General features: G+C 39.7%; 2 protein-coding genes across 2 annotated transcripts; one reads left to right on the top strand and one right to left on the bottom strand.

Annotated features, from left to right (window-relative positions):
* Positions 1-28,000: 28,000 nt before the first annotated feature.
* Positions 28,001-110,013, top strand: LOC309382492 (vomeronasal type-2 receptor 26-like; the record flags this gene model as incomplete). The annotated part of the gene is made up of 6 exons (XM_081934059.1): positions 28,001-28,206; positions 29,159-29,450; positions 29,798-30,610; positions 32,174-32,401; positions 32,908-33,034; positions 109,109-110,013. The coding sequence occupies 6 exons, from the start codon at positions 28,001-28,003 to the stop codon at positions 110,011-110,013; spliced, it is 2,571 nt and encodes an 856-aa protein (XP_081790185.1).
* LOC309384238 (vomeronasal type-2 receptor 26-like) lies at positions 71,579-79,452 on the bottom strand (the record flags this gene model as incomplete). The annotated part of the gene is made up of 4 exons (XM_081937479.1): positions 71,579-72,474; positions 74,867-74,993; positions 77,968-78,167; positions 79,335-79,452. 4 exons carry the CDS (start codon positions 79,450-79,452, stop codon positions 71,579-71,581), a joined length of 1,341 nt encoding a protein of 446 aa, XP_081793605.1.
* Positions 110,014-144,179: the final 34,166 nt, after the last annotated feature.

The raw sequence follows: 144,179 nt of genomic DNA, 5'->3' as shown, positions 1-144,179 counted from the left end.
TATTTACTGTAGATGGTTCAAAACAACATAATTGACAATACTGGATCAAATCTGCCTAAATACTGCTGGTTCTTCTACAAGGAATTAACTTTTCATCTACCCACAACTCTTATCAACTTATCAACTTATCAACTTTATTCAAGGAGAAGCTGGCATATATTTTAGCCACAATACCAGCTAGAAAAATGAGTCTGGAATTGCTAGGGTCCTTTTTATTCCCTTTTTATATCTTAGAATGACAATTGCCACCTTTGGGGTGGGGAAAGGGTTTGGCAGGTATTATTAATATGTGTAAATAAATCTGCCATTACAAGGTCCCACCAGTTGGGGTATTTCATGAATTGTCCAACTCCCAACTCCATTGTTTATGGAATTAAAATACTTTTACTGGTTATGAAAATATAGCAGCAAAAGTAAAGCAAGATCTGAGCTAGAAAGGCGTGAACAAGTACATATCAAATGATAACCAAGCCCCCTCCCTCCAACGACCCCACCTCAGTGTCCAATCTGTAACTCCCTTAGGTGTCATGTGGATTGCATCTCCAAAAGGTATCATCATGTTGGTATGCAGGATGGTTGGCCTTGACCAGCACTGGCCACCAGCATGAGCAGAAGATAGTGAAAAGAAAACTCCCTTTAGCATATCACCTCCTGTATCATTTATTCCCATCACAAATACAATACCCCCACCCTCCCCATTTCTATGGCAGCCGATAACAAATAAGCGAAGCAGAGGCTGACATTTAGTATTTTGTTCAGAGCTTTAGCCTTCCATAGTAATGTATCTCTCATTCCATTTGCTACATATTTTTGGAGTTTCTCTGTAAATCAAAGTATACCCCAACATTAGCAAAAGTGTGATCTAAGGACCAATCCACCTGCCTAGTCCAGGCAGCAACTGAGGCCTTACCTGAATCAGAAGATCCAGTGAAACCAACCTTCTAAGGCATCAACTTGGCATTCAAAATAACAGCCAGAACCTGGAGCCACCAAGAAACTGATAGCCAGGAGTCAGGAAGTGATGTGGCGGTGTTTCCAGTCATAGGGAATGGATCTCTCTGTTCCTGTGCTGGCTTCTCCCTGTTTGTGGGCTCCAAAAGGAGCCAAAGCCATCTTGTAGGAGTGGCAAAGCTAAGGAGGGGCGCTCTGAGAAGTTGCAGGAGAGATCCCAACTCTGCTGATGAACCCCATGCCTTTTTCCCCTCTATGCAACAGCAAGGAGAAAAGACAGCCTAAGATGGCTGCCATGAAGCTGGGACAGCTGAACATCTATGAATTGTACTGGAGCAGAGTTGGTGAACAGCATCTGGAACTTCCTTTTCTGTGATCACAAGGGTTTTGAACCCAATGGGATGGGGTCAGTTGTATAATTTGTTTAAGTCCCCTAAAATAATGGGCAGTGAATCTGGGTATTTGGCTTTAGCCTCCATAATCTGGTCAGCTAGAGTTTGTAATGCCTTGTTTACACAAGCTTGTGAAGGAACATGCACAGCAATTAGGAGAAATGAGTAGAACTCTCATGGAGAGTATAGAGGGACCTAAGGAGGTCCTGGAAAACTTATGGGACTATCCAGAGGAACAGGCTGGCCAATTTTGGGATACAAAGAATTAAGAATATTGATTTTTTTTAGAAGTGACTTTAGGCTTGAATATATGGTCTTTGGATTATTGGACAAAAGAGGGCCACAATAAAATTTAACAAGATGTTTCATCAAGAAGAAATAAGTGGAATTTCAGAAGAGGTGGTGTCAATAATTCAAAGTACAAGGGAGACACTGACAAGACATTATAAGGAAATTATGAGCCAAATGGAGAGCATAGGTAGAAAGCTGGGAAATATAACAGAAAGGACAATGTGTGCTCAAGATGCCCAGGAAAAGGAGGAACCAATTGAAAGAGTAGATGAAAAAACAAAACAGACGAAGCCTGCGATGGTAAACCTTTTCAGCACCGAGTGCCCAAACCGGAATGCATGGGGATATGCATGAGCCGGAGCCCAAAGATCGTGTGCAGATGCCTGTTTTGGGGCAGTTTTTTGGCTGGTTAAAACAGTCTAAAAAAACGGCCTGAAAAAAGACCTGGAAAATGGCCTCGAAGAAAGCTAGAAAAATAGCCTTGATTTTGGACATTTTTCAGGGTATTTCCAGCACTCTGGCACTTGCGAAGACTAGCTGGCTGGTGCACATGCATGCCAGAAACCAGAAGAACAGCTGACAATGGCACACATACCGACAGAGATGGTTCGGTGAACCATGTCTGGCACGTGTGCCATAGGTTCACCATCACAAAACTAAACAAAGGAAACAAGATGATAAGACTGAGATAATAACAAAAATAATAAGGATTGATGACATAAGCCAAGGGGGCAGTATTTTAAGGAAATTAAAAAAGGAACTAGAGAACCAGGAAGACTTTTGTGGAAGAGAGATAGGGGCAAGAGTAGATATTTTGAAAGCTAGACAATGGGAAAGGGCAGAGAAGGGAGAAATATAGTCAAGATGTGGAAGTAGATAGAAATAAAGATCCAAGAGAGGAATATGGGAGGTAAGTCAAGAAGCAAACAATTAAAGCTTTAAAGCAGATAAGAGATGATGATTAGAAAGTGAATATATTTAAATATAGTAGTAGCATTACTAAAAGCTAGAATAGGGATGGAAACTAGAGAGAGGGAGATTAATAAAATACACATTTTTATATAATGAAAAGTAATAATAAGAGGGGAAATCAGAATTTGAATGATGATATTAACAAGCATGTTTAAATAATATAGTGACTGGCATAAAATAATATATTGAACTATTGATTAAACAATAATGAAAGATAATTTAATATGAATATGTGTATGCTTGCTAAATCTAACAAATGTGATTAATGCTATTTTATAGGTATTAAAATGTATGACATGCAGAATATGATGATTGACATAAAAATAACACATTGATATATTTAATAACTAAACTAGGAAATATTATAATTTAATATAAATATATGTATTACTAGCTGAATGCCCATGCTCTGCTATGAAGCTATGTGATCAGGCTTGATAAATAACTTACAGCTTGAAAATAAATGAGTAGTTACGATTGGCCTCTCTTTCCCCTTCTGTCCCTCAGGATTGCCCCATTGATCCTCTCCTATCCCCTTCTCTCCCTCAGTCTAACTCCTTAGCATCAGAGTGTTTTTCAGGTGGGGACGGGGAGTAGAACATCTAACTCCTTAGCATCAGTGTGTTAATAATACTATAAGAAATACTAATGATCTGATGGTCATTTTGACAAATCCTTTCTTAGCGAGCACCTAGAAGCCAAGAGGAACAAATGTGCCAAATGTAAAGTTTGTAGGCTTTACAGTTCTGGAGATTTCGTGATGATGCTTGAATGGTATTTCGCTTTTATATGGAGAGAGATTATTAGAATTACATAAGCTTGCTAAATGAAGCAAATATGCTTAATACTATTTTATTTGTATCAAAATGTGTGAAACTCAGGTGCCCCACTGTTCAGGCATTGATATGTTTGTAAAAAATAAAGACAAAAAACTTGAAAAAGAAAAGAAAAGAAACTGGTAGCCAGGCACTGTGAGTAGAAGCCAAGGGCCATACCACAGGACAACCTTTGAATAGCAGATTAAATGTATGAGCCACATTCTACCTGTCACAATCAGGATGGCTCTACCTATTCTGTGAGCTTCCTCTCTCACTCACCCCATAACTCTTATAGGCCAAGGTGTACATATCAATGTCCCCCTCCATATAAAAAATGTGATCCCAAGAGAAAATCTGACACCGAGACTTCAGAAACACAAGGACTCCCAAGCAAACCTACTAAGCACTTGGCAATCTTTGGGGGGTGGGGGTGGGGTGAAATGAACACAGAGTCTCAGAGATGGGTAGCCAAACTACTCACAAGAAAAGAAGAGGCACCACCAGATTCCCTTTAAACCAGTTTCTGCTGGTTGCACTATGGACCAAACTTGGGAGCTGTGACCATCATAGGTGTAGAGTTCACAGCCCTGACTATATTTAGCAAAAAATAAACAATTTCAAAATACAGTTTCTCAGTGCTTACACAAATATGGAAGGACAACAGAGAGAGTATCAAGCAAAAAGAGAAGTCCAATCCACTCTGTAACTTTTTTCCATTTTAAGCAAATGGTACACCCTCTAGGCCAGCGATGGCGAACCTTTTTCCCTTGGGTGCCAAAAGCATGACCGTGCTATTGCACGTGTGCGCCCACCCCCATACTTTAATACCCCCACCATGCCATGCCCCCTGTGCATGCATGCATGATCCCACCCCCACTGCCCCGCGCATGGGTGCATGGCTTTATTGGAGCCTGAGCAGGTTGAAAATCCCTTCCCCCTCCCCGCCCGGAGGCCCTCCAGAGGCCGGAAACAGCCTGTTTTCTGACTTCCAGTGGGCCCAGTAGGTTCATTTTTCACCCTTCCCAGACTCCAGAGGCTTTCTAGGAGCCTGGGGAGGGCGAAAATGGTCTCCCCCGCCACGGTCCGTTTTCTGACTTCCAGGTTGCCCATTAGGCCATTTTTCTCCTCCTGGAGGCTTCAGGAGGCTGAAAAGAAAATTATAAACAGGCCCAACTCTTAATATTAGACAGGGTTCAAGGGTTCTAATGATTTCCTTGCCATTGAAAGAGAGACAACACTTGAATTAAGTGCCACCAACCTAGAATGTCACCGAAGTACATACCATATTTTTTGGACTATAAGAGGCACCGGAGTATAAGACGCATTATGATTTTGAAGAGGAAATTTTTTAAAAAAGCTTTTGCACTCTGCAGGCCTCCCAAACCCTCTGCACATCACATTTTTTGCAAAAAAAGAGGGGGGGCATGCAAAGCTTTGGGAGGCTCTTAGAGCTTGGCAGCTTGGGGTGGGGGCAAAAATGAGCAAAAAAACAGCCAATTTTTTGCAAAAATGGGCTGTTTTTTTGCAAAAAAAAAAAGGTGGCGCGCAGAGGCTTTGGGAGGCTTATAGAATGTTCCTAGGGGCTGGGTGGGCAAAAATGAGCAAAAACAGCCCTCCCTAGCCCTCAGGAACACTTTCCAAGCCTCCCAAACCCTCTGCACATCCATTTTTGCAAAGGGGACAGGGTTTCAGTATGCCAAAAATGCTGTATTCAGTGTACAAGATGCACCCAGATTTTCACCCTCTTTTTTGAGGGAAAAAGGTGTGTCTTATACTCCAAAAAATACAGTAGCTCTAAATGACCTTCCCCAATGGCCTCTGGAGACATGTTAGGACATTGAAGGACAGCAAAGTCAATGCCTCAGTATTGAGCTATCTTTGTCCAGCATCACTTTCTGGACAAGACCTGTTTGGAAGGACCACAACCATTGCAGAACAGTAACCCCAGAGGTGTATTTGTGTTTTTTTTCACTAAAATGCTTCTCTCAAGCTACTCCTCTCCAAATGGAGAAATTTAGGATCCCTGGAGGAAAAGTTGCCTCTCACTGCAATTTTCACAATACTGGTCTCTCAGACCTCTTCTGCTACTTCTCCAGTGAGTGTCTTTGATGTAAACATCAGATTGAAGAACATGGAAGGGATCTTGCATAAGAAAAGCATAAATGCCTCAGGTCACAATCTCCATAGAGTTAGGTTTTGCAACAGGCAGGGTCTGTGCTCTTAAATGCACTTTCTCACCTTTCCAGGTGAATCTTGGCTTGTCTCTGTCTGACTCAGGAGAGCTACTAGAATTTCCATATTGTGAACATGCTTTTAATTCATCCAACTCTTCTTCTTTCTTAGAAATGGGAAGGGGATTGATTCATCCCTATGAATTATGGACATTCTGGTTCTCCTTATGGTGCTGCTGTTGACCCAGCCAATCACTGGGAAGCTTAGAATAAAGTGCCCACTGAATTTCAAGCACCAGGGTGTAGAAAAACCATGGAGTTATTACAGGCCAGGAGACAATATCATTGGTATGATCACCACTGGAACAAAAATAGAGAATACAACAATGTTGCTTTTCAACAAGACACCTCATTGTCAGTTTGACACGTAAGTCATTCAATGTGATGCAGTTGCATCCTCTCTATTTGCATTTTTAACATTCCAATTCTTTCCGCCTTATTTTTCTTATTCCTATATTGCAGGATGTGTCTAATTTCTTGAATCATTTTGATTTCCATTGCTTCTCTCTTTTGTCTAATTTTATATTTTAAAAACCCTCAAATTCAAAGATGGGGCAGAAAAAACACTGAAAAAATCCAATTATGAACCTTTCCCAGTCCAATCCTATCATTTGACCATCAACTTTAGTTTGAAGCAATTATTGAAAGGGCTGTAGTTGCCCGTATTCCATATTTTTATAACCGCTCATTCATATTCAATGTCTGATCCTTATAGGAAGAGAGGATAACTTGATTTTAGAATTGTTTTTCTGGTTCACTTATGAAACAGTCTCTTTATGATGTTTCTGCTTTAATGATTGAATTGATTTTGAATCCTTGTTACTATTAGTACTGCTGAAAATTTTATTTGTGATTCTTAAAATTGGTGGAAAACTATCTCCATCTCATCTCCCCAACACTCATTCAAATGAAATGGCGATGGGTAGCTACCATTTGCCTCTTGTTTTTGATCAGTGTTGTCTTAATACTCAGAAGGCTTGTAGAGATAAGGAGAATTACAGTGAAAAAATATTTTGTTATTGCTATTAACACTGATGATGATAACATTAACATATTTTACATTAGTTTACCTTTTGATAAGTTAAGAATACGACGCTACATTTTTAATATTCAAGTGGTTAACAAGACTCCCCAACTTCTGCAAAATCTCACACTTGGCTACAACATCCATGACAATTATTTGAACACACTAGTGACTTCAGATGACTTGCTAGATATGCTCTCTACTGGAGAAGCCAATGTTCCCAACTACAGCTGTGGAAAGAAGGACAATATTTTGGCTCTTGTTGATGCAGCTACTGATGACATCTCTATCCAGATGTCAACATTAGGAGGCACCTACAAAATCCCTCAGGTTTGTATGTGTATTTCTCTATAGATTAATTCAGTGGGGTGGTATGTAATAGATCCAACCATATTTTCATTTGGTAACTCATGGCCATTGTAGGTATCATGGTTAGGGATTAAAATACACATTGTAGATGGGGGCAAAGATCAAAGCAGTGATATCCTCTAATGACATCATCATCATCATATCATCATTCATTGCTTTCTGCTGCACACTTGGAAAGGTGAGGAGAAGGGTCTTCTGTACAAAAGGAAGGTGCAGCAGAAGTAGGAAATAAACTTTTGTACATACTCCTAACAAAAATAATATATTGTATGGTAACCAAATCCCAGATTCATGAAAAGATTCTAAATGGATTATCTTACCTATAGATGATAAAACACTCATAAACTCATAGGGACCACTTTCATTAATTAACAACTTTATTTTAAAATTGCAAACATATTAGCCACATATGAACTATTATTTTTACCCTTAAGTGTTCATGATGAAGTTCATCATAAATGGCTTGAATAGAAATAAAGCTCCTGGGAGGACTTTCTGCCAGTAGAACTATTTAAAAATATATATCTAATGGTGCTGTCCTCTATTGGCAGGTTTATTTACACAACATCAGTAATTCATATTATATTCAGTTGGGTTGAAGATGGCAATGCTGTTGTTGCTGTCAGTCATGAAGTTGTGTCTGACCCATTGCAATCCCATGGACATCATTTCTCCAGGCCTTCCTGTCCTCTACCATCCTCTGGTGTCCATTTAAGCTCACACGTACTGCTTCGGTGACTCCATCCAGCCACTTCATTCTATGCCATCCCCTTTCTTCTTTTGCCCTCAATCGTTCCAAGCATTAGGCTCTTCTCCAGTGAATGCTTCCTTCTCATTAGATGGCCAAAGTATTTGAGTTTCATCTTCAGGATCTGATTTCCTTCTAAAGAGCAGCCAGGGTTGATCTTCTCTAGGACTGACTGGTTTGATTGCCTTGCAGTCCAAGGGACTCACATGAGTTTTCTGCAGCACCATAGTTCAAAGGTTTCAATCCTTTGGTGCTCAGCTTTCCTTAAGATCCAAATTTCACAGCCATACATTGCAACTGGGAAAGCCATAGCCTTGACTATACAAACTTTTGTTGGGAGGGTGATGTCTCTGCTTTTTAGTATGCTGTCTAGATTTGCCATAGCTTTCCTCCCCAGGAGCAAGCGTCTTTAATTTATTGGCTGCAGTCCCCATCTGCAGTGATCTTGGAGCCCAGGAAAATAAAATATGTCATTGCCTCTATTTCTTCCCCATCTATTTGCCAGGAATTGAGAGGCCTGGATGCCAAAATCTTAGTTCTCTTGAATATGGCAGTAGTAGCCTTTACATTATATTAAACATAGAATAAAAACAATTCCATTCGTCAAACTGATATTTTAACTAAAATATATACTAGGATCCCCTTAAGTATTGTTGAGAGTGAGTAGATGAACAAAGAATTTCTTGGCTTTAGACAGAGTTTTGGCTGACCAAGTCCTGAATGGAATATAGTATATCTAAATGGAGGGAAGTATGCAGTGTGGTCCCTCAAGAATGTATGAATATTCTCTTTGTGTCCAACTATTAGTGTTATAGTTAATCTATGGAAAACTGCAGACTCCCAAAATTCCGTGTTTTAGAAGAGGTAATATTTCAATAAAGACATCCTGTATTTTACAACTGACAAATTATATTAGGAGCTGTGTTCTCCCTGTCTCTTGTGCAACTGGAAAGCAAGCTAAAAAGATTGCTGCAGAAAGAATCAGATACGGAAGCAGAGAAAGATACAGCCATTCTCAGTAAGCATGGCACATTAAAATGGATAAACCTCTAAAAAAGAATTTCCAAATTGGCGGTATTTCAATGTGGAAAAGCCTAAAAACCTTAAGGTGAAATTGACTCAAGCAAGTTTTGAGCATTGGACACAATGGTTAAATATGGATGATTTAACCAAGAACCTTGTAGTGAACACACTTGTATTTGCTGAGCTCCAGAGATAAGCAAAATATGTTATTTGAATGCCAATTCTACAAGAAGAGATAAATGTCTTGGATTGTAAATTAGATGAATAACCTCAGGATATTGATATTAAAACAACATATTCTCTGTTTGATCAAAATAAAAAAACATACAATATGTAACTTTATTTGAACAAAACATTTCAGCAGATATCTGCATAAACGAGTCTGATTGCCATTTATTGTAGGGGTGATAAAGAAATATGATTTGCATTCTTTATTCTTATTCTTTTTAACTTAATTTATTTTCTTTTATGCTATTGTTGTATATAGACTTGTTAGATTTTTTTACTCTGTATCTTAATATAAGTTAATGACTACTCAACAATAAACAATTTGAATATGTTGATGAATACCAATTGGATTTCTTTAAAGTTAATATTTTGAAATTGATCTGACCTGAACTATAACACAACGTTCTTCACTGCTTTTTCAGATCAGTTTGGAATTATTTTCAGAGTCACTGCATGATAAAAGTGATTTGCATTTTTATCATCGGCTTTTTCCAAAAAAAGGGATCCTTTACCCAGGCATTGTCAAAGTACTTCTCCATTTCAGGTGGACCTTGGTTGGTCTCTTTGCTTCAGATACAGAAAATGGAGAAAATTTCATGAGGACTTTTACTCCTTTGCTTGTTAAGAATGGAATTTGTGTTGTTATGTCACAACAATTCTCGAAGACTAGACGTACAGCATCCCTAAGGGAGACCCTCTCTAAATGGAGACAAGTTAATGTCTTTCTTCACTACATAGAATACGGTGCCGTTTTGGACAGAATTATTCTTTTCCATTTAACTTTTATGCAATTGCCAGGACCCATTGAAGGGAAAGTCTGGATCACAACACTCATTGGACTATTTCCTCTGGAATACAACAAACATCTCAAATATGTTAATAGTTTCTGGACTGTTTCTTTGGAGAAAAGAAAATCGCCAATGACTTATGCCTTTCATCCCAATTTCTTTGTGGACCCACCCTTTGGAGATCAATCATTTCTTTGTTCTGTTTCAAAGCATGTCTTTTCTGTCAAAGGTCGGAAAAGATGCACTGAGAAAGCACCACTGGAGACCCAAAAGAAAAAGAACATGATCCGGATCACGAATTTCCACAATTTTTACAGTGTCATTATGACTCTGGCTTATGCCTTGAATGATGCATATTCTTCAAGATATAGGAGGAGAAGGAAAGATGGGGAAGATACATTGGTGGCTCTAAGGATGCAGCCATGGCAGGTACGCGGTCTTAACAAGGATCAAATATCAAACATCTTGAAAAGGGTATTCCCAGATTTTTGGTTTTCTGCTCAGATAGACCAACATGATTCTTCTCCTTGTTGGCCTTCCTTGGGTTTAAAAGCAGCTTTTTTGATGTCTCCCTTGGCTTTGGTACTGTTCCCTAAAGTTGATCCAGTTTTTCTGCAATCTTTTTTCCAAGTGTGATTCCTGCAAGGGGCATTTAGGGTCTCCCCCAAAAAAGCAATGTACACTTCCCGAGATTCTCATTGAGGCATTTGCTTTCTTTCCATGATTGCTGACTCACATTCAGTTTGCAATCAACTATTCTTTTGAGATAATTTTCACACATATTCTTATCCCCCTTGATATTTCTCATCCTTCTTGCTCTATGTTTCCACCACCACCACCACCACCACCACCTCCTCCTCCTCCTCCTCCTCCTCCTCCTCTCCTCTTCCTTCAATGTGGAACGGCTTTATACTTCTTTTTCTCTTAAATTCCAGTCAGGTTATTTTTTCAGCCCAATTTGAGAAACCATTAAGAGATACTTTGAATTTTATATCTGGTTCTAACTTATACATTTAAACACCCAATTTGATACCAACTGATAGTAATTCAATTGCATTTCATCCAAATCATTAATGACATTATCATGAAATTAATTCTATGATTATTATCAAAATAAAATAAAAGTAAATTAAAATGCTACTGCTACTTCTAATTTATTATAATCAGTGATCAGTATACATATATAACAATGTGAACAAAGTACAAATGAAATCTTAATGCCTACATGGTAGCTGCCATTTACAGCTTTGTTCTTACATGGGATACCATGGCTAGTCAAGTCCTAGTTGCTAAAATGTTTTCAATTGGATTTTACTTGTTCACTTTTCTCTATCGGGGAATAATAAATGGTTTTCTGGAAGACTGTATTTTTGAAAACAATACAATTTTAAAGATTTTTTTAGCTCCTTCATCATTATGTCATCTAGCTCTTATTTAAATATGTTCCTAATTATATCTAATCCCAATCTATTAAAAATATAGTGCCAGATGAATAATTTGGCATCCTAATTTGAGCAAAAACAAATCAGAATGAAATCCAGATATTCTGTATGGAAAGGAGATGATTTTTTTTTATTCCCAAAAGCAAAGGGTTTCCCTTTGGGGGTAACTACAGAGGTCTAGGCTAGGGACCTCAAGGAAAATGATGGCTCAGTGGCTAAGACACTGACCTTGGCAATCATAAGATCAGCAGTTCAGTAGTTCGAATCCTTAGCACCACATAACGGAGTGAGCTCCCATTACTTGCCCCATCTTCTGCCAACCTAGCAGTTCAAAAGCATGTAAAAATGCAAGTTGAAAAATAGGGACCATTTTGGTGGTAAGGTAACAGCGCTCCGGGGACCTTCAGTGTTTAGTCATGCTGGCCATATGACCACAAAGACGTATTCTGACAGCGCTGTCTCTTCGGCTTAGAAACGGAGATGAGCATTGCCCCTAGAGCTGGAAATGACTAGCACACGTGTGGGGGAACCTTACCTTTACAAAGGTCTAAGATTTTTAAAAGGAAAGTTATTCATATGTGTGTCTCTATGTGTGCATGCAGGGGAGGGGTGTGAAAGGGAGGCGTGTGTACGTTATATGTTAACCTAAAATAAAAACTAATCTGACAGTAGTCTTAAAATAAGTTGAATTAGCTCATCTGGATATGTTTCCAATCTGGTCTACCTGGGTGAAGATTAGCTTGGCAACTTTCTTCTTTACAAATCCATGCTTTCTGCCAATCATATTCTCTTTGTGAATTTTATTCATGACCTGTTGTAGAATATTTGTATAATTGACAATTTTGTAAATTATATTTTTTTCCAATACATATATTGTCAATATATTATTGACAAAATTTGCTAAATCTTTCTTTTTCATTTTTAAAGACAATATTAAAAACTGTTCTCCCAACTAAGAATATCTACATGTTAGACCACTGTAAAAGATTGATTCAAATGAAAACACATTAAAAAGTGCTAATTTACCAAGTTTACTGCTTTTAAAATTCCTGGATGTTCCCATTTTAGTTCCATCCCTTTCTGGAGAAGAATGAGTTTCTCAATCTTTCCACATATGTACTGTACTTGGACCAAAATGGAGATTTAGCAGCAGATCTGACTGTCAATAGCTGGGTATTTCTCCCTGAGAACAATCTCATCAAAGAAAAATTGGCAAGGTTTGAAAGACAGAAACTTATTATCAACCAAACTCATCTGTCATTGCTAAAATTGCTCAACAGGGTAAGAGAAATATTGGTGTCTTTTCTCTATTTCCCAAAAGCTTCTAACCCATTTCATTGGGCTAAGCCGATGCACCTTGACATAGTGTTGAAATGGAAAAGCTATATGAAAATACAATACAATAGCAGAATTGGGAGGGACTTTGGAGGTCTTCTAGTCCAACCCCCTGCCTAAGCAGGACACCCTATACCATTTCAGACAAAATGCTAAGAGAGGCCCTCAAGCGTGAGGTATTGTCATGCTGACACCTTCAGATATTTTCTTCCTTGTCTTCAAATAGGAAAGAAGAATGCCAATGTATTGACAAATGCCTGAGTTTGGGTTTGTACTTAATTTCAATAAAATTGAATCAAAACTGGATGGAAGTCCTAATAAGTTTCAGAATTAGGATTCCTGGTTGTAGCCAGTATCCCATGTAAGTGCAAGGGAAGATGTTTTTAAGCTACACGATCTAGAGTTATCTATCTCTTTCACCTCACTGAGATAGATTTTTTTCTACTAGAAAGAGAAATCCAAAGCTTTCAGTTCATTTGGAATTATAATGACCCATCTGATGTGAAATAATGCCCCCACCCAGAAAATTGAAGCATTGAAACCTGACTTTGCCTCAAAGAAAACTTCTTCCTGATATATGAAGTAATGAGTGACTATTTGAAGGGAAATACTGCTTAGATTTGGTCTTTTCTTGTAAGAGGGCACTTCATTTGAAAACGCCTTGAATCACAGGTGGTATTCAACCAGTTTGCCCCGGTTCGGGTGAACCGGTAGTGGCGGAGGCGCAAGGCTCCGCCCACCCACCAAGACATCATCAAGGACCTTCTGTGCATGCACGCTCCCGCTACCAAACCAGTAGTGAAGAAAACAGGATACCATTACTGCCTTGAATATATTTATTCATCTTGATTGTTATCTGCCTCCAGTCTCTCTGAAAAAAGGAGAGTCCAAGTGTGACTAATTACAAATATGTTTTCCCCTCCATGCCAGTTATTGTTACATAATTGTAGTTATTCAATAGAAATCAAATTTTCTTAGATACCTAGTCAGGCCTAAAAAAATATCTTCTTCCTAACTCAGTGATAATTTTCATGTTCCAAGAGTTATATCAAAAGACACCTGACTTAATCCTGTTTGAGGGCTACATTCTCATGACCTACCCTCCAGTTGTGAAATTCATTTTTTTACTACTGGTTCTGTGGGCATGACTTGGTGGGGTGGGGTGGCTTGGTGGGCATGGCATGGGAAGGATACTGCAAAATCTCCATTCCCTCCCTACTATGGGGCCAGCCAGAGATAGCATTTGCCGGTTCTCTGAACTCCTCAAAATTTCCACTACCGGTTCACCAGAATTTGTCAAAACCTGCTGGATTTCACCCCTGCTCCCCTCCTTTTCATCTCTCTTCAATTCTAGAAACTAGGCAGTCAGTTTTTGTCTTATTTCACCAGCATGGCAGCTATATCATTAGAATAAATAAATATAAAATGAACAAATACCATCTCCTTTAAAGATGACAGCCTTGATTTCTAAGGAATGTTTCCTTTATAACATAACTGGGGGGATGATTTTGGACTACTTTCAAAGGGGAATAGCTTTGCAATGTTTTCTTTTTTTTAATAAAAGTTTTCTTTTATTTTTAATTTTCAAAACAAACACAACACATAAAATCTTCCTTCTTTCCATACTGTAGAAAGTGTATCAGTTGGTTACAAAAGACTTTCGTGCATCTCTTCCACAGTCATCAAGCATAATTCATATTAACTCAAGTATTTTAATTCAGATATTTATACATGTTACCATCATCATACCTCTATTTTCATTGTTTAAACGTCCTTCATCATAAAATATACCAAGATTTAATACATAACCACATATTGGCATTTCATTTACTATTTCTAAAATCCTCCAATAACACTGGATCATTATGTCCTATTCTAGCTAAGCATCCATAATATTTAATAACAAAGTTTTCTAATCCTTCTTTCCAAATCACTGTTTACAATTTACATCCCATTTCCTTATGTTGTACCCATACATATATATATTCATATCCAGTTATTACTTATCATAACACTACACATTGTATACATTATTATCATTATCAATTATTTATTTAACTATATTTATTATCACTAAATTTTACTAAGTTTAGCTAGTTTTAAATTATACTCTTCCATCTATCAACCTGTATCTTTCCAGTAGCAAAACAGTCTCATATCTTCTGCCATTTGTGGTGTCAGTCCTCTAATCATCTCCTTAATCAACTTTGTATGGACTCCTCTTAGCAACTCTTTGCTTATAGAATCTCTCATGTAATTTCGATGCCCATTTTCTGTTTCCTTAATAAGCTTATCTTTGATTATCAGTAGTGTTATCAATGATATTGCTAATAAAATTTCTCTCTTTAAATCCATAAATTCTTTTGTTTTCCCTTCTTCTGTATCTTGCCATCTGGGATCGATTTCCCCTCCATTTAATTCCTCTTTCAGTATTCCACTCTTTCCCTTTTCAGAGACAAACCAATCACCATAAATATCAGCATTTTTAATTTCTTTATATTCATTTTCCTCTTCGATTTTTAGGATTTTAACCGTCACTTTTTCCATTTGATTAGCATATTCAACTTCTTCATCATATTTTGCTGTTAGGTGCACTAAAGCTTCCAACTTATTCTCTATCCTCTCACGTGTATATGATAATTTCTGTATTTCTGAGAGTATCTTTTGCATACTTAAAAATTCTTTCTGCTGTTGAAATTGTGCCATTATCTCCAGCGAACAAACACTGCTGCTGTAGCTTAGAAGGTTTTAACAGAATTAAGCATCACAATAACATTTCACTTTTACTTCAAAGGAACATATGTGTGCTTTTCTTCTTATCACTCTCTATAAACAAGCTATGAGACCTTGAAGTGCGAAGCCAGGATAATCAGTGAAAAAAGTGTTTCATTTTAAATACACAAACTTCTAGCCTCCGAGTAGCAGTGTTACAATGTATTTCTTTGTTTCTTTTTGTATCTTTTTTTATTTAAAAAGTCCAATTCTTAAATTAATTAGAAAAACACCCACAGTAATGAAAGATAATTTTAGTCCATAGATTACAGAGAATAGTAAAAGAAAAAAATAGAAGAAGGAAACTTAATCCATTCATTTTAAAAGGCTTGCATAAATTCTATCCGTGAATATAGCGTTTAAAAAGTAAGATAACCAACTGTCCAAAACCAGTCCAAATTTAATTCCGCTGCTTATTTCTTCTGTTCTCCAATTTAAATTAACTTTAAGTTTTTTTTATAGGCAGTCACTTTTAAAACAGTAAAAATTCCTCACCAGCTGGAAACACTTTCTCTTTCCATATCCTTCCATTTTGGAGCCACCCCGACTTCATCAGCCAAATGGTTGAATTTTTTGTCATCGGCTTGAAGAACTTCTCTTGGATCAATCAGGGACTTTGCAATGTCCCTGAGATCAGCAAGATGTATTCTTCCTGTTCACAGTCTCTGCAGGACGGTTTAGGTCCATTTGGACCACCCAGTGGCAAAAATATCGACTGCGATCTCAGAGCATTGAGATCGCACATCGTTTTGTCATGACTTTGGCTCCTCCCCAGCTTTGCAATGTTTTCTGTATTCTAAAAACATTTCCCAATCCTATTGGACAAAAGTTTTTTTTTTCATCAAAAATTTATTATATTTTAAAAAATCTAATAGAATAAAAATGTAATACATCATTTGCAATAAAGTTATGGTAACATGTATTAATAGAAGTAAATCATCATACTTTAAAATCATGGCTATATGAACAATGGAGGAATGCATATCAATACAGCCAAGAGGAGGGTTGCTTGTCACTTAATGTTCAAATCTTTTTTCTCAATTACATCCCTCCAGACTTTATTAAGTGGAAAAGTCAATGTGTTAGGCCTGGAAGCCATCTTTTGCATTGGGCCTTCTGGCCTGCCACATTTAATGCTGTGGGAAAATGGGAGGAGGGATTATATGGAGTATAGGAGATATATAATCATAATAACATTATTTTCTCAGAGAGTCGATGACATCTTGCCTTGCACCTGGAAGGGTGTGAGTAGGAGCAGGGGTGGGTTTCAATCATTTTTTACTACTGGTTCTGTGGGCATGGCTTGGCAAATTTATGTTTCAGATTGGAGATGGGAAATAAAATATGCTGTAAAACTTTTTTTAAAAAAGACCAAAGTGGTGCCAAGCTGAACACAGGAGAGCTGGATGGTCTGTTTTGTTTGCTGCCTGTGAGTTCCTGGGGGCGGGGGGGCAGCAGCTGAGCAAGCAAGCCAGCAATCTGCAGGCTGCTGAGCACCCTGCTGATGAGCAAATTTGCTCACTAGTAAACTGCAAATTAGAGGCAGCTGGCAGTTCTTGGCATGCTCGCTTGGCTGTTCCCCTCCCCCCCAAGCTCACAGACAGCAAATGAAACTGCCGCCTCCTGCCTCCTGCATCGAGAAGGCGGGGAGGCTCGATCCCACTTAGGAGGCAGTGGTTGCAAAGCCTGGGGCTCCCTGAGCAGTCCATGCTGCTTACCTGTGTATAGGCACTAGGGGGCAGTTATGTAGATTCACGTGGCGAATATGAGGCAGCGTCCCAGCATACTGGTTCAGGGGTGTGGCCAGCCAGCCATTACTACTGGTTCAGTGTCCCACGCTCAATTCCCACTACTGGTTCTCCCAAATAGGTCTGAGCCAGGAGCAACCCACCTCTGATTAGGAGGCATCTCCAGTTGGGATGGTGCCTGATTGGACCATGTGATGAACATGTGGGTGCTGGGCATGGACTTGGACTTTCATTTGGGTGGGGAAAACATGGAAACTTTCAGATTCAGGTTTTCCCAGATGTGCCAATATGACATCTCTAATAAAATGGAACTTTGAGGAACTTTAAGCCTCAGCGTCTTCTTTCGTTGGGCACCCCCAACGAAAGAAGACGCTGAGGCTTAAAGTTACTTGGAACCCTGACACAATGATTCTAATGTGATATGCCAGAAACAAAAGGGAGAAACTAAATAAAGAATCTGTCAGTACGTATATCTCCTTTATCTGTGGGTGAATGATTTCATCTTTACCTAAGTGATTACTTGGCTAATGTTCGCCTTGATCTCCATTTTCCATGGATGTTTAATCCCAACATATTTTCTTTGGCATTACTTGTTTTTTTTTCTGCTTAGTCTCTCCCTCAGTCCAAATGTGTGGAAAATTGTCATCCTGGATTTGTCAAGCGGCCACAAGAAGGAGAGCCAGTTTGCTGCTATGACTGCATTCCTTGTCCAGAGGGAACCTTCTCTACTCAGGAAGGTGACTGATGCCCCCACCCCCACCCCCCCAAAAAAGGCCAGAGCATTTTCATGTTAAATGATAGATTGAAACTCTACTTTTCTCTTATTTATTTCCAAGCTTATTTATTTCTTATCTAAAGGGAAGAAGAGCAAAAAGACCTTGAAGGACAGGGCTGGATAGAGATAGGAGGATATGGCAGATTTGGCAAGCTTTTACTACTGTCAGAGGAAATGTCTCTTCTATTTTTTAGCTTGGATATGTCCTGCCAAGTTCAGCTTTCTAGGAAATTCTTTGAAACTTGAGGAATTGTCTTAGGTCCACCTGCTGGAACTATTGTTGCAATGCATTCAAATCAGCCTCCCCTTAAGAATACCTGTGCAGATGTCACAGGTCCAAAATTATTTGGACAGTTAATGGGGGCACCTCATTGCCCACACTAATAATACTTCCCCCATTATTCATTCCAAATTATTTTCAGGATTAGATTTCTCTGACAGCCAACAAGATTTCACAAGATAAGAATCCTCTGAGTCCAGAATGGTAAGAAGTACTATCTGGCAGGACACTATAAATTTCCCTAGGATTAATTAATTCATTATTAATCCCTAATAATGTAGGTTTCTACAAAGGCTTTTTATATTATACAGAAAATCATTTGGGTCCTTGGACTTTTCCCAATTCCATAGATTATTAGCAATATTACTTGGAGGTTGTAGATGGACCAATAGAAGATCTCACTTCCTCCCCCAGCACATACTTCCCATCTTTAGTTATTATTTGTATTGCTATTGTGATTGAAATATTTTTTCACATAGTTTTATTGTTTCTAATTTTTCAAGCTGCCCAGAGTCTCCTGTGGGAAGATGGGTGACAAATTGAATGAATAAATGAATGAATGAATGAATGAATGAATGAATGAATGAATGAATGCTATTTTTAAAGAAAACAATACTCTTCCTATTTTCTTTCTATGGAGATGTTACAAAATGCATGTTGGAAAATGTTGCTATTGACAGTTTTTATCCCAAGAAGGTATTTTCTTAAAATGTAAGGAACATAATGTTAAAGAAATATTGCTTTTTTGTTTTCTCAGATATGGAAAAATGCACCAAGTGTCCAGATGATAAATATCCAAATAAGGACAGAATCCAATGTATCCACAAAGTTATATCCTTTCTGTCTTATGAAGAATATCTGGGCATCATCTTGGTCTTTTTTGCCCTATTCTTGTTCTTAGCCACAAGCCTTGTTTTAATCATATTTATTAAAAACAGAGAAACTCCCATTGTCAAAGCTAACAACCGGGATCTTTCCTATATCTTCCTGGTCTCCCTCCTGCTTTGCTTCTTATCTCCTTTTCTCTTCATTGGTCAACCAAGAAAAGACACCTGCCTTCTCCGACAAACAGTTTTTGGTAACATCTTCTCAGTTGCCATTTCTTCTCTTTTGGCCAAAACTATCACAGTTGTTTTGGCTTTCCTGGCCACAAAACCAGGAAACCGAGTGAAGAGATGGTTGGGAAAGAGCTTGGCCAACACCATCATCCTTTCTTGTTCTGCTGTGCAAATTATCATATGTTCCATTTGGCTTGGGATTTCTCCTCCATTCCCAGACTCTGACTTCCATTCCCAGCTTGGAGTAATCATCCTGCAATGTAATGAAGGGTCTGTTGTCATGTTCTACATTACCCTCAGCTACCTGGGCTTCCTGGCTGCCATCTGCTTCACGGTGGCTTTCCTGGCCAGGAATCTCCCTGGTGCCTTCAATGAAGCCAAGCTGATCACCTTCAGTATGCTGGTCTTCTGCAGTGTCTGGGTGAGTTTTGTACCCACCTACCTGAACACCAAAGGAAAATACATGGTGGCTGTGCAGGTCTTCTCCATCTTGTCCTCCAATGCTGGGCTAGTGGGTTGCATCTTCATCCCCAAGTGTTATATCATCATTCTGAGGCCAGACCTGAATACAAAGGAGCAGCTTACAACCAGAAGAAATGTAGAAATTTGAGACTGAACAATTTTTACTCTCAATGTGTTTCAGCAGGCCACACCTAGAAAGAGTCCAAGGTTCTCTCCATCCATCATTTATCTTGAAATAATTAAAGGGCAGTTGGAAGATAGTGTTCCCCATGCTTGTCCATTTGAATCTCATGATGGCCACTGAACTCTTTTGAACAGTCAAAACAGAATATCTGTCCTGTACCCCACTTAAGACCTGAAACATGACATTTGTGCAAAGGGAACTGTGTGTATATGCCACAAATAATTTGTCTCTCAAAAAATGTCATGATTTTAGTTATATCATAATTTTTGTGAAATTTGGGTTATTTGCAGTATTGGAGTCAAGATTTCAGCATCCTCAGCATAAAGAGAGTAGAGAGAAACCACACCGCCCAATTAGAAATAGGATAATCTGGATAATCCACGTGATCAACTAAATTATCATGTTAACCACAAGGCTTCCCAAGACACTCTTGTTTTTAGATTTCATCAGTGGTTGGATTTAAGGAAGGGAAGACAGAATAAATAAGTACAAGGATGCATAGATTGAAACAAGAGGCAATTTAGGTAGTATATTATGTAATTGTAATTGTAATTGCAATCCTGTAGAAGAGGTTAAATATGTATGTAATTAGTAAGTAGTAATGTGTATTGAATATGCAAGAGTCTTGTGTTATACTCTGTATGGCAGAGAGATTGCCAAGACAGTTTCATCATATCCAACAATTTTCTTTTTTAACAATAAAAAATTTTAAAACTTAAAAAAAAACACCTAACTTTGCTATTGTATTGTATTTTAATCAGGAAAATCTCACCAGCCTAATCTGACTGACCACTTAATTATATTTAATTAATCATATTTAATTAATATTATAATTAATTTTTAGTTTTATTTGGGGGAATTTATGCAGAGTGTAGGGGGGTGTTGGAAGAAAAATCCATCTGGTTCAGTTCCAAGCAGGGACAAAGATGCTGGAAACATGGAGGCTGATTGGAAAGATGGATCATTGAAACAGAGGTATCAAACACATGCTCCTGGTGCAGCTGATCACATGGAGTTGAGAGAGAGGGGTATTTATACAGGGGTGTGATCCTACCAGTTTAACAACTGGCTCGCTTTGCACATGCACCTGATGCGCGCTGCACGTATGTACTCAGTTTACAGAGAAATCACCTTCCACAGGAGGAAAAAAAGATGAAGCATCAGAATGCACTCTGCCACACCTATCAGCTGGGTTTCAGAAAAGAGAATATAGATTGGTATAGTGCAGGGATGGGCAGGTGATCCCAGCTGATAGTCAGAGCTACTGGTTCACCTGAAACCTGTCCGAACTGGTAGGATCACACCCCTGTATAAATACCCCTCTCTCTCAACTCCATGTGATCAGCTGCACCAGGAGCATGTGTTTGATACCTTATTAGGGATTAATAATGAATGAATTAATCCTATGGAAATTTATAGTGTCCTGCCAGATGGTACTTCTTACCATTCTGGACTCAGAGGATTCTTATCTTGTGAGATCTTGTTGCCTGTCAGAGAAATCTAATCCTGAAAATAATTTGGAATGAATAATGGGGGAAGTATTATTAGTGTGGGCAATGAGGTGCCCCCATTAACTGTCCAAATAATTTTGGACCTCTGACATCTGCACAGGTATCATCAAGGGGAGGCTGATTTGAATGCATTGCAACAATAGTTACAGCTGGTGGGCCTAAGACAATTCCTCAAGTTTCAAAGAATTTCCTAGAAAGCTGAACTTGGCAGGACATATCCAAGCTAAAAAATAAGAAGAGACATTTCCTCTGACAGTAGTAAAAGCTTGCCAAATCTGCCATATCCTCCTATCTCTATCCAGCCCTGTCCTTCAAGGTCTTTTTGCTCTTCTTCCCTTTGGATAAGAAATAAATAAGCTTGGAAATAAATAAGAGAAAAGTAGAGTTTCAATCTATCTTTTAACATGAAAATGCTCTGGCCTTTTTGGGGGGGAGGGGGCATCAGTCACCTTCCTGAGTAGAGAAGGTTCCCTCTGGACAAGGAATGCAGTCATAGCAACATTCCTTGTCCAGAGCGAATATTTATACCCTCTCTTGGTCTTTGCACTTGAACTTCCTATTCCTGTGCAAGAATATGTATTCTATTGGCTATTGTCAGACTCTCATGGGCCTATGCAGAAGTCATGTTTGTCTGAATCAAGTTTGGTTGAAGCCTGGAGGGTGACCTGGGCTGTATTACATATTAGGCAGATTATTAGCCATTAAGACACAGGGTCTCCTCCTTATCAGCTGAGCCAGGGAAATAGATATGTATTTGTGTTACAACCCCTGGTATGCCCAAATATGGGAGGGAGCTCACTACTCCCCCTTTCTGTCCTTTGGCTCATTACAGAAGACCATCCAGGCAGAAAACCATATTTTTATTTTTAATGTTTTATTTTTAGTGTGTGTGTGTGTGTATGTGTATGTATGTATGTGTGTATGTATGTATGTATGTGTGTGTATATATATATATATATATATATATATATATATATATATATATATATATATATATATATGTGTGTGTGTGTGTGTGTGTGTGTGTGTGTGTGTGTGTTTGTGTGTTGTATTTGTGCTGATAAATAAATAAAGGGAGACTACTATAGATACATTTCAAGCTATTTAGCTCTCATCAGCTAGCCATACCCTTTAGCTGATGAGAGCTAAATAGCTTGAAATGGATCTATACTAGTCTCCCTTTATTTATTTATCAGCACAAATACAACACAAATATAAAAAGGCAACATTAAAAATAAAAATATGGTTTTCTGCCTGGATGGTTTTCAGTAATGAGCCAAAGGACAGAAAGAGGGAGTAGTGAGCTTCCTCCCATATTTGGGCATACCAGAGGTTGTAACACATACATACATACATACATACATACATACATACATACATACATATTACAAAATACCATGCAAAACCTGCCCGCTAATATATATAGGACAAACAAACAGGAGGGTAAATGTACGCATCACAGAACACAAGAACGCAATAAGAAAAAAAGAAAAAAACTTCCTCCCTTTTCCAGCACGTTAAAGCTACAGGACATGAAATCAACTTTGAAGGAGCCAGGTTAATCTCCAAAACAGAACACCTCAACAAGAGAATAATTATGGAAGCCATTGAAATAGAGAAACACCCCCACAACATGAATAAACGTGATGATACCTCCCACCTACCAAACATCTGGAAACCAACCCTAGCCAACAAACGTACACCACCCACCACCCAAGCCGTTACAATACAAAACAACAATGCACACACAGCCAGCACCAATCAGCACCAATCTACCAATCATGATACAACCACACAACCAATCATTCCACTTACTGAAACAAAGCCAGCACCCCATTCCCTCCCACCAAGATCTACAGAAAGACAGCAGCTCCGTTCCCATTTTAAGCCCAAGCTTGAAGATGGCAGGTGATATCTTGGCGAAACGTTGCAAAGACAATTTCAATCTTACATGGGAAAATACCCAAATACAACAAAACCATCATATATATACATATATATATATATATATATATATATATATATATATATATATATATATATATATATATATATATATATATATATATATATATATATATATATATATATATATATATATATATATATATATATATATATATATATATATATATATATATATATATATATATATATATATATATGCTGGTTTTGTTGTATTCGGGTCTTTTCCCGTGTAAAGTTGAGATTGTCTTTGCAACGTTTCGGCAGGATCGCACCTGCCATCTTCAAGCTGTGGGCTTGAAATTTTAATTAAAAAATCCCATTTTAAGCCCACAGCTTGAAGATGGCAGGTGCGATCCTGCCGAAACGTTGCAAAGACAATCTCAACTTTACACGGGAAAAGACCCGAATACAACAAAACCAGCATACCTACACCCGTGAAAATCTACGAAAACAAATATCTTACCTCTACGGGGAGGAAACCTTCTTGCTCACCAGATCCTACGAGAGGCTTGAAGTCCGGAGAGCCACCATCTTATGTGACCTAACATTCCTACGCAACTGCCGAGACAAAAGCCTGATCCCCACATGCTTCCAACTAAAATTCCATTCACAAACCTCAGCCACCGAAAGGATCCTGAAAAGAACTGAATTAGCCCTAATCAGAAACGAACTCCACAGGAAAAGATTCCTACTAGACCAAACCAACCAGGACCTACTCACTCTTCACCTCAAACTCAGCAACAAAATCCACCCAGCACTCTGGGACAAATTCAAACAACTAGCCCTTTGGAGAGCAGAAAAAGAAACCTTCTATAAGACAGAAAAACACTCCAACAAACTCTACAGACTAGAAAAACGACAGAAGCCTAACCCCCCTCCTCAGCAACTCATGAAACAAACAGTACACAACATATCAGACAGAACCCTCACCACAGCTGAAACCAATGTCCTTTCCAGAGGATTCAACTTTGCAGTTGCCCCTAAACGCATCCCCACTGAAGACATCATATGCGGAGTTGAAGCTACACTCATCAAAATCAACCCAGATGAAGCCAATAAAATCAGACTTGCAGTCAGCAATGTCCTTTGCTCCAGCATTCCACCCAGAAGCAACTTACAGCAACAAGAAGAAAAAGCACTCTCCAACCTGAAGAAAGACAACAACATAATCATTCTCCCAGCAGACAAAGGAAACGCCACAGTGGTGATGAACACATCTGACTACCAAGCCAAACTATCCAACCTACTCCAAGACCCTGCTTACAAACCTATAAACACAGACCCCACCACCTACCTGGAAAAAACCACCAAATCCAAAATAAAAGCCTCTGCCATCAGTGAAGAGATCCAGCAAAGAATCATCCCCAGAGAGAAATCTTCCAGATGCCCCAAACTCTATGGACTCCCCAAGATACACAAAGAAGGAACACCACTCAGACCCATAGTCAGCTCCATAGGCTCACCTCTACAGAACCTTGCCAAATTCCTCGCCAAACAACTCCAACCCTACGCAGAATCCATCACCTCAAACGTTCAAAACTCACTCCACTTCATAGAAACAATAAAGAAACAAAACTTACAACCCAGTGACCTACTTGTGAGTTTCGACGTCATATCCCTCTTCACCCAGGTGCCCATAAAAGAAGCCTTGACAGCCATCCAGAAAAAACACAACCCCCCTAAACACATCCTAGACCTGACCAACCACTGCCTAACCAACACATACTTCATCCATAATGGACAAAGATACAAACAGATAGAAGGAGCACCCATGGGATCACCCCTCTCTCCTGTCATTGCAAACTTATACATGGAACATTTTGAAACCAATGCCTTAGACAAATCTGAAAAACAAACCCAAACTCTGGCTTAGATATGTTGATGACACTTTCGTGATTTGGCCACATGGAAAAGAAAAACTGGACAACTTCCTCACACATCTCAACAACCTACATCCCAAAATACAATTCACCATGGAAATAGAAGCAAACAACCAACTTCCCTTTCTGGATGTCCTAATCTACAAAAAACCCAATGGCTCCCTAGGACACACCATCTACCAGAAAAAAACACACACCAACCGCTACTTAAATGCACAATCCCATCACCACCCTGCACAGATCAACTCTGTAGCCAAGACCCTCATCTCCAGAACCAAACGCCTAGCCGACAAAGACCACCTGAAAACTGAATTACACAAACTCACAAACGTATTAATCTCCAATGGATTCCAAAGAAAAAAAATCACCAACCTAATCCAAAAGGAGACTCCCCCAAAAAACCAAGATACAGAACAGGAAAATGGCATCGCCCTCCTCCCTTACATCAAAGGCACCACAGATAAAATCAGCAAAATTCTCCACAAGCACAATATCAGGACAGCCTTCACCACTGACCAAAAAATAGCCAACATCTTAAGAAACCCCAAAGACAAAATCCAGCTAGAAAACCAAGGAGTCTACGAAATACCATGCAAAATCTGCCCAGCAATATACATAGGACAAATAAACAGGAGAATAAATGCACGCATCACAGAACACAAAAATGCAGTAAGAAAAAAAGAAAAAACTTCTTCCCTTTTCCAGCACCTTAAAGCTACAGGACACGAAATCAACTTTGAAGGAGCCAGGTTAATCTCCAAAACAGAACACCTCCACAAGAGAATAATCATGGAAGCCATCGAAATAGAGAAACACACCCACAGCATGAACAAACGTGATGATACCTCCCGCCTACCAAACATCTGGAAACCAGCCCTAGCCAACAAACGAACACCACCCACCACCCAAGCCGTTAAAATACAAAACAACAATGCACACACAACCTGCACCAATCAGCACCAATCTACCAATCATGATACAACCACACAACCAATCATTCCACTTACTGAAACAAAGCCACCACCCCATCCCCTCCCACCAAGACTTACAGAAAGACGGCAGCTCCGTTCCCATTTTAAGCCCACAGCTTGAAGATGGCAGGTGTGATCCTGCCGAAACGTTGCAAAGACAATCTCAACCTTACACGGGAAAAGACCCGAATACAACAAAACCAGCATTATATATATATATATGTGTGTGTGTTTTGTGTTACAACCCCTGGTATGACCTAATATGGGAGGGAGCTCACTCCTCCCTCTTTCTGTCCTTTCGGCTCATCACATGTCCTTTTTTATCAGCACAAATACAACATATATATATATATATATATATATATATATATATATATATATATATATATATATATATATATATATATATATATATATATATATATATATATATATATATATATATATATATATATATATATATATATATATATATATATATATATATATATATATATATATATGCCTTTTTATATTTGTGTTGTATTTGTACTGATAAATAAATAAAGGGAGACTAGTATAGATCTATTTCGAGCTAATTAGCTCTCATCAGCTAGCCATACCCTTACTGGGATTTGAACCTGGGCTGTCTTATATCTTAGGCAGGAGTCTTAGCCACTAAGCCACAGGCTCGCCTCCTTATCAGTTGAGTCAGGGAAATAGGTATGTATTTGTATTACAACCGTACAAATACAAATACATACGTATTTCCCTTGGTATTGAAGGAACATGAGTAACATAAATCCTGTGGTTAGGAACAGAAGTAGGGCAAAAAAGAACAGGACGATGCTGATATCTTCCTCATAAGACAGGAAGGATATAATTTTGGGATACATTGGACCTGGGCCTCATTTAGATATTTATTACCTGGAGACTTGGTGCATTTTTCACTTTTTAAATTTCAAGAAATATATTCTTGGAAAAAACAGTTTGTACCACAAACATTTTTAAAGAAGCATTTGTTAACAGTTAAAACAAAAAGAAAATTCTGAAGAATATAATTATTGTCTGTCTGTCTGTATATCTCCCCCTTTCCATTTTTTTGTACTTGTCCTTTTTGTCTTTCAGTTTATCAGAGAGATCTTTGTGTAGCCATGCTGGCTTCTTCTTGGATTTCTTGAGTTTTTTCCAGTGATACTGTGTTAGATTGGGCTTTTATTATCATTAATTTATTTTATTTTTAATAGTCCACGCATGCTGAAAATCTCTCTTGAGAGTGGAATGTCTAAAGAGATTTTCTAAGGGATGTTTGGGACAAAGTTCTCCCAACTCCTTCCTTGGCTCATTTTCAGAGTTTCACCCCCATTTGTGATGCCTCCCATTGGGCTTCTGCCTGTTGATTTACTCAGAGTTGAGAGTGGTGATGTCTCTCTCTGTTTCCATTATCCAAATCATAGTTATTTATTTGTTGTCTTGGTGGTAAATCTCTAAAGACTTTCTGGAAAAAAAATCAGATGTTATACAGTGATAATATGCTTTCAGCTTGGTATCACATCAAAGCCTTGTTACAAATATCTTTGCACTGGAAAATGCTGGGGGCATGAATGGCTCAGGAGAGGCCTTTAAGACAAGCAGGGTTTGCATTTCCTCTCCCATCCTTCGTGCCTGACTGAACTCTGTCTGAATTAGGAAACCTCTGAAGGACTGTTTTGGAAAAGGGTTTTGACTTCCTCCACCTCTTCATATCGCTGTTTCTTCAAAGTAGACACAGAGCTGGATACTCCATCAGGAGCACAAGTCATGTTGGTACTTCTGCTGCTTCTGGGGTCCCAGGCAGTCTGGGGGAGTCTCAAAGCCAAATGCCTCCTGACTCTGACGAAGGATGAGGAGGAGCCACTGAACCTTTACAGGCCAGGAGAGATTGTCATTGGTGGCCTAGTCCATGCAAAACAGTCTGTGCCTAAAAAGTTTATGTTCAACAAAAGTCCTGTCTTTGAATTTTTTCAGTAAGTCAAAGTTCATGCATACATTGGAGCTCTTCCATTCCACTCCAATTTCTCATCTTCCAGCCTTCTCTCTTACAGTGAATAGTACTTTTGATCGGCTATTTTCTCTCTCTTTCTGTCTGTTTTCATCCTTGGGGATCCATTTTCCACCCTGCAGCTGAGCCTGATTTTAAATTCTCAAATAAGCAATCAGTAGAGATCTTTGAAGAAGATCCACTGTTCTTGATATCTTTTGGGCAGAGCAGGACTATGGATGGTTCTTCCCTTCTAACACTCCCTTGCCTGATAAGATGGTCAACATGGCTATGCACAAATTAATATCTCCCACAATTTTATTTCATACCAAAATTCACTAATTAAATAAATGAATCCCAGATCAGAATTTATTTTACTTACATGTGTGAATTCCAATTGAGTGGATACTAAGCATTTTAATTGTAAAAGTCAATTAAGGCTTCATTTTAGAAATATGTAAACAATGTAAACATCTCCACAAATTACTTACTTACTCTCTTTGCTAGAAATCATAAATTCCCATAGTGCAAGACTTAATTGTGAAAATATTAGAATTTGCAGAAGTAAGTAATTATCTGTTTAAAATATTTGGATGTCATTAATATATTTCTAAATTTTATTTTTTTCCTTTTTAATTTCTTGTACTTTTCCTTCCTTTCTTTTTTCTTTTGATTAGTGTTTTATTCTATATAAAATCCTTAATAAATATCACACAAAGAAGAATAAGTCAAAATCTAGTAATAACTACATTACATTAGAAACAAAGTGCATTCAGTATTTTAAAGTAAAATATAGATTGAAAGAATCCCAGGGCTGCATTCAAATGTGTAACTTTTTAAAAAAGATTTTAAACAAACTATCCAAACATATACTAAAATGTCAACATTAATAAAATGTAATTTCCATTGATTGCATTCAAATATATTCATATTTTTAGCACAACACAAAGAAACACATACAAATTGCTATCCTTCCTTTTTGCCATACAAGAAATCAACCAGAATGCCAAACTTTCATTCAATGTCACCCTGGGTTATAACATCTATGATGATTACTATAGTGAACAAATAACCTCAGAGGCTTTGCTGGACCTGCTTTCGGAGGGGGAGGCTAACGTTCCCAACTACAGCTGTGGAAGACAGAGAAACACAGTGGCTGTTCTAGACGAGGCTAATAGTGACATCGCCATCCATGTTTCGAACATTTTGGGAACCTACAAAATGCCACAGGTGTGTCTTTGTTGAGAAGATAAATTTTGGTCATGCTTTCAGTCAGACATCTTCTGTTATAAATGAAGAACAAAGTTCTACTACGGGGATTGTATAAATTAAGGATGAATTGGTCAAATGAGAGAAGGATCCCAGCAGACAAATATCTTTCTGGTACACTCCTAATGCAGATTGTGAATCTCTGCTGGCTTCTTGCTGTACTGAAGTGAGTAGAGAAGCAATTTAAGAGAAGAATAAGGTCCCTACAGAAAGTTCTTCTATGCCAGGAGTGGAACAATGCCTAGATTGGAGATAGATTTTTGCTTTTATGGGTCTCAGATAGAATTTCCTTTTTTTTCCCTTTTCAGATCAGTTACAGTATAATTTCGCAGATTCAGAACGATAAAAAGCAATTTCCTTTCTTCTACCCAATGCTCCCAGCAGAAGACATCCTGTACCCAGGGATAGTGAAGCTCCTCCTCTACTTCAAGTGGACCTTGGCTGGTCTTCTTGCTGCACACAATGAGAATGGAGAAAGGTTCCTAAAGACAATGACTTCCATGCTGGAAAAGAATGCCATCTGTTCATTTATATTACAAATCTTTAACAAAACAGGGAAAACCAACTTAGACCTTTATCACTCTACCTATTGGATAAAGTTGAAGGTCATTATTTATGGTGTAGAATTTAATTCATTCAGTATAGGGGTTATGCAGCTAGATTCATTATTTGATATCTTGTCTGAAATCAAGAGAGGAAAAGTCCTGATCACCACAGTACGCTGGGACTTCACTCCTTATTTGAGACCTCATAACTTTTCCTCTAAATACATCCATAGTATTTTTTCCTTTCTAATGAAGACAACAAACAAAAAGACAAAGTATGGGACATATGATAGGTTTGCATATTCCATGGGACTCTTTGCGACAAAGACCTTCCAGTGTTCTTACTTAAAGGAAGCCTTTTCAGTGAAAACCTGGGAACGGTGCAAGCAGAGAGAAGGACTGGGGACTCTCAGGAAAGAGGAGATGGATCAGATCCTGATTGTGGACCATTTTTTCATTTGCAACACAATCTGGGCTGTGGGACGGGCCTTAAATGCAGCTTATTTATCCAGATCCAGGAGGAGAATATTTAAAGGCAGCAAGCATTTGAAAACTCCAGTGCTGAAAGCATGGCAGGTACTGTATTTCTTTCCTATTGCACAGCTCTCTATTGCAGCTGACAATTCATTTCCAATTGTAAGTACTGGGTAACTATTCTGAAAATAGTATTAATTTATTCTGAATATAATAATTATTTTTTATTTTATTTTTATTTAGTTAGTTAGTTTGTCGAACATGTACAAGATAACAGGTATAAGTATAAACATGGCATGAACAACGAAATGAGTACAAATAAAAGTGGATAGTAGGACAGGGACGTGCGCTTATGCACTCCCCCTTCACAGACATCTTAGGAATGGAGTGAGGTCCATGGTAGACAATTTAAGGTTGAAGCTATGGGATTAGAGGATGTAACTATGGAGTCAGGTAGAGCATTCCAGGCATTGACCACTCTCTTGCTGAAATCGTATTTTCTGCAATTAGGTTTGGAGCAGTTTACCTTGAGTTTGTATCTATTGTTGTTTGCCTGAGGATTATTGAGGTCGAAGCTGAAGTACTCATTGACAGGAAGGATGTTGTAGCAGCTAATTTTGTGTACTAATTCCACCTTTCTACTGATCTCTTTTTTGCATTTGTTTCATCCTACTCTTTTGTTTTGTAATTTCTTTTTAACAGCTTCTTGGAAAATATAGATCTTCCTCTCCTTTTTTCTTCTTTGGCTCTTCACAAGCAGGAGCAATACTGTGTCCCACCCACACAATCTAAAAAAGTGTGTTGTGTATATTAGGCAGTCTAATACTTCTGACCCCATCATCTCCAGGGTTGCCTCTCTGCTCCAGAACAACCTTTACCCAGAGTGAGTCTCATTCCTTAGCTAAGAACCTGGCTCTTCCCCAGTTCAAAACTCTCAGTTGGATCTGAGAGAGCAAAGGCTCTCATCAAGCAGTAGGAAATGGACAAACCTCTTTGGTCAAGAATCTAAGAGGTCAGAACAGCCCAGGTGAAAAGGTGAAAGTTTGAAATGGGGAAGTTTCTAGAAGAAGCAGAAATGAAGACTGTTCCATAAGATATTCTACAGACATTCCATAAAATTAAAGGACGTGACTTATCTGGGAAGAGAGATCATATTTCACAGTGAAGATCTCTGTGTTTCTTCTCCATGCCAAGTGGCCCATCTATCACCTCAATGCAGACTTTCATAAGCACAACATACTAGTAGAGCAAAGGCCCCCATAGACATCCTCAAAGTGAGCAAAAAACTTTGTTCTTGGTGATCTACTCATTGACCTATTCGCTATATGTGTTGTTTACAGCATTGTACAAAACTTCACTTTGGCTTCCCTAGCAGAATTCCTTCAATGTGGTTGTGTACAAACATTAGGGTTTTAACTTTGTCCTCATTAGGTCACCCTGAATGTATTGTTTGGTATATTCCAACTGGTTTTCCAAATTCTGCAATGACAATTATGAATGGAAGAGATAAAGAGCATCATCCTTATTTTCAAAGTGAATTCTTCTAATGAGATTTTTGTTGAATATTTCTCAGTGCAGATCCTTTATTCCAACTCAAGTAGAAGAGTCTTGCCATAGAGCTTTCTCTGTCTCATGTAATATTGTCCATTTTCATTTGAATTCCAGCTTCATTCCTTCCTTCGAACCTCCCAGTTTTATAATAATAGCATCGAAGGGGTGTATTTGAATGAGAATGGAGAACTGGTAGCAGACTCGGACATTGTAGCCACCGTGGTTTTTCTCAATATGTCTGCTTTCAAATTGACAGTTGGGAGTCTAGACAGACTGGGATCCTTGGATTTCAAGATGAGGATCAACAATAAAAATATCGCAGAGCTGGAACTGGACAGCAATGTGGGTTAAATAATTTATCCTTTTTTTAAAGGTCTTATCAAGAAAATTGCAGAGTTGGGGCAGGGACAGGCTTGGGATATAATCTCAGTTCTCCCAGGCTGGAAATATATTTTGTGATTAGATGTTTTTGAGTTTATGAGAAAAATATCCTTCAGTATTCCAGTATTCCATTTAACCGTTTGACAGTCTCCTGCAAGGAAGCTAGATTTAAATCACGGGACAAGATGTTTCCATTTGCCAAACTGGAGAATCAATTCTATTTTAAATAAATACATTGAGAATATCAACTAAAAATGGCAGTATGGAAAGCATTAGAAGGGAAGGTAAACGGGCAAAAACAAACAAACAGCTGAATCAGTTCAATGAGCTCTAAGTAGTTTGTAGGCTTCAAATATAGCACAGCTAAGCCTTGAACTGAAAATCCCCAAACTTTTCTTTTGATCTGTTTTAGGAAATGCAATAATTCATTTTGTGGAAATTGTTTCCTTTTCTCTCTTTCTGTCCAGCCTCTGCCTTCTTCCAGGTGTGTGGAAAGCTGCCTTCCTGGATTCATGAAGGTGGCTCAGGAAGGGAGCCCAATCTGCTGCTATGACTGTCAACCTTGTGCAGAAGGAACCATCTCCACTCAGGAAGGTAGGTGACAGCGGCAGAAATGGACAGACTTTAAGGGGGACTACAGCTCTTCAGATTTTCCATGAATGTGCATTTTGAAAGTCATGATTAGAGTGGGTCCCACCCCTTTGAGTCTTGATAAATTTATTTGACAGAATATTATAAGATGATCTTTGGGGCTAATCTGATTTAAAGTCAAGAAAACATGGATATAAATCATCGACAAAGATACAGGATGTGAGGGTTGAATATTGTCTTACACTACAGGGGAGATAATGTCTCTTGCACTTTATCTTTAAAACACATCTATCTTGTTTTTACTTTTTATCTCATTGTTCTGAGATTTTGCGGATTCCAGTATGTAATGATTGGATTTCTGAAAGAGGAATGATCAGATTCTTGCAAGTATCTACAGTATGGCTCGTGGGAAGCATTTCTATGGGCAGCCAAGATTCACAGTTTCAGATACCCATATGACCCAATAATCAGGAGACTGTCTTTGATGCTTCCAGAACCCGGAGATTCCTCTTTGTGCTTCCTCCATTCTCTACTCCTTCTAGCCATGTTCACAATCCAGATTAGAGCACTTCCAAATTTGAATCCCTATATTTAACCAAGACGTAGACCTGGTGAACTAAGTTGACATTTTAACTCCTTGATTAACTCCTGAATTAAGGAGATGAGAGGAGAGGAGTTTTACTAATGATTTCAATTATACACTTTCATATACAGTTGCTGTTTAACAGTTCACTCAAGATTCAGAAGGTAACAGCAGACAAGGTGTCATGGCAATAGCTGAATCAGATAATTGATTCCAATACATGATGATGGGTTAGGATTGCTTCTTAAGTCAGGTTGCATTCACTACCTTTAATCAAAGGATGTATTTCTTTGCTAAAGGAATTTCACAGATTGTGTTTGCTGTGTTCTTCATTCTACTTTGGGGGGGGGGGGAGTTCTTGGCAGTCTTTTGTAAAGGTAAATGTTCCCCCCACACATATGTGCTAGTTGTTCCTGTCTCTAGGGGTGGTGCTCATCTCTGTTCAAAGCCAAAGTGCCAGCACTGTCCGAAGACGTCTCTGTGGTCATGTGGCTGGCATGACTAAACACTGAAGGCACACAGAACGCTGTTACCTTCCCACCAAAGGTGGTTCCTATTTTTCTACTTGAATTTTTATATGCTTTCGAACTTGTAGGTCAGCAGAGCTGGTACAAGTAACAGGAGCTCACTCTGTTATGAAGCGCTAGGGATTCGAACCGCCAAACTGCCGACCTTTTGATCAAGAAGCTCGGTATCTTAGTCACTTAGCCACCCTGTCCCATAAGTCTTATGTAGTAATGCTCTATTCAAGTGGTCTTTTTTTATCAGTCTCAGGTAATTCCTGACATTCCATAGGTTCTGCTGAAGGCTTACACTCATTTTCTGAGTCCTTGCCAGAGGAGAGGAGAGGAAGAGGGGTAGGGGTTAGCAATACTTCACATGTACTTCATTCCATTGTAGCTTGGATCTCATTGGGGCATTAAAACTTGGACAAAAGGCTGCAATTTTCAAGAGATTCAGCAGTGAAGAGGTAAAATGGTGGAACTGCTTTTGTTTCTTGAATCCTTTCTTCTTCTTTCCTTCTTCTCTATCAACAAGTTCATTGATAAAATGGTAACATTAAAAAAGAAAGAATATTAAGACGTTCCAGCTGGAGGGAAATGAAGAAATATATTGATTTCACCTACAGACAGCTATTCACACCCAAAACATGTTTACCCAAACAATACACTTTATTAAAACAATGTGTTAAAGGAGGATCCTACTCTTGCTCTTTTTCAGATGTAGACAAATGTATTAAATGTCCAGAAGATCAACATCCAAACACCAATCGATTTCTCTGTATTCCAAAGATGAAAAGCTTTCTTTCTTATAAGGAAAATCTCGGGATCATCTTGACTTCTATTGCCTTATTCTTCTCTTTAACCACAGGCTTTGGCTTGTGGATTTTCATTAGATTCATGGAAACACCAATCGTCAAAGCCAACAACCGGGATCTCTCCTACATCCTCCTAGTCTCTCTCCTGCTTTCCATCTTGACCTCCTTCCTGTTCATTGGCCGGCCAAGGAAAGTAACCTGCCTCCTCCGACAAACAGCCTTCAGCATTATATTCTCAATTGCCATTTCTTCCATCTTAGCCAAAACAATCACAGTGGTGTTAGCCTTTTTGGCAACAAAACCAGGGAATAAAGTGCAAAGATGGCTGGGGAAGAGCTTGGCCAACTCCATCATCCTTTCTTGTTCCGGCCTCCAAGTTGTCATCTGCAGCATCTGGTTGGGCATTTCCCCCCCATTCTCTGACTCTGATATGCACTCCCAACCTAGAGAGATCATCCTACAATGCAATGAAGGCTCTGTCACCATGTTTTATGTTGCCCTTGGATACATGGGCTTCATGTCTGCCATCTGCTTCACAGTGGCTTTTCTGGCCAGGAACCTTCCTGGGGCCTTCAATGAAGCCAAGCTGATCTCCTTCAGCATGCTCGTCTTCTGCAGTGTCTGGGTGTCCTTTGTCCCAGCATATCTGAGCACCAAGGGGAAGTACATGGTAGCTGTTCAGATCTTCTCCATCTTAGCCTCCAGTGCTGGATTACTAGGCTGTATCTTCTTTCCCAAATGCTACATTATTATTTTTAGGCCAGATCTGAATACCAAAGAACATTTGATGCTAAAATAAAATATAAAAAGGGACTTTTACAATGTTTCATTTTTCAAAAATCTCACTTAGGTGACTTGTTTAACAGGCTTTGATAATTTAATGTTTATTTATTTAAACTAATTACTTGGCTAGAAATTGTTGTAGGCAGCTTACAATCAAGAAAAAAAGAAGAAAGCTTAAAACAATATATAGAGCCCCTAACATTGGTTTAAAACTGACAAAGATGGGAAGGAAGGGAGCAAGATGCACTTGGGGATGAGATATTCCACTTATTCCTAAAAGTACATCTCTTTATTTTCCTCTATATTCCTAAAGAAAGCAGTAACAATGCACTAAGTCTTATTTGTAGTCACAACAGTGTGGTTAAAATCAGTTTCAAGATGAATGGGTCTTTGTAATAGGCAAATGGAGCAGTGGTGGGTTCCTATCAGTTCGGACCAGTTCAGCCAAATCAGTAGTAGCTTGGTGGCCTGGCTTGCTGGAACCCGTAGCGACCCAGACCTGCCACGCCCCTGAAGAGGTTCTCCAGGCAGCGCCATTTTCTTTTTGACTTCTGTACATGCGCAATTTTTGTTGTACTGGACATGTGCACGTAGAATGTCCCTGAGCAACCCAGCAGTAGCGGCTGCCGGAACCCACCACTGAAATGGAGACATAAGGAATGTGGCCTTGCAACTCCTAGTAACCTGTGGTAAGTTTCATCATAACATCCCTGTAGCAACCCCTGAATCTGAAGATGCAAATATTTCTTGTATCTAAGAGTGATTTCCTTTGCAGATCTTACAGAAGAGCAAGAAGTAACCTTATATTAATTATATTATTATTTTTGAATAAATATATATGGATCATTTTCTCCCTTTTCCCTTCCATTCAGAAATGTAAAAATATGTATATATTTATTTAATAAACAAATAAACTCATAGATTGGTTATTCTGGGGGCTTACATCTTTAAACATAATAACACAAAAACCCCATCACATTATGAGTGGGATGTGAGAGTATGACATAAATGTATCTCTTCTGCTGAAAGTGTTTTGTCAGCATTCCTGAAAACCCCAACGTCAATGAAACCTCAAGACAGGCATTTTCTCATGTTTCATGCTATTCTTTTGGAGAATACTCCCCTCCCAGTATGTACAGTTTAATAAACACTGCACTGAGATCTGATTCTTTGCTTTGGGTCCTATGTTTGTATTCCACAGAAGCTGGTGTCAGAAATGTGATTCATAATTTTTGATTTGGGACCAGGGATGACAGAACCATATAGTGAGCTTGATCCCGTGTCCTTTCCTGCTACCGAAAACCCCCAGAACCATTGAGGATTGTGTTTAAGGTAACAGACTGTGTCTACAAGTTTATTTTCATTAGGAAGGTAATTTAGATGTGTGCGGCCCCTTTTTCATTACAATTCTCAGCCTCTCCGGGCTGTGAGGTGAGCTCAATTGAGTAATAGCTGAAGGTGTCTGGCAAGGGGAATTTGTCTTTGGAGCGGTGAGCGTGACCCTTCTCTACTTACATAATTCAGTTTGAGTCTCAGGCAAAGACTAGCAGCAATCATGCTACCTCTGCTGTCAATCTTCAGAGGACTTTACGAGAACAGACTTAAGGATTGATGAGCCATGAGGCCTTTCTCTTGGATTGAGTGAGGGCAACCTCTTGATCAAAAGTCAGTCCATATCCTTTGTGATTTTGTAGGAGTTCTCTAACTAGTGCCAAAATGGAGAATTAGATGCATACACATTTAGACATGTTACACTTTGGAGGATGGAGGGCCTTCAGTTCCTCCACTTTCTTAACAAGCTCCTCTGTCTGTAGCTCCTGTACAACCTCCGCCATGGTGAGTTCCTCACTATTGGGTGTTTAGAAAGAAGGGGACAGAGTGAGGAATGTGGAGGATTATTGATAATGCCTTCTCTCCTCCCCATTTCTGGCATCAGAGCTTTGAGCCAGGAAATAAGCCTGCTGCCTTGGCCTCCCTTCCTGGGATGGAGATTTTAATCAAGAAAGTCTATATTTAATTAACCATATTTAAATAATATTATAATTAATTTTTAATTTTATTTGGGGGAATTTATGAGAAGGGAAATTTATGCAGAGTGTAGGAGGTGTTGGAAGAAAAATCCATCTGGTTCAGTTCCAAGCAGGGAGAAAGATGCTGGAAACATGGAGGCTGATTGGAAAGATGGATCATTGAAGCAGAGGTATCAAACACATGCTCCTGGTGTTTAATAACTGGTTGGCTTTGCGCATGCACCTGATCCGTGCGACACACGTGTGCTCAGTTACAGAGAAATCACCTTCCGCAGGAGGAAAAAAAGATGAGGCATCACAATGCACTCTGCCACACCTATCAGCTGGGTTTCAGAAAAGGGAATATAGATAACTATAGTGCAGGGACGGGCGGGTGATCCCAGCTGATAGTCAGAGCTACTGGTTCACCTGAACCTGTCCGGACTGGTAGAATCCCACCCCTGTATTTATACCCTCTCTCGGGCTTTGCACTTGAACTTCCTGTTCCTGTGCAAGAATATGTATTCTATTGGCTGCTTTCAGACTCCCATGGGGCTATGCAGGAGTCATGTTTGTCTGAATCAAGTTTGGTTGAAGCCTGGGGGAGGGGGGGTGATGCAATGTCCCCAGGTGATTTTGCAATGCAGTGAGCCCTGCTGTAAAATAATCCTGTTATATTCTGGAGGGTCATATCTTAATCCCATCACCTTGAAGCTGAAGGTCTTGTAGATAGGCTAGCCTAATCCTTCTCAATGGGCATCAAACATCTGCTGGCGGCAGGGAGCTAGGGCTGAGTTTTTGTCTTTCTAAAAGATTTCCATTTCTCTTTTAGGGAGATACAATATTCTGCCTTTTTAAATATTTCTCAAAATATTTAATTCTTCTAGAAAGGGTTGACTTCCCTCAGGGGAAAAGAGGCAGGCCATTGCCCTATTGCTGCTCAGCCCTCAGGATTATAATTGTTTGAAGGTGAAGTCTGGAGAAATTCTACCTTAACAACAATCAATGAGGTGGCTGTAACTCTCTCCTTTCTTCTCCCCCATTCCTTCTTTTGTTCCTTGAGGGGGAACAAAACCATCTTGGAGGTACTTTGTCTGCAGCCTGAAAGGGAAGGATGATTCAATGGATTGACACCTTGTTGTTGCATGCTGATGACACTTCAGCATGTTCAAAGTTCACCATGTCTTGATTGACTTTCTTGGGACAAGCTGCAAAGTCAGTCTGAGTAAAGGCTGATATTAGCCAAGTTTTAAACTTTTCAAGCAGAAAGAAAGTAGCTGCCTTTTGGCAGCTAGAACAAAGTTTCACCAAGCCCTTTCCTCTTCCTCATCACAGGAGAGGACAGACATGGCGACACAAAATATCACCCACAACTAATATAACAAAGGCTGTTCGGTGCCCCCTTATGCTAGACTCTGAGCCTCCAAGCTGGAACTGCAGAGCCAACTCAATGTCCCAGATGAAGTGCACAAATAGTGCTTCTTCAACCCAAAGGACTACCATATAGAAAAAAAGTATTAGCAGAAATGAAATATGTTGTATGGACCAAATGAAGAATGAGTGAACAATGCTCCTCTATTTCCTGAAAATGAGCCACCTACTGTTGGAAAGTCCATCTCATTCACCAGGATCTCCAACTTTTCCCAACATCCAAATTATTTGCTTCTTCATAACAACCAGTTATATTATTTTTTTTCTTTTTCTATGGAAAAAAAAGAGCTCACATTATTGTATACTGTTAATGTCATCTTTTCATTCTTTTTTTCAGGTCAGCTCTGTTTTTGAAGAACAAAGTGACATTTGGGCCATTTCTTATTCTATTGTATAATTTGTAGATAAAACATTTCATTTTTTCTATTTCAAATACCAATTTTCAGAGGAATTATACCCCAGGAGAAGATTGTAAGGAACGTGTCCCTAGAAACAAAAAACTAAAATTTTAAAATTCCCTTCCACACTATATATTTCTTGCATACTAACAAGTGTCATGTTCCAAAAAGTTGGATGAGGTATCTCAGTCCTGAAATAGGTTATGGGCACTACACAGTAATTCTGCCTTGAGGATTCAAAAAACTGGTAGATATCTTGGAATTCTATTATACAAGGTTGGGTACATTACATTCCAAATATACTTCAATTATTTTAAGCAAAATTGTTGGTGTACAGCATTTATGTATAGAGAATGTGGACCATTTTCTAGGTGTGAACCATTGGAAAAAGTCAAGAGTTAAAATTCCTCTGTTTCTCATGTCTACATTTCTTCTGGTTGCAAGCTGCTCCTTTGTATTCAGGTCTGGCCTCAGAATGATAATATAGCACTGGGAATGAAGAAGCAGCCCAGAAGACCAGCACTGGAGAAACAAGATGGAGAAGATCTGAACAGCCACCATGTATTTCCATTTGGTGCTCAAATAGTTGGGCACAAAAATCACTCAGACATTGCAGAAGATCAGCATACTGAAGGTGATGAGTTTGGCTTCATTGAAGCCACTGGGCAGATTCCTGGCCAGGAAAGCCACCATGAAGCAGATAGCAGCCAGGAAGCCCGGGTAGCTGAGAGTGATGTAGAACATGGCAAAAGAGCCTTCATTGCATTGAAGTGTTATAATTCTAGTCTGGGAGTGTAAATCAGAGTCAGGGAATGGGGGACAAATTCTCAGCCAGATGGAGCGGATGATAATTTGAACAGCAGAACAAGAAAGGATTATGGTGTTGGCCAAGCTCTTCCTCAACCATCTCTTCACTTGAATTCCTGGTTTTGTGGCCAGGAAAGCCAGCACCACTGTGATTGTTTTGGCCAAGAGAAAAGAAATGGCAACTGAGAAAACAATGCTGAACACTGCTTGTCAAAGAAGGCAGGTGGCTTTCCTTGATTGACCAATAAAAAGAAAAGGTGAGAAGAAGCAAAGCAGGAGGGAGACCAGGAGGATGTAAGAGAGGTCCCAGTTGATGGCTTTGACAATACGAGTTTCTCGATATTTGATTTGAATATGAGCAACACAAAAACTGTGGTTAGAAACAAGAGTAGAGCAAAAGAGATCAGGATGATGCCCAGATGTTCTTCATAAGACAGGAAGGTTATAAATTTGGGGATACATTTGACTCAATCCTCATTTGGATAATCATCATCTGGACAAAATGCATCATGGTGCATTTTGCAGTATCTGAGAACAACAAAACCCAATTTTTCTTTAATATTCTATCTTTTCATTTTCCTTCTTGAGACAATGATTGATACCAGCAGCATTTTTCTGGATGCATTTCTTAATATTTCAATTGAAGGAAGACAATTGTAATATCATTTTCTAAAAAGAGATATTGCAACATTTCTAAGGCCCTATGAAATTGAGGATAGTCTTAAGACATGAAGGATTTCCTGTGAAGTGTGCAGAACCTTTATAGGAACCTACAGTATTAGAGCTAAATAATGAACAAGTTAATCTTCTAAGCAAATGGATAAATGCCAATTTTGTGATATCTAGTTGGCTGCTGGAGGCAACTAGTCCTGAAAATTATATGCAATGTCTACTGGAACCATTAGAAGTATGATTGTAAGGAGGTGCATCCATAATTATTCATACCACCTCATTGTGGATCATTAATACTTCTGGGGATGCTCAAGAAAGGCCTGTGTAGATTGCAATAATCTTTCCATGAGTTGGACCTAAGACAATTTACCAAATTCCAAAATAGATATTCATAGAAAGATAAATATGGAAAGAGAGATCCAAAATATAAAGCAGAAGAGATGTTTTCTTTGGCAGGAGTAAACTTGCCCAACCTGCCATGCACTCCTATCTCTATCCAGCCTCTCTTTCAAGATCTTTTTGCTATTCCTACCTTCAAATAAGAATTTGTGCAGTTTAAAATAAACAAGAAAACATTTGAGCTTCAATACAACCTTTAACATTTTCTTCCATACAAATGCTCTGAATGAATTTATCTCCACAAATCTGCTCTTTTCTTTAGTTTTTAAGTTTTTTATTCTTTACTTTTCTACAAATATATCGTTGTGTGAACAGTGTGGAACCAGAGTTACATTTTACTATAAATAAAACAATACTCTTCATATTTAACACAATTAAGAATCGTATAGACTTTTAGTAGTAATGCACATATTTTGTTGAATTATAATCTTTCCTTAATTATTCAATATTTCAGTATATTATTTTATGCCAATCTCCATATTCTTCATATCACTCCTTTTACTATAAGTAGAATACCAATAATCATATTTGCTATGTTTAACAAACATATATAATTCCAATAGTAATACACATTTATATTGAATTATAATCTTCCATTGTTCCCCTTTCTAATTTTTATGTCACTGTTATATTTAAAAAATATCCCCTTTCTAATCAAATTTTAAAACACTGTTCATCTTAGTTATATTTGACAAGTTATATAATTCTAATAATAGTAATACGCATGTTTTGTTGGATTATGATCTTTCATTATTATCTTGTTCAATAGTTCAATATGCTGTTTTCATGTCAATCAAATTCTACATATCCCTTTTTCTACACATAAACGTTGTTAATAATATGTATTACATTTTAACAAATTTATATAGTTATACTAGTAATACACATATTTATATTGTTGTAATCTTCAATATTTTTCTTATTCAATATTTCTATATGTTATTTTTATAGACATCACCCTTTTATTCAGATATATTTAAAATTTTCATTATTAAAAGCCTAGAATCCCTTCTTCTTATTAATTCACCTGAAAAATATATATTACATTAATCCTTCTTTCTCTAACTTCCAGCCCTATTTTTACTTATCTCACTGTTATTTTTAAGAAATATTCCCGGGACGGCTTCCGGTTTCCGAAGACAACGGATGCTGGGCGTCTGCTATTTGCCTCTCCGGTGGGCTCCTTTTAGGAGCACAGGCGGTCTCGGAGGGGCCACCTGCCGTAGGGTGGCTTGCTGGAACCCCCGGAATCAGTGGCAGCCGTGGGGGGGTTCCAGCCTCACCTCAGGAGCCGGGGAGCGAGGGGGGGTGCATAGTGCAGCAGTCGGCTGCCTGCACCTTCGCTGAATGGATTCCGGAAGGAAGTAATTAATTAGAAGTTGTGGTTGAAGTGCTGGAGGTGAGAAGTTCGCTCCAATCTCTTTAATCCTCGTTAACTGATGAGCAGCAGCCTTTTGTAAGTTTGTGGATTCAATCAATTTGAAATTAGAAGATTGGAGGGGGGTTCTTTCACCCCCCTCGGGTAAAGCAGCACTTGAACTATCTCTCAATCTCGGAATGGAGAGAGAGAGAGTAAAAGTTGAATTAGTCACTTGTACTAACTATGTGAGAAACATTTATATCACAACTGCAAGAGGTGATTGCTGAGCTGTTTTAAAAACTTTATGGAAACTTTTGATGTTCTGCCCCCTGGTCCCCTGTGAAAGGGGGAGCCAAGATGGCCTGCTTCTGTCTTCTTCTTCGCACTTATAAATGAAATTTGCCTTTTGAAACTACCTTTGAAGAAATTCCTGGCTTTATATTACTACTCCCCCCTGAAGGACTCCTGGAGCTCCTCCTGTTATGTGGTCTTTCTGGATTTGGATTATTTGATTCTCTTTTTTTGTGACTTTTTGGCTTGGAGCTGTGATTGAGGATTAACTTTCACTTTTGGACTTGCCTGTCTTCTCATACTCACCCAGCAGCACGCTCCACAGATGCCATTTCTTTTGCAAAAGATTTATAGTCATCTCTGAACTCAGACAAATGGGGCCCAGAAAACCACCTCCAGGCAAGGCAGCCTCGGCACCCACTTCCTCTACATCCAGCCCAACGACTCAACAGACAAAAATTCCATCATTTTTTACAACAAGAAGGGACTGGAGAGAGTTCAAAAGATTTATCTGTTAACCAAATGTTCCAGGCTCTTATGAAGGGATGAAATGAGTTGAAAAAAGAGGTGGCAGATTTTAAAGAACAGCTCAGAGGTGTACAGCAGCAAACAACAGAAAATGAACAAAGAATTGGTGTGTTGGAGGAGGGTGCGGTCGGGCTAGGGGAGGAGGTTAAGGCAGTCCAGAAGGGGAATAGAGAATTGGAAAATTTTATGACAAAGATAGAACTTGAAAGAATATCCTTCTTTCTCAGATTCCAGAACCTACCGGAGACAGAAGATGAAGATCTTAAGGATATTATGAGTACAATTTTAGCAGAATATATTAAAAGAGATAAAGAACAGTTGTGGTGGGATATGGATCTGGTTTACAGGATTAATTCAGCATATGCCAGAACACATAATGTTCCAAGGGAAGTACATGTTAAATTTCTTAGGAAGACCACGAGGGATGAGATTCTAGGGGCTCAGAGGGGGGGACCACTAAAATATAAAGATAAAGAATTTGCCATTCTTAAGCAAATTCCGAAAAAAATAAGAGATAAGAGGAGGAAGTATTCCTCCTTATCAAAGAAATTATATAATAAGGGAATTTGGTTTAGATGGTTATTGCCAGAAAGAATGCTGATCTTCTGGGATGGAAACAGAATTAGAATTAACACAGTTGTGGAGGCAGAGGCCTTCATTAAAAAACATAGCGGCCTCCTAGAGGACGGAAATATAAGAAGTAGTGAAAAAGGCAACAAAACCCAAGACATGAAGGAGGGAGGGGCTGCGGCTCCTCCTGGGGACAAGGAGAAGGGAACAATAATGGAAAGACTCAGTTCACAAAAATAAATATATCTGGAATATCATTTTAATTGTTGATATATTAGAAAGTGGCAAAAGAGATGATTGAACACATGGTTGATACAATGTATAATAAGATGCTGTTTTTTTTTCTTCTGTTAAATGTTGTGAGAATTGGAGAGATTCCTACCTCTGCATGATGGAGCTGCCCCCCCCCAAATTTTTTTTGTATATCCACCTACCCTTTTCCCCAAAAAACTTTAAAAACCAATAAAATTCTTTTGGAAAAAAAAGTAAAAGTTTTCCCACTTTCTCAAAACAATCAGTCACATGGTCCAATCACAGAATGGGCTGGCAGCTGGGTGACATCACTCTGCCTTCTTCTGACCAGGTGTGAGAAAATCCTTGGTTCCGAAGAGAAAAAGGTTGTTTTGGCTATATGTACCCCTCTATCTCAATTCCCCCCTCCCTATCCCTGTGGCAACATTGAAGCGGTTAAAAATGGCTTTAGCCAGGTCAGCTTCAGAGCTGACAATTATGTTGAAAAATGAAATAAGATTGGTTTGGTATGATTTAACGAGCCCATACTGACTTCAAGTTATTACTTTACTCATTTCTAGATGTTGGTAGATCAGATGTTGGCAATGTCACCAAATGTAGCCAGGCACTGAGATTCAAAACCAAGGGCCATACAGTGGGACAATATTTGAATAGCAGAGCAGATGTCACCAAGTATGACACATATTCAACCCATCATGATCAGGATGGTTCTACCTATTTTGTCATCTTCCCTCTCTTACTCACACTCCCAGTTAACTCTTGTAGGCCCAAGTGTGCATATCAATGTTCTCCATGTCCAGATAAGAAAAGTTAAACCCAAGAGAAAAATTGACACAGAGACATTCAAAAACAGAAACTCCCAATCACATCTACTAAGCATCTGGCAATCTTTGGAGGGATTCATGTATGGCCTCAGAGATGGGTAGGCCAAAGAAAAAAGAAGAGGGTCCACAAGAGAGGTGGGTTCCTACCAGTTCGGACCGGTTTGGCCGAACAGGTAGTAACTTAGCAGCCTGGGTCACTGGAACCAGCAATGACCCAGGTCTACCACACCCCCAAACTGGTTCTCCGGTCGCTCGCCCCACCCACCTGCCCCACTCCTTACCTCCCCAGCGATTTCCCTGCCTAAGCTGCCCTGCCTGCCTAAGCTGCCACATTGTGACTGCCCTGCGCCCCAACTGAGCTACCTCCTCCTGCCTAAAAGTAACTCTCTCTAGCCCCCCTCCCAAGAGCTAGCTGTGCCCCCCCACCCTGTGCCCACTGAGCTGACAAACTTCCCTTCCCCTGCGCCTTCCAGGATCCCCATGAGCGATATTTTAGCTCCCAGGAAGCTTCAGGCAGGCCTGCTAGGCCCAAAATAGGATGTGGAGTGCCTAGTAAGCCTCCATGCAGCCCCCTGGGAGCAAAAACATAAGAAAGAAAGAAATCCTCACTGTTTGGGGATCCCCAGGTGCATGGAGCAGAGGTCTGCAAATTTGGCAACTTTAAGACTTGTGTACTTCCAGGATTCAGCTCTGGTGGCTGGAGAATTCTGGTAGTTGAAGTCCACAAGTCTTAAAATTGCCAAGTTTGAAGACCTCTGGCATGAAGATTGAGTTGAGAGCTTATTGAAAGTGCGACTAGCTATCCTTGCTCAGGCTAAGCTAATCAATAGTGGAGCTCTAAAAATGCCAGATGATCTATGGGCACGTTCTCAGTTTCAAAATGTCTGGCTTTTCTTCCTCCTACCAAAGACTTTCTGGGGTTCTTCACCGGAAGGGAGAAAGGGAGGGAAAGAGGGAGGGAGGGAGGAAGGGAGGGAGGGAGAAAGAGGGAAAGGAAGGGAAAGTGAATGAGATATGGATGGATGGGTGGATGAATGGATGGATAAAGGGAGGGAGAAAAAAAGGAAAGGAAGGAAGGACCACAAACCTGGCAATAGACACAGCTTAAGAGGATGCTTTAAAACAGCACAGCAATCTAGGACTGGAAGTACCTCAGAGGTCATCTAGTCCAGCCCCCTGCTCCAGCAGGAGACCTTATATCATCTTGGTTATTTTGATGCCTCTAACACAGAGGAAAAATTCCCAGAAATTTCCAGGCATTGCCAACCTCTCCTCCCTATTAAAATAACCTAGAGCAAAAACTTCATGCAGTATTTAAAAAGAATAGAAATGGTGGCTGCTGTGTATTGTTTAAGTATAAGATCCCTGGATCTTATTTTTGTCTCTGGCCAATGGAGGAGTGATCTGGGAATAGGGGATTTAGCTATCACCCCCCTGTCATGGTCTGATCACTCACTGCTCCGGCTCGACTTTCCAGCCGCTACTCCCCACCGCGGGGACACGGAACCAGAGTGCCCAAGATGGTTCCGCCCCAGGCGCCTGATGGAACCTGATAGGTTCCAGATGGAGCTCGGGCCATTTCCTGTAGCCCTGACCCACACCCGCTCGGAGGACCTAGTGGCTGCATGGAATAGTGCGGCCGCTGGGGCCTTGGACCGGGTGGTGCCTTTGCGGCCTCTCTTGCGGCAGCGAACCACACAGGCTCCTTGGTTCACCGAAGAGCTGAGGGTGATGAAGCGCCACAAGAGACGCCTAGAGAGCAGATGGAGATCATCACGCTCTGAATCTGACCGAACTCAGGTAAGAGCCCATTTACGGACTTACCTTGTGGCGTTAAGGGTGGCCAAGCATCAGTATTGTGCCACTCTTATTGCATCCGCAGATAACTACCCTGCCGCCCTGTTTGGGGTGACCAACAGAGGCTGCGGGAAGCTCCTCTGCAGGGCAGAGCAGAGGAATTTGGGGAGTATCTGCAGGACAAAATCGCTCAGATTCGAAGCGAGTTGGTCCCTACTAGTGGTCTGGAAGGGACGTCGGAGGCGGGTCATGAGGTTCCATTCTGGGAGGAGTTTGACTCTTACTTCCGAAGATAAGGACAGGTTGCGTAGGCGACTGCGAGCCACCACATGTTTATTGGACCCGTGTCCCTCCTGGCTTGTACTGGCATCCTGGGAGGTCACACAAGGCTGGCTCCAGGAGTTAGTCAACGCTTCCTTGAGTGAGGGGTTTCTGCCACCCCTCCTCAAGAAGCCTTCCCTGGACCCAGCTCTGTTAGCCAACTACCGTCCCGTCTCCAACCTTTGCTTTCTGGTGAAGGTTGTAGAGAGTGTGGTGGCACTACAGTTTCCGCGCCACTTGGAGGAAAATGATTATTTGGACCCGCGCCAGTCTGGTTTCCAGCCCGGCCACAGCACGGAGACGGCATTGGTCGCGTTGGTGGATGATCTCTGGAGGGCCAGAGATGGGGGTTGCTCTTCCATCCTGGTCCTATTAGATCTCTCGGCGGCTTTCGATACCATCGACCATGGTATACTATTGCATTGACTGGAGGGGCTGGGGGTGAGGGGCACCATTTTGCGGTGGTTCTCCTCCTATCTCTCTGGCCGAGTGCAATTTGTATTGGCAGGGGGGCAGAGGTCGACCTCGAGGCCGCTCTATTGTGGGGTGCCACAAGGGTCGGTCCTCTCGCCTCTCCTGTTCAATACATATATGAAGCCACTGGCCGAGATCATTCGTGGGTTTGGGGTAGACTACCATCTGTACGTGGATGATACCCAGCTGTACATTTCTACCCCAAACCACCCCAATGATGCTATCAAAGTGATGTCCCGGTGTCTGGAAGCCGTACGGATCTGGATGGGAAGTAACAGACTCAAGCTCAACCCGTCCAAGACTGAGTGGCTGTGGCTACCGGCGCCCCGGTTCAACCAGCTTACTCCATCACTGGCCATTGGGGGCGAATGTCTGGCCCCCGTGGATCGGGCACGCAATTTGGGCGTCCTTCTGGATACCCGGCTGTCCATGGATGACCATATGACAGCCGTGGCCAGGGGGGCGTTCCACCAGGTTTGCCTGGTGCGCCAATTGCGTACCCTATTGGACCGGAGTGCCCTTCGCACAGTCACCCATGCGCTTGTGACGTCCCGGCTAGACTACTGTAACACTCTCTACATGGGGCTCCCCTTGAGATGCACCCGAAGGCTGCAGCTGTTTCAGAATGCGGCCGCGCGGGCAGTCTCGGGAGTCTCTAGCTACTCCCACGTAACACCTCTCCTGCGCGGGCTACACTGGCTACCTGTGGCTTTTCGGGTGCGCTTCAAGGTGTTGACCATCATTTTTAAGGCGCTCCATGGCACAGGACCTAGTTATTTGTGGGATCGTATCCTGCCCCATACATCCCTCCAGCCAATTCGCTCACACAGAGAGGGACTCCTCCGAGTGCCATCCTCTAGGCTGTGCCAGCGGGCAACGCCTAGTGGAAGGGCCTTCTCTGTGATGGGCCCGACCCTCTGGAATGACCTTCCCCCCGATATTAGAGTGACTATGGATCTCTGCTCCTTCCGTCAGAAACTTAAAACCCACCTATTCCAGCTAGCCGGCTTGGCCTAATTCCACCTATCCCACCTCAGTTCTATTTCTAAATTTTTAAGATTGGTTTTAAGGTCTGTTTTTAATTTTTATAAATTGTACAGGGGTTGTTAATTTAATTTGATTTTTACCTATGTGTATGATTGTTTGTGTGTTTTAAATTTGTTCCTGTACACCGCCCCGAGTCCCTCCGGGGAGAGGGGGCGGTCTAGAAATGTAATAAATTATTATTAATTATTATTATTAATGGACTGCTAAATTGGCAAAATGGATGGCTAAATTGACCATGCCCACCCAGTCACATGACTGCCAAGCCATTCCCACCTGGTCAAATGACTGCCAAGCCACACCCACAAAATAAGCCATGCCCACAGAACCAGTAATAAAAAAAATTGAAACCCACCACTGGTCCACAAGGCCCACATCAACCAGTTTCAGGAAGGACATGGCAAGAAATCATGTCACACCAGGAACCATGCTGTGGGAATTGCTGCTGTAGCTGTAGGTCTCACAGCACTCTGTATAGAATATAATTCTTTATTGGCCTTGACACACAAGGAATTTGTCTTTGGTGCATAAGGACACTGCTCCAAGGAATGGATTTATGATTTTTCACTGTTTTTCTCCAGCTACTCCTCTACAAATGGAGCCCTTAACAATTTAGGATGCCCAGAGGAGAGGTTGCTTCTCACTGTAGTTTCAAAATTCTGTTGAGACCTCTTCTTCTACTTCTTCAGTGACTGTCTTTGAGGTAAACATCATACTTAAACAACGAGCTAGAAAATCTTGCATCAGAAAAGGATAAAAGCCTCAGCCACATACATTGTGGCACATGGTTTTGGGACAGGTAGATACTCTGCTCTTGAATGTACTTTCTCTCCTTTCCAGGTGAAGCTTGGTTTGTTTCTGTGTGAATCAGGAAAATCACTAGAATTTCCATATTGTGAAGGTGCTTTGAATTAATGTAACTTTTCTTGTCATCCTTTTTTTTAGAAACAGAAAGGATATTGATTCAGTTCCATAAATTATGACTGTTCTGCTTCTGCTTTTGATTCTCCTGATGTCCCAGCCATTCCCTGGGAAGCTTAGAATGAAATGTCCACTGAATTTCGAACACCAAGATGAAAAAAAACCATGGAGCTATTACAAGCCAGGAGACCATCTCATTAGTATCATGAACACTGGAACAAAAATATTGCATATAACAAGGTTACCTTTCAACAGGGCTCCACATTGTCAGTTTGATTCGTAAGTCATTCATTGTGATGGAGTTGCATTCCCTATATTTTCAATTCTAACAGTCTCATTCTTTTTTTCTTATTTCACTTATGCGTGTTTTGTATGCATAATTTATTGAGTCATTTTGATTTCCATTGCTTTTCTTTTGTCTTACTATATATATATATATAAAATCTCAAATCCAAAAATGGATCAGGAAAAAAAACCTGAAAAACATCCAGATTCTATAACTTTCCTGGTCTAATCCTGAGTTATTATATTAATACCAACTTTGGTTTAAAGTAGTTATTGAATGGGGTGTAGTTGTCTCTGCCCAGCCCATCTCTCAGTTTTATAATCGCTCATTTATATGCAATGCCTCCTCTTTATAAGAACAGAGAATGTCTGGGTTTTAGAATTGCTTTTCTGGGTTGTTTATGAAACAGCCTCTTCCTATTATGATGCTTCTTCTCTAATGATTGAGTAATTTTGAATCCTGGTTACACATCAGTTGAAAATTAGTTCTGCTACAAATAATGATTTATTTATTATTCTTAAACTTAGTAGAAAATTATCTCCATCTCATCTCCCCAACAGTAATTAAAATGAAATGATGATGGGAAACTATCATTTTCATCTGGTTGTAGATCAGAATTGGCTTAAGACCCAGAAGGCTTGTGAAGAAGAAGAGGATTAAATTTAAAAAAAAGTATTTTGTTATTGCTGTTAATGAGGATGAGGATGATAATAATAACATGAACATGTTTTACGTTAGTTTACATTTTGAAAGCTATAGAGCACTACGCTATGTTTTTAACATTCAAGTGGTCAACAAGACTCCCACACTTCTTCACAATCTCACACTTGGCTACAACATCCATGACAACTATTTGAACATACTTATGACTTCAGAAGCCTTGCTGGACATGCTCTCTACTGGAGAAGCCAATGTTCCCAACTACAGCTGTGGAAGGAAGGACAACATTTTGGCTCTTGTTGACGCAGCTGCTGATGACTTCTCCATCCAGATGTCAACACTAGGAGCCATCTACAAAGTCCCACAGGTTTGCATTTTTATTTATTGGTACATATATGCCTATCTATAGATAAATTGAATGTGGTGGTGAGTTATTATGTATAGATCCAAATATATTTTCACTTTGGAATTAAAGAATTGCTTTTCACCATGGCCATTCTAGGTGTGATGGTTAGGGATTGGCATCCAGAATATTCAGAAGGCAAGGCTCAAAGCAATGATGTCCTCTCATGACATCATCATCATTGCTTTGAAGTCTTGAAGTTAGGTGTCCATTTTAAGTGTTGAGATATGATAGAACCTAGGAACTTGAAGTTCTCTACTGTTGATATTGTGTTGTATAGTATTGTAAGAGGTGGTAGTCTAGGAGGGTTTCTCCTAAAATCTACCACAATTTCTACAGTTTTGAGTGTTTAGTTCAAAATTTGGTAAGTTCCCCTTCTATTCCCTCATCTAAGTCATTTATGAAGATGATGAAGAGTACTAGGCCTAAGACAGAATCTAGTGGGACCCCACTGCTTTCTTCTTTCTATGTAGATGTAATACCATTAAGAACTACTCATTGAGCATGGTTTGTCAGCTAGTTACAAATGCCTCACTGAAATGTAAGTATATTATGTCCACAGCATTTCCACATTATGTCCACTGGTCTATTAATTTGGTCACTCTGTCAAAGAATGAAATAAGATTGGTTGGCATGATCTGTTTTTAACAAACTTGTGCTGAATTCCAGTTATTACTTTATTTGTTTCTAGATGTTCACAGATCTGTATCTTCCTAGGTATTGATGTTAGATTGATTGGTTTGTAGTTTCCTGGGTCTGTTCTCCCTCCCATTTTTGAAGATGGGAACCACATCAACTTGTTTCCTGTCTTCAGATAGTTCCGCAGTGCTCTAGGATTTTTGAAAGATATGGTACAGTAGTTTTGAGATAATTATTTACTAGCTCTTTCAGAACTCTGGGACATAATCCATAAGGTCCTGGTGATTTATATTTATCAAGATCAGACAGGTGTTCTCTTACCATTCTTTTTGCTTAGTTTAATTTTTATTTCTAGTCTGTCTTTTACAGTTATGTTTTTAGTAGTTTGGGCTATAGTTTCTTTTTGCATGAAGACTGATGCAAAGAATGAGTTAAGCAGCTCTGCTTTCTCTCTACTGCCTGTTACTTCCTTGCCATCTCCTCTCTTTAGATGAACAACTGTTTCCTTGACTTTTTCTTGTTATTTCTATGTTGAAAGAAACTTATTTAACTTATCTTTGAATTTGTTGCAAATCGTCATTGATTCTGATCCTTTGCTTTCTTGACTTCATCTGCAGATGATAATTATCTGCTGATATTCTTCCTTAGCTATGTGTCCTTCTTTCAATTTTTTGTATTTTCTTTTTTGTCTTTCAGTTTAGCAGGGAGATCTTTGTGCATGGTGGTTTCTTCTTGGATTTGTTGTTTTTCTTCTTTTCAGTGGTATTGTACTGGACTGGGCTTTTATAATCATATTTTTTTAGAATTTCCCATGGTTCTTGAGTTGTTTTCCCTGTTAGGATTTTCATCAAAGCAATCAGCATCTTGGACTGCAGATTAGACCAACAACCTATTTAGATTCTTATTATAAATTAACATACTTGTTTGGTCAAAATTTAAAAAAAAACTACATTCAATATGTTTCTTTATTTGAACAAAACATTTCATTTGACATATGACTATGTGGGTCTTAGATAGAGAGTAGGGATGGTACTGAAATATGATTTCTATTCTATATTCTGATTCTTTTTAACTTATTTTCTTTTATATTATTGTTATATAAAGTCTTGTTAATGTCATGTATTTTTACTCTTTATTTTCATTTGGGTTAATGACTAATAAAAAATAAACTATTTTAATATGTCTAGGAGTACCAAATTGGATATCTTTAAAGCTAATATTTTGGAATTGATCTGTCCATAAATATAACACAGTATTCTTCATTGCTTTTTCAGATCAATTTCGAATTATTTTCAAATTCACTGCATTATAAAAGTGAATTGCCCTTTTATCACCAGCTTTTCCCAAAAAAGGGGATCCTATACCCAGGAATTCTCCAAGTGCTCCTCCATTTCGGATGGACCTTGATTGGTCTTTTTGCTTCAGATACCGAGAACGGAGATAATTTCATGAGGACTTTTACCCCTATGCTTAGCATGAATGGGATTTGTGTTGTTGTATCACAACAATTTTCAACATCTCATCTTACAGCAAACCACAGGGATGCCCTCTCTAAGTGGAGACAAGTCAATGTTTATGTTCACTACATAGAATATGGTCGCATTTTGGAAAGAATTCTTTCTTTTCATTTTACACTTAGTCGTTTGCCAGGACCCATTGAAGGGAAAGTCTGGATCACAACGCTCACTTTAATATTTCCACTGGGAGAACACAGTGCCCTCAAATATGTGAATCATATCTGGACTGTTGATTTTGAGAGAGAAAAGGAGCCAATGAAGGATGCCTTTATATCCAGTTTCTTTCTGGATCACCCCTTTGGACATCAGTCATTTGTCTGTTCTTTTTCAAAACATGTCTTTTCTATCAAAGGCCGGAAAAGATGCACTGAGAAATCACCACTGGAGACCCAAAGGAAAAAGAACACAGTGTGGGCAATGAATTTCCACCATTTTTACAGTGCCATTATGACTCTGGCCCATGCCTTGAATGCTGCATATTACTCCAGATCTAGAAGGATAATGAAGGAGAGCGAAGAGAATTTGTGGGCTTCAAAGCTGCAGCCATGGCAGGTATGGGGTCCTGACAAAGATTCATTCAACATGAATGAATTCAAAGGAGAAGGACGGGAATCATCTCAACTTACTTGTGTTTCAGAATTCCAACAGAATTCTTGCAGTCTCAAGCAAGCTGTGAACTTGCAAGAATGTAAACACTTGAGATAAGACTGACTGCAAGAATGTATTAGGGAAATTGCCCAGCTGCCTGTAGGTAAAGCCAATTAAGGCTGACAGGATTGAAAGAAAACACACAGAAACCTGCCTGATTTTTCAACTCTGCTCCTTTTCAGGAACAGAGATTAACCTTTTCCCTCCCAAACAAGGAGGAGTAGGGAAAATTATCCCATCAATAGACACAGGATTAAACATCATCAAGCACAGGATTAAATGTCACCAAAAGCAGCTTTTGACTAAAAGGTGGAAAAGGTATATAAATTCACATTTGGAATTCCTAGGAATTCCCAATTCTTAGCTAACCGGGAGGGTGGGGACCTTGCTGAATGTCACTCTTCTTGATCCTAGGTTATTAAAAGGTCTTATTTCCAGCAGCTTGCTTCTTTGTTCAATTTGTTCTTTGAGCACTGATCATAGTGTCCCAGCTGGAAAATCCCAACAGGGGAGCATTTCTTCCCAAAATTACCTAATTGTAATTCTTCAACAGAAAGGACATTTCAGTAGAACCTTGGATCATGAACACTTCTGATCACAACCAAATTGGGTGCTGAACAAAAAATCTGCTTAATGTTTCACTTTGGTTGCAGACACATCCTTGGGTGGCAATGAAACACAGCCGTGTCGACTGTCGCTGTTGTGCAATTTTTGTTTTTTATGTGCATGCACAGTCAGTCTTGCTTCCGATCATGAATAAATCAGGTTGTAACTAAAGTCCTGGAACAGATTATAGTCATGACCAGAGGTTTCACTGTATCTTGGATACCTGTCGGGGTCTTAAAATAGATGATAGACAGACTATAGATGATAGATAGATATTCTCTTAATGTGTCCTTATAATCTGGTCTACCTGGGAGGAGATTAGCCTGGCAGCTTTCTTCTTGGCAAATCCATTCCTTTTGGTAATCACCTGTTCTTTTCAAAGAGATTGTGGATATTCTCTTTCTTTGTGCAGTTTATTTATTTCTACCTGCTTTAGAAAGTTTCTTATAATTGGCAAATTTTTTGAATCATATTGTTTTCAAGACATATAATTTCAATATATGATTGACAAATGTTGCTGAACCTTTTTAATTTTTGAAAATATTGGTAAAACCTCTTCTCCCAAATAAGAACATTTGCAAGTTAGACTTTTGTAAAAGAAAGATTCAAATTAGAACAGATGAAAAGGGAAAGTTACTAAGTTTACTGCTTTTGAAATTCCTGGATGTTCCCATTCTAGTTCCATCCTTTTCTGAAGAAGAATGATTTTTGTAATCTTTCTGAATACAAACTGTATGTGGATCAAAATGGAGATTTAACAGCTGATCTGAAGCTCAGTAGCTGGGTGTTTCTCTCCAAGAAGCAACGCATCCAAAAGAATCTGGTGACTTTTGACAGAGAGAGAATTATTATCAACCAAGATAATATATCATGGCTAAAGCTGCACAACAGGGTAGGAGAAATATCTGCGTCTTTTCTCTTCAGAAAACTGAAGCATTGAAATTTGACTCTAACTCAATGAAAAACCTTTTCTGATATTTGAAATATTGAGGGACAATTTGAAAGGAATTGCTACTTAGTGTGAAGTTTCCCAAGAGATGGCCTCATTAATTTACAAGCCTCAAGGCAGAGTTCAAACAAAACCCATTCATTTATTAGGATCAACATCTTAGCATTACTTCTGTGGAGCCTAAATTGGCTTCCACTTAATTGAGTTTGAACTTTACCCTCCTAACTCCCCCTTTCTGTCCTGCGTCATAAATCATATTCGCCTACTAGATTGTAGAAATATGAGACTGAAGGTATGCATGGAATCCTCCCTCCAGTGCCAACCTGATAATAGTCATGGCAACGCTTTACAAGTTGACATCCGGCTGTATCTTCCCCAGCAATCAAGGCAGTTTCAATTGCACTGTGACTGGGTTGATGATCTTTACTATGGGGAATGGTCCCATAAACTTTGGCCCTAGTTTCTTGCTATGCAGTTTTAATCTCAAATATTTTGTGGAAAGGTAAACCTTCTCTCCCACCTGGAATGGCCATTGCGGAGCCCGGTGTTTATCTGCCTGCTTCTTATAGGTTCAGGCTGCTTTAGCCAGTGCTTTTTTGACATTTTCCCAAGTTGCTTTCAGCATCGATATCCAATCAGCTAAGCTGACTGAGGAGGGGGTGGTCCCTTGGATACTCAGGCATTGGGGTGAAGTCCATGCCACTCAGTACTTTGAATGGCGTGAGTCCTGTGCTATTGTGAATAGCATTATTGTATGTGACCTCAGCAAAAGATAAAAGGTCTGCCCAATTGGACTGCGGATAGTTCACGTAGCACCTCAGGTACTGCTCTATCATGGTGTTCAGTCTCTCTGCTGCCCCATTGGTACTCGGATGAAAAGCTGAACTAAGACCCTGAGATGACCCAAAGGACCACAGGAGCTCCCTCCAGAACTTAGCCGTGAATTGGACCCTCTGTCTGAGATAATTCTTCAAGATACTCCATGCAGTTGGTAGATATGCTTCACGAACAGTTTAGCCAGCTTGTGAGCGAAGGGTAGTCTGCTACAGGGTATGAAGTGTTTTTTGGCAACTCTACTATAAAGTCCATTGCGATCTCCTCCCACGGCCATGTTGGCTCTGCTACTGTTTGCAGCAGTCCAGGTTTTTTTTCCAGTCGTCTCTTCATTGTAGCACAGATGGTGCAACTTTTCATGTAACTATCCACATCTTTCTTTATGCCAGGCCACCAGAATTGCCTCCGGGCTAAGTGTAAAGTCTTTAGGAACCCAAAGTGGCCTGCCAGTTTGGTATCATGACTCCTCTGGAGAACTCGGGTACATAGGGATTCTGGGATGTATAGTTTTGTCCCTGTCCATGCAAGGTCATATCTTTTCGTCAAGATGTGTTGATTGTTGGGGAGAGAAGAGCCAACATCGCGACAACACAATGTGCGGTCTCGACTATCCGAGACCGCTGCTGATACTTTTATCGCCATATGGTCCAAACAGACCTAAGCCATCCTGAAGAGATGGTGAACAGGGAGACAAAGCCTTGCTGGTCTCAGGGACATCACAAAGCCCCTGATTGATCCAAGGGAAGCGCTCCAAATTGGTGATAAACAGACAGCCACGTGCTGACAAAGTCGGAGACGGCTCCGGAAAGAAGGCAGTGAAAGTGAGTCCATCTGGTGAGGTTTTTCCTTTGAGAATGATTGCCCAAAGGATTTTTTAAAAAGATAAATTAGTCCTTTAAACAAAGAATAAAGCAGCAGAATTTATCTTTAGTGGACTGCCTTGGAAAGTTTTTATTTATTTTTCTTCTTGTTAATGATGTTTTGTGGATTGAAGTGACTGTAACTCTTTTGTTTCTCTTCGTAAGTAAATGAACTGTTTTTTTCCCCTCATATTTTCTGCTGCTTTATTTGCTGGCTGGAACTAAAACCTTTTTTTTTTATTTTGATAATTCTTTTTACTACTTCTCATTAATTTTCATTAAAGACTTTTAAAGATTATTGTTTTCTATAAGCTTGAGACAAATAGGAGAAGTGAATCTGCTACTCGGAAGTTAGAACTTGTTTTTTTCTTTCTCTTTGAAACAATGTACCCTTTGTTCTCAGTGTTTTCGATTTTACTGATGCTGTAATGGAGAGCTTTGCAGCTTTGGAGCTTTGCAGCTTATCTGTGCAATTTGATAAGAAGCCAAGGGCACGGTGTTTTTACAGGTGCCTTTGTTTTTAAAACACTCTTGGCAAGGGAAGGAAATTCTTTTTTTTCTCCCTACTTTTTTTCACTTGGAAACATGTATCAATCTTCAGATGAGGGAATACTGAGTCTTCAAGATTTGTTGATTGAAATTCAAAAGTTATCAGAAAGATATGAGAGATTTGGTGAGAAGTTGGATAGACTACTATCTCCTACAGCAAAGGATGATGGAGTTGGAGTCCCCAAAAACAAAGAAATGAATGAAGAGGAAGAAGACAAGGATAAGACAACAGATGAATTTAATGATGGAGCAAACCTGGGTGAAAATGGAAAGAAGGGAATATGGAAAAGTGAATTTGATATGCAGGAGCCCTATCCCTTTCTTCAAGATACAGAGTGGGGGGGGGTAGAGTGATGATGATGGAACCAAGAAGAGAAACTGCTTCAGAAATATGTTTAATCAGAAACATGCTAATTTTAATACCACTTCAAGGGCAACAAGGCTTCTTGAGAGATCTTTCAAGCAAAAAAGTGCAGAGAGAAGTTTGTAAAAACCTTATAAAGGAATTAATAAGAAGATTGACAAAAGATTGTTTTTCTACTGGAAAGATACAAGTTGATAGGGAAGGTTGATGATAAAAAAAACTTAATTAATTATTGGTGATTAATAGATAGGAACTTTAATGTTTTATATACTTTTTAGATTGTTTTTAAATGTTTATCATTTGAACCTTCCTGAAGCTAGGATTGGAGCTGCTGGAGAGAAGGGGGGGTGAGTCACAAGACAAAGACACTGAGGTGGGGGCCCTTAAACTCCATATCATTTGAACCTCCCTGAAGCTAGGATTGGAGCTGCTGGAGAGAAGGGGGGGAGAGTCACAGAGACAAAGACACTGAGGTGGGGGCCCTTAAACTCCATATCATTTGAACCTTCCTGAAGCTAGGATTGGAGCTGCTGGAGAGAAGGCGGGGTGAGTCACAGAGACAAAGACACTGAGGTGGGGGCCCTTAAACTCCATATCATTTGAACCTTCCTGAAGCTAGGATTGGAGCTGCTGGATAGAAGGGGGGTGAGTCACAGAGACAAAGACACTGAGGTGAGGGCCCCTAACGGCGCACGAATCATATATCTATAAACCAAAATAGCAATAATACATTCTGGATTAGTGTGTTTGAGATTGTGATTTTATTTATTTCAAAATGACTGGCTTAGTTCAATGTAATAGCTGTTTTGCACCTGTCTTTCGCAGTACTCTTTTCAAATTTGGATACTGTCCCCTTTGTAAACAAATTACGAGTCTACATAGGCAGATTACCTATCTAGAATCTGTAATCTGTGCTCTCCAAGCAGAAACTAGGTGTCTACGTCAGCCATTCCACTCTATGGTGAAGCCACACTATCAGCCCCCTCTACCACAAAGATCTTGCAGGAGAAGAGCTGTCTGGACAACTGTGGGATCTGGCAGGTTGAGAGCTGTGAACCATAAACCCAAAGCTTTTGTTGTGACCCAGCAAAACAGATATAGTGCCCTTGCTGACCTTAATGGGGACACTAAAGAGATAGGTCAAGGCAGCTGTGATAATGATGACTCAAATAAGCAGGGGATCGTGGTCCAAAATGAAGAACTTTCTTCGGAAAGGCGAAAAGGGGAACCAGGTATCACACATCAGTCGCAGAAGAAGATCAAGGTATGTAAAAAGAGAAGTCACCTTCTGGTTGGTGATTCAATCGTAAGAGATGTTAATTTAGGAGAGGATACGGAGGTTTTAAAAGAGGTCAGGTGTCTGCCAGGTGCTACTGCCAGCAGAGACAAGAGGCGTATTCTTAAGATAGTCAAGAATGCAAGTAAGGACTGTGACATTGATGCTATTATACATCTTGGCACTAATGATCTATCCCAGAAAGATGTACTTTCTGTGCAGAATGATTTCCAGAACTTGGGGTATGAACTTAATAGTATAGGTTGTAGGCTTATCTTTTCAGAGGTTTTACCTGTATATAAGGAACAAAAAGGGAAGGGCCAGCGTGTAGCAGAGTTTAATGTTTGGCTAAAGGAGTGGTGTAAAAGGGAAGGCTTTGGTTTTATTAGTCATGAAGCCTGTAGCTGGTCCAATGAAAAACTGTACAAAAGAGATGGGTTGCACCCATCCAAGAAAGGAACTGAGTTACTTGGCATTAAATTCACAGATTTTCTTGATAAACATTTAAACTGAAGAGCGGGGACAGAGAATTAATAGATACAGAACATCTCTGTCCCCAGCAAACTAAAATTCATAGGGTTATAAATGCATGTAACATAGATGTGTGTGTGGGTAAGATTATCACTCCTGCTGTCAAGCAAAACCAAGCATGTAATAGTGATTGTCATACCATGTGCATGAATCACACAAGTGGCAAGAAAATAGGGGCAGTCAGGCATAATACAGGTTATGTAGACAGTAAACACAAGGTCAATCAAAATGGACTCAAATGTCTATATACCAATGCACAGAGTATGAGGAATAAACAGGGAGAATTAGAAATTCAAGTAAAAGAGGGCAGATATGATATTATTGCCATTACAGAAACTTGGTGGGATGAAACTGACAAATGGAACATACAGCTAGAAGGATTTAAATTATTTAAAAGAAATAGACCAAATAAAAGAGGAGGTGGAGTTGCACTATATATAAGAAATAACTACGTCTCTACAGAAATAGAGCACAACAATAATGAGAACTATCTTGAATGCATTTGGGTCAATATTAAAGGTTGTGGGGGAAATGACATTGCCATAGGTCTATACTACAGGCCACCCAACCAAGCAGAGGAAGAAGATGAACTTTTTGCTAGTCAGCTAACTAAGGTATGTAGGAAGCACACCACAATAGTAATGGGAGATTTTAACTACCCTGACATCAACTGGGAAACAAACTCTGCACCAAGTGGAAGATCCAACAGGTTCCTAACAAACCTAGCAGACAACTTTGTTTTCCAAAAAGTTGAGAAGGGAACAAGGGGATCAGACATATTGGACTTAATTCTCACTAACAGAGAGGAAAGGATAGAAGGTGTTGAAGCCATAGGAACCCTGGGGGCAAGTGACCATGCAATATTGGAATTCAACATTATCCAAACACAAGTAGTAGAACAAAGTCAAACTAGAGTCTTGGACTTTAAGAAAGCTAATTTCAATAAATTTAGAGAGAGCTTGGGAAAAATTCCATGGATGAGAATCCTTAAGGGGAAAACAACTCAAGAAGCTTGGGAAATTTTGACAAATGAGATTACAAAAGCCCAATCTAGCACAATACCAATGAAGAAGAAAAATAACAGCTCCCAAAGGAAACCAGCATGGCTGCATAAAGAACTATCTGACAAACTGAAAGACAAAAAAGTTAAGTTTAAAAAGTGGAAGGAGGGGGACATAACTAAGACAGAATATCAGCAAATAGCCCAAGCCTGTAAAGATGAAGTGAGGAAAGCTATGGCTCATAATGAAGAAAGGCTTGCCACAAAAGTAAAAATTAACAAAAAAAGCTTCTTCCAACATGTTAAAAACAAGAAAAAAGTTAAGGAAACAATTGGTCCATTGCTAGGAGAAAGTGGCAAGAAGGTGACAAGCAACAGGGAGAAAGCAGAACTATTTAACTCATGTTTTGCATGTCTTTACACAAAGGGATAAAATAGTCCAACCTATCAAAAGCAGCACCACAAAATTAGGAACACAAATTGAAATAGGGAAGAAAATGGTAAGTGAGCACCTGTCTACCCTAGATGAGTTCAAATCACCAGGACCGGATGGATTACACCCCAGAGTTCTGAAGGAACTAGCAGACGAGATCTCAGAACCACTGAATTATATCTTTCAGAGATCCTGGAACACCGGGGAACTACCAGAGGACTGGAAAAGAGCTGATGTGGTTCCCATCTTCAAAAAAGGGAAAAAATTAGATCCAGGAAACTACAGACCTATCAGCCTAACCTCAATACCAGGAAAGATTCTGGAAAAAATAATCAAGCAACGAATTTGCGAACACCTAGAAGCAAACAAAGTAATAGCCAAAAGCCAACATGGATTTGTCAAAAACAGATCATGCCAGACTAATCTTATTGCATTCTTTGATAATGTGACAAAATTAGTGGACCAGAGGAATGCCGTTGATATAGTTTACTTGGACTTCGGTAAGGCTTTTGATAAGGTAGACCATAACCTACTACTAGATAAAGTAAAAGAATGTGGGTTAGACAGCATCACCACCAGATGGATTCGTAACTGGCTGACCAACCGCACTCAACGTGTAGTTCTCAATGGAACTGCATCTACATGGAGGGAAGTATGCAGTGGAGTACCCCAAGGCTCTGTTTTAGGCCCAGTACTCTTCAACATCTTCATCAATGATTTGGATGAGGGAATAAATGGGGAACTCATCAAATTTGCAGATGATACCAAGCTGGCAGGAATAGCCAACACTCCAGAAGATAGGCTTAAGATACAGAAGGATCTTGACAAACTTGAACATTGGGCACTATCTAATAAAATGAAATTCAATGGTGAAAAGAGTAAGGTTCTACATTTAGGCAACAAAAACGGAATGCACAGGTACAGTATAGGTGATACCTTACTCAGTAGTAGTAGCTGTGAAAGGGATCTTGGAGTCCTAGTGGACAACCATTTAAATATGAGCCAGCAGTGTGCAGCAGCTGCCAAAAAAGCCAACACATTTCTAGGCTGCATCAACAGAGGGATAGAATCAAGATCACGTGAAGTGTTAATACCACTTTATAATGCCTTGGTAAGGCCACACTTGGAATACTGCATTCAGTTCTGGTTGCCACGATGTAAAAAAGATGTGGAGACTCTAGAAAGAGTGCAGAGAAGAGCAACAAAGATGATTAGGGGACTGGAGACTAAAACATATGAAGAACGGTTGCAGGAACTGGGTATGTTTAGCTTAAGAGAAAGAAGGACTAGGGGAGACATGATAGCATTATTCCAATATCTCAGAGGTTGCCACAAAGAAGAGGGAGTCAAACTATTCTCCAAAGCACCTGAGGGTAGAACAAGAAGCAATGGGTGGAAACTAATCAAGGAGAGAAGCAACTTAGAACTGAGGAGAAATTTCCTGACAGTGAGAACAATTAATCAGTGGAACAGATTGCCTCCAGAAGTTGTGAATGCCCCAACACTGGAAGTCTTTAAGAAGATGTTGGATAGCTATTTGTCTGAAACGGTATAGGGTTTCCTGCCTAGGCAGGGGGTTGGACTAGAAGACCTCCAAGGTCCCTTCCAACTCTACTATTGTATTGTATTGTTTATTCGTTAAAAAGTAATACATTATGACAATAATAATGAAATGATAATTCTAATCAGTAAAAACAACTTGGATATAAATAGCAAATTAAGACCTGGGGGATTTTTTTTATGAATGTTATTAATAAACTTTTGAGATTTTGTTATAAAGAAGTAAACTTTTCTTGGGTCTAACGAGAGGAGAGGTGACATAAATAGTCCTTAGTTACCCATAATAATAATGATAATAGTAATGAAATAATGATTTTGACTAGTAAAAGCCATTTGGATATAAATTTCAAATTGGGACCTGGGAAAAAGACTTATAAATCTTATTAACAAATATTTGAATGCAATTGCTGATCTTGATTGTTAGCAGAGGTGGGCTGCACTTACTTTAGCATGTGAGCACAAGTTGAGCTCGCTTCGCTCATTCATGCCCCTTTAGGAGAAAAACATAGCTTCAAACATGCTCCTCATCAACACAGGTAGCTCGGGTGAATACAGCAGGGGTGGCACGGATCACAGCTGGGCCAGTCAACAAGCCAGAAAGTTAGTTATAAATGAAAAGCATGACACAGGGTTGGGTGGACGGACCCAGCCAGCGATCAGAGCTAAGTGTTCGCCCAAACCCTTGCAACCATGCAGCTACCCAACATTGATTGTTAGCCTCCTGAAGTCTTCTGGGGAAAAAATGGAAGCTCCAAATTTAACTAATGGCAAATATGTTTGTTTTTGCATGCCAGTTTCTGTTACCTAATTGTAGTTCTTCAACAGAAAGGACCTTTTCTTGGATACCATAACTGGGCCTTAGAAATATGACTTTTCCCTACACAGCTCATATGTGCTGCAACAAAAATTCCTGAATTACACTTTTGGGGAGACATGTTCTTATGACTTCACCTCTATCTCACAACATTATAGTTCTAGAAACTGAGTTTTTACTCTTATTTCAAGAACATGTCAGCATGCCAAGATGGTTGGTGCTAATTATATTCTAATTCTCTCTATTTAGTCTCTTCCTCAGTCCAAATGTGTGGAAAATTGCCATCCTGGATTTGTCAAGCAGAAGCGAGAAGGAGAGCCAGTTTGCTGCTATGACTGTGTTCCTTGTCCGGATGGGACCATCTCCACTCAGGAAGGTGGGTAACACCAAAGAAAAGAGCAGAAAGAAAGTTGAAGTGGATTAATCCACAACATTTTTATGAAAGTGAAAGGAGAAAACGAATCTCAACTGATTTTTTTCCTCTATTTTCAAACTGCACAATTGCTTTTCCAAATGGAAGAATGGCAAAAAAGATATTGATAGAGATTGGAGAGAATGGCATATTAGACAACCTTTCGTAACTCCAGAGAAAATATCTTATTTGCTATTTAGTTTAGAACTGTCCTTCCACGTTTATTTTTGATGAACATCTGACTTCTTTGAAACCTAGAGAATTTCCTTAGGTCCATTTCCTGAAAGGGTTATTGCAATGATCTCTACATTTGCCTCCCCTTATGGGTCACTGGTCCACAATGAGGCAGTGTGGACAGTTATTGGCATAACTCTTTTACACTGATATTACTGCTGGTCCCAGTAGTCATTCTAGATTATTTGCTAGCCATCCTCTAACTCCAGTATGATTGTGAGTAAGTACCATCTGGAATGACCCCAAAGTGTGCCTTGTAGGGTGAATTGATTCATTATCTACCTTTAATAACTTGGGTACTATGAAAATTCTGCAGATTACACAGGAAATCACATTGGTCCTAGGATTTTCCCCAATTTTATAGACTTTAGCTTTATATAGTTTAGAATATGTCCTTACTATCTTCTTTTTGAGAAGATATTAAGAAACACATCTTGAAAAATGTTGCTGGTATCAGCTGTCATCCCAAGAAGGTATTCTTTGAAATTTAAGGAAGTATTGCATTTTGATTTTCTCAGATACAGAAAAATGCACCAAGTGTCCAGATGATCAATATCCAAATGAGGATAGAGTACAATGTATCCTCAAGGTTAAAACCTTCCTCTCTTACAAAGAATATCTGGGCTTCATCCTCATCTCTTTTGCCCTGCTCTTGTCCTTAACCACAGTCCTTGTTTTAATCATATTCCTTCAATACCGAGAAACTGCCATTGTCAAAGCTAACAACCGGGACCTCTCTTACATTCTCCTTGTCTCCCTCCTGCTCTGCTTCTTGACTCCTCTTCTCTTCATTGGAAGACCAAGGAAAGCCACCTGCCTTCTCCAACAAATGATTTTCAGCATCACCTTCTCAATTGCCATTTCTTCTCTCTTGGCCAAAACAAGCACAGTAGTACTAGCTTTCCTAGCCACAAAACCAGGAAACCGAGTGAAGAATTGGTTGGGGAAGAGCTTGGCCAACTCCATCATCATTGCTTGTTCTGCTGCCCAAATTATAAACTGTTCCGTCTGGCTGGGAGTTTTCCCCCCGTTCCCTGACTCTGACTTTCACTCACAGCCAGGAGAGATCATCTTGCAATGCAATGAAGGCTCTGTTGTCATGTTCTACATCACCCTCAGCTACATGGGCTTCCTAGCTGCAATCTGCTTCACTGTGGCTTTCTCGGCCAGAAATCTGCCTGGGGCATTCAACGAAGCCAAGCTGATCACCTTCAGCATGCTGGTCTTCTGCAGTGTCTGGGTGACATTTGTGCCCACTTACTTGAGCACCAAAGGGAAGTATATGGTGGCTGTTCAGGTCTTCTCTATCTTGGCCTCTAGTGCTGGGCTTCTGGGCTGCATCTTCATCCCCAAGTGCTACATTATCATTCTGAGGCCAGACCTGAATACAAAGGAACAGCTTACAACCAGAAGAAATGTATAAATATCAAATAAAATAATTTTTACTCTTAACATGTTCTAACAGTCAAAAAATAGGAAATGGCATCATCATTAAATGGAAAATCCTCCTCTAGCCAAATTAGGAGTATAATCTGGATTATCAAACTCATTAACACATTCATTATATAGACATTAAACAAGAAAGGAGGTAAAATAAAGTTTCATAAGATTTCTATAAAAGAATTCCTACAGAGGGAGGTGAGATTGGTTGGAAATACCTGTCAGAAGCTGGAATAATTTATTCATTTTTCCTTCTGATGGTGAACATTCCAAAGTTACTTGGATGATCACTGGGAAATTAAAACAGACCATTGCCTTATCTAGATAATCTGTTCTTAGCTTTTTTAAATGGAAGTTTGCAAGGGGAAAGGGATACGATGGCTCGGTGGCTAAGACACTGAGTTTGTCAGTCAGAAAGTTGGCAGTTCGACAGTTCGAATCCCTAGCGCCGAGTAATAGAGTGAGCTCCCATTATTTGTCCCACCTTCTGCCAACCTAGCAGTTTGAAAGCATGTAAAAATGCAAGTAGCAAAATAGGGACCAATTTGGTGGGAAGGTAACCGCGTTCAGTGTGCCTTCAGCATTTAGTCATGCCAGCCACATGACCATGAGACGTCTTTGGACAGTGCTGGCTCTTTGGCTTTGAAACAGAGATGAGCACTGCCCCCTAGAGTCAGGAACAACTAGCACATATGTACGAGGGGAACCTTTACCTTTACCTTTGCAAGGGGAACTTATTCAAAGAAAGAATTCCTTCTGAAATTATCTCATTGATTCTCAAATTTAGAAAAAATATGTGTGGTTGGCTATGTCATCCTTCTTGGCTGTATCTTCCTAGCATCCAAGACATTCTAAGCCTACTTCATCTCTTTTATATCTGGATAAATATGTAACATTTAAGGACCATATCATTATCTGCACCATTGACCAATGTAGAAAAAATTTTTGTGGATGCAGAAACATCTAGTAATATGACTAGGTTTTGTACTTGGTCTTTTGTATTGGAGAGAAACTGTTAATCATATTCATGTGCCCATTTCCTTCACAACATGTATAAGATTAACTCATTTTCAAACATTGATGTGAAAGGGTGTTTTTTTTTAAAAAAAACTCTTTAATAGTTCATTTTTAAATTTGTTTTGCTTCTCTGTGTTCTCCTTTGGATGATGTATTTTGTTGACAGCTGGTCTACGACTAAATATAGCTGAGGTAACATTTAATTTACAAACTTATGCAAAACAGTGAATTGCATTCTGCAACTATAAGCCTCTTCTCTTTATCTAGTTATATCTATTTCTACTGTATTGTATCCTGGAACCTTTCTCTAATTAAGCATCATTAACATTTTTGTGTGAGTTGTGTTATGTTTTAAAAAGTGGATAGCAAAAAAGCATTTATGAGAACAGTGGACTGCCTTAAATGGCTACGTATGGCTCTTCCATATCTGCGGCTCTAGTAATAATCTTTTTGCTTTGTTGTATGTGTGAACTTCTCTCTCTTTAAGCAGCATAAAAATGTTGTCACTGAGATGACATAAATATAAAAATATAGATAGGAAAATATATTTTAACTTCCCTGAGGCTGGTGAGAGGAGCTTCTGGCTGTGAGAGGGAAGTCTGAGAGAAGAAAAGAGCCTGAACCATATTAGTCTCTTATCCAAATAATCTGCTGGCTTCCAAATTTGAAGCTGTCTTTGCCACATCCAAATGGAGGGAAAGAATGGGAGGTGAAGCTCCAACAGGGAAAGATGGAAAACTGGTGGTCCATTCCCTGATCTTCCCTCCCACCTTTAAATAAACATCTCTAAGGAGAAGGTCAATATGGAAATCAGTCTCCTGCTTGGCTCATTTCCTTTAAATTCATACTCTCATAGCTCATATGCCACAAAAACAGACTGGGCAATACCTCCAGCATGGACCATGGTCTGTTACAGGTGCACCCAGATTTAACATATGGTCACATACTTACAAAGTCACAGCCCTGGTCACACTCAAACCATTTTCAACTGAGCACTGAGACACAACCAGTTCTCTGGAATGCACTGAAACCAGGGAATTTAAAATTCCAGCAAGAGTTTCCTGGTTAAAATCTACATTTGCTTTTTCTCACACACATACATTCATACACATCCTTCTCAGCTATGCTGGCAGGCACTAGTGGGAAGGATGGTAGCTGTCAAGTGTCAAAGGTTCATTTTCATTTTTCTCCAAAAATGCAATAAGCGATTTCCAGTCATGAATAACTATAGATATTTTCCTTTCTCCCATCAAAGAAGTCACTTTGTCCATCTCAGGAAGTCCTGTCAATTTTACCAACCATTCCTCCACAGTGAGCAGTGCCAAATCTTTTCAAACTTGTGCACAATAATCTTGCCACAGTAATCATATATTGAAATAATCTCCCATGGAAATTTTCTAATTGTTTATCCATCAGTCCTAAAAAGAAACATCCTGGCTTCAATTGAATATTTATCTTTAAAATCCTCTGGATCAATGTTATGTATTTCAATCCTGTTTGTTAGCTTTTTGACATGTTGCCAAGGATGAGAAAAACATCCCTTCATGGTGTTCATAGTTCCAATTCTACAAAGTTGTTCAATACAAAGTCCATGATTGTCACATAAAGATTCCTACCACTAAGATGGACTCCTGGTCTATAATGATAAATTGGCTCCATTCCATCCCACTCCAGAGTCAAGGTGTTGGCTTTAAACTCCATCAAGATGATAAGAACTTGATGCCTGAATTTCTGATAGAGACTTTAACCCTTGAAAAGGAGCTTCTTTGTCCCCCTGAAAACATTAATCACTAAGAAATTCAAGCAAAATAAAAAAGCATTTACTAAAGGTGAAATCTAATGTTTTATAGGTTATAGAAACAAATGATACATATGTTAGATATATGTGATACATCAGAAAGCAAGTGATCAAACAATAAAAAGCTTTTTATCATTACTCATGAGTCCTGAACAAGATAAAACATTGATTCTACATAATAATCTATAAATGTCAAATTTATGGGTTACCTTAAAGTTCCCAGCTGGGTTTCTATCTCTCTTGAAATTTACCACTGTATTGAGGGACTTTCAGAATACTTACATTATGTTGTAGTGGCTGAAAAAGCAACTTCTCACAGGAACCAAAGAAATAATTTTGGCTGAAAAGATGCTTTCCTTATCATTAAAGAAGAAGCGTGGACAGTCATGTGAAAAGTGCTAATATCATAGCTTAAAATGCTAATAAGGATGCCTGAAATTTAAGATATTAGTATAACTGGAGAACTATAGACCAGTTTCCCTATTGAATCATGATTATAAAGTCTTTACATTAATTTTGGCTGATAAATTAGAAAACCAATAAAAAAGTGTATTAATGAAGATCAGAGCATATTCTTACCTAAAAGACAAAAGACAATGTGAGAACTGTATGGGATATAACAGATTTTTATAACAATTTAATGAAAAATAAGCTTCAATTTGGCAATCCAAGGGAGATGGGCAATTAAGAAGTATGATAAATGAATGAACGAACGAATGGATAATTTTATCCCTTGAAAAATATGGACTTTGGCAAAAATATATATTTAAGGAACTAAGTTGATATATGTTTCAGAAGACTCAAATTATGGTTAATAGTGATCTAAAGAAACCATGTGATAGCTAGAAACGAATAAAGTAAGGTTATTCTTTGCACTCTTCATTGTTTATTTTGGCTCTTGAGGTATTGACTTGTCATGGCCCAGGAGAAAGGAGAGCAGAATGGGAGTTTCTGTTAGGTTAGTTGCCTAGCAACATAGTCAAGATTCTGATCAGTGACAGTTGGCTGCAGGAACATTCTGAGGAGAGGCAGCCTATATAAAATAAACTGGATTTTCTCTCTACTTTTTGCTAGAAATAACATTTAACGAGTCCCTATGATTCTCTATGAATTTCACTCTTCAACCATAGATGCTTGGACTAACTGACACATTGACCTTCGACCAAGTTTAAATGACTTTTCTGCACATTTCATTTTGAAAAACAGACTTGGAGGACAAGTTCTGGCTTTGTTTGACATTTTATGGGACAAATTATTAAAATAAAATTACAGTTCAAATCCACACTGGGTCTTCCAAACAGCCTACAGCACAAATTGCTTGAGAAAAGATAGAGTTCATTTGATATGGTTAGTTTCATACAGCAGCTTTTTTATTTTCCCCAGAATTCACATCAACTCAGCCTGCCTTCTGAGGGTTACTGGAGAACACAGAGTCCAGTAGAGAGGAAGACATAGTTTCACTCTGGAGGGAAGGGGGTTGTTATAAGAGACCGTGTTCAAAAAGTTTTAGATGTCCATATATATTCCACCTTGGGCATAGAATAACATAGTTGGAAGGGATTTTGGAGGTCTTCTAGTCCAACCCCCTGCTCAAGCAGAAAACCCTATACCATTTCAGACAAATGGTTGTCTAATATCTTCTTAAAAACTTGGAGCATTCACAACTTCTGGAATCAAGCTGCTCCACTCATTTTGCAGGTTCTGAGGTGTGGCTTGGTAAAATATAGACAGAAAACCCAAAGTTGCCTTTTAGCTTACGTGTTTATTCAGCTGAACAAAGACGGGCCCCTCTAACAGAGAGGAAGCCTTGAATGACAAGAAATCCTTGTATTTATACTTTTTGATTATATAAGCAAACCACCCAATAAATAAAGAAGTGATCCAGAAAGGCTGACACACCATATGCTAGGTTCCTCTAGAGTAGAATAGAGAATGGGTAGAATGAAAAGTACATCCTTGCAGAAGAACAAGCAGGCTTTAGAGAGAGGAAATCTGTAATTGACAATTGCTTTGTCTTTGAACTATCTAATTACTAAATATGACAGTCAATGGGAACAACGGTATGCTGATCTTAGTGCAGCATTTGACACAGTAAAGAGAAATATTATGGAGGAAATTGATTGTCCTTAAAACAGAACCCAGACTGTTGGCCCTACAAGGACTTCTTTGAGAGGGTGGATTGGACTCAATGATGCCATGGAAAGAAGGATTAGCACTTTCCAAGGGGTAAGAGAAGGATGCATAACTGAACCATTGTTATTCATCATGAATGACTTACCTGCACTAATGAACCAACTTGAAATACACACCCTAACTTAAAATTAACCTAGGGTAGGGATGGTCTGTGTGTGTGTGTTTGTGTGTGTGTGTGTGTGTGTGTGTGTGTGTGGAACTGTCCTACAACTTACCTTTGGATAGTTACAGCCAGGCGTCGCATACCTCAGCTGATTTCTTCTGCTGGCAAGGCTTTCCTGAAGGCCTCTGTAGTCGATAACAGAGCTTCAGATCAATTCAGACCTCAGACTAATGAAAATATCATGCAGGAGGTGAAGATGATACCTTCCTATCTAACATTGAGGATACCAAGCAAGCTTGCATTATCCCAAGGCCCACAACTTGGCTCATACTGCATATGACCTGTCTTGAAGGAGTGCTTAAACAAAATATTGGCTAACCTGTGCATTCTGAAAGAAAATAACTAACACCAGATTAAAAAAACATGAGTATTAATTATTGATTCATTATTTTATTGCTTGACGATGCTGTCTAAGTAATTTTAATGTTCTTAGTCTTATAATCTTCATAATTTTATTTCCTTTGGTTTTTAAATAATCTAAATTGTCAAACAGATGGCAAAGAAACATACAAACCCTATAATATTTTTTAAATAAATAATTAAATGCTGTGAGCCTAGAAACGATTTAAGATCAATTCCCTACTTTATCTTTAAATATTCCTTAGTGTTTAGATCTGGTCTCAGGATGATAATGTAGCACTTGGGGAAGAAGATACAACCAAGAAGCCCGGAACTAGAGGCCAAGATAGAAAAGACCTGCACGGCCACCATGGACCTTCCTTTTGTGCTCAGGTAGGTAGGCACAAAGGAGACCCAAACGCTGCAGAAGACCAGCATGCTGAAGGTGATCAGCTTGGCTTCATTGAAGGCCCCAGGCAGGTTCCTGGCCAGGAAAGCTACAGTGAAGCAAATGGCAGCTAGGAAACCCATGTAGCTGAGGGCAACATAAAACATAGTGATGGAGCCTTCATTGCACTGAAGAATTATCACTCCTGGCTGGGAATGCAGGTCTAACTCAGGGAATGGTGGAGAAACTCCCAGCCATATGGCACATATGGAAATTTGAACACTAGAACAAAAGAGAATAATGGAGTTGGCCAAGCTCTTCCCCAACCATCTCTTCACTTGGTTTCCTGGTTTTGTAGCCATGAAGGCCAACACCACTGTGATTGTTTTAGCCAACACAGATGACACAGCTACTGAGAAAACAATACTGAATATCATTTGTCTGAGAAGGCAGGTGGCTTTTCTTGGTTGACCAATGAAGAAAAATGAGGATAAGAAGCAAAGCAGGAGGGAGACAAGGAGGACATAGGAGAGGTCTCGGTTGTTGGCTTTCACAATGGGAGTTTCCATGTATTTCAAGAATGTAATTAAAACTAAGCCTGTGGTTAGGAATAAGATTAGGGCAAAAGAGACAAGGATGATACCCAGATGTTCCGTATAGGACAGAAAATTTCTTCTTTTGGGACTACACTGGACTCGGTTCTTGGTTGGATGTTGTTCATCTGGGCACTTGGTGCATTTTTCTGTATCTGAGGAGAAAAAAGTATTTTTTATATCTCCTTTCACCTTTCAATTAAAATTTCTTAGGGTGACAGATGATATTGACAGGCCAGAAAACCATAGTAAATGGTAAATATATGTATACATTTTTATGACTTCCTATTTTATACAAACTGGGCCTATTAGATTTTAATACTCCTTTATGTAATTGGATACTTGATTTCCTTATTGATAGGCCCCAGTTTCCATGCATTGGAAGAAAAGTTTCCAGTTCCATCTACTTGAGGTCTGTAGAGATTCTCAGTTTCTACAGACTCTCTATAGACTCAGTCTCTACAGTCTCTACTCATTACCAGCTGTCTGCAAGGAATATACTGTAAATCCCTCCATTCCCCACCATCCTGTCAGAGCTGAAGAAGCTTCTTGGATGAGAAATGAAGCGTCTTCAAAGAAAAAAGAAAAAAACTCCAGTTGCCTCCTGAAAAAGCACCTTTGGGACAACCATGACCTGGATGACTGAGAATCTCTACAGACTTTTAGTTATACAATTTGGGATGGACACCCTTTGAATGGTGTGGGAGTAGGAATGGATTTCCAGAGGAAAGAATTGCAGGCTACAGGAACCAGGAGCTCTACTCAGGTGACCCTGAGGACACAGATAAGCCTCCGAGTGCTTCAACGACCCTCTAAAAGGATGCAAATGACCAGCTTTCTGTAAGGAATATAAATCCTTCTATTCCTCACCATTCTGTCAGAGCTGAAGACACTTCTTGGATGAGAAAGGAAATGTCTTCCAAGAAAAAACAAGAAAGTCCAGTTGCCTCCTGAAAAAGCCCCTTTAGAACTTTCCGTTTATGTGCACATAAAAATAACATTATGTGGCTCTATGAACTTAATAATGATTGATTGACTGATTGACTGATTAATATTTTAACTTGTAAGATTCTGTATTACTATTAACTGTATTACTATTATTCTTCTCATCCTTCCTACTACCTATCTCTTCCCACTTATGGCTATAACCATGTTGCTTGTATCTTTACAATTTATACTGTTTCATTTGTTTCCTACTGTGATTTGATTCCTTATTTGTAACCTATGGCTATCACTAAGTGTTGTATCTTATGATTCCTGATGAATGTATTTTATTTTTCTTTATGTACACTGAGAGTATATGCACCAAAAACAAATCCTTTTTGTGTCCAATCACACTTGGCCAATAAATAATTCTATTCTATAAACTTGGTTTGGATGGGAAAAAGCCGTTAAACTGAAACAATTTCAAGTTTCAAAGAATTCAGATATTCCTGATAAAGGCAAACATATAAGAATACTTCCATACTCACAAGTAGAAGATATATTTCTTCTCGCAGAGATAACCTCTCCCAATCTGCCATGTTCATCTAAATCTTTCTACTTCAACCATTGTCATGACCCCAGTTTATAATTGGTGTATATACTGTTGTTGTTCTCTGGCCCCATCTAGTGGCTGGGGCTAAATACCAATCTGTATTGTTTGGAATCTTACCGGGCCCTTTAAGGATCATCTATCCATCAACCCTCACTCCAAAAATAAGTGAATTATGGGAATCCAGACTCCATTTTCTTTAGCATTCAGAGGAAACAGAAGCACCATGAAAAATCCAGCCTAATCCATAGCACACATTCATGTGAGGACAAAAGTCCACATCCGATACACACAACATTGCTGGTGAGATTTAGGTTTATCTCAGTAGTGGGGTTCAAAAATTTTTTTCTACCGGTTCTGTGGGCGTGGCTTGGTGGGTGTGGCATAGCTGGGTGGGCATGGCTTGATGGAAGTGGAAGGGGAAGGATTCTGTAAAATCTCCATTATCACCCCACTCCAGGGGAAGGATACTGCAAAATCCCCATTTTCTCTCGATCAGCTGGGACTCGGGAGGCAGAGGAGAGATGGGGCGGGGCCAATCAGAGGTGGCATTTACTGGTTCTCCAAACTACTCAAAATTTCTGCTACCCATTTTCCAGAACTAGTCAGAAGCTCTGGTTTATCTGTATTTTTAAATTGTTATGCTCACCAGCAACTCAGCACTGCCTATTGTGTATTTGGGTTCTTATTGTATGTATTTCTATCCCCCCCCCCCCAATTTTACAATCCTGTTCTTTTAATAAAGCATCCAGATCTACGCGCACAGTCTGTTTTATTGGAGGATGTGGGTGTAGCTGCATGTCAAGATGCACACAGAGTAACGTGTAGCGAGGACAAAACACCCTTTAGGACCTTTTTTTTTTTTTAAAAAAAAATGTCCCATTATGTAAGAAATTGGCATGTTGGCATGATGGAAATAAAGAACAACAACAACATGTTTATGCTTAGATCTTTCTGTTAACATCCACATGAATGAATCCACAAAGCTTCCCCTTTCATCAGGTGTCACCCACCTTCCTGAGTGGAAATGGTTTCTTCTGGACAAGGAACACAGTCATAGCAACAAACTGGTTCTCCTTCTTGAGCCCGCTTGAAAAATCCAGGACGACAGTTTTTCACACATTTGGACTGAGGCAGAGACTAAGCAGAAAAAATAAAAGGTATTTCTAAAAAAAAAAAAAAATCTACTATTTTTTTATTCTACTAGTTCAGGGGCATCAAACTCAATTTCATTGAGGGCCACATCATGGTTGTGTTTGACCTCAAAGGGCCAGGGTGGGCATTACCAGCTCAATGTCACTCATGTCAGGGGCGCCTGTGGTGGTCCAAATGCTCTGCCAGCGAAAATATGCTCCCAAGTCTTGTTTTTGGCTGTGATGACCTCTTGCAATCTTCTTCCAGCAAAAACAGCACTTTGGGGGGCTGCTCACGGCTGTCCTGAGCTCCGTTTTCACTGGCAGAGGTACCATAGGCCTGTACCCTGTTTCAAGGGTGGCCCCAATGGGCCAGATCTAAGCACCCCAAGGGCAGGATCCAGCCCCCAGCCCTTGAGTATGACACCCCTGTACTAGATTTTAAAAAAATATTTAAAAAAATTGTGATGAAGAGAGAAACCTTTGACTAGTAGCACCTGAAAAGGTTTCTTATGGACTACATAAAATATTGCAAACCTGCTTCCCTTTGAAAGTACTCAAAGAAGTCTCCCACTTAAGATACACAGGAGAAATACTTCACAAATTAGGGATATCCACTTTAAAGGAGATGTGTTTCCTTGTATATTTATCTGTTCAATTCATATGGCCACCATGCAGTAGAATTAAGACTAGAACTGACTGCCTATTTTCTAGAACTTTACTGAGATGAGGTAGAGGTGAGATTATGGGAATGTATCTCTCAAAAAGGTGAAGTCAAACATCTTTTCCTGCAGCAAATGGTAGCTGAATATGAGTCCTCTGTTGGAATGAGATGGCAATAGCACTTAGACTTGGAAGGCTTAGTCAACCTTGGGGTGGTCAGGATTAAACTTCTGGCAGTGGGCAGAGACAGCCTGCAATACAGCATTCTAACCACTGTGCCACCACGGTTCCAAACCTCCCAAGAAGTCTAACAAAACTGTAAATTTCTACTCCTTACATTCAATTTTCAGTAAAAATCATTCACTTTGGTGACCAGGCTTAGCTCACATCAATTGAGTCCTAAGGTTTTTTTTGAAAACAGAGAAAACACCAATATTTTCCCCACCTTGTTGAGCAACTTTAAATGGAAAAGAACAGTTTGGTTGATAATAAGTCTCTGTCTTTCAAAACTCCCCAGTTGCTCTTGGATGGGATCCTCTGTGGGGAGAAACACCAAGCCCATGATGTTGAGATCTCCCGCTACATCTCCATTTTGGTTCAAGTACAGTTTCTCCTGGGAAAAATTGCAAAACTCATTCTTCTTCAGAAAGGGATGGAACTAAAATTGAAACATCCAGGAATTTTAGAAGCAGAAATCTTCTTTTTTTATCCCCTGTGTTTTTTTCCCCACATTTAAATCTTTCTTCTATGCTTGTCTAGCATGTGAATAATCTTAGTTGGAAGCACAACTGTCACAAATATCTTCAAAAGTGAAAAAGGTTCTACAAAATGTGTCAATCATATATTTAAAAATATGTGCCAACAAAACATTGACAAAATTTGTAAACTGTAGGGAATTTTTAAAATCAAATCAAAAATAAATTTATCAAACACAATTTATCTATTAACTTCATAAGAACAACATGGTAATTTTTTGAAAGCATCGCTTTGTCAAGAAGAAAATTGTCAAGCTAATATTCTATTAGGTAGACCAGATGGGAAACACAAATAAGTGAACTAATTCTACTTTATTCTAAGGCTACATTAATATAATCCTTCAAGTTTGAAAATGGCACTCTCCTACCAACTTTTTTTACTGTCTGAAAATTTGGGGAGGATCTTTCCAGAGTTTCTTTCTCTGTCTCAGCAGGATCTCTTTCCCCAGCTCCCCAAACTCATTCTCATACATCACTACACTTCCTTAACAGATTGTGGGAATGAGATGAAAAGTATCTTAAAAGGAGGAAGAATTTTAGAACTTAATCAGTAGAGAAGTTCAGTTTTATCTTCACTGATTTTCTTAATGCAAAGATTAGCAATATGTCAGCGTTCCAGAAGAACCCAACTCCAATTAAAAACACAGAGACCGGCATTTTCCTAAAGTTCCCTTTTATTTGAGTAGTTATACTGGAACATCTGGGAAAACCCGAATCTGAAAGTTGCGGGTTTCCCCTCAGTAAATCAAAAACCAAACCCAGCCTCTGAACCCCTCAGTCCATCACATGGTCCAATCACAATCTGTCCCAACTCAAGGCATCACTTCAACCACTCCTCTCTTCCAGGTGCAGGAATACCATGACCTTGACTGAAAAGAAGAATGCTATTATGTCTAACTACATTCCCTCTACTAAACCCCCCTCCTAATTTCAAAAGCGCAAGAATGTGGCAGCGTGGAAGCTTCCCATGTTAATATGGCTTTCAAAGCTGACAATAGCACTTAGACTTATATAACGCTTCATTGTGCTTTTACAGCCCTCTCTAAGTGGTTTACAGAGTCAGCATATTGACCCCAACAATCTGAGTCCTCATTTTACCCACCTCAGAAGGATGGAAGACTGAGTCAACCTTGAGCCAGTCAGATTTGAACTGCTGAACTGCAGCTAGCAGTCAGCTGGAGTATCCTGCAGGACTGCACTCTAACCACTGCGCCACCTCAGATGTTAAGCAGCTATCAGTAAGAAAACCTTTAATTGGGATTTCTGCAGAAGAGGAGGGGTTGGTCTATGTGGTCCCAGGGTTTCTTTCAAATTTATGAATGTAAAATTCTATGTGCTAACCACAAACCTAATGTACATGCCCACATTCTTTTTAAAATTGGCAGTGTTGACTATTAAATTCTATAAGTCATGTTGCTCAATCTTTGGAACATTATGCCCTGAGTGATTAGATTGGCCAGACCTGTTGGGTTTTGTAGCACAATGAAGTTGAGAAGGTTTTCTTTTGGATCCCTTCTAAAAAAGAACTACTTCTGATGGCTTGTGTTGGGACCTAACTCTTACCTGCCATGCCTGCAGCCTCAGAGACCCCAATCTGTCTTTGCTCTCCTTTCTTCTGCTCCTGGATCTGGAGGAATATGCAACATTCAAGGTGTGGACCAGAGTCTTAACGACACTGTAAAAGCGATGTTCATTTGGAACCTGTCTTCTGTTCTTTTTCTCTTGGGTCTCCAGTGGTGCTTTCTGGGAACATCTTGTTCGGCCTTTGACAGAAAAGACATGCTTTGAAAAAGAACAGTGAAAAGAATGATTTTTAAATTGGGGATCCACAAAGAAACTGGCTTGAAACGCATCATCATTTGACCTTTTTTTCTCCTGAAAGTCAAAGTTCCAAATACTATGGATGTATCTGAAAAATGTGTGCCTTCTCATTTTCAATTCCCCCAAGACTGTCATGATCCAGACTTTCCCTTCAATTGGTCCTGGCAAACCTTCAAGTGCAAAATGGATATGGCGAAATCTGTTCATGAGGGAAAAATATTCTAGGAAATGAACAAAAACATTGACTTGTCTCCATTTAGAGAGGGCATCCCTGAAGGGTGCTATATGTCTTGTCATTGAGATTTGTTGTGATAAAACAACACAAATGCCATTCTTGACAAGGGCAGGAGTCAAACTCCTCATAAAATTCTCTCCCTCCTCTGTGTCTGGAGGAAAGACACCAATCAAGGTCCATCTGAAATGCAGGAGCAGTTGAACGATTCCTGGATACTGGACCCCTTCTTTGGGGAGCATCCGGTGGAAAAAAGGGAACTGACTTTTATCACTCAGAGCTACTGAAACAATCCCATAACTGATCTGAAAAAAAAATTAAGAATGTTGCATTATATTTTGAGTCAAATGAAATTTAAAATACTAGTTTTAATAAATCCAACTTGGTTCTTAGGAACTTATTAAATTTATTTTTATTAGTCATCACAAGGTAGAGAATATAAAACACATAACACCGAGATAAATAGATATTCAATATAGAATTGTAATAAAAGATAGAAATTAAATAAGAAAGAATAAAGAATGCTAATCATATTTCTGAATCACTCACACACTGTAACACAATCCAACCCAGATATGGAGAGCTTAATTGAATTGTTATGTTCATATGATGAACCATGTTATATGCAATTTTAATATCTGTTTTAATATGAGGATCCGAATAGATTGTTGGTTTAATATCTGACCTACCATACTGATCTCTCTTTCTTTCTTGTACAATTGACATTCAAATAGTCTTCAATTATCTTTTGTGCTACTTTATTTTTTAAAGTAGCTGCAGCTTTTAAGGAAAATGAACTCTTCCTTTGGGATTATAGGAATGAACTGAGTGGAAGAACTTTACCATATTCTTCTTTTATTTTTTTTGCACAGTTCACCTGATGGGGTAGGAATATCAGTAATATCAGTCAATATGTGCATTATATTTTCAGGGTTGAGGCAACTTAAGCTGGTAGACCACAAGTCAGCTTTGGAGTAGCTTTTTACTTCCTTCATTAGGCTGGCATAGGACCTTGAAACCAACATATAAGCCCTTCTTACCTAAATGTCTGACAATACAGATTTTTCACCTCTACATTTCACCTCTATACATTAAAACTTCCAATCAGTTAATAGGCTTCCCTCTTTTGTTTCCTTTTTTATGTAGAGGAGCTACTGTTATCATCTTCCACTCAATATGCATATGGCAGCTATTATTATGGTGTGGAAATCAATTCATCAATAGAACCCCCAACCAGTAGGAATATTGCTTGAATAGTTCAGCCAGTAGAAAATCCTCTCTAGAGGCTTTATTGCTCTTCAAACCTTTTATGAACCTTTGTTCATTAATGCATCAGGGCAAAAAAAAGTTAACATGTTGGCTAATATGCTTGCAAAGTTTTAAATAACATGGTCAATTAATGCTAGTGATTACTATGAGAACATAGACATATAGGTTTTATCAGTGGTAGGTAAAATAACCCATTTTCTTGAATATGGAATTTGTTCACCATTGAAAATATCATTATTTTGGCTCACATACAATATTTGAGCTTCCCATAATTGCTGCAACTTGCTTTTGTACATGAGACACTTTGATTGGGCACAGGACCTCTTCTTACATGCACAAATGTGCAGCAGAAGATTCCCACAAAGGAATGGGGCTGGTGAGAGAGAATACCACAACCGTCCAAGTCACTTTATGAGATAAATACACAAACAAACCTGTGGGACTTTGTAGGTGCCTCCTAATGTTGACATCTGGATGGAGATGTCATCAAGAGCTCCATCGACAAGAGCCAAAATGTTGTCCTTCTTTCCACAGCTGTAGTTGGGAACATTGGCTTCTCCAGTAGAGAGCATGTCCAGCAATGCATCTGATGTGCCAATGGTGCTCAAGTAGTTGTCATGGATGTTGTAGCCAAGTGTGAGATTGTGCATGAGCTGAGAATTCTTGTTGACCTCTTGAATGGCAAAAATGAAGCGTTGGACTCTTGATGGATCAGAAGATTGATTACTGTAAAACAATTTCAAATCATCCTCGTCATCATCATCATCATTATCATCAACATCATCATTTTTTAAATGTATTCCTCTTTCTACCCAAAAGCCTCTTCAGTATTAAGCAACTCTAAAATCAAGTCAATTTCTATTTTTATAAGGATCAGGCATTGAATATCAAAATATGAAAATGGGCTGAATAGAGGCAACTACACCCATTTAATGACATTTTTTTGAATATATATATAGTTTTATTTATAGTTTTTCTTTAACATAACATCTGGGTCTATATATATAAACTATTGGTTTTTAAACATTTATAGGAAAGGGTAGGTGGATGTACAAATTTTTTTGGCAACTACATCGTGCTAAAGGTAGAAATCTCTCCAAATCTCACAACTTTTACAGAGAAAAAAAACAAAAGATAAAAGATAAGCCGAAAAAGCATCTTGTTATACATTGCATCAACCATATGTTCAATCATCTCTTTTGCCACTTTCTAATATATCAACAATTACAATAATATTTCAAATACATTTATTTTTGTAACCTGTGTCTTTTCAATATTGCTCCCTCCCCCATGTCCCCTGGCAAAGCCACAGCCCCTCCCTCCCTCATATCTTGTGTATTGTCACCTTTTTCACTACCTCTTATGGTTTCGTCCTCTAGGAGGGAACTGTGTTTTTTCATGAAGGCCTCTGCCTCCACAACTGTATTGATTCTAATTCTGTTTCCCTCCCAGAAGATCAACATTCCTTCTGGCAATAACCATCTAAACCAAACTCCTTTGTTATATAATTTCTTTGATAAGGAGGATGGGTCAATATATTTTAAACACAATATTACTACTAATAATAATAATATTTAAATATACATAATCATAATCTTTCAACTTCTAATATTTGTGTATACATGGTAATTATGTGTTCTATTATATATTAATATAATATTGTTTCCCAGTTTCTACTTTCTACCTCTTTTTTCTATCTCTTAATAAGATAGCTACCCTATTAAGAAGTATTCTATATCTATAGAATATCTCTTGCCCTTTTTAGAATTTCAACTCTTATTGATTTTTTTGGTAAATCTTTCATGCTTCTTCCTTGATATCTTGTAACCCCTTATATTACATGTATTTAATCTAAGTATTTCATCTGCCACAACACCAGTCTCTGTTGGATCTCTAGAGTACACATCCATAGTTCTTTCATCATTTTAAAGAGAACTTTCTCTTCATTCTCTTCTATGTTTTGAACTCTTAGAGGATAATCTGAATGACTATTTTTTTTAAAACAATGTTAGTATTCACATGACAAACTCAGGATTGGAGAGGGAGAGGATAATCAGGACTTATCTCAACCTTGTTTTCTGCCCCATTTTTGGAATTTGGTCTCTTCCACAAAACAAAGCACAAGAGGGAAATTATGGAAGTCCAAACAATTAAGTAAATTAGTCAGCTCTCACAAAATAGAAGTAAATGAAAACGGAAGAAAAGAATGAGAGTATTAGACCTGCAAATGGAAGGAACACAACTCATCACACTAAATGACTTACAAGCAACATTGACTAGAAGGAGCCATGTTGAAATTCAGTATTATACGTGATATTGTTGACGCACTGGTGACTATACTAATAAGATGGTCTCCTGGCCTGTAATAGCTATGTGGCTTTTTTCCATCCTGGTTCTCAAAATTCAGCAGACACTTCATTCTAATCTTCCCAGAGACTGGCTGAGACACCAGCAGCGTCAGAAGCATAAGCAGAAGGTCCATAATTAATGGGCTGACTCAATCGGTTTTGCATTTCTACAGAAGAATTCAAAGACTTCAGAGCTATCTGACAAGACAGACTATGCAGTGGTTTTCTAATCCAAGCAGAGGCAAACTGAGTTTCATCTGGAAAGGAAAAAAGCACATTCAAGAGTACACCCCCTCCTTGTCCCCTGAATGTGGGCTGGGCATTAATTATTTTCTCATGCAAGATTTGTTCTATGTTCCATCAGTCTGATATGTACATCGAAGGCAGTCACTGGAGAAGTAGTACAAGAAGTCAAAATAACTGAGAGGATGATAATTACACTTCTCCTCAGGGGACCCTGACATTTTTTCCATGCAGGGAAGGAGAGATGAAGAAAAAGCATGTCATGACATGTCCAGTACGTGATGCCAGAGGAAAATAGTACAACATTGAGAAAAATTATTTCTGCTGTGTTTCAACATACTATCTTGAGTCCAGAGACTGCTTTGTAAGGCAACCTAGAACTATGGAGTTTGGTATTACCGAAGTTGAGGACTCTTAGCTCCAATATTGCCTCATTTCTAATGCCAAGGAATCAACTATTATCCTTGAACCCTGCTTAATAATACAAATAGAGTTTTATTGTGGTTTTCCTTTCTATTAGATAATAACCTTAATTTGGCTCTGGTGTTAAAACCGCTTGTGCCTCAAGTGAAATTTCATTTCCCACTTATACTAGAAACATCAACATTTGGAAAAGAGTTGGCTAAGGAATAGGAAAGAGATAGTCTGGTGACTGCATTGTTGGGTAAATAGGGAGAATGTTATAGAGTGGCTAGAAGTGTTTATTTTTGTTTCTTTGACACTCTGTGTTATTCCTCCACATTCATGTAAAACCCCAAGATCATTTATATTTGGAAGTTTCTTGGTGTTTTAAATTAGGAATGGGCTTTGAACTTTGCAACTGAGATTGTGGTAGTACCGTGTTTCCCCGAAAATACGACATGTCCTGCTAATAAGCCCACGCCTGGTTTTTGCCTGGTTTTTGAGGTGGGTGTAAATATACGCCCTTCCCCGAAAATAAGCCCAAGTGAAAGGGTGCCATGGCAAGTACAGAAGGAAGCCCTTCCCTTCCCTAGTCACCTCAGCGCTTCTCGGCTCCTTAATCGGATCAGTTGAGCTGATCCGGCTTCCATTCAAAAAACAGCTGATTTGTGGGTGCTGCTCAGGCCGTGGCCTCCGGCAGGTGCGGCTGCCTTTGCCATCGATTACGGCCACAAAAGCAGCAGGAGGCCAATAATGCACCCGACGCTCCTCGCCCCGGCCTTCCGAAGGGTACTGTAGCAGCAGCTATCCACAATTTTTAAATCATTATTTCGTCCCGACCCACGTGGCCCAGTGAGCCACGTGGATCGGGACAAAATAAGGGTAAAAAAATTGTGGATAGCTGCTGCTACAGTACCCTTCAGAAGGCCGGCTTGAGTCTCCTGCTGCAAAAGTGGCTCCGCCCGAGACTGCTTTTGGGAGAGGAGGCAAAGGGGAAGCAATCAGCTTCATCTCGCCCTTGCCCTCAACCCCCCCTTCGGCTGAGCTCAAGCAGAGAAGTGGCCCGCAGGGTTTCAGGAGCAAAGTTGAGGCTGACAGGAGTCAGGGCAGGGGGGAAAGTCCAGTGCGGCCCCAGCGCTCTTCTTTCCTTGGAAACGGAATCTTGGGAGTGGGAAACGGCATTCCCAGGAAGGGTGGGTATGTCGGTATGTGTATAAAGAACACAAAGCGAGGGAGCCAACAGCCGCGGATTAAGAAGCTTTGTGAAGCGTTACGTCTACACTCAAAGTTTGGCAAGGAAGGCAGAAGAGATACTTCCCTCTCTTGGCAGTGTTTTGCTTGAAAATATATGAGAATCGGCCAAAGAGAAGGAAGAATGAGACCTGCGAGGAGATACTGCTGCCTGCAGAGGCACAGACAGAGCGAATTTCATTGAAGACTTCTCCGGCCAGCCCACAAAACTATCTGAAGGGGGAGGGGGAGGAGATTTCCTGCACGTTGGCAGCAGCGTCTTCTCACAAGGCTTCTTCTGACATCCCCAGTTGTATGGATTTCCATGCCTTCCTTTATGGGATGTTGCTTCGCCCCTGGGACATCGGGAGAAGCCCTGTGAGGAGACGCCACTGCCAATGTGCAGGAAATCCCCCCCCCGCAGATCATCCTTTAAAAACGTAGTTTCACCAGGATGAAGAGGTGGCTGGAGGCGGCATTTGCATCGAGTTGGGCTTTCTTTGCAAGGCGGACAATCTGGGGAGCAAGAGATTTAGGAAGCCTGGGCTGGCGTGTGTCCGTTTCTCCAGTGAAGCATCTGATTCATCCCCAGGGGTGAACGTTTCACCCTTCGTCATCTCTCTGCCCTGGCTTGGAAGCTGCAGAGGAAGCCTGCTATGCCCGGGGAGGGGAGGGAGAAGTGACAGCAAGAGGAGCACATCTCGCTCCACACCTCTCGCTTCTCCCCCAACCCACCTGCCACCCGTCTCGCTAAAAAGATGGTGGGGAAAGGAAGCAGCCTAGATTCTGTTAGCATTGGGGCGGGGTGGGAGGAGTTGGGCTGCGAGACATGCGTCCTGCCTGAGACTTGCAGCTCCGTCGTGTTCCTTGCTGTTTTGTCCAGGGAAGTTGAACTCGCGAGATTTTTTTTTTACAGGGTGCTTCCCTGGACAAAACAGCGAGAAACACGACGGAGCTGCAAGTGTTGGGTAGGACGCGTATGTCGCAGCCCAACTCCTCCCACCCCGCCCCAATGCTAACAGAATCCAGGCTGCTTCCCTTCCCCACCGTCTCTTTAGCGAGAGGGGTGGCAGGTGGGGTGGAGGAGAAGTGAGAGGTGTGGAGCGAGACCTGCCTTCTCTTGTCGTCTCTTCTCCCCCCCTCGCCGGGCATGGCAGGCTTCCTCTGCAGCTTCCAAGCCGGGGCAGAGAGGAGGCAAAACGCTCACCCCTGGGGATGAATCAGACGCTTGACTGGAGAAACGGCCCCACGCCAGCCCCGGCTTCCTAACTCTCTCACTCCCCAGATTGTCCCCCTCGCAAAGAAAGCCCAGCCCGACGCAGGGCGGTAACAGGACACATCAGAGCAGTGCCGGCCACTCGCTCGGCTGGCGCAAATAAGACCCCCACCCCACCCACCCCCGATAATAAACCCAAGGCCATATTTCGTGGGTCAAAATAAAATAAGCCCCTGGCGTATTTTCGGGGAAACACGGTATTCATAGCATGGTGGAACATGTGATCTGCTACCCTTTAACTGACCATGATTTCATGGGAGCTTGTGACATTTCTTCAGGTTTTCCCAACTTGCTTCGTGAAGTATTAAGGTTTACCTTGTGGCGACAAGAGTGGCGAAGCTTCAATACCTCTCTGCTCTTATTTCATCCTCTAAATGCTACCCAACAGTCCTGTCTAGGGTCACCTGAAACCTCCTTGGGAAAGGTGTGTAGGAAGTTAAAACCCATCCCTCTCCTAGAAAAACAAAATATCCTACGAAATATTGAAAAGGCAGAATATTATATTTCCCTAGATGTGAAAAGGAAGAAACATGTTTAAAGACAGAGTAGGTCCCTGCAGCTTCCTGCCCATCCCCCTTTCTCAATGGGCCATTAAGATGCCCAAGTCAGTCCCTTTACATAATAATATACCTCCAGTGATGGGATTAAGGCATGATTAGCCTTTACGCAACTCCCCACATGGCATCTGAGAACTCAACCAAACCTGGATTCAAAACACAGCCTAGAGAGTTGCTCCTGCATGGCCCCATGGGAGTCTGACAACCAATCAGAATACATTTCTTACACAGGAACAGGAAACAGAGAGGTGAGGCTGAACAGATTATAAAAAGCCCAGAAAGCCCCTTCCTTGTCCTCTCTCTTCTTCTCCACCCAACATTGAAGCATGTGATCACCTTTTTTGTTCAGGACTCAAGCCATGTGGTCCTGTCCACCATTAAACCATCTTTCCAAGCAGCCTCCATGTCTCCAGTGTCTTTTTCCCCACTTGGAGCTGAACCCAGAAGGACATTTCTTCCAACAGGTGCATTTCATATCCATCTCCATGGCTATGCAGAGGAATGTTCAAGGGATCTAGAGGAAAATCACTCACATTTGTTCACAGTTGGACTCCATGCATGGTACAAGTCCTGTGTAGATGCCCAGGGAACAGATTTACTTACTTATTTGGGAATATTTTGATTGGACATGACAAAGTGAACAAGCCCCCGAGGAGAGGAACATCACCACATGCATATGGGATCTGGGCCTTTCCTGGCTGGTTAATGCCGCTCTGGAGGTGAAAAGTGGGTGGGTCCAAGTGATGGTGAATTCATCCTTGTCTGAGAGGGTGCTGATGTTCCCTCCTATTCAAGAAGCCATTACTGTACTTTACCACACCGTTTCCAACTTTCCCTTTTTAGGAAAGATAGTTGAGAAAATGGTGGCATTGCAGCTCCAGAGGACCTTGGAGGAAAAGGATTAAATTGACCCTTTTCAGTTAGATTTCAGGCCCAAATGTGGGATGAAACTGCAGTGGACACACACATGGATCCTCTCTGGTAGGAGTTGGATTGAATTGGTGTATCCATTGTTGTTCTCCTTAAACTCTTAGTGGATACCATCCACTACAGTATCCTTTTGGGTCAACTTAAGAAGAAAGGGACAACAGAGAATGAGGTGGCTGGATGGAGTCACTGAAGCAGTCAGCATGAGCTTAAATGGACGGGGGGGGGGATTGTAGAGGCAGGAAGGCCTGGAGGAACATTGTCCATGTGGTTGTGATGGGTTGGACATGACTTCGCAACTAACAACAGCAAAAGAATTGCGAGTGGATGACATCATTTTGCACTCATTCATTTCCTATCTCCAAAATCAGTCCCAATTGGTATTAATAGGGAGCAAGTGATCCCGTCTATGGCCCCTGCTTTGTGATGTACCACAGGACTTGGTATTCTCCCTGCTGTTTTTTAACATCTGATGAAACTGCTGGGTGAGATCATCCATCACTGTGGGGTGAACTATCACCAATATGCCAATGATATCCAGCTAGTGGTGAAGTCAGTGGTGCATTGGATGACCTTTCCCAGTGCCTGGAGCCTTTGGGGGTCTGGATGGGGAATCCTAGACATCAACTGAACCCTAGTGAAATGGAGTGGATGTAGTTGGGACTCTCTGTGTCTGGTAATTTATCATCAGCTATGTCCAGCAGGCCTTTGCCCAATTTCAGGTTGTGTGCCGGTTACACCACTTCCTGGACAGGGAGGAGCTCCACTCAGTGACTCATGCCCAGATCATCTTCCAATTGGACTATTGCAACATGTTCTACATGGAGCTACCCTTGAAAAGTATCTGGAGGCTTCTGCTGGTGGAGAGTTCAGCCTTGTGAGCGATACTGGGTGCTGAAAAGAAGAGCATATGCTCTGATCTGTGAAGTGCACTGGGTGCTGGTTTGTTCCAAGTCCAATTCAAGGTGCTGATTATTACTTATAAAGGTCTACATGACATGGTCGAGGCTACCTACAGAACCATCTTCACTGTATTACATCAGCACATCCCACTTGTTCAAGCAGGGAAGGTATTCTGCAGACTCCATCAGTCAAATAATTTCAACTGGAAGAGTCTAGGAAGAGAATCTTCTCTGCCCCTGCCCCCGCATTGTGGAACATCTGGCCCTCAGAGGTGAGAAAAGTCCCCAATCTTTTGGCCTTCCAGAAAGGGGTCAAAACCTGGCTATGTGGGCATCAGTGAGGAATATAGAAGCCCACATAGACAAGGGGCTGGTTGGCCCTATGAGAACCTTCCTGACTGGATTAACAACTCTTAGGCAATGCCAGCGGGTGGCGCCCAGGAGTAGGGCCTTCTCTGTGATGGGCCCGACCCTCTGGAATGACCTCCCCCCCGACATCAGAACAACCACCGATCTCCGCTCCTTCCGCAAGAAACTTAAGACCCACCTGTTCCACTTAGCTGGCCTGGCCTAACCGTAGCTTTAATCTTTAATCTTTCTGGCCTGTATTTTAAATTTTTGGGGATAGGCTCCTTAGGTTGCTTTTTAATTTTTATTATTATTGTACAGCTTTACATTTAATTTGTTTTTAGGAGTATTTAAGATTTTCTATTTTGTATATGGTTTTTTAACTGCTGTCTGTACACCGCCCCGAGTCCCTTCGGGGAGAGGGGGCGGTCTATAAATTCAATAAAATTCAAATTCAAATTCAAAATTAGTCCCCATATCTTGGAACTCTTGGAACTTTATAATGTTGTTTTACATTTTTAAATTTTAATCTTAAATTATTCAGTTTCTAACTCTGGTTTAACAGTACTGATTGCTCCTTGGCATTAGAAGACAGGCAACACTAGAGTTATTTTTCATTGACGTGGAGTGGCAACGAATCCCATAGCTGTAGATGACTTTTCACCACAGTCTTTGGAGGCAAAAGATAATATTGATGGACAGCAGAAGTCAATTCCCTGGGGTTGAATTAACTTCCTCCAGCATCACTTTCTAGACAAGTCCTGACAGGAAGGACCACAATCAATAACAGAGCAGTGCCTACAGGGGTGTATATGTGACTTTTCACCAACTTGTTTTTCTTCGGCTATCCCTCTGCACATGGAAGCCCTGGAAAAAGTTTGGCATCCACAGAGGAGAATTTGCTTCTCTCTGCATTTACAGTATCATCATCCTGGTCTTTTCCGCTTCTTTTGCTACTTCTCCAGTGACTGCCTTTGATGTAAACATCAGAGTAAAGAAACATGCAAGGATCCTGCATCAGAAAAAAGATAAATGCTTTGGGTCATGCTCTGTGTGACACAGAGGTAGGGACTGTGCTCTTGAATGTATTTTCTCTTCAGGTGACGCTCACTTTGTCTCTTTCCCTATAAGAAACATTGGCATTTCCATATTGTGACAGTGCTATGAATTCTTCTAACTCTCGTTTTGTTCTTCTTTAGAAAGTGATTCAATCTCATGAATTATGGATCTCCTCCTTCCGCTTCTTCTACTGCTGGTATCCCAGCCAGTCTCTGGGAAGATTAGAATGAAGTGTCCTCTGAGTTTGGAACACCAGGATGGAAAACATCCATGGAGTTATTACAAGCAAGGAGATAATCTCATCGGTATGATCATCTCTGCAACAAAAATATCACCTATTATGGTGCTTTTCAATATGGCTCCCTACAGTCAGTCTCATTTGTAAGTTAGTCATTGTAATGGAGTTGCATTCCCTCCTTTTCTAATTCTACCTCTTTTCTTCTCCTTTCACTTACTCCCACATTGCAGGACTTGTCTAATTTCCTGAATGATTTTGATTTCTACTACTGCTCTCTTTTTCTTATTATTATTATTCAAATTCTAAAATGAGTCAGAAAAAATGTGAAAAAGTCCAAATCATTTTCCTCTCCTCATCCAGTTCAGAGTTTATCACTTGAATATTGACCATTGTTTAAAGAAGTGATTGATTTCTGTATTTTTTGAAACTAATTATTGATATTCAATACCTGATTCTATCAGAGGATGACTTGTTTTTAGAACAGCTTTTCTTGGTCATCAAAATTCATTTTCCTTTTATGATGCTTCTAAATTATTGAATGATTTTCAATCCTGGTTAATGGACAAATAAAAATCACCATCAGAACAAAATATATATATTTGTGACTATCAATGCTGATTGAAGATTGTCTGTGAACCCTCTTCTCAATGCTCATGGAAATTAAATGGGTGACAATTATTTGCCTCTCATTTTAGATCAATATTGGCTTAAGGCACAAAAGTTTTGAGGAGACAAAGATGAATAAATAAATAAATATTGTCTTATTGCTGTTGATGATGTTAACATGAACATTTTCTGCAGTAGGTTATCAACTGTTCTATCTAGAGCCTTATGTTTCATTTTCGCCATTCAAGTTATCAACAAGTATCCCCATCTCCTGCACAATCTAACTCTAGGCTACAATGTCCATGACAACTATTTCAACACGTTTGGCACTTCAGATGCCTTGTTGGACATCCTTTCCACAGGAGAAGCCAATGTCCCCAACTATAGCTGTGGAAGGAATGATAGCCTTTTGGCTCTTCTTGATGGAGCTGATCGGGATATCTCCATCCAAATGTCAACATTAGCAGGCATCTACAAAGTCTCACAGGTTTGTATGTGTGTTTCTTGCTCTAACAGAGTGACAAGAATGGTGATATGTAAACACTATATCCAACCATATCTTGCCATATCTCTTTCTATCTTAGTCAATATAGGGACGGGGATTCATAGTGTCAAGTAGACAAGGATCAAAACAGACATGTCCTTTCATGACACCCATTGCTTTGGGGGCTTCTACTACACACTTCTGAGGGTGAGGAGAGGCTTAGGTACAATCAAAAGGTCTTCTGTACAATAGGAAGGTGGATCAGTGATGGGAAGGTCAAAATTTGTAAATAACAGGCCTAATAATGATATTTAAATGGTGCAGATTCATGAAAAGAACCCAAATTATTTTACATACAGTTAACAAAACATATATGGACTCATAGTGACCACTAGCATTAATTAACCTCTTTATGTAAAAAAAATCACAATCATATTAGCCAACATGTCTACTATTATTTGTTCAAATATGTTGATGAGCAAATTCCTCATAAAAAGATTGAAGAGAAATACAGTCAACTTTCTACTATTCAAAAAATGTCCCAACTGGTGGACTCTCTATTAGTAGATTTATTTACACATAGAAATAATATCTTCTGTGTACTGGTAGAAGATTGCAATAGTATTCCCTATACATAAAAGAGGGAATTTAAAAAGAACAAGCAGGCTTTAGACAGAGTTAATCCAGCATTAACAATTGATTTCTCCTGAACTATGTAATTACACATTGTGTCAGTCCTGGGAATACACAGTTTGCTGCCTTTATAGAGTTCAGTGCAGCATTTGACACTGTAAGCAGAGAAATATTATGGAGGAGATTGATTGCCCTTTAAATGGACCCAGATTGTTGGCCTTGGTCAAAGCCTTTTCTACAAACACTTGTTTGAGAATATAGTTTGGGTTCAGGGCAGCTATGAGAAGTAGCATCAATAATTTCCAAGGAATAAGACTAGAGTGCATACTTGAACCTTTGTTATTCAGTCTAGATATTTAAAATTTACCAGGACTAATGAAAGATCCTGATGAAATAATGATTTAGACATTAAATACATACAGTAACACCCTCTTATATAATAATATGAATTGTCATATTCTCAATTTTGGTTGAGTAGGTTGTTAAGAAGACACCACTTCTAGTCTCATAATAATTCTTTGATTATTAATAAATTGAAGTCAAAAATTATAACCTGTGAAAAACAAAGATGACAATTAGATAATAGTATAGATGATACTCTATGTTAATTCACAATAGAGTAGACTCGATCTTGGCTTCCTCATCATCAGTAGACCACAAGTGAATTTATTTCTTAAATCTTTAAAATCATAGCTTTCACCAGAGCCCTGGTGGCACAGTGGTTAGAATGCAGGACTGCAGGGTAACTCTGCCCACAGCCAGGAGTGTGATCCTAATGGGGCTCAAAGTTAACTCAGCTTTCCATTCTTCTGATATCAGTAAAATGAGAACCCAGATTGTTGGGGGCAGTATGCTAACATTGTAAAGCACCCAGATAGTGCTGTAAAATACCATGAAGAGGTACTGTATCAGTGGTGGGATACGACTGGCACGCCCTGGTACAGGCATACCGGTGCCTGCTGGGAGCACCAGGTACCATTCCGGTACGGTGCTCCGGAGGGCCCATCAACCCACTCATTCTCCTTACTTCTATTTGAGCCGACTGGGGCATTTGCACATGTGCACAGGGTGTACAATGCCTATGCGATGCTCCGCCAAGCAGCTGGAGCGTTGCGGGTGGTGGGTATGCATGCACATGCTGCATGCATGCACATGGTGGACACCCGGCCTCATTGCAGCATACAGGTTGCAGCGGGAGCCAGAACCCACCACTATACTGTTATACAATAACTCTAAGTGCTATTGCTATCCAACTTTCTTAGCCCCATTAATTAAACATAGAATGGCAAGGACGCACCAAACTAAAATTTTCATTTATAATATATCACTAAGAGAACAACCCAATCACACCAATTGAGAAGTACGTATATTGTGGTTTGGATAAAAGGACTTACACTGCTGCCATCAGAGCTAAATTGGAAATTTATTCAATGTGGGTTATTTTGTCTAAAACCAAGGAATCTAATTATCGGTCTAAAATTAAAGCTATGAAAACTGACAGAATCCCAAAATTTTGTTAGAACAGAAAAAAAAAATCCATAAAGACTTCTTGGATTATACAGCTGATACTTGGAGCCGTGGTCTCCCTGCCTCTTGTGCAACAGAATAAAAACATAAAAAGATTGCTGCACAAAGAATCCTGGATATGAAAGTAGAGAAAGAAAGAAAGAAAGAAAGAAAGAAAGAAAGAAAGAAAGAAAGAAAGAAAGAAAGAAAGAAAGAAAGTAGAATCACTTCAGTAAGGTTGGCACATTGAAATTAATGAGCCACTATAAATGTTCCTTCCAAGTTGCCAAATATTAAAATGCAGAAATGCCCAACACCTTATGGTTACATTTACTTGAGCAAAATACGGGCAGCTGGACAACATGGTTAAATATGGAAGATTTAACCAAATCCCTTATAATAAACAGATTTGTATTTGTGAATCTTCTGAGATGGAGGATGTAACATATATATTATTTGAATGTCAGTTGTACGTGAAATTGAGGGATAACCATATAGGACTGTGTATCAGACAAAAGACCAATAGGGATCCTTATATTAAAATATTTCTTGTTTAGTCAGAAATGAGGGGGGGAGAGAGAGATGATGGATGGGTGGATGGATGGATGGATGGATGGATGGATGGATGGATGGATGGATGGATAGATAGATAGATAGATAGATAGATAGATAGATAGATAGATAGATGATAGCAGATAGATAGATAGATAGAAAGAAAGAAAGAAAGAAAGAAAGAAAGAAAGAAAGAAAGAAAGAAAGAAAGAAAGATAATGGATGGATACACACACACACACACACACACACACACACAGACAGACAGACATTCAGATCTTTATTTGAACAGAACATTTTTCATTGCTTTTTCAGATCAGATATGTAACTGCTTCAGAGGCCCTGAATGATAAAAATCAATTCCCATTTTTCCATCAGATGGCCCCAAAAGAAGGGATCCAGTACCCAGGAATCATCCAATTGCTCCTCCATTTCAGATGGATCTTGATTGGTCTTTTTATTTCAGATACAGAAAATGGAGAGAATTTCATGAGGATTTTTACTCCTGTGCTTGTCAGGAATGGAATTTGTGTTGTGATATCACAACGATTCACAGCGACTGAACATCCAGGGCCCCTTAGGGCTGCGATCTCTAAGTGGAGACAAGTCAATGCCTTTGTTCACTTTGTTGAATATGTTTCCCTTTTTGAGAGAATTCTTCCTTTCCATTCAGCACTTGAAGGTTTGCCCGGACCCATTCAAGGAAAAGTCTGGATCCTCATAGCCATGGGGGAATTTCCAATGAGAAGGCACAAACTTCTCAGATATGTCCATAGTATTTGGAACTTTGCTTGCCAGGAAAAAAAAGATTACACCTTTGAACCAGACCTCTTTTTGCAACCACAGTTTGGAGATCAATCTTTTCATTGTTCTTTTTCAAAGCATGTATTTTCTGTTAAAGGCCGGACACGATGCACCCAGAAAGCACCACTGGAGGCCAAAGAGAAAATAAACAGTATGCTGGTCCGATATAGCCATTATATTTACAGTATTGTTAAGACTCTGGCCTACGCTTTGAACACTGCATATTCCTCCAGATCCAGGAAGAGGAAGGATGTTGAAGGGAGTATGGGGGCTCCAAGATTGCAGCCATGGCATGTATGGGGACCCAACAAAGATCCATCAAATTTAGTTGCATTTGAGTAGTAATCTAGAGAACATTTAAGCCTCTTTGTGCTACATAAGTTCAATAGGTTTTGCAAACCTAATTGTATAATGTTCCAAAGACTGGGCTGCAGGAGAAATATATTTTATTATATGCTGATAATAATATGCTGATCCAATGATGTATGGATTTAAAATAGATTCCAAAAATTTGAAGCATTTCTTGATAACATCTAGCCTCCCACTGCAGGAATCACAGTTAAACCTTCTTTGATTGATAGCTCCTAAGTCTTTGTCTTAAGACAATCAGTGAATTTTTTTTTGTTCACTAGCTCACCTCTAAACCTCCTTTTACAATGTATGAATGAGGATATTTTTTCTCCCTCTCATTTAGTCAGAATTTCTTTCCCTGGGACTGAGTTCATTTTTCCATGTCCAAAACATTGGCATAACCTTTAGTGTGACACATTTCAGTAATTGGAAGAGTGCTGAATGCTTCCTTCTCCAACCAAGAGATTGAGTTAGTTGGAAAAGATGCTAACATATTACTTCTCATTTAATACTCTCAAAGACCAAGATGACTCTTCTCTCTGTTGTCTTTCCTCAATCAACTTAGTTGATCTCTTCCTTTGGATTGATTGCCTTTCCCCAAAGCTGATCCAGTTTTTGTGCAATGTCATCTCCATGTATGGAACTTGATTTAGGATCTTCTCAAACCACAATATTCACTTCCTGAGATACTTATGAATGAATTTGCCATCTTCCCATGCATAACACACTGTAAATTCACAAGCTATTATTTTGAAACCAATATTCTTATCAAGTTTGGTATCCCTCATCATTCTTAATATGCATCTCATTTTTCTACTTTTAAGTTAAGACATTTGTACTTGCCAATCTTTTAATTTAGTTTTATTTAAAAAATAACATTGTAAACCATCAAGATGTGTTTTGAATTTTTTACCTGATATTAAGTTATACAGTTACGCACCCAATTTGATATCAGCAACCAACTGACAACCTTTCCATTCCCTTTTATAAAGTTCATTAATGGCATTATCATCAAATAATTACATGATTATTATCAATTATTACAATACTTCTAATACAGTACTTCTAATCGAGTATACCCAGTGTCCAATATACATAATATATAATAAAATCTGAGATAAATTGGAACTGAAATCTTAATGAAAGATGTACATTGCAGCTGCCAGCCATTTATTTTTATATAAGATATCATGGCTTGTTTAGTTGCTAATTTTTTTCTACTGAATTTTACTAATGTATTTATCACTATCAGGTAATAATAAATATTTTTTCTGGAAGCTTGGTATTATTTAAAAGAGATCAAAATAGTTTTTTTTCTAATATTTGGTATATTGGTACAAATTTGATAAGATTTGGTATATTTGGTATAAATTGCATCACAAAATCATTATTTTTCAACTCTACTTGCCCATATTAATAAAAATATAGAAGAGCTGACAATTTTTTCATAAGTCCCCTCTTTTATGTAGTGTTGAAAAGCATTTGAATAAAAATTTTAAGACAGTTTTTATCCTGTTAATGATCATACCACACAGTCCTAATATAACTAGGTTCTTATCATATCACATTAGGAAGTAGTTTGATATAATTTTGCTGAAAACAAGCTATATCAATAGCATTCCCACAATCTATTAATGAAGAGCAATGATATATGGGAATAACCTTGTTAGATAAGTAGAAGAGATGCTGCCCAGGGAACAATCAGATAAGAAGGAGGAAGATTGTATCACTCTGTTGCAATCAAAATCAAGTGAGGTACGAATACCACTCTATAAAGCCTTAGCAAGATCACACCTAGAATATGGCAGCCAGTTTTGATCACCACACTATATTAAAAAATGTTGAGAGTCTAGAAAAAGTGCAGAGGACAGAAACCAGGATGATTAGGGGACTGGAGACTAAACCATATGAAGAACGATTGCAGGAACTGGGCATGGCTAGTCTAGTGAAGAGAAGGACCAGGGGAGACATGATAGCAGTCTTCCAATATTTGAGGGGCTGCCACAGAGAGAAGGGGGTCCAGCTATTTTCCAAAGCACCTGAAGGCCAGACAAGGAATAATGGATGGAAACTGACCAAGGAGAGATTCAACCTAGAAATAAGGAGGAACTTTCTGACAGTGAGAACAATCAATCCATGAAATAGCTTGCCCTTGGAAGTTGTGGGAGCTTCATCACTTGAGACTTTCAAGAAGAGATTCGACTGCCATTTGTCAGAAATGGTGTAGGGTCTCCTGCTTCAGTGGGGGGGGGGGATTGGACTAGATGACCTATAAGGTCCCTTCCAACTCTGTTAATCTAGCCCAAATAACAAGTAGAGAGAAATACTCAGGAATGGTCCTCCTTTTTCAAACTGTAAAAAGAGTTACTGGTTGATTTGTACTTTCAACTATGTGAGATTCTGTTAATGTAGCCTTACAATTAAATAGAATTAGCCCATCTGCTCATGTTTTTCATCTGGTCTACCAGGCAATTTAGTCTGGCAATTTGTTTTTTTTCCCTAAAATTAGATGCTTTTTGGTCATCAACACCCTTTTTAAGGATTTTATGAATAATCTCTTTATTTATTCCTTCCATTTATACATTACCTATTCTAGAATGTTCTATATAATTGAAAAAATGCATCAATATATATTTTGCAATATTTGATGTATTTCATTGCACTTTTCTTTTTCACTTATGAAAATAGTGAAGATGTTTTCCCAACTAAGCATACTTGCAAGCTTGATAACTGAAGGAGAAAAATCCAAATGTGATAAAGACCATGTGGGATTAAAAAAAACCCAAGCTTTCTGCTTTTAAAATTCATGGATGTTTCCATTTTAGTTCTACCCCTTTCTGAAGAGGAATGAGTTTTCCAATCTTTCCCATCTGAAACTGTACTTGGACCAAAACGGAGATGTAGCAGGAGATCTGAGGATCATGACCTGGCTACTTCACCCCAAGGAGGATCCCATCAAACTGCAATTGGGAGATTTAGAAAGACAGAGACTTATTATAAATCAAAATGCTCTTTCACAAGTAAAATTGCTGAACAAGGTGGGTAAAATATTGGGTTCTTTTTTCAAAGCCTTGGAAGACTTTCATGTGGGGAAAGCTACTCACCAAAACCTTCATTAAAAATTGAATGTGAAGAATAGAAAATATATAGCTTTTTGAGACTGTTTGGAAGGCATCAGTACTATTGATCATGGTGTTGTTCAGATACTACAATACTGAAGAGTGTTTTTGGCTTACTTACCCATGTCCCACTTGGATTCTGGGTGAGTATTTTTTAAGGGCACAGATTATGAACCTTGCTTTGAAAATAAAATTAATGAGAGAAGTCATCATGTACTGGGAATCATGGTTCTGATAGACTCACATTTGCTTGTTCCTTGTTTTCAAATAGCAAAGAAAAATACAATTTTGTTGACAAGTTCAGATTTGGATTGAATCCAATAAAATTGAATCAAGAAAGGATGGATGACTTCCTGGTCCCAGTGAGAAATAAGCTTTGGAATTAGGATTCAGCTTGTCCTGCTTGGGGACAGTGTCTCCTGAAAGGGGACGTCCATAGTCTGTAATGTGTTTAAGGAAGCCAGACTGGCAAGATTAATTTATGCTTCTCTTGGTTAGTGCAATAAACCTTCCTCTCCAAGGAGACACATCACCCCAAAACCCCTTGAAGTGTCCTTGGGAAAAAGGAAACTCCAAATTTAACTAATTATAAATGTGGCTCTGTCTTTTGATGCCAGTTGTTGTCATCTTCATATATATATACGAAATACAACACAAATAACAACACAAATAACAAAGGCAACATTAAAAATATGGTTTTCTGCCTGGATGGTCTCCAGCAGTGAGCCAAAGGACAGAAAGGGGAAGCAGTGAGTTCCCTCCCATATTTGGGCATACCAGGGATTGTAACACAATATATGAGAAAGAGGGGGGGGAGACTTTATTTATTTATTTTATTTATTTCTTAGCGCTTATAGACCGCCCCCTCTCCCAAAAGGGACTCGGGGCGGTGTACAATCCATATCAAAAACATCATAAATAACTATAAAATTTAAACAATTAAAATTATTAAGTGGATAGATACATAAATAAGAGGAGGATAAAAATAGACAGAACTGTAATTGCTAAGTAAATAATTTAAAATATACAGAATTTAAAACCCCAGTGTCCTATAAAATTAAGTCCCCTAGAAAACCAGTAGGAAATATATATGCCAGGAGGTAGATGTTACAAATTATGCCAGGCCAGCCAGTCGGAACAGGTGTGTCTTCAGTTTCTGCCGGAAGGAGCGGAAGTCAGTGGTGGTTCTAATGTCGGGGGGGGGAGGTCATTCCAGAGGGTTGGGCCCATCACAGAGAAGGCCCTACTCCTTGGTGTCGCCCGTTGGCATTGCCTAGTGGACGGCACCAGGAGAAGCCCCTCCCTGTGAGAGCGAATTGGCCGCAGGGATGTGTGTGGGAGGATGCGATCCCGCAGGTAACTAGGCCCTATGCCATGGAGCGCTTTAAAGATGGTGGTCAAAACCTTGAAACGCACCCGAAAGACCACAGGTAGCCAGTGCAGCTCGCGCAGGAGCGGTGTTACGTGGGAGTACCTAGTACTCCCCATGACTGCCCGTGCGGCTGCGTTCTGGACTAGCTGCAGTCTTCGTGCACGTCCCAAGGGAAGCCCCATGTAGAGAGCATTACAGTAGTCCAGGCGAGACGTCACCAGTGCATGAGTGACCGTGCATAGGGCATCCTGGTCCAGAAGAGTCTACATCATTCCAGACAAATGATTCTCCAGTCTCTTCTTGAAAACCTCCAGTCATTGAGCACCTACAATTTCTAGAGGTAACCCATTTCCACTGATTAGTTATTCTCATTGTCAGGAAATTGCTCCCTAATTCTAGGTTGGATCTCTCTTTAATGATCTTCTACCCATTCTTTTTTGTTCTGTCCTTAGGTGCTTTGGATACTTGGTTGACTCCCTCTCCTCTGTGAGAGCCTCTCAAGTACTAGAAGATTGCTATCATATCACCTCTAGTCCTTTTTTTCCATTGGACTACACATAACTTGTTCTCTCAATCATTCATCGAATGCTTTAATCCCCAGACCCCTGTTGCTGCTCTTCTCTGCATTCCCCCAAACCTAGTATTGCATTAGCTCTTTTGGCAGCCACAGCTTACTGTAACAAATTCCTCTGCATGCCCCTGAATTTGGTCATCTGACCAGCACCACCACCCAGCTCAGAAAGGATTGGTTGATCTGGAACAGGGCTCTATGGACACAGCAAGCATGGAAAAGTAATGTTCTTTGGTCATGAGGTAGGCCTTAAAAGCAGCTCTAAGTCAAGTTGAGTCATCCTATGTTTTTACTCTAGGTGCCTCTTAACTCTTTTTAGAATCTGCATCCCCTCTGTGAACCATAGGGAACATTGGGTGGGATAGGTTGAGAGAGGCGGCATAGGGATGATACTGTCCAGAGCCTCTGTTGCCTTGTGATTCCAGACCATTATCAACTTTTCATCAGGGCCATGCATCAAGTCTTCTGGGTCACACCCCAGTTCCCTCTGGAACCCATTTCAACCCATCAGTCTTCAGAAGAAGATTGTAGAAATGAGTCCATCTTCCCTGCAGAAGCAGGTGACATAAGAGTCTCAGGGGCACCAGGATGTGATCTGACTATGACGAGTGAGGGGGGATAGTGTTAGATTCCCCACCAGATCATAAACCTCTCTTGGGGCAGCTTCCTTAGTATCTCAGAAGGTCACATTTGTCTACAGTGAGGGAATAGAAGGGGAACTTATCAAATTTGCAGATGATACTAAGCTGGCAAGCCAACAACCTAGATGATAGGCTCAAGATCCAAATGGATCTTGACAGATTTGAACACTGGGTCCCATCTAACAATAGAATTCTTTATTGCCAAATGTGATTGGATACACAAGGAATTTGTCTTTGGTGCATATGCTCTTAGTGCACATAAAAAAAAATACATTCATCATGAATCATAAGGTACAACACTTAATGATAGTCATAGGATACAAATAAGCAATCAGGAAACAATCATTATCAATACAAATTGTAAGGATACAAGCAACAAAATGAAATTTAATGTAGAGAAAAGTAAAATCTTACACTTAGGCAAGAAAAACCAAAGTACACATATAGACCGGGTGAAACCAAGCTTAATAGCAGTAACTGTGAGAGGGATCTTGGAGTCTTAGTGGACAACCAATGAAATATGAGCCAACAGTGTGCCGTGGTCGCCAAAAAAGCCAATCCAATCCTAAGTTGCATTAACAGAGGGATACAATCAAGATCAAGGGAGGTACTAATACCACTCTACAATGCCTTAGTAAGACCACGCCTAGAATATTGCATCCAGCTTTGGTCACCACACTATGAAAAAAGGTGTTGAGACTCTAGAAAGAGTGCAGAGAAGAGCAACAAAGATGATTAGGGGGCCAGAGGCTAAAACATATGATGAATGGTTGCAGGAATTGGGCATGGCTAGTTAAAGTGGTGGGATCCTGCCGGTTTAACAACCGGTTCAATGATCATGTGTTTCATGATTGGGCTGCCTGGCTGTGCACGTGGGCGCAGTTTTACCAAAACTTATCTTCCACATTACTTCTTGGGGAGTAACACATTTATGAAGATATTGAAGAGTAATGGGCTTAGGATGGAACTTTGTATCCCACTGCTTACTTCCCTCCATGTAGATGTAATATCATTAAGTATTACTCATTGAGTTCAGTTTGTCAGTCAGTTATAAATCCATCTGGTGGAGATGCTATCTATCCCACATTTTTCTAGCTTACCAAGAAGTAGGTTGTGATCTACTTTGTCGAATGCCTTGCTGAAGTCAAAGTATATTATGTCCACAGTATTTTGCTGGTCTACTAATTTAATCACTATGTTGAAGAATGAAATAAGATTGGTTTGGCATGATCTGTTTTTAACGAATCCATGCTGACTGCTAGTAATTACTTTACCCATTTCTAGATGTTGGCAGATCTGGGTTTTTTTATTAACTTTTCCCGTAACTTCCCAGGTATTGATGTTACACTGATTTGTCTATAATTTGCTGGGTCTGTTTTTTCCTCCCTTTTTTGAAGATGGAACCACATCAGCTCTTTTCTAGTTGGTAGTTCCCTGGTGCTCCAGAATTTTTGAAATATGTTGTACAGTGGTTCTGAGATTACATCTGCCAGCTTCTTTAGAACTCTGGAATGCAATCCATCAGGTACTGGTGATTTGCATTCATTAAGGTCAGATAGGTGTTCTCTTACCATTTTTTTCTTATTTAACTTTTATTTCTAGTCTGTCTTTTATTTGGTAGGTCGGGCTAGTCTTAAAGTCTTACATTAGTAATCAGACTGTGTTTGATTACTTGTGCCTGCATTATATTGAATTCCATTATGACACGGTCATTGTCCCCTAAAATCCCCACAAGTTCATCCCATGCACTTTTCTTTCATATGTTTTAGTAAAAATTTAACTCAGTATAGCTGTCCTTCAGGTTCTCTCCTCTACCTTTTGGATGACAAAGTTGTCAGCTAGGCTTGTCAGAAACCTGTTTGGTCTCCCACTTGGTGAAGAATTTGTCTCCCAAGTGTATCAATATGGATACAGTCTTTTTTATTGGAGTTTCTGCTTCTGTTGGTTGAGTCTCAGAGTGGCTGGATTCCTCTAGACCCTGTAATTAATGTTTACATGTGGTACATGTTTATTTGAGGTCTTCTGGGGTGTTCTAGGGGCATGGAGGCATACATGGCACATATTTTGCAAATCGCAACAGCATTAGTTCCCATGACTAGGTTTTCAATACCATGTTTTCCTCCTAAAAAATTTCTTCTAAAAAAATATTCCTAACATTTTCTGTGGCATTCCTTGTTTTTCTGTTTAGTCTTTGCCTCAGTCCAAATGTGTGGAAAGTTGTCATCCTGGATTTCACAAGCAGACTCGTGAAGGAGAGCCAGTTTGCTGCTATGACTGTGTTTCTTGTCCAGAGGGGACCATTTCCACTCAGGAAGGTGGGTAACACCAGAAGAAAAGGTACTGGATTCATGCACAGAATTTTGATCCATTTGCATGTTAAAGGACACATATAATCTTGGCTGTTTTATTGTTGTTCTTTACTTTTAATATGCCCAATTCTTCCATAAAATGGGGAATGAAAAAAAACCTTGAAGGATGAGGCAGTGAGGAGAAAAGGAGAGGAACACAGAGGATAGGACAGTTATGTCTACCAGAGGAAAACATCTCTTCTACTTGTTAGTTTGGAAGAGTCCTTCCAAGAGTCTTAGGAATATTTGAGCAATTTTTACAGGCTGTTTTGAAAAGCTTTTGCACACCCAAACCAACTTTACATTATTGCCCAAAAGATATACCTATCAATCTGTCAATCATTTGTTAGAGTTGGAAGGGGTCTTCCAGTAGTGAACCAGTAGTGGTGGCTGCAGGAAGCCCTGCCACCCACTCATACCTCATCATGGATGCTCTGCGCATGCGCAGAAGCTTCTGAGCATGCACAGAAACTCTGTGTGCGAGCTCCCAGTTCCGAAACAGTAGTGAAGGTAAGAGGATTTTATGCCTCCTTTCCAAAGTCAACAGGTACAACAGGCCATTCAATACAATACAATACAATACAATACAATACAATACAATACAATACAATAGCAGAGTTAGAAGGAACCTTGGAGGTATTCTAGTCCAACCCACTGCTTAGGCAGGAAACAGTACACCACTTCAGACAAATGGATATGCAACATCTTCTTAAAAATGTCCAGTGTTGGATCATTTACAACTTCTGAAGGCAAGTTGTTCCACTGATTAATTGTTTTAACTATCAGGAAATTCTCCTTAGTTCTAAGTTGCTTCTCTCCTTGATTTGTTTCCACCTATTGCTTCTTGTCCTACCCTCAGGTGCTTTGGAGAATAGTTTGACTCCCTCTTCTTTGTGGCAACCTCTGAGATATTGGAACACTGCTATCATGTCTTCCCTAGTCCTTCTTTTCATTAAACTAGACATATCCAGTTCCTGCAACTATTCTTCATATGTTTTACTCTCCAGTCCCCTAATCATCTTTGTTGCTCTTCTCTGCAATCTTTCTAGAGCCTCCCCATCTTTTTAACATTGTGGCAACCAAAATTGAATGCAGTATTCCAAGTGTGGCCTTACCAAGACATTATAAAGTGGTATTAACACTTCACATGATTCTATCCCTCTGTTTATGCAGCCTAGAACTGTGTTGGCTTTTTTTGGCAGCTGCTGCACACTGCTGACTCATATTTAAATGGTTGTCCACCAGGTGTCCAAGATCCCTCTCACAGTTATTACTATTGAGCAAGGTACCACATATACCCTGTGCATTTTTTTCCTTAAATGTAGAACCTTACTTTTTTGACCATTGAATTTCATTTTGTTAGATGGTGCCCAATGTTCAAGTTTGTCAAGATCCTTCTGTATCTTAAGCCTACCTTAAGCCAGTCATTCTTAAGCCAATCATTAATTATTATCTTAAGCCAATTCTGTGTCTTAAGCCAATCATGCAATCTTTATTAAGGTCATAGTGCCACATAAGCAGAAATATCTAATTGGGAGGATCATGAGGAGTCACCATAAAATCCATTGAGAGAAGATCAATCTGAGGGAAGGAATGCAAGCCAAAATTATCATTAAAAGGGACAGAATCTGCCTCTTTCTTCTCCAATGTTTGCTTTTGAATCAGTCTCTAAAAGAGTTACCAAATCTAGGAAACATGGAAGTACATTGCTTCATATTCTCATTTTTAGAAAGTAAAAACTTTACAAAAGCAGATAGCAAAATTTCTCTTTTAGAATTACTTCACAGATAATGCGAGCCACTACATGTTTATTGGACCCGTGTCCCTCCTGGTTGGTACTGGCCTCCTGGGAGGGCTCACGAGGCTGGCTACTGGGGCTGGTGAACGCTTCGCTGGGTGAGGGCCTTTTACCAGCCGCCTTGAAAGAGGCGGTGCTGAGGCCCCTGCTCAAGAAGCCTTCTCTGGACCCAACGGAGCTAGCAAATTACCGTCCTGTCTCCAACCTTCCTTTCTTAGCGAAGGTTGTTGAGAGTGTGGTGGCTCAGCAGTTTCCGCGCCACTTGGAAGAAGCTGATTATCTAGACCCGCGCCAGTCCGGCTTCCGACCCGGTCACAGCACGGAGACAGCCTTGGTCGCGTTGGTGGATGATCTCTGGAGGGCAAAGGATGGGGGTTGTTCCTCCATCCTTGTCCTATTAGACCTCTCGGCGGCCTTCGATACCATCGACCATGGTATCCTATTGCGCCGTCTGGAGGGGTTGGGGGTCGGGGGCACCGTATTACGATGGTTCCGCTCCTACCTCTCTGGCCGGACGCAATGTGTGTTGGCAGGAGAGGAGAGGTCGACCGCGAGGCCCCTTATCTGTGGGGTCCCACAGGGGTCGATCCTCTCGCCTCTCCTGTTCAACATATATATGAAGCCGCTGGGCGAGATCATCCGTGGTTTTGGGGTGGGATACCATCTGTACGCTGATGACACTCAGCTGTACATTTCCACCCCAAACCACCCCAACGAGGCTGTTGAAGTGATGTCCCGGTGTCTGGAAGCCGTACGGGTCTGGATGGATGACAACAGGCTCAGGCTCAACCCCTCCAAGACAGAGTGGCTGTGGCTTCCGGCTTCCCGGTTCAACCAGCATATGCCATCGCTGACCATCGGAGATGATCAATTAGCCCCGGTGGAAGGGGCATGCAATTTGGGCGTCCTCCTTGATGCCCGGCTGTCTATGGAAGATCATGTGGCAGCCGTGGCGAGGGGGGCGTTCCACCAGGTTCGCCTGGTGCGCCAATTGCGGCCCCTTTTGGACCGGGAGGCCTTGCGCACAGTCACTCACGCGCTGGTGACGTCTCGCCTGGACTACTGTAATGCTCTCTACATGGGGCTCCCCTTGAGGTGCACCCGGAGACTGCAGTTGGTCCAGAATGCAGCCGCTCGGGTAATTATGGGGAGATCGAGGTTCTCCCATATAACACCTATCATGCGCGAGCTGCACTGGCTTCCTGTGGCCTACCGGGTGCGCTTCAAGGTGCTGGTTACCACCTTCAAAGCGCTCCATGGCACAGGGCCTAGTTACCTGCGGGATCGCGTCCTGCCCCATACATCCCTGCGACCCGTCCACTCACACAGAGAGGGACTACTCCGGGTGCCGTCCTCCAGAGAGTGCCAGAGGGCAGCGCCCAGGAGTAGGGCCTTCTCTGTAGTGGGCCCCACCCTTTGGAATGACCTCCCCCCAGACATCAGGACAACAACCGACCTTCGCTCCTTCCGTATGAAGCTGAAAACCTACCTGTTTCGACTATCTGACCTGGCATAATTCTACAACCTCTCCAGCCCAGGGCATTTTTAATTGGTAATTTTAGTTTTTAAGGGTTAATTTCACTGGGGTTTTAACTTTTTTAGGTATTGTAACTTATTTATTTATTCTTACCTCCTCTGTACGCTATATAATACTTTTGTACGTCGCCCCGAGTCCCTGTGGGGAGAGGGGGCGACTAATAAGTTCAAGTAATAAATAAATAAATAAATAAAACTTTCTGAAGATCTTTCTTTACAGATTTATTTATAAGGCTGCTTATAATACAAAGCAACTCTTGTTGGCATATAATAAAATAAAACCAAATTAAAATAATGAAATATTTAAAAAGCAATGATAATGAAAAGGGATTACTGTACATCAAAATATTGTATGCACTGCAATCAGCCCTCAGGATTCCCCAGTCCTGTTGGAAGAAACACATTTTAAGGGATTACCAGAAAGCCTCAATAGTAGGAAGTAATCTTCCTTTGGAACTGTTAATGCTTCTTTCTAGGAGGTTGCTATACCACCTGTGCTGAAGATGCCTGTGGCACACTCCACTCAACGTGCCTTCAATTATAATAGACAACTTTTATCCAGTCCCCCAAAATTTTAGGGAAGCTTGTTGACAATATGGATGGCATTCGGTTATAACACTCAGGTTGATGGCTGAGGACAATATCGAGAAGGCAGTGGTTGCTTTTGCAGATGATCTCTGATGGAGATCTGGATTGGGTTGGTGCTATACTGGCTTTTCTAGATCAAGGGCTTTTGATAACATCAACCTCGGTGTTCTTCTGGACTGGCTTCAAGGATTGGGAATGGGATTTGCAATTGTTCTCCTTTCTTCAGTTGGTCTTGTTGTAGAATAAATGAGTCCTTAGCTCATGTGATGGTATATCCTTCACAGCTTCAATCTTTCACCTTTCCTGTTTATAATTTATATAAAATTACAGGTTATAAGGCAGTGGTGGGTTCCTACTGGTTTGGACCGGTTCAGCCCAGGCCTGCCATGCCCCTGAACTGGTTCTCCAGGTGGCGCTATCTTGTTTTTCACTTCTGCGCATACACTAAACAATATTTATTGCACTGTGCATGCGTGCACAGCATGCTTCAAGTGCATGCACAGTACACCCACAAGCAAAACAACACAAATGCCTGCTAGAACCCAACCCTGGTATAAGGTCATTTGCCACCAAAGGGTATGGTATCATCATACCATGACTTGGCAGAGGGTATTATTGTAGGGCTTGCCAAAAAACTGGAGACAGTTTTTAAGAAGAGATTGGACAACTATTTGTCTGAAATGGTATGGGGTTGAGGTTGGTCTAGAAGACCTCCAAAATCCCATTCAGCTCTGTCATTCTTTTTATTCAGCATGGACTGGATAGGAAGAACCCACAGTAATTGAATACTACCAAGATGGAGTGGCTTTCTAATTTGAGCCCCCAGAGTTTAATGATAGGTCAATATTAGGGTCCTCCTATACCCATTATGGCAAGCCTACAGCACGCTTACCAGAGGTGGCATGCAGAGCCCTCTCTGTTGGCATGTGCGCCATTGCCCCAGGTCAGATCTTCGTGGCACTTTTTTTGTGAACTTCTGTTTCACTGCAAATGAAAGAAAAAGATCTTACCTCTTGCTGCACCACTGGTATTTGTATGCCCCACCTCCCACTGGCCAGCTGGTCTTTGGGTCTCTGCTGCACATGCATGCACATGCTTACACCTTTCGGTTTGGTCATGTGTGCATGCAGTTTGGGCACTAAAAGGTCTAAAAGGTGTCTAAAAGGTTCACCATCACTGTCCTATTGCTATTGCAGGGACAGCCATAGCTAGAGGGATCTTCACACAGATTTTTCTTGTGTGCCAACTTTGCCATTTTTTGAACTGGGGGTGGGGTCTTGCTTATGACACTTCCTGTTTAAATTACTATCATGTGCTCTACATTGGGTGGCTCTGGAAGACCACCTGAAATATGCAAATAGTCCAGCATGCAACAATATGCATGCTCCTCCTAACACAGAAGATCACAGAAGAGAGGAGCTTTGCTGTTAACAGACCTGGCGCTTACTAGGAACCACCAAACCCCAACAGTCTCCGAGGGTCTACTATCTAGGGGCCAGGAATAAACATACCACCAGTACCAAACATTTGGGGGTGTCTTCCCCTGTAATGACCTGTTATCTGGCTTCCATAGTAATCCATACCCATCATCACATGGATATATTGTTCCACTCAAGGTCTCCAGAACTGGCCCTATCCTGACCTCCCCTCTCTAAGAGCAAAGGGTTCTGTCATTTTCCAAACCAATTGCTGTCTGATTAAACCAATCAGGCACCCTAAGGAAATGAATGAAGAAGGTAACCCCTATGGCACTTTAGCACCCACTTTCAGCATCAGCTGAGCTTCCTGACAACTTCTAAAGCATTTGCATGTCTGTTATTGAGTTGCCATGGTGAGGAAAGTTTGGGGGAGCGCATTCCACACATACCTTCAGATAGAGTCAGATCAGATTACTACAGCAGGCTTGTGAGGCGTGCACCTCATTGGAGAATGTGATTTATGACACAGACTGAGGGGAGGGGAGAAACAGGGGTAAAGTTCATCCATAATTTAAATGAGGTCAGATCTGACTGCAATGGGGTATTGCCAAAATTGTGTTCCTAATAAATGACTGGATTTCTTTTGAAATCTGGCTCAAGGCTCATGAATTAATTAGGGCATCTTTCGGAAACCTGACAGACAGTCAGATCTAACCTCTAGCAATCATAGGAAATCATATATGCCTTGCAGTTGGGGGGCTCTCCTCTTGTGGAGGACTACTAGCCATTCCCTTGCTTCTCCATCTAGCCCCTCTATGATAGTATTCACTATAGCTCTGGGGTATGAGTAGAGGTGTCCATAGCATTCTTGGTGGATCTCAGCTGAGTCAAGGAATAGGTGTAACTGGTCTGAGTCCCCATCAACTATCCCCTGAACCAGGATGGGTCATTCAGCACTGCTCCTCCCTCTTCCTGTCAGCCTCTGCATGCTTGTGCTTAATACTTCCATCAAATCCCTCTATCAGACTAACTCCTCCCCCAAGCAATGGGAGATTTCCTAAGGTTCCCAAATTATTCCATATTACATCTCTGTTGTGTAAACTGCAATGTTTACTAGATACTTTTAAAGTGCAATTAAATTCACCTTGTGGAACCTCTGCTCCTAAAGGATATTTGCTTCTCCCATCAGAGCTGGTATAACAGGCATGTTTCATAAAACATAGGTGCCTTGTGGGTCCTCAGAAGCCAATCATTCCTCTTGCAGCTCTTGCCCTATAGAACACTCTCCCATTTAAAATCCAATGAGCTCCCATCCTCCTAACATTCTAAAAACTTAGTTCTTCTCCCAGGTATTGGCATAAGGTGGGAAGTGAGCAGGATAAAAATGTGTTGGGTTGCATCAGTGAAGGATAGTTGTTGGACAAGTTAAATATAACTATATACATTGGAAGGTGGTTGCTACGGTGTAAGCTGCCTAATTTTGGTTTGAGATGGGAAGCCAACTAATATATATTTGTTTTCTCAGATACTGAAAAATGTACCAAGTGCCCAGATGATCAATATCCAAATGAGAAAAGAATCCAATGTATCCCCAAAGTTATAACCTTCCTCACTTATGAAGAACATCTGGGCATCATTCTGGTCTCTTTTGCCCTACTCTTGTTCCTAACCACAGGATTCATTTTAATCATATTCATTAAATACCTAGAAACTCCCATTGTCAAAGCCAACAACCGGGACCTCTCTTACATCCTTCTGGTCTCCCTCCTGCTTTGTTTCTTATCCTCCTTTTTCTTCATTGGCCAACCAAGGAAAGCTACCTGCCTTCTCCAACAAGCAGTGTTCAGCACTGTCTTCTCAGTAGCAGTGTCTTCTGTGTTGGCGAAAACAATTACAGTGGTGCTGGCCTTCCTGGCCTCCAAACCAGGAAACCAAGTGAAGAGATGGTTGGGGAAGAGCTTGGCCAACTCCATTATCCTTTCTTGTTCTAGTGTCCAAATTTTCCTCTGTGCTATTTGGCTGGGAGTTTCTCCCCCATTCCCTGATTCTGACCTCCATTCCCAACCTGGAGTAATCATCTTGCAATGCAATGAAGGATCCATCACCATGTTTTATGTTGTTCTTGGGTATATGGGTATCCTGGCTGCCATTTGCTTCATGGTGGCTTTCCTGGCCAGGAACCTGCCTGGGGCTTTCAATGAAGCCAAGCTGATCACCTTCAGTATGCTGGTCTTCTGCAGTGTGTGGGTTTCATTTATACCTTCCTATTTAAGTATCAAAGGAAAGTCCATGGTGGCTGTGCAAATTTTCTCCATTTTGGCCTCCAGTGGTGGACTGCTGGGCTGCATCTTCATTCCCAAGTGTTATATTATCATCCTTAGACCAGATTTAAACACTAAGGAACATCTTATGATAAAAGTAGGGAACTGATGCTGAAGTTCTAAACTCGTAACATTTTATTTTTGTTTGCAATTATTATTGAATTTCTATGCTTATTTTGAATCTGTTTGACAAATAAGTTATTTAAACCTGAAGTAAATAATACAAAGAGTGTAAGGCTAATCAAATTAAAATAAAAGATAATCAAACAAAAACAAATGAATTAATAAAGACAATTGTCACACAACTAGGAAAGGACAGGATAAGAAATACGATAATAAGCTGCAGAGGAGACATGAGTCTTGGAAGAGAGGGCTAAGGTGTCTCTTGCATAAGATGGAATGAATGTAGACATTTAAGACTATTATAACAAGATCTATTTCTCTATCACTTGTTCTTTAAACTTAAAAAAAATAGACGAGAGCAGTAAAGCTGCATGTCAAGAACACACATATGACTCTTGGTTACAAAAGTCTGGATGACTTACTCCACTTATTTCTGCATCATAGAGCTTGTGGGAGCTTCTGAGTTCCATAATTTATTTATTTATTTATTTATTGGACTTCTAGACCGCCCCCTCTCCCCGAAGAGACTCGGGGCGGTGTACAGGTAAAAATTAAAATCATACAATCAAAATACAAATAACTAAAATCGAATTAAATAAACCCCTGTACAAATTTATAAAAATTGAAAACATAACCTCAAAACCAAATCACAAAATTTAAAAATACAAACTGAGGTGGGAAAACTGGAATTAGGCCAGGCCGGCTAGATGAAACAAGTGGGTTTTGAGTTTCTGGCGGAAGGAGCGGAGATCCGTGGTCGTTCTAATGTCAGGGGGAAGGACATTCCAGTGGCTCGGGCCCGCCACAGAGAAGGCCCTTCCCCTGGGCGCTGCCCGCTGGCACAGTCTAGTGGATGGCACCCGGAGAAGTCCCTCTCTGTGTGAGCGAATCGGCCGAAGGGATGTGAAGGGCAGGATACAATCCCGCAGATAATCTCACTGTTGAGTTATCGCCAGGGATGGAAGGCAAGTTCATTCTCTAATGTTCCCTCCCTTCCATAAAGAAAGAACTCTAAAGGGAAGGGAGAAAGGGGCTAAAACCCTCCCTCTGCAATTTTACTCATAGCTGGAGCCATTCCAAACAATGAAAGTTTGTTAGGTAATATTACCAACATACGTCCCAGCTCAGTTTAGGAACACTTACACAATCACAGCCCTGATCACCAGCTATATTTAAATCATTTTCAATTTACACTTGAGGCACAATATTTTTTTTGGAATATATGGAGGCCCAGTGAATTTAATGTAACAGCAAAACTTTACTGGTTACAATCAGTGATGGACTACAACCGGTTTAACAACCAGTTCGGTGAGCATGTGCGCACATGCAACATTCAAAAACCACCTATTTTCAGCTCTAAAACTTACCTTCTATTGCAGTGCTGGTGACTAAAACAGCTGAGGCACAGCAATCAGTTGAGCTGAAAAACACGGAAATATAGGACAGAATAGGGCAGGGATAACTGATCACTGGAACTACCAGTTCACCTGAATTGGTCCGAACCAGCTGAATCCCACACCTGGTTACAATATACATTAGCTGTTTCTCACATGCAAACATTCATTCATCCACACTTACCCATGTCCTTTTCAATTATGATGACAGGCACTAGTAAAATCTAAAGATGACTGAAAGAGTGGATAGGCTTTCAGGACTCCTTTTATCCTCTAATTTTTGCTTTGTTGATTCCCAAGACTGCCAGCTAATTTGGCCTTGTTGATTTTCAAGACTGGTAGCTGTTGATTTTGGAGGTTTCCATGTACTCAGGCCCAGTTTCTTTCGTCTGGTCTTAATAATTTGTTCCTCATCTATCTCATAAAAGGGTCTTTTATACTAGGATAGCTTTTTGTCCACCTTTTTCACATGCCTGCTGGCAGCTTCATCCAATCACTATTTGAGATAAAGGGGTGAGAAAGTGCCATGAAGTCAGTCACAGAACTTCCATGGTGGACTTGAAATGGGTCTCCAAACCCCTCATCCATTATCTTGAGTGCTGCATCACAGTTGATCTGAAGTCTCTCTTCACAATTGTATGGTACTCTCTATGATTTCATACTTTCTTCCTGCCCTAATCTAAAGTTTATCTCATTTTTTAAATACATGGGTATTAAAGGAAACCAATTTATCTTAAGATACTCAAAAGTTGTCAAATCCATGAAATTTCTTCTGTTTGATAACCCCAAATTTTCCCTCTCCTTCTCACCTTAATTATTGGAGAAATATCTCCAAGGCACTTAGATGCTTAAAGATAAAGGTTCCCCTTCCACATATGTGCTAGTTGTTCCTGACTCTAGGGGGCAGTGCTCATCTCTGTTTCAAAGCCAAAGAGCCAGCATTGTCTGAAGACGTCTCCGTGGCATTTTTACATACTTTCGAACTGTTAGGTTGGCAGAAGCTGGGACAAATAACAGGAGCTCACTCCATTACATAGCTCTAGGGATTCGAACTGCCAAACTGCCGACCTTTCTGATCGACAAGCTCAGCATGTTAGCCACTGAACCATCGCATCCCTGGAACTTAGATGTTTACAATATGCTATATCACACTTTCCCTAAAACACTATTGAGCCAAAGTACAATTTATGCAAAGTATGTTGCCATTACTCCCAAGAGTGGCAAATGTGCAGCAGAACCTGGACTCACTTCCTTCTCTATGAATGTTTCCTATTCTAGGAATTCAAAGTTTTATTTGATCTATGGACATTTAATGCAGAGGAGCTTTCTCTTCGGTGTGTGTCTATTGTCCATGAATAGAATCGCCTGACCTGGAAGCCATCTTTTACACAGAGCCCTCAGGCCTGCCACATTTTCTGCTGTGGGAAAATGGGAGGGGAGATTATTTGGAGTATGGGAGATATATAGTCTAAACAACATTCCTTTCTCAGAAAGTCAAGGACACCTTCCCTGCACATGGAGTGGCGTGACTGGGATGCATCTCCAGTTGGGATGATGCCTGATTGGGCAATATGATGGACATGTGGGTGCTGCACAGGGACTTGAACTTTCATTTGGGTGCGGAAAACCTGGAAGCTTTCAGATTCGGGTTTTCCCAGATGTGCCAATATAACACCTCTAATAAAATGGAACTTTGAGGAATCTCAAGCCTTGGAGACTTCTATCTTTGGGCAGAGGTAGTATTCAGCAGGTTCTGACCAGTTCTGGAGAACCGGTAGCAGAAATTTTGAGTAGTTTGGAGAACCAGCAAATGCAACCTCTGACTGCCCCACCTGCATCTATTCTTTACCTCCTGAGTCCCAGCTGATCGAGAGGAAATGGGGATTTTGCAGTAACCTTCCCCTGCAGTAGGGAGGCATTCTTAATCTTATGTATTTGGTAAATACAAAACTTTGTCCCCCACACGAAAGGGGGGTTGGAGCAAGCGGTGTTTATCAGCTTGCTTCTTGTAGGCTTCTGCCGCATCTGCTAGAGCTTTCTTCATAGTTTCCCATCCTTTCTTAAGCACGTTCATCCATTCATTCATAGAGGAGGGAGGTTCTCTAGGAAGCTCAGGCATGGGCACAAATTCCATGCCACTAGTAATCTGGAAAGGAGTTAATCCAGTGCTCCTGTGGACCGCATTGTTGTATGCCACTTCAGCGAAGGGTAGCAAGTCCAACCAGTTGTCTTGCTGATAGTCCACATAACACCAGATGTATTGTTCCACCATCGCATTGGCCCACTCCGCTGCACAGTTCATGCTGAGATGAAACGCTGAGCTGAGTCCTTGTGTGGACCTGATGGATCTCAGGAACTCTGTCCAGAACTTGGTGGTGAACTGAACTCCGCAGTCTGAAATGATCCTTTGGGGCACCCCATGCAGGCAATAAATGTGTTTCACAAACATTTTCGCTAATTTCTTTGCAGACGGCAACCCTGAGCAAGCGATGAAATGCACCTGTTTGGAAAACAAATCAATAACTGTCCAGATTACTCTATTCCTGCTGCTGTCTGGGAGCTCGACAATGAAGTCCATTGTGATCTCTTCCCATGGTTGGCTAGAGCTGGCCACTTGTTGTAGTAGTCCAGGGGCCTTCCCCGGCCAGGTTTTCATCGTTGCATAAGTAGCACAGCTTTTTACATAATCTTCCACCTCCAATTTTATCTTTGGCCACCAAAATTGATGCCTGGCGAGGTGGAGCATTTTTAGGAATCCAAAGTGGCCTCCTAGTTTTGCATCATGGCTTCGCTGTAGGACTTCCAGCCTCAACCCCGCAGGGACGTACAATTTGTATCTTTTCCAGGCTAAGCCACCGCTCATCATTAGAATGTCCTTGTTATTGTTGAACCACGGGTCTGCCGGGAGTGCTGCTTTGAACTCTGTCGTCAGCTTATCCTATCTTCGGGTGGTGATCTGGGCCACCTGTTGGTGGGAGAAAGAAATGATGGGTTGAACAACTTCTTCCTTCTTACTATTGTACTACGGTTTTCTCGACAAAGCATCCGCCAACAAGTTCTTCCCTGCAGGGATGTGTTTCAGTTTGAATTGGAACCTGACAGCCTTTTTTTTAAATTTGTAATTTTAACTGAGGGTATTTTAATTGTTAATTTTAATTCTATTATTATTATTGTATGCATTTGACGATTGTTACCTCCTCCATGTATATGTACGTGTATGTGTTTATGTGTATGTGTGTATGTATTGTATGTATATGTATATTTGTATGGGTTTTTATTGTACGCCGCCCCGAGTCCTTTTGGAGAGGGAGCGGCTAACAAATTAAATTTATTCTATTCTATTTATTCCTTTGGAAGTATTGTGCCCAGAGAACTTGTTTGGGGGATAACCTTCGATGGGCGTGGATAGCTTCGAGGTTTTTATGATTAGTCCAGACCTCGAACGGTATATCCCCCCCTTCCAGGAGATGTCTCCATGTGAGCATGCTTCACCTGATCGCCAACGCCTCTTTCTCTGCATAACTCTCAATGATCTTCCCCAGTAGTCTCTGAAGAGAAGAGACCATGTTTAAAAAAAAGAGCAGAAGTCAATTCCCTGAGTGTTGAAATACTTTTCTACAGCATCACTTTCTAGATATATCCTGACTGGAGGAATGGAAACCTCTATAGAAGAGTGGCCTCAGGGATGTATCTGTGTGTTGGGGTTTTTTGTTTACTATCATGCCTTTCTCCAGCTATTTGTCTGCACATGCAACACTGAAAAAAGTTCAGAATCCCTAGAGAAGTTGCTTCTCACTGTAATTTTCATTGCTGTCTTTTGAATCTCTTCAGCTACATCTTCAGTAGCTACCTTTGCTGTAAACATCAGACTGAAGCAGACTGAAGGATTTTGCACCAGAAACAGTTAAAAGCCTTAAGTAGTGCTTAAGTGGTTTTCTGTTTGAATGAAGAGACCTGCTGGCATTTTCATCCTTGCTTTGTATTATTTAATTATTCTGGTTGTTCTTGTTTAGAAATGAGAAGGAGATAGATTCACACACACATCAAGAATTATGAAGCTCCTGCTTCTGTTTCTGCTGCTGTTGCTGTCCCAGCCAGTCTCTGGGAAGCTTAGATTGAAGTGCCCACTAAGGTTGGCACACCAGGATGGAAACAATCCAAAGAGCTATTACAGATCAGGAGACCATCTCATTGGTATTGTAATCTCTGAAACAAGAACATCACATGCAATGTTTACCTTCAACATGGCTCCTTATAGTCAGTCTTACTTGTAAGTCAGTGTGATTTCCTCCATTTGCAGCTCTAATATTGCCCTATTTTCTTCTTATTCCACTTATTCCTCTATTGCAGGACATAATTTCTTGCATAATTTGGATTTCCATAGCTTTCTTCTTTTGTCTTACTTTATTTTGTGAAAGAGATTCAAAACCAAAGTTTGGAGCAGAAAAAAACCTGAAAGAAGTCTAAATTATTTTCTTCTTCCCATCCATTTGAGTTCATTACCTGAATACTTTTTGTTTAAAGTAGTTGTTGAAATGGTTGTAGTCACCTCTCTCTATCCTATTTTCACATTTTTATAAATGCTCTTTGATATTCAATGCCTGATTCTTAAAAAAATATAAATGTCGATTTGATTTTAGAGTTGCCTTCTTGGGTCACTTATGAAATAGCCTCTTCTTTTTTGTGTGGGGTGGGGAGTAGAGGTGTCTAACTTAATGATTGAATCATTTTGAATCCTAATATTGGACAAATGAAAATCACTAGTATACTGTATATGTATATTCTCTCTCTCTCTCTCTCTCTCTCTCTCTCTCTCTCTCTCTCTCTCTCTCTCTCTCTCTCTCTCTCCCCCCCTCTCTGTATGTATTGTGTATGTGTATTGTGTGGGTATGTGTATACAGCATGACTATTAAACCTGGTGGTACACAATTTACACCCCATCCTCTCAATACTCACACAAAATAATTGGTAATGGAAACAATCATTTATTTCTGATTTTAGAACAGTATGGACAGAAGGCTCAGACATTGGGATACAAAGAGGGTGTCATTAAAAACAATTTATTGCATTATTGTTGAAGATAGTGATAAAAACATGAGCTTTTTTTTTACAGTAGTTTACCTTTTGATCAGTCAAGAATGCTAAATTTCATTTTCACTATTCAAGTTGTCAATAAGAATCATCTGATTCTGCACAATCTCACACTTGGCTACAATTGCCGTGACAACTATTCGAACACACTTGGCACTTCAGATGCCTTGTTGGACATGCTGTCAACTGGAGAAGCCAATGTTCCCAACTACAGCTGTGGAAAGAAGGACAACCTTTTGGCTCTTCTTGATGCAGCTTACAGGGACATCTCCATCCAGATGTCAACATCAATAGGCACCTACAAAGTCCCACAGGTTGGTTGTGTGTGTCTCTATCTGATAAAATGAGTGAGGTGATGTGAGGGCTCCAATCATATCTTCTCTATGGAATTCAAGAACTGCTTTTCACCATGGCCATTGTAGGTGTCATGGCTAAGGATTGGGATCCATAGTGGAGAAGGGGCAGGAATCAAAGCAGGCATATCCTCTAATGACAAAATTTGTATTGCTTTAGGAGCTTCTGGTGCATACTTCTTAAGATGGGAAGAGGCTCTGTGTCCAATCAAAAGCTCTTTTTTCCACAAGGAAGAGGCAATAGAGATGGAAAACTCATATTTTGTATATGATCTTAGCCAAAATAATAATATTTTTAATGGTAAACTAATTTCAAATATGTGAAGATAATCCTAATGACTGTATATAACCTATGGTTATAAAACACATATGTCTTATTGACTCAAAGTTACCGCTGGCATTAACAGTTTATTTTAAAAATTACAAGCATGTTAGTCAATAAGACAACTATTTTTTTAACTTCATAAATTCACCATAAAAGGCTTGAAGAGCAATCAATCTACCCATCAAACAATTCAGCAAATATGCTGAGTGGTGGGACTCTCTTTTGGCAGGTCCCATTAAGACATACAAAAAATACTTGTCATATCCAGTTGGGAGGAAGATAGCAATAGTACTTTCTATGTATAAAAAAAGGTATAAAAAGGACCATAGCAATCACATGTTTGTTAGTCTAATGGATAATAAATTATCATCAAAGTGTCAATTTGTAAAGCGTTTCCATGACTATTATCAAGTTGACATAAAAAAGAGAGAAAAGAGAGGAGAAAGCCATGCATATCTTTGGCCAGAGTCAGGTCTCATATTTCTACAGCTGTTGTGTGAAATGCGCATGTTCATAGCCTGCCACAGCACCTTGTTGGTAGATGTGATTTATGACACAGACAGAAGGGAGGGGATACAGGGGTAAAGTTCAGACGCCATAAGCGGAAATCACTTTTGGCTCTGCAGAAGAACATGCCAAAATGTTGATCCTAATAAATGAATGGATTTCTTTTGAACTTTGTCTCGAGGCTCATAAATTAATTAGGTCATCTTTTGGAAACTTCACACAAAGAAGCATCCTTAGCCCTAATTATAAAAGTTTATAAGACGAAGGTTATCCTGATGCTGTTATATGGAACTGAGATTTGGGGCTTAAATATCACTACTAGATATGCTAATTCGGAGCATCTGAGAAATATCTTGGAGGTGTCCCAAATATGTTTTTTCAAGAAGCAACTGGACTTTCTGATTTTTTCTTGGAAGACGTTTCTCTTCTCATCCAAAAAGCATCTTCAAGGAAAAAAAACCAGAAACTCCAGTTGCCTCGAAAAAACACTTTTGGGACAACCATGAGCTAGATGACTGAGAAACTGCATAGATATCTTGGAGTTGGTTAACTGACCTGAGAGTTGAATTGGCAAGCCATACAATTTGTTCTTTGTCTAAAATCAAAGCATATAATTACTAGTGTGAACTTAAAGCTATGGAAACTGATAGACTCTCAAAATTGTGTCTGTCAGAACAGGCAAAATTTCAAATAAGGATCTCTTGGATAGTAGAACTGACAAATTTTATTGGGAACTGTGGTCTCCCTGTCTCTTGTACCGATGTAGGAAAGCTAGAAAGGTTACTGCACACATAATCTGGGATATTGAAGCAGAGAAAGATATGCTCAGTAAGACTGACCATTGAAACAGATGAGCCACTATAAACATACTTTCCCAATTGTCAAGAATTTAAATACAGAAGTGCCTTAACATTTTGAACAGTATTACAAAATGCAGATTTGAAAAGCTGGACACAATGGTTAAATGTGGAAGATTTAACCAAGTATCTTATAATGAACAGACATGTATTTGCAGAGCTCCATAGAAAGAAGACATAAGAAATCTATTTGAGTATCAAATGTATAAGAAAGAGAAAGGTCATCTGGGACCATACATTGGATGAACAACCTACTGGGATCCTTATATTGAAACAACATATTTTCTGAGTGATAAGAATTTAAAAATTATATATAATTTGGCCCATTATTGAAAAAAAGTTTCTTTGATACGTGCACATGTGAATCGGAATGTGGTAAACTGTAGTGGTGATATAGAAATACAATTTTCATTCTTTATTCTCATTCTTTTTTTCTTAATTTGTTTCTTTTTTTCTATTTTATATATGGTCTTATTAATATTCTGTATTTTATATTTGTCATCTTAACATGACCAAATTGTTAATCGGCAATAAACAATACATGATAACTTAGTCAGATTTATTAAAACCTAATTATTTTGGACTTCATTTAACCCCAGTTATAACACAGCATTCTTCATTGCTTTTTCAGATCAGTTATGCAACTGCTTCAGTGGCTCTTAGTGATAAAATGGAATTCCCTTTTTTCCACCGGATGGTCCCCAAAGAAGGGATCCAGTACCCAGGAATTTTACAACTGCTCATCCATTTTGGTTGGATCTTGATTGGTCTATTTGCTTCAGACACAGAAGAGGGAGAGAATTTTATGAGGACTTTTACTCCTATGCTTGTCAGGAATGGAATTTGTGTTGTTATATCACAACGATTCTCAGAGATGGGACATACAACAGCCCTCAGGGATGCCATCTCTAAGTGGAGACAAGTCAATGTTTTTGTTTACTTCATGGAATATGGCTTTTCTTTTGATAGACTTCTTCCTTTCCATTTAATATTTATTGGCTTGCCAGGACCCATTGAGAGTAAAGTCTGGATCATTACACCCCTTATAAAACTGATAACCAGAAGGCCCTGGCTTTTCCAATATATCCATAGTATTTGGAACTTTGATTTCAGAAATAAAGACAAGGCAAACGATGATGTCTTTGAACCCATTCTCTTTGTACAACATCAGTTTCAAGATCAGTCATTTCACTGTTCATTTTCAAAGCAGCTCTTTTCTGTCAAGGGTCGGAGAAGATGCACCCAGAAAGTACCACTTGTCTCCCTAAAGAAATGGAACTGCATCCAAGTAATAAATGACCACCATGTTTACAGTGTCATCAAGACCCTGGCCCACTCCTTGGATGTTGCGTATTCCTCCAGATCCAGGAGGAGGAGAAAGGAGCGCAAAAAGCGCTTGGGAGTTCCAAGGCTGCAACCATGGCAGGTATAGGATCCTGAAAAGGACCCAAAATATTTAGTTTCATTAATAGGAATCCAATGGACAAGGATTCCAACTGCACTGTGGCTGAGTTTGGTCAATCTAATTGCTCATGGCACAATGTTCCAAAGCATGGCACCAGGGCAGATACATTATGATATTAAACACTACTGTCATTTGCATTCTTTTAGTGAGTCATTGAAGCCTCTGGAAAAAAGATGTGTGCATTTTAAAATAAATCTGTGTATTGCATGGGTATTTTATTAGTATCATAGAATTTTACCTTCAAAAATACAAAGACCATATTCTTCCTCCTCTCTGTGGGAATCCCAGTTAAATCTTTTCTAACTGATGGTTGCTTCGAATTTTGATTATTAAAGGGGAGATCGAATTTGTCTAGTTCACCGGTTCAGTTCTAAAACCGCTTCTCCTTTTGGGATATTTTTTTTCTCTAATTCAGCCAGAATCTCCACTCTTGGTACTGAGTTCATTTTACCATGTTCTAGACACAGGAATAACAATTAAGTTTCTATCTATTGTATCCTCCTTTCCCTAAGTAAGAGATGGGAAAGGTTCTCCCAGACTCCTTCATATTTTCAGCTCCCACCGATCAACATGTTGACTTTCCCACCGATCAACTTGTTGACTTTCCTCAAAGCTAAGAACAGCAACTTTGATTTCTTCCTTGGCCACATAGCCCTTCACTAAAGCTGATTCAGTTTTGGGTAATGTCTTCTCCAAGTGTGGTATCTACCAGGGGACCTGGTGCTAGAGATGGGTCTCCACTTTGTGAGTCTGTAGAGATTATCAGTCATCCAGGTCATTGTTGTCCCAAAGGTGTTTTTTCAGGAGGCAACAATACAATACAATACAATACAATACAATAGCAGAGTTGGAAGGGACCTTGGAGGCCTTCTAGTCCAACCCCCTGCCTAGGCAGGAAACCCTATACCATTTCAGACAAATGGCTATCCAACATCTTCTTAAAGTCTTCCAGTGTTGGGGCATTCACAATGTCTGGAGGCAAGCTGTTCCACTGAATAATTGTTCTGTCAGGAAGTTTCTCTTCAGTTCTAAATTGTTTCTCTCCTTGATTAGTTTCCACCCATTGCTTCTTGTTCTACATGCAGGTGCCTTGGAAAATAGTTTGACTCCCTCTTTGTGGCATCCCCTGAGATATTGGAACAATGCTATCATGTCTCCCCTAGTCCTTCTTTTCATTAAATTAGACATCCCCAGTTCCTGCAACCGTTCTTCATATGTTTTAGTCTCCAGTCCCCTAATCATCTTTGTTGCTCTTCTTTGCACGCTACCTAGAGTCTCCACATCTTTTCTACATCGTGGCAACCAAAACTGAATGCAGTATTCCAAGTGTGGCCTTACCAAGGCATTATAAAGTGGTATTAACAGTTCACATGATCTTGATTCTATCCCTCTGTTTATGTAGCCTAGAACTGTGTTGGCTTTTTTGGCAGCTGCTGCACACTGCTGGCTCATATTTAAATGTTTGTCCACTAGGACTCCAAGATCCCTCTCACAGTTACTACTATTGAGTAAGTTACCACCTATACTACTGTTGAGCAAGGTACCAACTATACTACACATTTTTCTTTTGAAGACATTTTGCTTCTCATCCAAGAAGCTTCTTCAGCTCTGACATGATAGTGGGGAATGGAAGGACTTATATTCCTTGCAGACATCTGGTTATTTGCATCCTTTTAGAGGGTCATTGAAGCACTTGGAGGTTTATTTGTGCCCTCAAGGTCACCTGAGAAGTGCTCCTGATTTTTGTGTTAAGAAGTTCTTCTGTATTCTTTCCTCTGGAAATCCATTCCTACTCCCACACCATTCAAAGGGTGTTCATTCCAAATTGCATAGCTAAAAGTCTGTAGAGATTGTCAGTCATCCAGGTCATGGTTGTCCCATGGTTCAGGATAATGTCTTCAAAAGAAAAAAAAACAAGAAAGTCCAGTTACCTCCTGAAAAAGCACCTTTGGGACATACACTTTGTGAGATTCTTATGGCTGCATTAGCCTTCTTTCCGTGAACATCAAACTGCTGGCTCACATTCAGTTTGCTATCAACTATGATTTGACATTTTTATCACCCTTCTTAATTAATGAATTATCATCCAATGAATTATATGATTAATATCCAATCATTAAAATACTACTGATATATTATTATCAGTGACCATATACATAACAATAATAGGACAAAAGGTACAATACAACCTACCTTGTAACTGGATGTCCTTTTTTCCCCTTTTACAAGATATCATAATTTGTGAATTCCTAGTTGCTAAAATTCAGATATTTTCCTACTGGATTCCATTTATGCCTTTTTTTGTATAAAGAAGTCATAAATATTTTTTTTTCCCTAAAAGATAGGAATTTTGAAAAGTGATTAAAATAGCTTTTTCTACAAGTTGGTATAATTTTTCATCAACAAGTTGGATTTATGAACTGCAACTGTCTACATTAATATAAAAATATATAGAATAGAACAGATGATCAAGGGCTAATTTTTATTCATAACTCCCCAGTTTTATAAGGAACATTAAAAAAATAATTGAATGCAGTTTTGTTTTTAATCTGCTTTTATCCATCAACTTTTCTCCACCATATTTAACTAGATTCCTAATGATCACATCAAGAAGTAATTTTAATACTTTGCTGAAATCAAGATTAAATCATCAGCATTCCCACAATCTATTAAGCAAATATAATGATATATGGAAATGATCTTGGGGATGAAGGAAGTGATGCTGCCTTAGAATAATCAGAAAGGAGGTGTATAATGGGTAGAGAAAGAAACGCAGAAAGAATCCTCCCTAAAGTTTCAGGCTATACAATGAGCTGGTGTGAGGTTTTACACAATTCTATTAATCTAGCATCAGTTTAGAATTAGCTCATTTGGAAGTATTTCCTGGCTGATCTAATTGGGATTAAGCTATTGCTTTCAAGGAGATTATGAAGAATTTGTTCTTCCCTCAAATTGTTTGCTCTAGAACATAGGTGTCAAACTCAAGGCCCGGGGGCTGGATCTGGCAGAGTGCTTAGACCCACAGGGGCACTATGGAAACAGCCCATTTTCACTGGCAGAGCTCTCGGGCCACCAGAGGCATCCTGACATGAGTGACATATAGCTGGCCACCCTCATCCTGCCTCCCAAGGTCAAATACAATGCTGATGTGGCCCTTAATGAAATTGAGTTTGATACTCCTGCTCCAGAATGTTTGGCCAATTTTATTATTTAATTGTCAACATATATTTATCACTCTGGAAGATAGTTGTAACACTTGTTCTCTCCACTAAACACAACTGCAATATAAACAACTATAGAAGGAAGAATCAGTGTGAAAAGACCACATAGGATAAGAAATGTATGTTTCTAGTTTTAAAATTCCTGCATGCTTCCCTTTTAGTTTCATACCTTTCTGAAGAAGAATGAGTTTTGCAATTTCTCCCAGTTTCAACTGTACTTGGACCAAAATGGAGATGTAACAGCAGATCTTGACATTTTGAGTTTGTTGGTTTTCTCCAAGAAAGATCCCATCAAAGAACACCTGGGGAGTTTTGAAAGACAGAGACTTATTATCAACCAAAGTGCTCTTTCACGGCTGAAGTTTCTCAACAAGGTGGGTGGAAAATTGCTGTGTTTTCTCTGCTTTCCAAAGTTTTAAGACCCAATTGCAGTGGGCTAAGCCTAATCTCAAATGTTGATGGACTTCATTGAGATTCAATGTGTGGAGAAGAAATCTTACAGCTTGTTTAAGCAGTTTGGGAGGCTCGATACTATTGACCCAAATGCCCTTCGGATGTTATAATGGCAAACACTGTTCAATAGAATTAGGAGTCACTATGCCCTGGTTGAGGAAATAGCAGTTACATAGTCTGTGATGGTCTATCCCCACTGGGATAGGGCAATAAGCCTTCTACTCCTAAGAAGCTCCAAGGCTTCCAGTTCATATGAAATCACATACACTGTTTTGATGTGAGAATATACCCAAACTTAGAAAACTGAAGCAATGAAATGAGACTTTGATCAAAAGAAAACGCCTTCTTAGCATTGGAAGTAACAAGGGACAATTTGAAAGGTAATGCTACATAAATTTGGCCTTTGGCTTGTAAGAGAACATTTTATCCAGGGGTGAGTTCCAACTGTCATTACTACCGGTTCAGTAATAAAAAAATTTGCACACGCATGCGATGGAAGTGATTATTTTTACTGGGGGAGGGTTTTAGACATTTTCAAGGAGTGGCTTTGCAATATTTTATATAGTCCATAAGAAACCTGTCCTATAGGTCAGATGTTTCTTCATCACAATTTTATTCTATTTTCACAAATGTAATAGAATAAAAGTTTAACCATTCTTTTAGAATAAATTTAATTCTAAAATTTAATATCAATAGATCAACAGACTTTAAAATCATGGTCATATAAAATACGGAGGAATGGAAGTTAATACAACCATGAAGAGGAACCCACTGGTTGTAACTTATTTTTAAACTTCTATGATGTCCATCTCTCAGAAGTGACTCTAGATGGTTTATGGTTAAACAATTAAGATACTATATAAAACATTAGTTAATGCTTAAATCTTTTCTCAGTTTCATCCCTCCAGTCTTTATTAAGTAGAAAAGTCCTTTCTTGCAATGTAACCTATCAGAATCAAAAGATAGGAACTAAATGAAGATGTCAGTAGTTTTATCTCCTATAGCTGTCTGCAACTAGTCAGTGATTTCATATTTACCTAAGTGAAGCCTAGAGATTACTGACAAGGTTCCAACTAATGGACCCAAGCAAATCAGGACTCAGAGGCTAAGATTTTCCTCAAAGAACTCTCTCTCCAGGCACTCCTCCCCAACTTTATCCATTACCAGTAGAGATGACCTTGGTTCCCATGAGAAAGCTCTATGTGGTACAGTGGTGGGTTTCCAATTTTTTTACTACGAGTTCACTCGTGCACTTTCGTGCTTGCGCATACGCAGAAGTGTCCAGGTGGGTGGGCAGAGGCTCCTGCTGCCATCACTACTGGTTCAACCAATCCAGGCTGAACCAGGAGCAACCCATCTCTGATGTAATGTCTAGTAAGACATTCCAACTTCCTTCTCCCTTTCCCCCCACTATGTGGCAACTGAAGAATAGGAAAATGGCTTCTGTCAGGTTCAGTCCAAAGTTGACAATTACTTGGCTAATATTCATGTCTACATCCATTTCCCATGGATGTTGAGTCATCACACATTGTTTTATTCCTTAGCCTGTTCCTCAGTCCAAATGTGTGGAAAAATGTCATCCTGGATTTGTCAAGCAGGCTCGAGAAGGAGCACCGGTTTGCTGCTATGATTGTGTTCCTTGTCCAGAGGGGACCATCTCTACTCAGGAAGGTGGGTAACTGATATGCTACTGAATTTATCCACAGCATTGTGGTCAATGTGCATGTTAAAAAAGACACATCTAAGCTTGACTGTTTGGTTGTTCTTAATTTTCAACATTGCGGGAGGAATAAAAAAAATATCTTGAAGAATGAGTTAGGAAGAGATAGGAGGACATGATGGATTGAGGTTACTTCTGCAGGAGGAATATCTTTTCCAATTCTTAGTCTTGAAGTTTCTTTCCATGTTTACCTTTCTTAGGAACATCTAAGGCCTTTGAAACTTGAGAAATGATTTCAGTTCAGCTGCACTTTTTATCCAACTAACTTTACCTTACAATCCAAAAGATGCATCAATCAATCTTTGTTTTTTTTCAAGATCATAAATCTACATAAGCAGAAAGATCCAATTGGAAGAACTGATGGAGGGAGAGAGGTTTGATTCAAGGGTTACGAGAAAACCCAGCATGCGCTTTGTTCCCTCCCTCTTCATCCTAGTTAGTTTTACTTTAACTGAATTTTAAATTTGTAATCCTTATTTATTGTTTTAATTGGATGTCTATAAGCCACCTAAATTTCTCTCTGGTGAGATGGGTGGCATACAAACAAACAAACAAACACACAAACACATACACACACATACATACATGAATGAAAAAAAGAAACAAATGAAAGAAAGATATAATTAATCAAGCAAGCAAGCATTACCATTAAACTATAGTAAGAAATGCCTGTTCTCCCAAGTGTTGGGATAGGGTGAAGTCAGAACCTGATGAAAATGTGGGCAGCCTCAGAGAAGGGTAGTTATGATGACAATATTTCTCTTTTGGGTTTTAATTTTGTTGTTCTTTATATGATTGTGTATATAATTGTATAATTGATGTATATGTCTGTGAAGGTGAATCTATGGCATGCTTACCAGAGGTAGCATGCAAAGCCCTCTCTGTGGGCTTGTGTGCCATCACCAGTTGCTCTTTCAGGTTCCATCACAAGTGTGCACGCCAGCCAGCTGGTCTTGCCATGTGCCGGAGCACTGAAACCCGGAAGAGAGCAGTTGTTTGGTGCGCATGCATGTTAGACCAGCTGTCTGGCACGCATGTGCACAATGCAACCCAGAAGAGCAGCTGGCTGCAGCACACATGTGCTCCAGCCACCTGCTCTCTTCTAGGTTTCAGTGCTCCGGTGTCCGTGCACTCCAATTTTGGCACACAGTGCCAAAAAGGTTAGCCATCACTGGTATATGTGTATGTACATTCTCCTATTCAATATTTAATATGGCTTTCCAGTCTCTCAATAACAGCTGTCATCAGATTTGTCTTCAACTTTGAAAGGAAAGGCTATAAAAAACTTATTTTCTTTTCTCAGATACTGAAAAATGTACCAAGTGCCCAGATGATCAATACCCAAATGAGAAAAGATTCCAATGTATCCCAAAAGTTATAACCTTCCTCACTTATGAAGAACATCTGGGCATCATTCTTGTCTGCTTTGCCCTACTCTTGTTCCTAACCACAGGATTCATTTTAATCATATTCATTAAATGCCAAGAAACTCCCATTGTCAAAGCCAACAACCATCATCTCTCCTACATCCTTCTGGTCTCCCTCTTGTTCTGCTTCTTATCTGCCTTTCTTTTCATTGGACAACCAAGAAAAGCCACCTGCTTTCTCCAACAAACAGTGTTCAGCATTGTCTTCTCAGTAGCTGTGTCTTCTGTTTTGGCCAAAACAATCACAGTGGTGCTGGCTTTTCTGGCCACAAAACCAGGAAACCGAGTTAAGAGATGGTTGGGGAAGAGCTTGGCCAACTCCATCATACTTTCTTGTTCTGCTGTCCAAATTATCATCTGCTCCATCTGGCTCAGAGTTTCCCCCCCATTCCCTGATTCTGACCTGCAGTCCCAGCCTGGAGAAATCATCCTTCAATGCAATGAAGGTTCCATTACCATGTTTTATGTTGTCCTTGGGTACATGGGTTTCTTAGCTGCCATTTGTTTCACAGTAGCTTTCCTGGCCAGGAATCTCCCCGGGGCTTTCAACGAAGCCAAGCTGATCACCTTCAGCATGCTGGTCTTCTGCAGTGTCTGGGTCTCCTTTGTGCCCACCTACCTGAGCACCAAAGGGAAATACATGGTGGCTGTTCAGGTCTTCTCCATCTTGGCCTCCAGTGCTGGACTCCTGGGATGCATCTTTTTCCCCAAGTGCTATATTATCATCCTGAGGCCAGATCTAAACACTAAGGAACATCTAATGATAAAACTAGGGAAATAATATTAAAATTGTTTCTTAGTTTCATGACATTTATTTTTTCTTTGCAATTATTATTGGACTTGTAGTCTTCCTTTGCATCTGTTTGACAATTAAAATTATTTAAAACTAAGGGAGATAAGCATAAGAAGTATGTAAAACTAATCAAATTAAATCCCAATGGAATCAATAAACAGTAAAATAAAGATGAAACCCCTGTCGTCCCCCCCCAAAAAAAGAGAATGGAGGTTTTTTTCCTTTGGTGGGATGAATATGGAAATCTAAGTCTGTGTGAACAGGCTCTCTTTGTCTCTATGACTTACTCTTGAAAGTAGATGAGGGTAGTAGAGCTGGGTGTCAAGGATATGCAGATGACCTTCCCAGTGGCAACACTCGGGATGACCTTCCCCAGTTTGGTGATGTCATAATCCTTGTGGAGCCTTCAGATGGAGAGTCAACAGCCCCCAGGTCTGAACAGCTGGGTTGAGAGCCTGACTTGCGGATGCGCAGAAGGCAGAGAAGAGGAGAGCAGAGGCAATCTATGAGCTGGTTCTTGGGACAGAAGAGCCACTGCTCCTAGTGAAGCCCCACCCTAGCTCTGGGGATAAAAGGCAGGGGGCAGAGATGAACAGGTGTGGCAGACAACTATTCATCTCCCTGCCAGTCTGTCATTGATAGCCTGCACTTCAGTATCCTGTCTGGAAATTATCAGAATTCTTATTGGAATATACAGCACCTTCTGAGCATGTGTGTGTGTCTTTCTCTGCTGCTGGAAGAAAGTGAGCACAACTTCCAGGACCTCCTTTGCAAGTGTGGGAAAAGAGAGAGAGAGAGACTCCTGGTGTGTCGAGCCACTTCAGGGGAAAAGGGAGCAATTGTCACTTAGAGACTTTGTAGCCTGCTGTGAGAGAGCGGCTGCTGGCACTCCTAATAAAGGGAATGTTTTTTTACAAAGTAGAACGTTCCGTTTATGCTGGCACTGCAGGAGGCCATCGTGGCTGAAAATGGAGCCTGGGAAGGCTGCACACGGCCCTCCCGAGCTCCATTTTTACTGGTCGAGGCATTGCAGGCTGGTCCTTCCTTGTTTCCAGGGCAGCCCCATGGCCACATTTAACTATCACTTGGGCCAGATCTGGCCCCCGGGCCTTGAGTTTGACACCTCTGATCAAGACTGACAGGGAAAACTATTTGTATATAAACAGAGAGCAAACCTAATTCCATTCTAGCCCTTATAGTCTTCCCTAGTTGAGTAATAAAATGCCTGCAAGAAAACTACCAAGCTCAGAAATCACCAAGACTTCCCTAATTCAACCCTGAGCTACAAATAATCTTTTACATTGAGATTTAGCATAGCTAACAATTAAAAAAAAACATTCACATGGTTTTCAAATGAAGTGCCCTCTTACAAGCCAAAGGACGAAACAAAGTAGCATTGCATTTCAAATTGTTCCTCATTATTTCAAATACCAAAAAGGACTTTTCTTTGTATCAAAATCATTTTTCAGTACTTCAGTTTTCTAGATCAAGGTATTATCTCACATCTGACCAGTCACATGACATGTTATTCAATAACGCGATTATGTGTTTAGAACATAGATTGTGGCACTTTTATCTCCCAATCTGCCTCTTCTTAAGAGCAGGAGGCCTATTGCATTATCCCAGTGGGGTGAAAGAGAAACATGGATAAATCTGACCAGGTCTGATCTGCTTACAAACATCACAGCCCATAGGTCTTCCCTTGTAGGCGACATAGTCCCAATTTCAGTGGATTCAGTCTAAACCTGAACCTGGGAGCTTGTCAGTAGAATTACCTTCTTCTTCGCTATTTGAGATGAAAAACAAGCAAATGTGAGGCTATCAGCATCACAATCCACAGTACTTGATAGCCTCTCTCACCAATTTTATGGGGGGGGGGGGCAGATTGGGAGATAAAAGAGCTATAATCTACATTCTAAAAAAAATAATCACCCTGCATCCCTTATTTGACAAGGCTGAATCAGCTGAAAACTGTATTTCATACTGTAGAATTTGAAGGACACTTTGCTAAATAGTACTGAAGCCTTCCAAGCAGATTAAGAAAACTGCAAGGGTCCTACTCACCACATTAAATTCTTAGGAAAAGTTATTTATCAGGGTAATGATGATTTAATAGCTGACCAGTTGCAGCAATGCTGTAATAATGTAATGCTGTAATGATGATGCAATGCAGAAGTGGTATTCAGCAGGTTCTGACCAGTTCTGGAGAACCGGTAGTGGAAATTTTGAGTAGTTTGGAGAACTGGCAAATACCACCTCTGGCTGGCCCCACCCTACCTCTGTTTCCTGAATCCCAGCTGATTAAAAGGAAATGGGGATTTTGCAGTAACCTTTCACTGGATTGGGGAGGGAATGGAGATTTTACAGTATCCTTCCTCTGCCTCACCCACCAATCCATGCCATCCCATGCCCACCAAGCCATGCCCACAGAACCGATAGTAAAACATTTTGAATCCCACCACTGATGCAATGGTAGTAATGAATCAGAAGATATCAGACTTGGAAACCATCCTTTATATTCAGCCTTCAGGCCTGCCACATTTTCTACTGTTGGAAAATGGAAGGGGGAATTAGATTATGGGTGATGTATAATCCAAAATAACATTCTTTTCTCAGAGAGTCAAGGACATCTTGCCCTGAGCTGTGATGATATAACTGGGAGGCATCTCTAGTTTTGGATGGTGCCTGATTGTATCATGTGATGGACATTTGAGTCCTGGGCAGGGAGTTGAACTTTCTTTTGGATGGGGAAAACCTGGAAACTTTCAGATTTGGGTTTTCCCAGATGTGCCAATATGACATCACTAATAAAAGCCTCTAAGTCTTTTTTTGTTGGGGGTGTTGCTTGGAACCCTGACAACAAGGTTATTTGACTGTCACCACTTTAAGAGGCTGTATCATAACAGAGGCCCTGTTGGGATGTATCAGTCTCTTCCTGTGTGCTTCCATGCTGTAAATTGCCGATTGATTGTTTGACCTTTGCCTAGTACGAGTATGTATATGCAGATAAACCACTATTTATTAAAGACAAACCTCTCTTACATGTTATTGCTCCTGGGTTGTCTCACATAATCACATTGTGTGCATTCTGACATTATCCACCTTGGTGGCTAGGCTTAATCCAATTGAACTGGTTCTAAGGCTTTGAAAAAAAGGGGGGGACACAGACACCAACATTTAGCCCACCTTGTTGAGCAACTTTAGCTGCAACAGATGATCTTGGTTGATAATAAGTCTCTGTCTTTCAAAGCTCCCCAGTTGCTCTTGGATAGGATTTACCCTGGGGAGAACTAGCCAATTTATGAGGTTCAGATCTGCAGTTAAATCTCCATTTTCATCCAAATATAGTTTCAACAGGGAAAGATTGCACAGTTCATTCTTCTTGAGAAACGGGTGGAACTGGAATAGGGGGGAAACATCAGGTCTTTTAAAAGCAGCAGATGTCATCTTTTCACACTTGAATCTTTCTTCTACAGTTTTTAACTTGCAAATATACAAATACAATTATTATTTTAGGATTAAAAATATCATAAAAATTGAAACCCGTGATTTTCAATATTTCACATAAAACATGATTTCCAATTTGTTCTTGGTCCTAAATTCTTCTATGTTTTCATTAATTAAAAACAGTTGAAATGATAAATCATGATTTTGTGATGCAATATTTATACCAATTCTTAGATTTTTCTCTTTTGACTTTTTTTTTAAAAATGCCACTTTCAGAAAAATAGGAAAAAATACCCCGGAGGTACAAAAATAAAATCCAGAAGAAAATATCTCTTTTTAAATATGAATTATATACTGTATTTTTCAGATTATAAAATGCACCAAGTTTTTGCACTCTGCAGACCTCCCCAAAACAGCCCATTTTTCGTGAAAATGGGCCCATTTCTGTCCCCCCAAAAAAGGGCATGCATAGCCTTTAGGAGGTTTGTAGGGTGCTCCTGGGGGCTGGGGGGAGCAAAAATGAGCAAAAACAGCCTGTTGTTTGCTCATCATTGCCCTCTCCAGCCCCCAGGAGCACTCTGGATGCCTCCTAAAGGCTATGCACAGCCATTTTTGCATAGGGGCAGGGTTTTGGGTGGCCAAAAATGCTGTATTCACTGTGTAAGACACACCCAGATTTTCACCCTCTTTTTTGAGGGAAAAAGGTGTGTCTTACACTCTGAAAAATGTGGTAACTAATAATGTAATTGATGATGCATAGGAAGAAATATTTGATATGAATATTTGTGAAAGTTATCTCAAAACAGCAGTTGTTTGCAAGCCAAATATGTGTCAGTAGTGTGATACTCATGGAAAGAAGGCAAATGCATCCATAAAAATCTCAGGAAGTGGACATTTTTGTTTGGGATCACAAGTTCTCTTGGAGCAGTGGTGGGATTCAAATAAATTAGCAACTGGTTCTCTGCCCTAATGACCAGCTGGGTGGGTGTTGCCATGGTGGGTGTGGCAAGGGGGTGTGACAGTCAGCACACAGCCTCATGCACACTCCTGGGACAAAAAATGGACTGTGGAGGAACGTCCCCCCGCATCTCATTTTGAACTTAGTAGGCCTCCCTGCAGCTTCCTGGGAACAAAAATGAATTATGGATGGCCCATTTTCCACCTCCCAGGGCTTCAGGGGCTCTCTGGAGGCTGAAATAGGCCAGTTTCCATCCTCCACAGGCCTCTGGGAGGCCTAATTTCCACATCCACAGGCTCCATGTGCCCCCTGCACTTATTTGAGATCCAAAGCGTGCTATGTGAGGACTCCTGGGAAGGGAGGGGTAGATGGGGTGGGGCAGGGCCAAACGGTCATTGGAATTACATAAAATTAATATCAGGTTGGCCGAACTGGTCCGAACCAGCTGAATCCAACCCCTGTTTTGGAGGTACTATGCTTGAGGAAGACATTACACAAAAGTTGGGTCAGGTTTAGAGAAAGGCAATGAAGCCAAGGAAGTGATCAAAGTTAGCTGTCCTTAGCCCAGAGAAAAGCCAACAAGGAAAAGAGCCATCTTGGTATATGGAAACACATTTTCCAACTAATGCAATCCCTTGCTTAGAGAACAGAGGATGCATTATTCTTCCAATAGCTAAATTTTTTTACACAGAAGCTTAAGACGTGTTCATTGTTAGTTCACAGTGTTTGATATAGAAAATGAACTCAGTTGACTCAAAGGAGAAAGTAAGAACTTTGTTAAGAGCTGAGACAGTGAACCAGAGAAATTCAATCTTCTCTGATTGAACTTCTCTGGGAGGATTACATTGCCCAAACCTGTTCACCTTGTATAGCACAAGGAAATATAGAAGGTTCCCCTCCATCCTTTCCTTTATAAAAAGGAAATAAGTTTGATGGTCTTTGCTGTGTCCATACCTGCCATGGCTGCATCCTTCTAGTCCCCAACCTGTCTTCATGCTCCTTCCCTTTGGTTTTGGATCTAGAGGAATATGCAGCATTCAAAGTGTGGGCCAGAGTCTTAACAATAGTGTAAATATGGTGGTCATTTTGGATCCTTTCTCTTTCATCTTCAGTGGTGTTTTCTGATTGCATCTTCTCCGGCTTTTCACGGAAAAGATATGCTTGAAAAAGAACAGCGAAAGCACTGATTTGTGTTCCACAAATAAATTGGATTGAGAGATATAATCTTTTGGTCTTTTCTTTTCCTGAAAAGTAAAGGTCCAAATACTATGGACGCATTTGTAAAATCTATGTATTTTCAATGACAATCCCTTAAAAGTTGAGATGATCCAGATTTTCCATTCAGTGTTTCCCAGTAAACCTTCAAGTGTTAAATGGACAGGGAAAATTCTGTCAATAATGGTGCCATATTTTATAAAGTAAACAAAGACATTGACTTGTCTCCACTTAGAGATGGCATCCCTGATGTATGCCTTAGCTCAAGTCTTTGAGAATTGCTGTGATATAACAACACAAATTCCATTCCTGACAAGCGCAGAAGTCAAAGTTCTCAAGAAATTCTCTCCCTCCTCTGTCTCTGGAGTAAAGAGACCAATCAAGGTCCATTTGAAATGGAGGAGCAATTGGATAATTGCTGGATAATGGATTCCTTCTTTGGGGGCCATCTGGCAGAAAAAGGGGAACTGATTTTTATCACTCACAGCCTCTGAAACAAATCCATAACTGATCTGAAAAATTATATATTTATTAAATTTATAGACCGCCCCCTCTCCCCGAAAAGAAATGAAGAATGCTGCTTTATATTTGGGGTAAGGGCTAATCCAAGATATCAGCTTTCAATAAATGCAAATTGTTTTCATACATATATTAGAATATTGCTAATTAGGTATTAGGCCATATAAAGATTCAAAATATGATGCAGAATATTAAAAAAAGTATATAATAGTGGAATTACAGAAACAAAAAGTAAAAAAATAATATTAATAAAGAAGGAACAAAATACAAACTTCCTATTACTTATGAACCTTTTGTACAAAGGCCATTGATTGAACAGAGACCCTCTCCTCACCTCCACAAGTGTGTAACAGAAGCCCAAAAAAGGAGGGGTGGGATGCTATGTCTGCTTATTTCCTTTCTCCCTCCCCACCGTGGATACCAATTCATAGCCATGACACCTGCAATGAGGACGTGAAAAGCAATTACTGAATTATGTAGGAAAATAGGAGTTGTGGTGGTGCAGTGATTAGAATGCAGTATTGCAGGCTAACTCTGCTCACTGCCAGCTCAAGGTTGACTCAATATGTGTATAAATATATCAATATTTGTAGTAGTGCTGATTTTCATTTGTCAATAAGCAGGATTCAAAGTAATTCAGTCATTAAAGTTGAACCCAAAGGCACTTTTTCAAAAGGCAACTGGACTTTGTTTTTCTTTGAAGACATTTCATTTCTCATCAAAGAAATCTCTTTAGTTCAGAACAGAAGACGTTTCTTGGATGAGAAGTAAAATGTCCTCAAGGAAAAAGAAATCCAGTTGCCTTTTGAAAAAACACCTTTGGGACAACCATGACTTCGATGACTGACAATCTTCATATACATTAAAAGCAAAGATTAAAAAATGGACTAGCAAAACAGGTTATTATTCCTATAAAGAGCAGCATTTAATATGGATTGGCAGAGGCAACTATAACCCCTTCAATAACTGTAGGAAATAAAAATAAATATTCAATAGATAAATTCGGAGGTGGAATAGGAGAAGAAGTTCCTCAGGTCTCTCTACCTCAAATTGTTTTAGGGTTTCTTCTTCCTCCCCATCTTTGCCCTTGAATTTCTAACACAAGATAAGACTAAAGAGGACAACCCTGTAAATAAAAAATGTTCCAAGAACTTACACATGTCCTGCAACTTTGCAATAAGTAGAGTAAGAAGAAAAGAAGAGTTAGAAATGCAAATGGAGAGCATGCAACTCCATCACACAGAATAACTTATGGATAATAATAGAGAAACTTAAAAACAATTGAAGAATTGGCAGAACAGAACATGAAAGTTGACTGGCTAACTTACCTTCAAATCAAAACTAAATACAATAAAGATATCAAATTATATGACATCGAAACAGAACCACACGAATTGGATAAAATTATTCAAAGCTCAGATAGAAAGATGATAGGGAGAATATATAAATTTCTCCTGAAGTATAAAATGGAAGAGGAAATTGTGAAAGAACAAATGATAAAATGGGCGCAGAACTTTGGATATAATATTGAATTAGACAAATGGGAAAAATTTTGGGGAACAAACTTAAAAATGACACTCTCAGTTGCATACAAGGAAAACCAATACAAAATGTTTTATAGATGGCACCTGGCACCAACAAGGTTAGCTAAAATATTAACAAATACCTCCCCAAAATGTTGGAAATGTGAATCGATACACGGAACGTATTACCATGGAAAAACAAACTAACTCCAAGTGAAGATGAAATAATAAGAAAGGTTATGGACTGTGCTGAAATGGACAAACTAACTGAAGAAATTCAGGGAAAAGAAGAATCAGAATTCTACCAGATATGGGATAAATGGTATAGATGGATGGAGGAAAGAAACAAGAATCAATGAAGGAATGTAACAAAACTCAAAAATAATAGTTATGAGTAAAATAAGAAAGTTAAGAATGGTGAAACTCAAATGAAATACAATTGAATGGGAAATAATATAAGGTGAGCGCTATCGATTGATAACTGCTGTTAGAAAGAACAGGAAGCTCCTGTTTGTATTACATTGTGTAAATGTGTTGTACATCTAAGTTTTGTGTGTGTGTATTTTATATGTTTGTTAATAAAATTGAAAAAGAAAAAAAAGATATATAGCGAGACCTGTTGAATTGTAATGGCTGAAGGGATGTCATTTTTGAAGATGGGAACCACATCAGCTCTTTTCCAGTCCTCTGGTAGTTCCCCGGTGCTCCAGGATCTCTGAAAGATATAGTTCAGTGGTTCTGAGATCTCGTCTGCCAGTTCCTTCAGAACCCTGGGGTGTAATCCATCCGGTCCTGGTGATTTGAACTCGTCTAGGGTAGAAAGGTGCTCAGTTACCATTTTCTTCCCAGTTTCAACTTGTGTTCATAATCTGATTTTTGTCGTGCTGTTTTTGATAGGTTGGATTGTTTTATCCCTTGGTGTAAAGACAGATGCAAACATGAATTAAATAGTTCTGCTTTCTCCCTGTTGCTTGTCACCTTCTTGCCACTTTCTCCCAGCAATGGACCAATTGTTTCCTTAACTCTTTTCTTGTTTTTAACATGTTGGAAGAAGCTTTTTTGTTATTTTTTACTTTTGTGGCAAGCCTTTCTTCATTGTGAGCCTTAGCTTTCCTCACTTCATCTTTACATGCTCGGGCTATTTGCTGATATTTTGCCTTAGTTATGTCCCCCCACCCTTTCCACTTTTTGTACTCTTTTTTGTCTTTCAGTTTGTCAGAGAGTTCTTTACGCAGCCATGGGAGTCTTAATTCATTCTGAGAGTTGTCCTGTCGCTAACCCTGCAGATTCAGGCTATTTGCTGGTATTCTCTTTTAGTTACAGTATATGTATCTACTTCCATTTTCCCTACTTATCCTTTTTGTCCCTCAGTTTGTCAAAGAGCTCTTTGTGCAACCATGCTGGTCTTATCTGGCATCTTTTGTTTTTCTTTCTCTGTAACATTGTTTTTATTTGGGCCTTTAGTATTTCATTTTTCAGGGTTTTGTATGCATTTGAAACTGTTTTTCCTTCTAGGTTTTTCACCCAAGAAATCCTTCCCAAATTCTCTCTTAATTTTCTAAAGCCCCCTCTCTTAAAGTCTAAAACACTAATCTGATTTTGTGCAGTCACTTGTGCTTGCATTATTTTGAATTCTAGTATGAAATGGTCTCTCTCCTTCAAGATAGAGATTCTTTTTAAATTCCTATTCCAAGCATTTATCAAGGCTTTGGATGAGTCAATCCAGCAGTAGAGCTAGATATCACTATATAGCAGTACCCAACACTAAGGAGGAAGGAGGAATTTGTCCAATGGTCTCTGTTAATATAAAAAGCATGGAAGAAAAGATACCATCCAGAAACACATCAGAAGTTTTTCACCTGGAGTTTGAACTTTCATCCTCTAATATTAATTTCTGAACATGTCCCAGTAAGAAGAGCCAGTACCACTGAAGAATAGCGTCCCCTCAGTGTGTCTGATTTTTCATCAATATGCTTTTTCCGGCTACTCCTTCTGCACACAAAGCCCCAAAGAAGATCAGGATTCCCAGAGGCAAAGTTGCTTCTCGCTGTAATTATCTTCTTTAAGACCTCTTCTGCTACTTCTCCAGTGACTGCCTTTGATGTAAACATCAGACTGAAACAAAATGGAAGGAATCTTGCATTGGAAAAATATAAAACCCTCTATACTTACTGAGTGTTTTGCATAAGATTTAGAACAGGGTGGGCTATGCTGTTGCATGTATCTTTCTCTCCTTTTCATCGAACACTTGGTTTGTCTCCTTTCCATGGGAAGCCTGGAAAAGCCCCTGGCATTTTCATCTTCTAAAAGTGCAAAGAATTGTTCTAACTCTACGTTATTTAGAAATAGAGAAGTGGTTGATTGAGCACAAGCAGGAATGGATCTCCTGCTGCTTATGACACTGCTGCTTATGTTAACACAGATAAATTCTGGGAGGCTCAGAACCAAATGCCCCCTGATTTTAAAGCAGCAAGACAGAGGGAATCCATGGAACTATTATGGGCCAGGAGACCATATCATTAGTGTGGTTGAATCTGCAACAAAACCTTTACTTGAGCCATTTCAATTCAATGGGGTTCATTATATTTCTTCTCCGTAAGTCATTCAGTGCAATGGAGTTGCATTTCCTCCATTGCATTTCTAACACTCTTCTTCCTTCCTTCTTATTTCACATATACCTACATTGTGTGTAAGTTCTTGAATGATTTTGATTTATTCTCTTTTGCCCTAACTTGCATTAGACTAAAGTGGAACGACAGGGTAGAAGAAACTCTAAAAGAACCTGAGAAAGGGAGCCCTAAAAGCCCAGATGACCTTTTCCTCATCTTCCAATCTGAGTTCATTTCTTGAATACTGTTGTTCATTTCATGTTGCTATAGAAAGGGTTGTAGTCACCTCTTTTAGTCCATTATTAAATACTATTCCTTATAGCAATTAAGATGTCTTATCCTTAGCATTGCTTTCCTGGCTCTCCTATTCCTTCATGTTCTTGCTTTTATGTTGTTTCTACTTTAATGATTGAATTACTTTGAATCCTTATTACTGGAAATGTGGAAAATAACTGTTACTACATATAATGATATACTTGTAACTATTCACCCTGATGGCAAACTACCTGCATTCTATCTGAGGAATACAGACAAACAATAAATGATGATGGGTGATTATGATTTTCCACTGCATTTTTATTAGCTTAAGACCAAAAGGCTGTTGATAATAATATGAACATATTTATACAGTACTAGATATGTTAATCTGCCAGGAATGCTACCCTTCATACTCCCAATTCAATTGGTCAACAAGAATACCCAGCTCCTGCAAAATCTCACACTTGGATATAACGTCCATGACAACTATTTGAGCACTCTACGCACTTCAGATGCCTTGCTGGACATTCTCTCTACTGGAAAAGCCAATGTTCCCAACTATAGTTGTGGAAGGAAGGACAATCTTCTGTCTATTATTGATGGGGCTTACAGGGAAGTCTCCATCCAGATGTCAACATTAGTAGGACCCTACAAAGTCCCACAGGTGTGTGTGCTTCTGGAATAAGAAGTGGGGCTACTGGAAAATAGACCTAATCATAAATTGATTGTAGAATTCAACTATTCACCATGATCTTTGTAGGTGTCATGACTTAGCACTAGCATCCACAATGGGAAGGGAGCTAGGATCAAAGCAGTCATATTATCAGAACAATAAGAGTTAGAAAGGACACTGGAGGTCTTCAAGTCCTCCAGTATATGGCTCAAAGCCATATACCATTTCAGACAAATGATTGCCCAATCTCTTCTTTAAAATCTCCAGTGTTGGAGCACTCACAACTTCTGGAGGCAAGTTGTTCCACTGCTTAATTGTTCTAACTATCAGGAAATTTTTCCTTAGTCCTAGGCTGAGTCTCTCCTTGATTAGTTTCCATCCACTGCTTCTTGTTCTGCATTTGGGTGCTTTGGAGAATATGTTCCTCCTTATCTTTGTGACAGGCCCTTAGATATTGGAATTCTGTTAATCATTTCGTCCTAAATCCTTCTTTATTTTCTTATGACACCATCTCATTGCTCTGAGGACTTCTCCTGCACACTTGTGAAGGTGAGGAGAGGCTCTGTGACAAATCAAAGAGTTTTTGCACAAAATGAAAGTGCAAAAGTGATGGGAAGCAAATCTTTTGCACATGATCTTAGCCAAAAAGTGTTATTTTAAATGGTGAACAAATCCCAGGTTCATGACTAGAATCCCAAGGATGATCTTACCTACAGTTGACAGATACAGTTGATCATGTCGTTTGGACTCATAGGGACCACTAGCATCTATTAACCACTTTATTAAAGAAAGTAGAAATGTATTACCCAACACAATTATTTTTCATCCTAAAATATTCATGCTCAAATTCCATCATGAAAAGTTTGAAGCCTCTGAAGAGGGCTTTCTACTGGCCAAAACAATCAAAAATATATCCTGATTCTATTGACAGATGTATTTATACATATAAAAATGCCTTCTATATTCCGGATAGATCGAAGCTGGCATTAATAGTTCCTATATATAATAATGGAATAAAAAGGGTATTTTGACAATATAATAGCCATACATAGCTATTTGACATTGAACCAACAGGGTAATCTAACACCTTTCCTTACCCAGATTAGTCCCCCCCCCCCCTAAAAATGGATTGTGGCTTCTTCTTCATCAAAGGATCTCACTTAGAGCAAGGACATAAGTGAATGTATTGCTTAATTTAAAAAAAAAAATCATTGCTATTCCTTAGCCCTAATTATTAAAGCATACAACATCAAAGTTACTACCATGTTGTTATATTGAGCTGAACCTGGGAGCTAAGACAGTTGACACTATTAGAACAAACCCAATCACAACATCTGAAAAGTATCTTGGGATTGGATCAAAGGAAATTTTCTGCTGCCTTCAGAGTGGGATTAGTAATTTATACAATTTGTTATATTAGGGCACATAATTACTGGCATAAAATTAAAGCTATGGAAACTGACAGATCCCAAGAAATGTGTCTGTTAAAACAGACAAAAAATTAGTAAAAAACCTCTTGGATTGTACAACTGACAAATTATATTAAGAGCTAGGGTCTCCCTGTCCCTTCAATAGCTGGAGAACAAGATAAAAAGATTGCTGTACAAAAAATGTGGATGTCCAAGTAGAGAAAGTTATAGCCATCCTCAGTGCTTTGGGGACATTGAAATGGATGAGCTGCTAAAATCCAAATTGTCAACTATTTCATTGCAGAAATTCCTAAATATCCTAGGGCAATAATTACTCAAGCAAGATTTGAGCAGCTGGACTCAATGGTTAAATATGGAAGATTTAAGCCAGTCTCTTATAATGAACAGGCTTGTATTCGAAGAGCTTTGAGATAGAAGATATAACAGGTCCATTATCTAAATGTCAATTGTATAAGAAAGAGAGAGAGCATTTTAAACTGCACATTAAATCAATGACCTACTTGGATCCATAAATTAAAACAATATATTTGTTGTGTTGTCAGAATTCAAAAATTGCATATAATACTGCCCTTTATTGGACCAAAACGGTTACACTGAGATCAGCATATCTGGGTCTGATTGCAGTAAATTGTAGGGGTGATACAGAGATACAATCTCCATTGTTTATTCTTATTCTTTTTTACTTAATTTGTTTACTTAATATAATTTTATATATGGTCTGTGTTTAAGGTTCTGTGTTTAATATTCCGTATCTTGATATGGCCTAATGGCTAATCAATAATAATGCACCCTAATATGTTCATGAGAACCAATTTGAACTTATTAAAAGCTAATATCTGACCCCAAATATAACAGTTTTCTTCTTTGCTTTTTCAGATCACCAGTAGATTTGTTTCAGAGGCTCTGAGTGATAAAAGACAATTTCCCTTTTTCTACCGGATGGCCCCCAAACATGGGGTCCAGTACTCAGCAATTGTTCAGCTGCTCCTCCATTTTGGATGGACCTTGATTGGTATCTTTATTTCAGAAATACAGAATGGAGAGAATTTCATCAGGATTTTTACTCCTATGCTTATCAGGAATGGAATTTGTGTTGTTATATCACAGCAATTGTCAATGACCAAATTTACAGCATCCCTAAATGATGCCATCTCTAAGTGGAGGCAAGTCAATGTCTTCATTTTTTTTACTGACTCTAGTACCATGATGGATGGAATTCACCATGTCCATTTGACACTGGAAGTTTTGCCACAACCTATTGAAGGTAAACTCTGGATAATCACACTGTTTGGAGATTTACCAATGAAAAGTCATAGGCTTTATAAATACGTCCATAGTATCTGGAACTTTGCTATTCAGGAAAGAAAATATGAAGATACCGTTCGACCATTTATCTTTGTGGAACCCCAGTTTGAAGATCAGACTTTTCACTGTTCTTTTTCAAAGCACATCTTTTCTGTCAAGGGCCGGAGAAGATGCACTCAGAAAGAGCCACTGGAGACACAAGAGAAAACAAACAGTATCAAGTTTGAAATTGACCCCCGTGCTTACAGCGTCATTAAGACTCTAGCTCATGCATTGAATGCTGCGTATTCCTCCAGATCCAGGAGGAGAAGAAAAAACAAAGAGAAGTTGGTGGCTCCAAGACTGGAGCCATGGCAGGTATGTGATCCTTTACAAGGTTGATCCAACATACAGTAGTTTCTCTGGAGAAGGAATTGCAAGGAGAAGGAGGGAAACTATCTCAATTTTCATGTGCTACAAAAGGACAACAAATTGGGTCAATCTAATCTTTTGGTGCATAATATTTTTAAAGGATGTTTTCCTCTCATTCATCCAGAATCTCCTCTCTTGTAACTGAATTCATTATTCCGTGTCCACACTCTCTGGACTAACAATAAAGGGCCCTTAAGTTTCTGTTTAATATATTTCAGGTATTGGAAGAGTGCTGCCTCCTCCCTTCTCCGACTAAGGAGATTCTGTAAGTTTGAAAAGGTGCTCCCACACTCCTGATTTTAAGCTCCTGTAGACCAACATGGCTCTTCTCGTTATTTTTCTTCAAGGCTAAGAGCAGCTCCTTTAATCTCTTCCTTAACCTCATTGTCGTTCTGTAAAGCTGGTCCAGTTTTTATACAGTCTCCTTAATAATAATAATAATAATAATAATAATAATAATAATAATAATAATAATAATAATAATAATAATAATAATAATAATAATAATAATAATAATAATTGAATTTATTAACTTATCCTTGAAGCATAAGCCTGCAAGGGGAGCTGGTACTTAAGTTGGGTTCTCCCCAAACCAGAATATCAATTCCCTGAGGTTCTTATGGATGCTCTCTTTCTTAAAGGATTACACTGTCGACTTACATTCAGTGTGCAGGAAATCTTAAACATTTTTCTGGAAGTTTGATATTTTTTAAAATTATATTTTGTCTACAAGCTGGTATTAATATTGCATCATAAAATCATGACTTATGAACTCTGTCTGAATCAAAATGTAGAATAGATGACCGAAGACTAATTGTTATCCATAACTTCCCAGTTTTATGAGGAATATTTTTTAAAAAATATTTGAGTACATTTTTAAAGTCAGTTTTTATCAATTTAATTATCACACCATCCAGTCCTCACTTAATAAGGTTTCTAATCATGACATCATGATTTGTCAATATTATGCTGAAATCAAGTTATATCACCAGTGTTCTCACAATGTATTAAGAAAGTGTAATTATATGTGGGAGTAATTTGGGGGATTTGGGGAATAAATGTTTCCCATGGAATGATTTGATAAAAATGAGAGATGGCTGCATAATGGGTAGAGAAAGAAGCTTAGAAAATATCTCCCCCCCTCTTAACTTCAAATCATATTTGTTTAACTAAGTTAACCTATCTTCCTTATATCACTGATCCTTTCATATATTTCCCTGTTTCTAGCTCCTGTTTTTATCAGCTAGCCATTAATAAAATAAGTCTCAAGTCAAAAAGTATTCAGTTTCTTTCTTGTCCTTAATTGTAAGTGTTAGCTTATCCATTTCTGCAGTTTCTAATATTTTTAATGACACCATCATCTGTTGGGATCTCTTCACTTTTCCATTGTTTATGAATAATTTCTTGATTTGTTTGTTCATTACATTTCTAGAATATACATGTCAATGTATTACTTGTCAATACAGTTTATGATTGAGAAAGTTTGCTGAGACTTTGTTTCTCACCTTTTAAGATTTTGGGAACACTTGTTTTCCCAGATAAGGATATTTGCCACTTAGAAAACTGTAAGAGAAAGATTCAAATGTGAAAATACCATGTTGGATAAGAAAACAAGGTGTTTGCTTTTAAAATTGCTGGTTGTTAGCTTCATCCCTTTCTGCAGAAGAATGAATTTCACAATCTTTCTGAGATGAAGCTGTATTTGGACCAACATGGAAATCTGGAGGCAGATCTGAACATCATGAGCTGGGTGGTTATCCCTGAAGAGGATTGCATGGAAGAGCAACTGGGTAGTTTTGAAGGACAGAGACTTGTTGTCAACCAATATGTTCTTTTACTGCTAAAGTGGCTCAACAAGGTGGGTGAAATATCACTGTCTTTTCTCTGTATTCCAAAGCGTTAGCATTCATTTCAAGTGATCTAACCCTAGTGGTGAAGATTGGTGACCTTCAATGAGAATTGAGCTTGTAGAGCAGGGGTGTCAAACCTGATTTCATTGAGGGTTTGTGTTTGACCTTGGGGGGTCAGGGTAGGCATGGCCAGCTTGTTTCGGGGGTGCCTGTGGTGGCCCGAGTGCTCTGTCCATGAAAATGGAATCCCGAGCTGTGTTTTCGGCTGCAACATCCTCATCCATGGACAGCCCTCCATGGACAGCTCCTTTGCACTGGCAGAGGCACCTAAACACCCACTGGGCCAGA

The sequence above is a fragment of the Natrix helvetica genome, assembly GCF_964273705.1.
Source record: "Natrix helvetica genome assembly, chromosome: 1".
NCBI classification, from domain to species: domain Eukaryota; kingdom Metazoa; phylum Chordata; class Lepidosauria; order Squamata; family Natricidae; genus Natrix; species Natrix helvetica.
Note: the sequence above shows the minus strand (reverse complement) of the source record. Positions and strands in the feature narration are given on the sequence as shown.